At 38.6% G+C, this 144,179-nt stretch overlaps 1 protein-coding gene across 3 annotated transcripts; it reads right to left on the bottom strand.

The window, feature by feature from the left end:
- Positions 1-47,983: 47,983 nt before the first annotated feature.
- LOC101531522 (ganglioside GM2 activator-like) lies at positions 47,984-121,795 on the bottom strand. Of its 3 annotated transcripts, none has more exons than XM_058661305.1 (5): positions 121,696-121,795; positions 80,887-80,941; positions 78,403-78,490; positions 54,880-55,478; positions 47,984-48,172 (listed from the first exon to the last, which is right to left on the bottom strand). In XM_058661305.1, exons 4-5 carry the CDS (start codon positions 55,445-55,447, stop codon positions 48,147-48,149), a joined length of 594 nt encoding a protein of 197 aa, XP_058517288.1. In that variant the 5' UTR covers positions 55,448-55,478; positions 78,403-78,490; positions 80,887-80,941; positions 121,696-121,795; the 3' UTR covers positions 47,984-48,146. The 3 variants fall into 3 exon arrangements, 2 of the variants coding, with proteins under 2 accessions (XP_058517288.1, XP_058517289.1); XM_058661306.1 differs by lacking the exon at positions 121,696-121,795 and adding an exon at positions 121,280-121,610; XR_009245134.1 differs by lacking the exons at positions 47,984-48,172; positions 54,880-55,478 and adding an exon at positions 70,979-71,033.
- Positions 121,796-144,179: the final 22,384 nt, after the last annotated feature.

The raw sequence follows: 144,179 nt of genomic DNA, 5'->3' as shown, positions 1-144,179 counted from the left end.
GCAAAAGCTGGCAGAAGCTGGGGGCTAATTCTGTCAGGTCAAACCACAGAACCACCTGAAGAGTGCATAATCCAGGTGTGAGAGAGACCTGGGAGGGAAATAATGGGCTCCTCCCTTTTGGGTTACCACCCCCACGGGAAGGCATGAGAACTAGGACAGGGGCTGGGGTGGCTAGACAGAGAGGCACTCAATGACATCCGTGAGGGCTGAATAGTTGAGCTGGTTAGATGGAACTAAGCTGTAATACCCATTGACATGTATGAGAGCCAAGGGGATGTGGAACAGACTGGACTAGTCTGCTACACATACTGGCAAACCAGGGTAGGGGGGCGGGCCTGGTGGGGGTTATTGCGGGTCGCTCTGACTGGGCTGCGGCTCCCACTGGTTTATGTGAGGGCTGAATGTGTGCTGGGCAGAACCAGGCTGGACTGCAACCCCATTGGTTCCAGTGGAAGTCGGGGCTGAAAACAGAACCAACCCAGCAATTGCAACCACCAGCTGAACGTGGTGATGGACTGTGCCGGGCCCTGTGCTTGCAGGAACATACAAGAATCTGGTCTGGGAACAACTCAGACAAAGTTTCTTTGGGGATCTCCCCAATCAAAATGCCAGACTCACAACCCTAGCCAAGAAAAGACAGAAGAAAGAGCAAGTCAAACAACCACCTCAGCTCTATGTTGGCAGCGAAATACTGGGCAAATGGAGACTCTATGACGGACTATGTCAATCAGTGGATTCTTCAACGACTTCATTGTGCTGGGATTGGAGAGACTGGCAATGATTCATAACTGGTGAACTATCAAAACCACCTGAGCAAGTATCTCAGAGCATTCCCCACATCGGGGACTTGGGGTGGGTAGGAGATTGGGTGGGGCTTCTCCCTCAATATCCCCCTTTACCTCAGATATATGAAGGAAACAATATGGAAATAATAGTCTTACCCACTTCCCTATAGCCCTCGAACCTTTTTACCATAATTAACTATGTAAAATTGTCAAAAATATAATAAAAAAATAATTATTAAAAGAAGTTTTCTTTTTTTTTAAAGATTTATTCATTTTATTACAAAGTCAGATATACAGAGAGGAGGAGAGACAGAGAGGAAGAGCTTCCGTTCGATGATTCACTCCCCAAGTGACCGCAACGGCCGGTGTGCGCCGATCCGATGCCGGGAACCAGGAACCTCTTCCAGGTCTCTCACATGGGTGCAGGGTCCCCAAAGCATTGGGCCGTCCTCGACTGCTTTCCCAGGCCACAAGCAGGGAGCTGGATGGGAAGTCGAGCTGCTGGGATTAGAACCGGCGCCATATGGGATCCTGGGGCGTTCAAGGCGAGGACTTTAGCCACTAGGCCACGCCGCCGGGTCCAAGAAGATTTCTTGTTACTCCAAAAACAGATTTGCATTGTGATTGAGCCGTTCCACTTCCTGAGAATTTACAAAAAGAAATGAAGTCAGCATATCAGTTTGTTGTCCTGTGTTCATCACAGCTCAATTCATAATAGTTAAAATATGAAATCGATCCAGATGTATATCATCTAATGATTAGATAAAGAAAATGCATATATACACTATGGAATACTATTAAATTCTAAAAATAATGAAATCTTGTCTTTTGCAACAAAATGGGTGCAGCTGGAAACAATTTTCTTAATAAAAATAGCCCAGTCCCAAAAACAAACATCATATGGTTTCTCAGAGATATTGGAGTTTTATAGATTGCAAAAAAAAATTATCACCTAGAAAAACAAGAGTAATTCAATATTAGGTTAATTCCATCAGTAGGCAAAAACAAGAGTACTTAGTTATGAAATCTACACCAGTCAAATCCAGAATACTGTGTCCACATGAAAATATTTCAAAGCTAAAATAATTTCAGTTTCATTTGTATTTTGATGAGAATGGATTTTATGTCTAGCAGATTTTAATTTCATTATTTAAAAAGTCTAAGACAGTTAAATTCATGATTTAGAAAATGAAATTTATCAGCCCACTGGCGAGAAGAGTAGATCACATATTAGAATCACTTTGTGAAATCAGTTAGACATTTTGTCACAACTCACTGGGAACAAGATCTACCCCACCTCTCTAAAGAAGGCTAACAATCAATTCTTGCAAGGCCTACAACTACTGGCCATTGGTTGAACCTACAGATGGCTAGGGGATTTTACACCCAAATTAGGAAAGACAAAAGTAAGTTTTGTGGAGAACTACAAGAAAATTCAGCCCAACATGCAAAGAGTTTTTTGATCTGGAGTATGTTCAAATGAAGGCAGGTAAGTTAATGAGATTCTACAAGTGCAAGTTCATTCTGAAAACAGACTTTTTGGCGGACAGATTTTAAACGTGCAGAATGCAGAACTTTATATTCTTGTGCATTAAGATTTTTGACATTATGTAGAAGCATGTAATTTGTGTAAGTCATGCTATAACAATGTGTATGTTTTCCCAAACTTTCAAGATTTTTATAGTGATCTTGTTCACAAAATATATTGAAGTAGATACTGTTTCATATTTTTAAAATATAACATCATAATGTACAGAAATTGAAAAACACTCACTCAAGAGAGGCTGCTGCCTCTTGTCCTTCTGTAATTTGATATCACTTATTTCCTAAAAGAATCTCAAGTAAATTTGACCAATCAAAACATGATACTATACTGATTATGTTCCAGTCACAGCACAACCAATTTGAACCTTTTTATGCCACACACACAGCCAGTTTTTTATTAGATCAGCAAGAAACACAGCAAACAATTGCAAGTTTGTAATAAGAGACAGGGCACTTTATAAATAACATAAATCAACTGGAAAATTGAATTACCATAGTTAATGATGAATATAAAAACTATTACAAACATTGCTAAAATGCCTTCAAGTAGAATAAGATAGGGACCAGAAAATTGAAATGTGATACACTTAAAGTCTAAAGCAAGCCATGGTAGAAAATAAACAACTTGCTTCATGCGATCTTTCTCTTGGTGCTTTATTCTCTACAATAACTCTACTCTTACCCACATTATGAGAGAATATAAGATGTAGTGGCAAAGATAGAGCAGGGAAAATAATTCCAGTTTTTTTCAGCACAATATTCTGTTACAGTTATGACACTGTCAGTTGCCTGGATCAAATACACAGGGAAAATACCCGGAATTGGTCAGAACCATGCATCTTTCAGGGTAATTTTCTAGGATAGATATGCTGTGTGTTTTCTGGCTAGTCTATGCAGTGCCCAGATATATGAACAAACATCATTCTGGATGTGACTGTGAAGGATTTTTGGTGAAGATTAGTATCTAAGTCTGTGATCTGAACAAATCAGATTGTCCTATGTCATGTAGAAAGGGTTCATCGAATGAGATGAATCCTCAAGAGAACAAAAGACGCTCTCTAGCCTTTCAGTTACAGAAGGTCCTAACTACATGCACTGGGGGCGTCTGTTTTTCCCTTCCTTAGAGTTGAAATATCACCCCTGCCTAGGAATGAAGCTTGCTGCCTCCTATGCTGCCCATTGTGCCTGACTGGAGTGTGTACCATCAGCAGTTATGATTCTCTTACCTTCAGACTCAAAACAGATGCTGACGTAATTGGTTCTCCTGGTCACTGTGTTGCATATTGCTGCAGACTTTCGACTTCTTAGCCTACAAACGTATGTGAGTCTATTGTTTATATAAATCTGTTTCTATTTATACACATTCCTTAGACTCTATTTCTTTGGCGACTAGCACAGCTGATAACTGTTTTCTAGTCACCTGATGTTTCTAGAGGCAGAATCATTTAACAATATTACAAAATGTCAACGAAGACAATTACATCAATGTCAATGCACCAATATATTTCTAATGTATCTATGTTTATTCATAACTGAAACATACTTGTACATACTTGTACTTGTGATATTTCGATGCATGTATCCCACATGTAGTTGTCAGATCAATTAGCACATCAATCATCTCAAACTTTTATCCTTTGTGTGGAGAACATTCCAGATCCTCTCTACTGGCTATGTGAAGACATGTGGTTAACTGTTTTAGTCAGTTGCCTTATTGAGCTACAGAAAATCAGAAGCTACTCCTCCCATCCAGTGGCACCCTTGTACTCATCACCTAACATTTCTCAATTTCCAGTCTCTGGTAATCACTATTCTACTTTCTACTTCTGGCAGATCAACTTTTTAAACTTTCACACGTAAGTAATTTTCTTTCTGCACCTGACATGTTATACTTAACACAATGTTCTCCAGGCTCATCCATGTTGCTGCAAATAACAGAACTGTATTCTTTTTTTTAAGATTATTTATTTTTATTGGAAAGGCAGATTTACAGAGATAAGGAGAGATAGAGACAAAGATCTTCCACAATGGTCAGAGCTGAGCCAAGTTGAAGTCAGGACCTCCATCAGAGTCTCCCACATGGGCCCAAGGATCTGGGACATTCTCTATTGTTCTTCTAAGCATAAGGCATGAAGTTGGATGTGAAATTGCACTGCCCAGACAACAATCAACACCCATAAGGCATGCTGGCATTTTCAGATGGACAATTATCCAGTTGAACCATCATGCTGGCCCCAGAACAGTATTTATTTTTATAGCTGAGTGTTATTCCTCTGGATACAGATATTCACCCACAAATAGAGCCCTTAATGGATATTGTACTGCTGCTGTGGTGGAGAGTGCTGAAAACAAAACAAGCAAACAAACACACAAAAAAACACATAGGAGTACAAGCATCTATCTCTCTGACATACCAGTTTCCTTTCTTTTGGATATATATATATATATATATCCAAATGTCTCATATAGACAGATTCATACACACACACACACATATATATATATACATACATATATATATACATATGACTCAGCAATCTCTCATATATGCATATATATATGAGAGATTGTTGAGTCACATGGTAATTCTATTGTTAGATTTTTCAGGAAAATTCGTGTTGCTTTTCAAAAGGGCTACATTAATTTACATCATTAATTTACATTCTTATCAACAGAATATGAGTTTCCATTTCTCTGCATCCTTGCCAGGTTTTTTTGTTTGTTGTTTTTTAGATTTTGATCATTTTGTTCATAGCCATAACTGTGGTAAAATAATAATTCACCACAGTCTTGAATTCCCTTTCTCTGATGATTTTATATGCTCTTTGACCACTTAAATGTCTTCTTTTAAGATGCGTCTACTCAGATCATTTGACCATTTTTAATTGAATTTTTCAGGGAGGCTGTAGGGTTTGAGTTCTTTCAATTCGACTCAACAGCTTCCAAGTGTTTTTCACCCATTCTGCTTCTGTGAAGAATCGCGTTGGTATTGACAGGAATTGTACTATGTGGGTTCTTCAGATGCATGACCATGGCATAATGTTCTATTTTTTCAGTAATTACTTAAAATTCAGTAATTACTTAAATTTCTTTCAACACGTTTTTTTCGATTTTTTCAATTCAGACTTAGGTTTACCCCAGTTTTTGTAACTGTTACTTCAAATAAACTTCCTTTTTTTATTTTCCCATGTGATTTGTTATAGTGGTAATGAAATGCCACTGATATTTTATACTGAGTTTTTGTTTAATTCACCTATCAATTTTGTTTTATTTTCTTTTATTCCATTTTAATGTTGCTTACATAGTTAAAAAGGATGTATGTTTGAGAACTACCGATTAGAGTGGGAAGTGTCCAGGCATGGAGGAAGGTGGACAAATGTTTCCAATTATTCTTTTTATCTCCTGTATTTACAGGGAGTGAGGAGATGTGGGGGCCACTGCCTGCTGCCAAACTATATCGGTACCCTGAGATGGTAGACAGACACTTGACGTCATCTTAGAGACCCCAGTGTGGGGAGGAATGTTCCAAGAGTATTACTTCAGTGTTTCTTTTTTAAGATTTATTTATTTTTTTATTGGAAAGGCAGATATACAGAGAGAGGAGAGACAGAGAGGAAGATCTTCTGTCTGATGATTCACTCCCCAAGTGAGCACAACGGCCAGTGCCGTGCCTATCCAGAGCCAGGAGCCAGGAACCCCTTTCGGGTCTCCCACACCGGTGCAAGGTCCCAAAGCATTGGGCCATCCTCAACTGCCTTCCCAGGCCACAAGCAGGGAGCTGGATGGGAAGTGGAGCCCACATGGGATCCCAGCACATTCCAGGCTAGGACTTCAGCCGCTAGGCCACGATGATGGGCCAAACTTTAGTGGTTTTGATAGTTCTGAGATGTTGATGATTTTGTTGCTCCAGGGTTGAAAAAAATCTTCCCAAGTTCTACTGATTGATAAAATCTATTTTAGTGCATCTATACACCCAAATACTTGCTGCCAAAGCCGGGACAGGAAACTTGACCAATCTGTTCTGCTTTCCATCTCTAAAAAGGCACTCTATTGGCCTAGATGATTTGGCTTTCAAGTCCCGCATGTGCTTTGGGGCATTCTGTCCACTGCACAGGCATCAGCAATTGAGGAGTTCCAATGCATACACTCCAAGGTCAGACCATATGTTTTGTGCGTTTTACTGTGCCCAGAGTTTGAGTCCAGTGGTATAGTTGGGGAGGTCCCCAAGAAACCTCATTTGAGGTGATGTGATTCTTATGTAAACCAGCAAGTGTGACCTCTGGTTCAGTACAACACCAACGTCATCCTATACACATACCAGTGAATGCAGTTGCCTGATCAGTTCACCCCAAGTCCTAATCTTACACAACAAGTGGTTAGTGCAGGCTAGCCCGATCTAGCCCACAACAAACCTGGCCCTTTGTATATCAGCAGAAACTGCAGCCTGGTAGGCGAGACCTCCAATAACCCAACCACGCCCATCCCTAACACTGATTCTTACACATATTTAGGAGTCCAGTCTGGCCCTTCCAGCATTCCATCTATCATACACACCTATGAATGCTGTGGCTTATCTCAGCCTGACTTCCCCACAAACCTGGCCCAAAAGTGTGCTGACCAGTACTGCTGCCTTTTCCAGCTTGTCCTGCCGCTAGCTCTAGCTCTAATGCTCAACAGCTGGAACTGGAAACTAGCAGAGAAATGCCAAGAGTTTCCTTACTAGGCAATCTGAGTTTGTGAGGCAGTCCTGCAGTCTAGCCTGAAATAAGCCTTGCACTCAGTCCCAGCACTTGTTAGTGGATGCTTTGGCAAAGTCAGGCTGGCTAACACTCATTCTGGCTTTTGTATGTGCCAGTGGATGCGGTGGCCCAGCCTAGCTCACATGCAGATCAATGGGTTTTTTAGTCCTGCCCAGCCTGATAAGTCCCCAGTTCCAGCCCTCACATTTAGTGCTGGGAGCAGTAGCTAAAAGGGGAACCCCCAAAGCTCCTCTGCCGTGCTGACCCCCAGCCTAGGGTCTTGTACCTTGCTCAGCCCATCACCACCTACAGTTCTTGTGTAAACCAGGAGGTACTGCAGTTCCACAGGTGGAAGCCACCCATCCCCTACAATATCTGCCTCCAGACCTAGCTTTCTCATTTGCCGGTTGGTGGCATTCCTCAGCCCTGCATTGCCCATCCCTTGCCCTGACACTCACTGGTGGGTGCTGTGGCCTAACTCTGCCAGACAAGCCCTCTAGACACAACTTTCCCGTATGCCGGTGGGCAGTGAGTGATGCCAGTTTTCTCAGCCCAGGGATCCCATGTGGATAAATGCATTAGGCTTAACCCAATACAGCCCTCTGGTTCCCCCCTCCAAACCACCCAGGCTCACCCCCCTCATTTACTCATGAGTATGAGTACAGTAGCCTGGTCCATGGAATCCTCCAGAAGTCATTCCACACTTTTGAAGTACTCTCTCAGCAGTCCCAATACCGTATCTCAAACCCTTTCCCAGGCAATCCACAGCCCCCATGCAACATGGGACCCATTCCTTGTCTCTAACAGGATTCTGCGTGTGTGTGTGTGTGTGTGTGTGTGTGTGCGTGTGTGTAGGTTACCTATTATTTTGTGGAGGTTTTATAATGTGTATATATATTTGATGAATATATATATAAATTGAATTGAATAGTCATCGATATTCTATGTATATACACAAATATATAACTAGACCATCAAATATGCAAAATAAATACAATTAATTCTAAATTTAGGTAAAGATTCTTCAACACAAGTCACTGGGAATTTCACCACCTCCCTTGCCAATGTACAAGTCATCCAGACTGAAAATCAACAGTGAAACACTAGAGTTGAACTTTGGTACAACCTGAATGCACTTACAACATTGTGGAATATACTTTCTTGCCATTAGTACCTGGACTATTCCCTGAACAGACTCTGATTAGTATACAAACCAAATTTTAACAGAGGACCAATGCTTTTCAAACACTGCTGTGACCACACATTCCTGAGGATCCGATTCAAATGATGATTTGGATTCTGCAGTTTTTAAATATGGCCTAGAGTTCTGCATCTCTGATGAGATCCCAGGTGATGCCAAGTACAAGTGTTGTCGATCATGAACTATGCTTTGAGCAATGAAGGGTTGCAGACTTCATCTTAATTCAAAGTAACTTGACTGGAGCCTCCGCTAAGCTCAGCAATGTCTGTTGCATCATTTTCAGTCCTAGTCTTTTTTTTTTTTTTAAATCAAGGCAAACACACAGTTAGAATATAAATCAAGGGGTCATCTGTGAGGAAAATGAATGTCATTCACAGTGGTTGGTCTCTGTTTCTGCTATCAGCAAAGTTCAAATTGGTTCCTGCCTGTGCATGAAGAAGAAAAATAGAAATGAATAAAAACAAAAGCATTTCCCCTTCGGCAGAGACAATCCACTGTTCCAAGTATTATTTTCTGGCTACATAGCTGTGACAGTCAGAACTCTGTCCACCAAGTGGAACTAAGTCCATGCAGCAAACCTTTACTTTGAGATTGCCCCCTATCAATGCTTCCTCTTGATAAGAGTCCGAGCTTGCTTGCCTATCTTGCCAGGACAGAGTAATATGCATTTCTCAGTGAGCTTCAGTACAAACCTATCAAAAGACAAATTGTGCTATATATATTAAGATGACATTTAGCCAATATTGGGAAGAAAAACCTTCATTCATGATCATTCAAATATCCTCTTTTAGATTCATACTAGAGATAATAGAGAAGGAAATGGCATCTTTAGTTTTCCATTTAGTTTTAGGTCAAAATTTTGCAAAAACATGTCTGAAGCTTGACAAAGGCACCTGTTTACGCCATAAATGCTACCACATATTTACTCAAGTAGACACCGAGTTAATGAAACATGAAAATATTTCACCATGAGTGTCAGGAGGCAGCTGCAACTTTTATAAGAAAAAAAATATGTTCTGTTTTTATCCAGACATCTAAGCAGTCAGCCACATGATTAGAAATTGCAGCCCATGTTAGAAGATTGGGTGTTTCATCAGATTCATTGCCTATTTTTTTGGACCACACAGTATTTTAAATCTTTTTGTGACATAAAATATCAAGCGGATGTGAAACAAGGAAGTTGAAAGGTGCTTTTACTCATGTTACATTATGAATTCCATCCAGTGAAACCTCTCACTTCTGCACTTTCCTTTTAACATTAGCCAGACTTTCTCATTTCCTCTGCTGCTTTGGTAGGTGTTTTGACACTTGACACTTTTAAAACGAGTAATAAAGCAGCAGGTTTTTCCATGTAGACACCTCTTTGCTTTCTAATACTATACCAAAAATAAAAATGCTGGAAAAATCAGAGGCTCAAAATAGAGAATCCTCACATATGTGAAAGATACATCACCAAATCCAGACTGTGTACAACACAACATTTCTCTGATGATCAGAAAGGTTCTTAACATTGTGTGACAGATGGGTGGAGGTATTGGTTAATAGTGCAGTCTACCTGATTAAATGCAACACGACATTTTTACTGAGTGCCAAGACAGTAATGGGACCCAATTGCTTGATTGCTAAAATAAAGTGAGTTGCCAGCTCACATATGTATTATCTAACATCTGGATCAGGCTGTTGCTCAAATGGAGAATAATCACTAACCTAATGAGTTAGAGTAGTTCTACATCATATATATATATGAGCTCACGCCCTTAGGCAAAATATCTCAAAGGTCCCTTTGGTTCAGTTTCCAGTGTTTCAGAGTAGAACCAGAAAATAGATGTGTATCCACTATATTGAAAAAGGGTAGTGCTATTGAATAAGTAGTTTAAACATTTTTGCCCTATATGTAAACTTCCCTCTGTCCGTTATTCTTACAGGAGCTTCACAAATAATAACTTACATTCTCAATTCCTTGATATCCTTGTTAGGCAGTAAAATGTTTCAGGAACAACATAATTGATTTTAAAAACCAGGGTTTGTGGTTATTTAATGGAAAAAGCATTTTATAACAGTTTGCATTAATAAAAATGTATGAACTCAAAAAAGTGAACTAAGATTTATGCAATAGCCACCATATGCCTCCACTGTAGTACACATTTAATGTACAGTATAGGCATCATCTCACTTAATCACCAACAAAATCTGTAGAGCAGGTGTTAATTCCCTTCTTGAATAGGAAAAGAGAGCCTCCAAGAGCACAGTTGTGTTCAATATTTGTCAGACACTGGCAAACTGTGAACTCATATTTTTATGAGTCTGATACATATTTTGTTTATAACATACTCTATCACACAAATACTCAAATTACAACTTGACATGATATTTGCCTCATCCATATGCATTCACTAATCTAGTGGTAGAAGCAATAAAAGTCATTCTTTGAAACCACTTGGAACAGCCAATGAGAACAACAGATGATCCAAGAGCTTGGGCTCCATGTAGTCGAACTAAATGGAGCCCTAAGCTCTTGATTTCAGCCAAGCCCGGTCCCATCTGCTGTGGCTATTAGGGAATGAAATAACAGACAAAACGTTTCTCTCTCTCTCTCTCTTCCAAGTAAATAAATTATTTTTAAAACATAAGCAAATGGGCCCAGCATGGGAGCCTAGCAGCTAAAGTTCTCACCTTGATTGTGCCAGGATCCTATATGGACACTGGTTCTAATCACGGAAGCCCCACTTCCCATCCAGCATCCTGCTTATGGCCTAGCAAAGCAGTCGTGGAAGGCCCAACACCTTAGGACTCTGCACCCACATGGAACAACTGGAGCAGGCTCCAGGCTCCTGGTTTGGATCAGTGTAGCTCTGGCAGTTGCGGCCACTTGGGAAGTGATTCGTCGGATGGGAAATACTCTTTGTCTATCCTCCTTTCTGTATATTTGACTTTCCAATAAAAATTTAAAAATAAATCTTTAAAAAACATAAACAAAGCTAAAGTGTACATAAATACCATCTACATATTATTACCACACAGGAATGATAATATTAGATTGATTTACAGAAATACAACTTTTACAGAGATAAATATATACCTTATAAAGCCTGTTTGCACTTAATATACAGTGACATTTTACAAGCTACTCTAGAAATATTTTTTTATGCTGCACGTTTATTTCATTTATGAAAACATTGTAATTCAATCTGTTCCCACTTGTTGAAGATGTCTGCTATTATACAGAATGATCATCATTAAAAATAAAAGAGGTAAGAGCACAGTGTGATGCAATGAAAGTGACTTCACACCAAAAGTGCAGAAAATGAATTACAGATTTGTTATCTGCTAGCTCTGAAACATAAGAAAGTTGTTTAACCTTTGAATAACCAATTTATATCTATATAATACCTATAAAACAATTGGGGTAGGTAACCTATTTTATGTACTTTAAGCTCTGTGATTCTAGGAATAGTGCATAAGTTATTCTAAAACTCTGTCAAACTATTATTTGTACATACAAATATATGGTGTGGTAGGGGAATATCACAGACCTGCTTAATGCATCAGAGTGACAGGTTTAACTTGCAGGCACATCCAATTTTTTTCAAATTGTGTTGAAATGTGATTTTTTGACAAGTATTAATGTGTCATGAAATAGAATGTAATATTATCATGGATTTTACTCTCTGAAGCAGAAAACTTCCACATATTGAATTACAAGCCACTAAAATACATAATGTCCTTCCGGGTTAGTAGATGCATTTTGATAGAACATTTTATGTGAGCAGCACTGACTAGGACAGTTAAAACTCATTCTCATACAAAGTGTACATGTTAGTTAACTAATTAGGTATTTCTGCTTGAGCAATGCCATCTGTTGGCACAGAAATCTTTTACAAATGTGTTCTTTCAGCTTTTCAGCTTGATGTCTCTGGTTTAAAATAAATAAACAACCTCTTTGTTTCAATGCAGAAGGATTTTCCAGAATAAAATCTGAAAAAGAAAAAAACCTCATTGTAAGTTCCTCTTAGCAACATGAGCTAAAAGACCATGAGCACAACATAGCATGAGGAAGTACATTATTAGTCTTTGTGTCTCCTCGGTATTTCTTCTTGGCCCTTCTTGTTCTTCTATTGTCATTTATGCTTTAATATTGTGTCCATTTGCCAAAACTCTAGGAATTACAAAATTTCAGTGGTCGTTCTTTGGCTAAATTAGCTTGACATGCAATGCATTTGCTACAGCTCTTTAAAGCGATAATTTTTTTCCAAAATTATTTTAAAATGTTCACGTGTGCAAGCCACAAAACCACAGTCATACATACTTATGCGTGAAAATCCTTGATATTTTGCTCATCTTGGAATGATTTGAAATATCCAAAGGTGCTGTTGTTGAAGTGAAGAACATCATCTACACCAAAGAAATTAAGGTGGATCAGTTGGAAGTGATTCAACCAGGTGGTCAAACCATAAAAATCAGTGATGGATCTAATAGTCACCCAGCAACAAACCTAATGAAAAAATCAGTCAAAGTTCAGACAGAGTGGTTTAAATGCTCAACTCGCCCTTCAAGTCTTAACTTGTTTTTCTGCGGATTTATAATAATGGGAAAATAATGAATTCCTACATATATGTCCTTGCATTTTCTCATACCTGAACAACCATTGAGACTGAGATATTCCACTCAGCAATGAGAATGCAAATACCAATGGCACATGATTTTTGCCATCAGGGTTTCAAAGTCCACCCACTAACTGTGAAAAGTTTCCAAACATAGGAATACAATGCTTCAGTAGGATTTTTTTCTTGCTTGTTTTTTTTCTTTGTTTTGTTTTTTAGAACATGACCAACTCATAAACTATTTGTCAGTTTTCTAGAACCAGATACCAAAGCTAATATTTCACATTGATGATATTTCTGTAGAGATTTATGGTTTTTCCACACAATGTTCCTATTGAGCTCACAGCAGGCATGGGCCAGTAGGTAGAACAGCAACCACTGATGTTTAAGAGGCAGCCAGAGAAATGAAGTAAAGTCTTCAAGGTCACACAATTAGTCTATGAAAGTCGGAACTCAAACCAACTATTTCCAATGATTGACCTATTGTGGCTTTCACTCTTCTTCCATGCATATCAAATTCTTGGAAAATATTGTTTAACGCCAAATACTCTACAGAATCAAAAATGAGATTGAAAAACACAGACAGCAATGCAGCTTCTTATGCTTCAGTCTTCTCTAGCTTCAATTTTAATAATCACTTTAAGAATGGTAAAAATATGGAGCAGTATTTTATAAACAGACAATAATAAATCATTGAAGAAAACTTATATACTGAATTAAAACAGGAAAATCAATAAGGCAGGTTTTTAATATGCATTTCATAAGCAACCACGTTATTTATAAGAAAGAATTCACAATTTGAGTATAAACGTTGCGCTAAAATGACCCTTGTCAGTTTGTCAAGTAACAGGAGGATACGAAATGTTTGCAATGGGGCATAAACTGAGAAAACAGGTGGATCCAGGCTAAGTGAGGTAAAGAATCCACCTGACCAGAAACTGTAAAGCACAATTTCTTTCATGTTTGTCATGATTAAACACCCTGGCCTCCATCATTTAAATAGATTATCGTAATATTTTCAGATAAAATAAACAAAAATAGAGCAAGCAACACTGGATATTGCTAATTTCAGTTTTGCAAATGCTAGAGGATAAATTTATAAGGACCAAGGATGATAGCTGAATTTCCAGCTGGCCATTAACTGCCATAAAAAGGCTCAGGCTGGAAGCATCCACACTGTCCCTCCTCTGAAGGTATCTCCCACAGTTCATAGAAGAATGGAATTAAAAGATAAGTTTACTGTGGTGCAAACATTTGAAACCTGTCTCTTCCTGACATTTTCATTTAACTTCACGATAACTCCTGAGACTCCTTCTATGTATTCATCAGGGCCAAGACAAGTTTGAAGAGTACTGTGCGTTCATCACAAGTGGCAAGTGGTTGTGATCGTGACTCCCTGAGTGCATCACATTTGGACCCGTGACCTCTAAGCAGCCACAGGGATGAGGGGAGAGTCGTGAAGTGGTGACTTAACAGAGCTAGATCTCAAGAGGAGCATCACTGCTGTACTATACAAACAAGCCTGCCTGCTGCCTTTCCAGATCTCCTCAAGTGTTGTCTATTGGCCCATGCTCTGCAAGGTGAACCAACACAGAGGTGTTTAAATAAGCTACGGAACCTCCTGTGACATTGATTTTACCCTTTCTGGGAGACAGCGTTCAGCAACAAATGCTTTTTTGAAAGAGTAGGAGGGAAAAAATGCCAGAACTGAAATTGTCCCCTGGCCAATGTCCTATTTCTTTTAGCACAAGGGGACAGCTTTGCCTTTGTTGAATACCAGATATGTCCTTCAAATTGAAGCCATCTGTCCTATGAACTTCTAAGTGTTGGGCCAAGGGAACTTTAAACCAAGAAACCTCCTCACCAAATGTCAGTCAGTGTGTCTGGCATCTGGCTGAAACCTGAAAGCTCAAAATGGGATGCAGTTCAGAAGGCTGTATCCTCCTCTGGAATGGGACCAAATGAAGTGTGCATTTAAAATATATGTTACTTTCCATTTCTGATTAGTTAGTTATTTGATAACCATACAGGACAAAAATAAAAGTCACTCATAATTTCACCTCACAAGTATAATCACTATTATCATGTTGTAGTCCTCTGTCTTGTTTCAAATCACTTGTTCTATGAACATGGCATCATATTCTACATAGTTTTGTTTTTATTTGCTCTTCAAAACATATAGACATATATTTTTCCATGTTCTTTAGTAGTGTATTAAGAGAAAACAAGATGGCAGAATAGCATGATTACACATTAAAGAATCGGTGGAGGAGAAGCAGAGAAGGTATAATGCCAGGTTATAGGAGTGGACAGAGAGCAGACAGATGCCAGAAGACCCAGGCACATGGGGAAGCAGCAGAGGCAGAATACCAATGCAGCAAACAGATACCCCAGTGTCCATTGAAGTTCCAGGGGCAGACAGGTGGAAAGGGAGGTCGCTGGGAATGCAGAAGGTGAAACAAGCCACAGAATTTCAGGCCCTGTGATTTTTTTATGATGCTGATCATGAATCAAAACAGAGCAGTGGAGCTCTTACAGATAGGTATGGGAACAGGGTGAAGCTTATAGCCCAGCCTCTCCAAAACACCACAAATGGCAAATGGCAAAACCCCTGTGGGGATGGGGATTAGAGCAAACTGTGCATGCACTAAGCCCAGGGAGAAGCCACTTTCATCATGATGCATTCATCTGGTCCCACCAGGGAAATAATGCCAACTGGATATCCCACAGTTCCATCCAAAAAGGTCCAGATTGACCCCCGACCCAGCCATCAGGGCAGGCACCGCTGATAGCACTGTGAGCCAATTTAAAGACACAGCCATTAGCTCCCTCATCTTTAGCACTGTTGGAACTATGAGAGGGAGAAAGGCTGAGCAGATAGTGGAGTGGCTATGACATAGGATCACCGGGGATGGAGTGAGATGACCCCGACCTCAGAGGCCATGACAGGAGTGGCCAACGGGAGCCCAGCACTGAAAAAGGGAGGTGCAAGTGTCACAAATGAATTAATGGACACCGAATAGGATCAGTAAAGATGAGCCATAGACCTGTGGATGAAATAGCTTAAAAATTGGCCCTGAGAAGAAGAATCTGCTCATCTGAATTGCAGTGGCCAAGGGCAAGAGAAGAGGCACATGCACCATAACAGATGTTACCAATGCATCCCCCATGAAGCATTAAAATGATATTTCGATGTCAGATTTTACCAATAAAAACATTGAGGATCTGTGAGATGAAGAATTTTATAAATCTTTATAAAGCTCCTTAAAACAAGAAACAGATACAAAAATTCAGGGAATACATTACACAGAAAATAGCAGCAATGAAAAAAATAAATTACTGGACATGAAGAATGCAATAGAGCAAATCAAAGATTAGGTGGAAATCTCAATAGAATCAGTGAAACAGATGAAAGAATTTCAGAATTGGAAGATACTTCCTTAGAGAATGAACACAAAATCTTCAGTGCAGAAAGGGAACTGAGTAAAGCTAAAAAAAAAAAGTCCAAGAACTAAGTGACACCATCCAAGGTCAGATATAAGGATATCTAAAATCCTAAACACAGAAACTACATGAAACAAATGTTAACAGATTTAGAGGGACATACATTCCAATGCATTAATAATGGGGGATGAAATAAATATCAACAAATCAAAAGGGAAATACAGTTCCAATACATTAATGATGGAGGACTTTAACATTCTTCTGACTTCAATGGGCAGAATGAGGAGACAGAAACTCAGTAAGGAAACTACAGTGCTCATGCAGACATTAGATCAGACAGACTTAGTTGATATCTACATAACCTTTCATCCTACAAACACAGAATATACTTTCATTAGTACACAGAACCTTCTCCAGCACTGATCACTTTATAGGTCACAAAACAAGCCTCAGCATATTAAAAAAAATCAAAATCATACCATGCATCTTTTCAGACCATCATAAAATAGAACTGGAGTTCAACAAGTCCAAATAACCCAGAAAATATGCAAGTACTTGAAAGCTGATAAGCATGCTGCTAAATGAACAACTGGATGTAGAGGAAATCAAAAAGGAAATGTAAAAAAAAAAGAGTAAAACAAATGAATTCATCAATGCAACATACCAAAAAGTGTATGGCTCATTGCAAAGCTCATTGCAATCTGTGACTACATCAAGAAACTAGAAAGAAATAATCATGCTATGAAATGGGTTAAGAAAATGAGTGGGCATTTTTTTAACAAGAACAAATGCAAATGACTTAATAGACATTTTTTTTTTATAATCCATTTTATTGTATTGTTGTTGACAATCTTTACATAGATAACTATAGTTGAAGGAAAATCAAGAAAGAGAAGAAAAAAAAAAAAAAGGTTCAGGGGGATAGGGAGGTGGGCAATGCTATTATGTCCATATTGTTTCCATCATGTATCTGAGGTAAAAGGGGATATTGAGGGAGAAGCCCCACCCGGTTTCCCGCCCACCCCAAGTCCCGGATGTGGGGCATGCTCTGAGATATGTGCTCAAGTGGAGTTAATAGTTCTCCAGTTATGAGTCACTGCCAGTTTCGCTCGATGAGGTGGTCCACTGATTGATATGGTCCATCATGAAGTCTCCATTTGTCCCATATTTCGCTGCCAACATGTAGCTGAGATGAATGATTGTCCTATTCTGTCTTCTGTCTTTTCTTGGTTAGAATTCTGAGTCCAGCAGTTCAAGTGGGGAGATCTCCAAAGATACTTTGAGGTATTCCCAGACCAGATTCTTGTATGTTCTAGCAAGCACAGGGCCCGGCACAGTCCATCACCCTGATCAGCTGGTGGTTGCAATTGCTGTGTTGGTTCTGTTTTCAGTCCCGAGTTGCACTGGAACCAATGGGTGTTGCAGTCCAGTCTGGTTCGGCCCTTACATCAACCAGTGGGAGCTGCAGCCTAGTCGGGGCGACCCACAATAACCCCCACCAAGCCTGCCCCCTACCCTGGTTTGCCAATTTGTGTAGCAGAAGACCAGTCTGTCCCCCATCCCATTTGGCTCTGGTACTTGTCAATGGGTATTAAAGCTTAGTTCTATCTAATCGACTCAACCATCCAGCCCTCACAGATGTGGTTGAGTGCCTCTGTCTAGCCATCCCAGCCCCCGTCCTAGTTTTCATGCCCTCCCACGGGAATAGTGACCCAAGAAGGGGGAACCCACTTTTTCCCTCCCAGGTCTCTCTGTCCCGGTTTATGCACTCTTTAGGTGGTCCTGTGATTTGATTCGACAGAATTAGTCCCCAGTGCCAGCTTCTGCCAGCTGATGCTGTGGCCCTGATCTTGTCCACATGCAGCGCACAGGTGTTGTAGCCTTGCTTAGTCGTGTCTGTCTCTATCCCAGCCAACACTCTCCAGTGGGAGTGGTTGTCCAGCGAGGGGACCAGCCCCTTAACCCCCCCGCCAGCTCTGCCCCTCCCTTCCTGGATCTCACGTGTGCTGGATGGGTGCTGCATTCATATCCAGTACAGGCAACCACGCCCTGGCGTTCCAGAATGTGTACTGGTTTTGTCGCAACCAAACCCGGCCCATTCCACACTCTGTTCTGGTGATCGGATTTGCCAGAGGATGACATGAACTGATTCAGCCTGGCCTGCTCCTGACCCATGCCGAATGCATGCCAGTGGGAAACTTTCCATGGCCTATTCTGGGCTGTTTCCAATCATGCTTCTCGTGCTTACCTGCAGGGACTGTGTCCTGCCAGAGGAGTTGCCCAGGCTCCTCCATCAGAACCCCTCCCAATGCCAGATTTTGCGCTTGCCAGGGGGTTCTTGAGCCAACCCTACTCAGTTCACCTCCTGTCCTAGCAGGAACAGTGGCTTTTCCTGGCTGGCTTTCACCCGATTCTGACTCTTGTTGTTGGATGTTTCAGCCCAGCCATGGCTCGTCCATACCCACATACAGCTCACACATGGCTCAGAAGGGGATTGAGACCCAGCCTAGTCAGTCCCACATCTACCCTGTTTCTCCATAACACCAGATGGTGCTGGGATCTGAACCGGCCTGGTGCATCCAATCCCAGCCCACACTAGTGCCTCGGGTGACTGCAACTGTTTCCTAGATAGAACGCAGCCCCCATTCCAGCACATACACCCCTTGGTGGGAACCTCATCCCAGCTGTGGCATCCCAGATTGGGACCGTTCCTAGCCGTAAATCACGCACCTGCACGTGGTTGCTCCGAGGACCATTAGGTGCCAGCCTGCTACACAAGCCGGAGCTTATCTTTTACTTGATAGGTGTTCAAAGCTCAGCATTATTAAGGGATTGGAAGTTCTTCAAAGGAAGAGTTACTGGCATTGGGAATCTTTAGGATTGACTCAGATCCCAGAAACAGTGGGGTCACTCTAGAGCTATCTCAGCAGCGATTCAGATGTCCAATACCCCAGAGCTCCCCGGCCGGGCGGCCAGCAGGCACAGCCTGCCATGAGCCATGGGCACATGGTGGACTGGGTTCGGGATCCAAGCTAGACGTCCTCTCCCGCAGCCCTCGGCTCGCCTCTGGCAGCCGGAGGTTAAATCCTGCAGGCCCGAGGTTGCGCCCCTCCCCAATCCCGTTCACCCACCACCCAATGAGGGTGTTGGGTGGGTCCCGGACATGCCCAGTCACGGAGGCCTCCCCCCTCGGCGTACTCACCCCAGAAGGAAGCAGGCCGCACCCAGGCATGTCCGGGCCCAGCCCGCCATGAGCCATGGGCACATGGCGGACTGGGTTCGGGATCCAAGCTAGACGTCCTCTCCCGCAGCCCTCGGCTCGCCTCTGGCAGCCGGAGGTTAAATCCTGCAGGCCCGAGGTTGCGCCCCTCCCCAATCCCGTTCACCCACCACCCAATGAGGGTGTTGGGTGGGTCCCGGACATGCCCAGTCACGGAGGCCTCCCCCCTCGGCGTACTCACCCCAGAAGGAAGCAGGCCGCACCCAGGCATGTCCGGGCCCAGCCCGCCATGAGCCATGGGCACATGGCGGACTGGGTTCGGGATCCAAGCTAGACGTCCTCTCCCGCAGCCCTCGGCTCGCCTCTGGCAGCCGGAGGTTAAATCCTGTAGGCCCGAGGTTGCGCCCCTCCCCAATCCCGTTCACCCACCACCCAATGAGGGTGTTGGGTGGGTCCCGGACATGCCCAGTCACGGAGGCCTCCCCCCTCGGCGTACTCACCCCAGAAGGAAGCAGGCCGCACCCAGGCATGTCCGGGCCCAGCCCGCCATGAGCCATGGGCATTTTTTAAATGCTCAGATATCCTGACTAATAGGAAAATACCAATAAAAACCACATTGAGGTTCCAACTTACTCCAGTGAGAATGGCCTACATTCAATAATCTACTAATAGCACATACTAGTGTGGATGTGGGGAAAAGGGCACCCTGCTCCATTGTCTACAGTAGTGCAGGTTAGTACAGCCCCCTATTGAAATTAGTATGGAGACTGCTCAGACAACTGAAAATTGGTCAAACACGTGATCCAGCTATCCCATTGTTGGAAATATATCTGAGTGAAGTGAGATCTGCATCTGAGACAGCAACATGCAACCCCATTATTAATAGCAGCACAATCCACAATAGCAAAGACATGGAAATAACATAGGATGCCCATCAAAAGAGGAATGGATAAAGAAACCGGTACCTCTACCCCATGTAATACTACTCAGCCATTAAAAAATAAATAAATTCTAACATTTGCAACAAAGTGGTCCCAACTGAGACCACTTTTTTTGGTGAAATAAGACAATCCCAAATGGATAAATATCATATTTTCTCTCTGATATGTCAATATTTGTGCAAAATACAAAACAAATATGTATATAAGTGTACAAGTATATACATATATCCTCATTGGTGAACTGTGTAATGGAGAACAGCATGCCAAGAAGCAAAAGTATGTTGCAGTATGCATCTCTAGTTCTGAATTAAAGGAAGAAAGGAGAACTCCCAGTGAAGCACTTAAAAGCAATTTGACAATATGATATTAGATTTTCTACCTTTGCCTGTACCTACAATTCCACGGTGTACTTAAATAGCAAAACATTAAACTTGTAACTGTTATACTGAAAGATTATACTATCGTAATAATATGGGGGAAATTTTGGGAAGGGAAAATAAGGAGGGAGAAAAGGGAAGGAAAAATGGGAATGCCTATACCTACAAAAAATGAATCATGGAAAATAACGAACAGTTTTAAGATAGTGCATTGAAATGATAATAGGATAACATGTCCAAAGTAGCACCATTAATAAACTGATTTTTTAACTGCAATGTCTGAGAATTTCTACTCAGATAACATTGTGTACATCTTTGATTATTGCCTTAGATTTTTCTATAATTATAATTACTACCTGAATATTTTTAAATGCCCTTTCATTGTGCCATGCCGACTTCTGGAATGTTAATCTTTTATGAAAATTTAGCTAATGAGTTCTGTCTCTACCTGTTGGCAGAGCAAACATTCCAGGAGGAAAAAAAAATCAAATTTTGAGATTCTGAGTTTTGATTACTGTGATTGTCCCAACCTGTCCTCCAGTTCTGTGATACTCCTAGCTCCTCAGCTTGCCTTAACCTGCCCTGTCTAAGATTTGTTGGAAGGGTTCTGCCCAGATTTCTTCTATCTACTGCCCTGTATTGTAGGAATTTTGCAAATGGAGGTTTACAGGAATGGACATTTAACTCAGCTGTTTAGATGCATGCCTCCCATATTGAAATGCCGAGATTTAAGTGCTAATTCCACTCCCATTCCTGGTTATGGTTAATGCATGCCCTAGAAGGCTGCAGATAATGGATCAAGTACTTGCGTTATTGCCTAATGTAAAATTGAATTCTAAGTAGAAATCTAACTTCTTAGATTCCCAATTGCACATTTCTCTCATCTTTATTTTATTAAATCAGAATACAAATACAAACATTCCCACTGGAATTTGCAACCTTGATACCTTCGGTTATTTTTTGAGTAGTAAATTAAGTTACTATTGAATGGGGCCTATTATTTTTATCTTTGTCACAAGCTCGGGTTTACTGATGTTTAAAGCAAGAAAAAAACCTTAGCACTACCTGATGTGTTTCAGAAAACTGGAGTCCTCAGAAGTTAGACAACTTGCAAGATGACAACAGGTGGCCAATTTCTTCCAACACATCAGCCAACGCATTCTGTTACAATTATGCCTTTTTCTGTATTGTTATTATTGTAATTTTATCTGTAATACATCCAAAAAAGATATCAGGTTCATTTTATTTCATTTATTGTTATAATTTCACATTAATGTTTTCTGTTACAACCAATACCTCCTAAAGACTCATTTAGTTCCTGTTAAAATAGATTCCAGTTAATTTACAAAGGCACAGGCACAACCTCAGGTGTGTGGGAGATTGTCCCTGGATCTCTGCCTGCTTAGCCCACGTAGGAGGCTATAGGCTTATCCGTGTGACAACAGTCTTGGTTAACTGACACCTCAAATTAGCCTGTTCACTGGGCATGCAGTGAGATGTGGGCTGCACCCCAGTCTGCCTTCTCCATCCTTAGATAAGTTGTGCTAGGACTTTTTGATGAGCAACTCAGAGAAGTCAAATGCCTTCATCCTGTTAACCAGCCACATGGAATGAATATGCCCCAGGGCATAGCTTTCAACTAGGTTCTAGCTTTTGTGGGCACATGAATCTTGGCTTTACTTCCCCCTGGCATGAGGCACAGCTTCCAACCCTGCATGCGGAAAGTGATCAGTGACGGGACCGTCCAGAGAGATCAGCATGCCTATTAGCCATTGACATTGTCATTGTTAGATGGGAGCACTCTCAGTACTGTCCTTCTGCTTTTTTTTTTAACTCTATATGAGTTTGTAAGTTCTTCCCAAAAAGTAAACATCCCTCACCAGTTTGTTTCCAGTGGTTCTGCAGGCAAAGAATACCGTCACCTCCCCGCTTGGTGGTCTCAGGGCCTGCTGGTCAAGAAAACCCCAAGACAGATTACTCAAAAAGCTAATGTCCTTCTCCTATGATTTTGCTCTTCGCGATTATGTTTTCTTTTAATCATGTGATACACACCTGCTTTTAAAGGCTAGACTTCCAGAACTTCAAATGTTTCTTTGTCTAATTGTACTCCATGCAGCTTAATGAGTTTAGTGCACATGCTAAAGATTAAAATACTGTGTCTCAAAAAGGTGTGAGAATATAACTCTCTCCCTATAAATACAGATACAGATGCCAGTAAATAATCAGAATTAAAAGGATACAAAAATTCTAGTAGTTCGGTAGTGCTGTTTAAAACAGTGTTGCGCAATTATTTCTACAGTGGGCAGAAAACATACAGACACTCAACAGCATGATCAACTATCCTCACTGGATAAGATTATTTTTCCTCATGTAATACACAAGTTTTCACTTTTAGCAGGCTTTCTTGGAACTCAACATGAAATATGAATATTTTTCTCTTACAACAAATAATCCTGTGCCATTTGACTTACCAAAGAAATGAAACTTTAGCACCAGGGTAACAAATACCAAGAGCTAAGCTGCTTACAAGGAAGGATTTGACAATGACAAGACAAATCATGAGATCTTAGCAGATCCAACACCTATGGGCCATCCCTAAGTGACAGTAGGATGGTTGAGTTTCCCTCGTGTTTCCAAGAAAACAATGTCTCAATTCCAGGAGCGGCTGAAAGAGAAACTGACTTCCACCCCAGCTAAACATGGGAATCTGTCTCGTTCTCATTGGTCAGGCCTCTGCCCTCCAAGAACATGAGACATGACAACTGGCCGGACCTCATTCCCATCAGTCATGCTCAGAGGACCAAGACAAGTCTTTGATAAGTAGCTATGCTTCTACATAGGTCAATTAATTTAATTTAAAGGATAATCTTGGGAGAGTTAATTAACAAATATGTAAATCAGAAATTTGATTATATTTGCTTGACTTAGAACAAGGCTTTCTGACACAGTATATGTGATTTTTGAACTGAGACAAATTTTTCCTTTGACTTTTACATAGTTTAGTTTGCTTAGTTCATTCAGAAAATGCATTCTAAATCAAGATAAACTCTATTTTCCCAAGTTGCATGTTAATATCATGGATGAATACATCAAGCAATGCACTGTACAAACTAAAAGGGAGAGCTTTTGAAACACGGAGCAGTTTCCATGTACCTAGATGAGACTCACTTAAACTCAAGGAGAAAGCATGTGCCCAGTCTCCCTTGAATTTGGAGTTCCCCTACCGCATAGATCATGTCCATCCACAGCCTCAGAAGTTTTTTTTTTTTTTTTTTTTTTTTTTATAATCCATTTTATTGTATTGTTGTTGACAATCTTTACATAGATAACTATAGTTGAAGGAAAATCAAGAAAGAGAAGAAAAAAAAAAAAAAAGGTTCAGGGGGATAGGGAGGTGGGCAATGCTATTATGTCCATATTGTTTCCATCATGTATCTGAGGTAAAAGGGGATATTGAGGGAGAAGCCCCACCCGGTTTCCCGCCCACCCAGAGTCCCGGATGTGGGGCATGCTCTGAGATATGTGCTCAAGTGGAGTTAATAGTTCTCCAGTTATGAGTCACTGCCAGTTTCGCTCGATGAGGTGGTCCACTGATTGATATGGTCCATCATGAAGTCTCCATTTGTCCCATATTTCGCTGCCAACATGTAGCTGAGATGAATGATTGTCCTATTCTGTCTTCTGTCTTTTCTTGGTTAGAATTCTGAGTCCAGCAGTTCAAGTGGGGAGATCTCCAAAGATACTTTGAGGTATTCCCAGACCAGATTCTTGTATGTTCTAGCAAGCACAGGGCCCGGCACAGTCCATCACCCTGATCAGCTGGTGGTTGCAATTGCTGTGTTGGTTCTGTTTTCAGTCCCGAGTTGCACTGGAACCAATGGGTGTTGCAGTCCAGTCTGGTTCGGCCCTTACATCAACCAGTGGGAGCTGCAGCCTAGTCGGGGCGACCCACAATAACCCCCACCAAGCCTGCCCCCTACCCTGGTTTGCCAATTTGTGTAGCAGAAGACCAGTCTGTCCCCCATCCCATTTGGCTCTGGTACTTGTCAATGGGTATTAAAGCTTAGTTCTATCTAATCGACTCAACCATCCAGCCCTCACAGATGTGGTTGAGTGCCTCTGTCTAGCCATCCCAGCCCCCGTCCTAGTTTTCATGCCCTCCCACGGGAATAGTGACCCAAGAAGGGGGAACCCACTTTTTCCCTCCCAGGTCTCTCTGTCCCGGTTTATGCACTCTTTAGGTGGTCCTGTGATTTGACTCGACAGAATTAGTCCCCAGTGCCAGCTTCTGCCAGCTGATGCTGTGGCCCTGATCTTGTCCACATGCAGCGCACAGGTGTTGTAGCCTTGCTTAGTCGTGTCTGTCTCTATCCCAGCCAACACTCTCCAGTGGGAGTGGTTGTCCAGCGAGGGGACCAGCCCCTTAACCCCCCCGCCAGCTCTGCCCCTCCCTTCCTGGATCTCACGTGTGCTGGATGGGTGCTGCATTCATATCCAGTACAGGCAACCACGCCCTGGCGTTCCAGAATGTGTACTGGTTTTGTCGCAACCAAACCCGGCCCATTCCACACTCTGTTCTGGTGATCGGATTTGCCAGAGGATGACATGAACTGATTCAGCCTGGCCTGCTCCTGACCCATGCTGAATGTGTGCCAATGGGAAACTTTCCATGGCCTATTCTGGGCTGTTTCCAATCATGCTTCTCGCGCTTACCTGCAGGGACTGTGTCCTGCCAGAGGAGTTGCCCAGGCTCCTCCATCAGAACCCCTCCCAATGCCAGATTTTGCGCTTGCCAGGGGGTTCTTGAGCCAACCCTACTCAGTTCACCTCCTGTCCTAGCAGGAACAGTGGCTTTTCCTGGCTGGCTTTCACCCGATTCTGACTCTTGTTGTTGGATGTTTCAGCCCAGCCATGGCTCGTCCATACCCACATACAGCTCACACATGGCTCAGAAGGGGATTGAGACCCAGCCTAGTCAGTCCCACATCTACCCTGTTTCTCCATAACACCAGATGGTGCTGGGATCTGAACCGGCCTGGTGCATCCAATCCCAGCCCACACTAGTGCCTCGGGTGACTGCAACTGTTTCCTAGATAGAACGCAGCCCCCATTCCAGCACATACACCCCTTGGTGGGAACCTCATCCCAGCTGTGGCATCCCAGATTGGGACCGTTCCTAGCCGTAAATCACGCACCTGCACGTGGTTGCTCCGAGGACCATTAGGTGCCAGCCTGCTACACAAGCCGGAGCTTATCTTTTACTTGATAGGTGTTCAAAGCTCAGCATTATTAAGGGATTGGAAGTTCTTCAAAGGAAGAGTTACTGGCATTGGGAATCTTTAGGATTGACTCAGATCCCAGAAACAGTGGGGTCACTCTAGAGCTATCTCAGCAGCGATTCAGATGTCCAATACCCCAGAGCTCCCCGGCCGGGCGGCCAGCAGGCACAGCCTGCCATGAGCCATGGGCACATGGTGGACTGGGTTCGGGATCCAAGCTAGACGTCCTCTCCCGCAGCCCTCGGCTCGCCTCTGGCAGCCGGAGGTTAAATCCTGCATGCCCGAGGTTGCGCCCCTCCCCAATCCCGTTCACCCACCACCCAATGAGGGTGTTGGGTGGGTCCCGGACATGCCCAGTCACGGAGGCCTCCCCCCTCGGCGTACTCACCCCAGAAGGAAGCAGGCCGCACCCAGGCATGTCCGGGCCCAGCCCGCCATGAGCCATGGGCACATGGCGGACTGGGTTCGGGATCCGAGCTAGACGTCCTCTCCCGCAGCCCTCGGCTCGCCTCTGGCAGCCGGAGGTTAAATCCTGCAGGCCCGAGGTTGCGCCCCTCCCCAATCCCGTTCACCCACCACCCAATGAGGGTGTTGGGTGGGTCCCGGACATGCCCAGTCACGGAGGCCTCCCCCCTCGGCGTACTCACCCCAGAAGGAAGCAGGCCGCACCCAGGCATGTCCGGGCCCAGCCCGCCATGAGCCATGGGCACATGGCGGACTGGGTTCGGGATCCGAGCTAGACGTCCTCTCCCGCAGCCCTCGGCTCGCCTCTGGCAGCCGGAGGTTAAATCCTGCAGGCCCGAGGTTGCGCCCCTCCCCAATCCCGTTCACCCACCAACCAATGAGGGTGTTGGGTGGGTCCCGGACATGCCCAGTCACGGAGGCCTCCCCCCTCGGCGTACTCACCCCAGAAGGAAGCAGGCCGCACCCAGGCATGTCCGGGCCCAGCCCGCCATGAGCCATGGGCACATGGCGGACTGGGGTCGGGATCCGAGCTAGACGTCCTCTCCCGCAGCCCTCGGCTCGCCTCTGGCAGCCGGAGGTTAAATCCTGCAGGCCCGAGGTTGCGCCCCTCCCCAATCCCGTTCACCCACCACCCAATGAGGGTGTTGGGTGGGTCCCGGACATGCCCAGTCACGGAGGCCTCCCCCCTCGGCGTACTCACCCCAGAAGGAAGCAGGCCGCACCCAGGCATGTCCGGGCCCAGCCCGCCATGAGCCATGGGCACATGGCGGACTGGGTTCGGGATCCGAGCTAGACGTCCTCTCCCGCAGCCCTCGGCTCGCCTCTGGCAGCCGGAGGTTAAATCCTGCAGGCCCGAGGTTGCGCCCCTCCCCAATCCCGTTCACCCACCACCCAATGAGGGTGTTGGGTGGGTCCCGGACATGCCCAGTCACGGAGGCCTCCCCCCTCGGCGTACTCACCCCAGAAGGAAGCAGGCCGCACCCAGGCATGTCCGGGCCCAGCCCGCCATGAGCCATGGGCACATGGCGGACTGGGTTCGGGATCCGAGCTAGACGTCCTCTCCCGCAGCCCTCGGCTCGCCTCTGGCAGCCGGAGGTTAAATCCTGCAGGCCCGAGGTTGCGCCCCTCCCCAATCCCGTTCACCCACCACCCAATGAGGGTGTTGGGTGGGTCCCGGACATGCCCAGTCACGGAGGCCTCCCCCCTCGGCGTACTCACCCCAGAAGGAAGCAGGCCGCACCCAGGCATGTCCGGGCCCAGCCCGCCATGAGCCATGGGCACATGGCGGACTGGGTTCGGGATCCGAGCTAGACGTCCTCTCCCGCAGCCCTCCACAGCCTCAGAAGTTTAAGAACCCTCCACCTACATTATTTTCTTTGGCTCTTACAAATATCCTGTATACTGTTTGCAAAGATATTTTTTATTTCAAATATAAACATGAAAACTAAGTCCACGGAGATTCTACACCGTTCAGAAGTAAAACACACTGATGCACAGCGATTTTAACTTCCAATTAAAGCATATTGCTTCTACTGCCAAACAAAGTAAAACATCAAATTTTCATTTACCACTACTTCCCCCGAGGTAACATGCTACCATTTTTAGATGCCTCATTCCCTTCACATAAAATTCCTATTGGGCAGGATAAGTGTTGTAATCACCTTTCCATCTTCTGTTCTGCTCTGCACAATAACCTGTATACAGTAGAGGGTCATTCACATTTGTTAACAGATTAGAATGTACCTGCAGCGAGCTTTCATGTGGTTGTCTATTATGTATCTCCCTTCTCTCTGTTACCATTTACCAGTGAGAAATATTCCTTTTCCACAAAAAAAAAAAAACCTCTTTCAAAGGCAAAGCAGTTACCTAGTTGCACCCCCCCTTTTTAAAGATTTATTTTTATTACAACGTCAGATATACAGAGAGGAGGAGAGACAGAGAGGAAAATCTTCCATCCGATGATTCACTCCCCAAGTGAGCTGCAATGGGCCAATGCGCGCCGATCCCAAGCCGGGAACCTGGAACCTCTTCTGGGTCTGCCACAATGGTGCAGGGTCCCATTGCATTGGGCCGTCCTCGACTGTCTTCCCAGGCCACAAGCAGGGAGCTGGATGGGAAGTGGAGCTGCTGGGATTAGAACCGGCGCCCATATGGGATCCCGGGTCGTTCAGTGTGAGGACTTTAGCCGCTAGGCCATGCCGCTGTGCCCAGTTGCCCCTTTTTAATGTTACTTTTAAAATTTCATAAACGGGTTTTTCATATAAGCTGACTGCCTTTCAGCAATTTTGTTCAAACCTTTGTCAATGCGTCCAAGTTGGGGTCTACAGTATCTAATTCACTCTCTGCCCTCAGTCTGAAAGGGTAACTTATCCATTAGAATATAACATAACTTTTCATTTTGTTTGTCACTTATTTCCAACACAGAAGGCTGATCAGCCCAAACAATAAAGTGTTAATTCTCACAGTTCTAGAGTCTGTAATATCCACAACTAAGACATTATCTGGTGTGGATCTGGTGGATGTGATCCTTCTTGTTGGTTTGCTGATCACATTAGGGTTGGAATTGCAACATGCAAGCGTAGGAGAAGCAAAAGCATTCAAATCATGGTAAGTCTGCTCCTGCTATATCCTTAACATTTTCAACTGCTTGTCAGTTAATAAACTATATAGTATTCAGGATTTCTGATGTGTGTCATGGTTGAAATGAAATCTCAGAAATAAACATTTAAACCAACAGTTAAGATACACACATCTCACATTGGAATATCTAGATATGACCCCTAGCTCACCTCCTATGCCCAGCTACATTCCAGTGAAGGCTCTGAGAGGCAGCAGTGATGCTGCATGTAACTGAGCTGCAGTCACACGTGTGGAAGACATGTTTTTTTTTCCAACTTTCAGCCCCAGCCCAGTCTGAAGTTAGTCATGCAGGTGGAGAGTAACAGAGCATACGAGAGCACTATCTCAGTCACTTTGTGTCTCTTCTTCTGATAAATATCTTAAAATAAATTAAAATATGTGTTTTTAAACTAATACTCTTGAGAAAATATTCTCTCATCACAAAGACTTGATCTAAAAAAGGTAAGAAGGTACATGGTAGCCACAATGATACCAAATACTAAGATTTTGCTATGTGAAAATGAGAAAAAAGTTAAATAATTTTATGACATAGTCCATCTTCTATCCACAGAGAGTAATAGATTAAAGTGACCAAAGTGGTTACCAAGTAAAAGGCACAGGTAAGGATGACCTCTGCTATCAGAACCTAACTACCACAGAATCTGGGCTTCTTGCCATAATGACTGCCTCCAAAGCATTTTCTCTACTTTCTCTTACACATACTTTGCTGCCAATGATAATGAAAAATGGGATGGGTATAACAACCAAATGAGTAGTCATGAATTTCATAAATGAAGGCTGCAATTTGGAACTAGCATATCTTTAATGGCTCTTCAACTTACCTCTCTTTTGAAGTTCCTTCCAGAAAGGTCATCATTATAGCCAGAATTAGTGATTCTATATTGGAATGTATAAAAGCATTTTAATAAGAACTCCAGAGTTGGCAGAACATCAAATCAAACCATGGTGACACAAAAATAGCAGTAAGGCAACATAATCTTTCAGATATTTTAAGTTTCAGAGAGTTTATTTAAATTAACAATAATAGAAAAGGTAAAATAATAAAAAAAACCAGAAACCATAGATAATTTTTTGAAAATTTTATTATACCACTAATAGCTTTTTCTTTCCTTTTCAAGAATCTAATATCTCATTAAGGAAAGTATTACTGAGAGATACTAAAACAAAGTAAGAGATTTTATTCAGACCAACATAATATGAATAAGGTATAGGGACAGCAGTAGGAGAAGAAAATTGGGTTCATCTTCCCAAACATCACGGGATAGTGAGAACTGACAGTCAAGGAGCAGAGTAATAGTCCAAGGATGGAAAGTAGTTAAGAGGAAATTTGATGAGTAAGAGAGATTCATTAAGAGATAGTGTTCTGCTCTCCTTGGCTTAAACACACACACACCCTCTACAAAATCCTATATCAAGGAGGTTTGTATCCCCACCCTGAAGACTCCCAGATGCTCTCCAAGGACTATCAGTACGAGCACCAAGGACTACACCCCAATTGCCAAGGAGACCACAGGGAATTGGAGTGCCTTCGGAGGCCAAGAACTCTGAGGTCATCCACTCCCGCTTGAATCTACCACATGGGATCGAAGAAGTCCAAATCCTTCCTTGCAGGATCCAAGGGCATCAGAACAACAGCCAGGAGCACTGAGCAGTCTGCAGAAACAAAAGAACAGTTCTTTCGGGACTAGAGAGGGGAGCTCTCTCTGGTCCTTGCTTGGTTCCAACTTTGGGTCCCCACTGTCTCTCGCAATGACCATGAGGATCGCTCTGGAAATCCCTCAAAACAAGCAAACAAACAAACAAACAAACAAAACATCTAGAATAGATAGACAGAGAACAACAACGAAAGCTTAGAATCAGACAGGAAATGGTCAGCGTGGATTCACAAAGATTAGTTACTCCTCACTAGTGTATTGAAGATTTCTCTGCACACCCCTCCTAAAACTGTTCTGCACCTAAACTGCTGACATATGTCTTGTTAGAGTTATAGGCTAGTCTAGGCTACCTAAAACAAAGCCAGATTCAGCAAAATTGGGCTTCAACACTATAAAATGCTAAATACTATAATGGAAACAGTCACGAGACAGCTGAATAATAATCTATAGCCATTTTAAGGTGTATGGAACCCGGTTATACTAAAATTGAAAGGTCAATGAAGAAGTCACAGGATGGGGTTAAGAGCTTGCATTTTTTTTTTAACATATTGGTTACTCAATGCTATGTCAATTAGCTCCTTAACGTTATAAATTGTTACTGATGTTATGTTGGGGCTTTTAATTGATTGGGATGATACTCTGCCAGCTCCCCAAGAAGCCGTTGAACTTATCTGGACAATAAGATGCTGGACTCTGTGCTTGGTATATGCTTGCAATGGGGGAATCTCAACTGAATTTGAACTGTGGTTGTGCAACAAGGTGGAGGAATCCACCATGGGGGGAGGGTTGAGGGAGGGGTGGGGGAAATCCCAATGCCTATAAAACTGTCACATAATGCAATGTAATTAATAAAAAAAAACTAAATCTTTTTTTTTAAAAAAGAGTGAAGATGGAAGCATGAAGGAAAATGAATATGGAATACAAAATTGAGAATAAAATTTTGAAGTAAAAATGCCTATAAGAAATACTGGATGACATCATTACTAATTCTTTGAAGCAGTAGTTGACCAGGTAGTCTGTGGTAGTGACTGAGCAGTACTTGTTCACCTGGAAATTAACCAAATTCAGAAAGGAGTAAGTTCAGGAAGGTTTCTGATAAATCCCTGAAAAGCAAGAAAATTAAAACAGTTTTAAGAGAATATGTGTCTGACAGGTTATTAAAAGTTTTCTGGTTAACTGTAGCAGAAAGAGCTTGAGAAAGGAGAGATTATAAATCAGCTTTGTTACTGCAGGTGTTACCAGCTATAAACCTGGAGCAATCACTTAGCTTTCCAAGTGTCAGTTTTTTTCTATTGATTGATGAACCAACTATGACATACTGTAAGATAGTAAAAATTATAGATGTATAATGCTTGGCACATACCCAATGTTGCTGATGTTTTCTCTACCATTACCACTTCTGTAAGTTGGGCCAAAATATTTGTTGTATTATATTGTATCCTATGTTTAAATATATGGGCTGATGATAAATGCCATTTATAGTGGCATATAATCTACTTAGTTTGAACTCTGTAATTAATGGTTATTCATATAATCAGAAACTCAGAATAAGAATTGACCTAAACCTAAAGAAGTTAAATTCTGAAACCCTACATTTTTCCTTGTACTTTTAGGGGGCTATCAACTCAATTTTTAAATTTCTGATAAAAATACATATTCTGTTCAGTTTTCAATTAGAAGCATCATCCACCCAACTGTAATTGCGGTTTGCTGTTTTGTAGTAAACAGTTTACTTTGTTGTAAGAGGAAAGACCAATTGAATTGTGACTCAGCATCCTTTTAGTGAGAATACATCCTTAGATTCCATGGAATCCTTTGAAGCAATTTCTGCATTGTTGCTTCAGCATTCAAACAAATACATTGAAAACTGGCAAACCAGGGGCAGGCCGGGTGAGGGTTATCGTGGGTCACCCCAACTAGGCTGCAGCTCCCACTGGTTAGTGTGAGGGCCGAGTACGTGCTGGGCAAAACCAGACTGGACTGCAACACCCATTGGTTCCAGTGCAACTCGGGACTGAAAACAGAACCAACCCAGCAATTGCAACCACCAGCTGATCGGGGTGATGGACTGTGCCGGGCCCTGTGCTTGCTAGAACATGCAAGAAACTAGTCTGGGAATACCTCAAAGTTTCTTTGGAGATCTCCCCAATCGAACTGCTGGACTCAGAACTCTAATCAAGAAAAGACAGAAGACAGAGCAGATCAATCATTCATCTCAGCTACATGTTAGCAGCGAAAAATGGGGCAAACGGAGACTTTATGATGGACCATATCAGTCAGTGGACTACCTCATCAAGCGAAACTGGCAGTGACTCATAACTGGAGAACTATTAACACCACTCGAGCACATATCTCAGAGCATGCCCCACATCCGGGACTCTGGGTGGGCGGGAAACCGGGTGGGGCTTCTCCCTCAATATCCTCCTTTACCTCAGATACAAGATGGAAACAATATGGACATAATAGTATTGCCCACTTCCCTATCCCCCTGAACCTTTTTTTTTTCTTTTTCTTTCTTTAACTGTAATTAACTATGAAAAGATTGTCAACAACAACACAATAAAATAGATTATAAAAAAAAAAGAAAAGAAAAGTGACTTTAAAGTTCAAATTAATGAAAACATGTAAGATTGAAGCCCCAATAACCCTTTCCAGAGACAAATCACTACTACTACATAAAGTCATATTGGAAATGCACTCATAATGGTAAACCAGACAGGATTGTGTGATACATGTGAATAAATTTGTTTCTCAAGTATACACAGGATGTTGCAGGGGCACTAGAAGACCTATAAGCTGCATCTGCTTGATTAAGAGGCTTTCTCAAAGCTGTGAGTCTTGAGGATAAGAAGGAGTAGGCTAGGCATAGGAAGCAAGGTCAAAGTTGTGGCGTAAGTGAGAGGAAAGACTAGGAAAGGTCCTGAGAAGGGCTTTACCCAGCAGTGTGTCATCAGGGTATTGATGTAATGCTGGTGGTATTGGAGATTTGTAAGTAGCAAAGCTGACGACATAAACAAGAGAAGCAGTGTTCAAGATGTTACACACCACATTGGACAACTTGTTATTTCTGCTGAAGATCCATTGCAGAATATCCAACTATGCAAAATACAGAAAGGGACCTGGCACAATGGCTCAGTAGCTAAATCCTTACCTTGCAGTCACTGGCATCATGTGGGTGCCAATTCATGTTCCGGTGGCTCCATTTCCTGTCCAAGCCCCTGCTTGTGGCCTGGGAATGCAGTAGACCATGGCCCAGGGCCTTGGGGCCTTGCACACACATGGGGAACCTGGCAGGTGGGGAGGGAGGGAGAGGGGAAGTGGATCCTGGCTCTTGGCTGCTGGCTCCTAGCTACAGATGGCTTAGCTCCAGCCATTGCAGTCGCTTAGGAAATGAACCATGAGACAGAAGGTATTTCTCTTTGACTCTCCTTCTCTCCAGAAATCTGCCTTTCACATAAAAATAAACATTTAAAAAGTAAAGTATAGGAAGGCTTATTTTTATAAAAATCACTGTAAGGAATGGGATGGAGGATGTTTATGAAAAATTATTTGGATAAAAGCCATCCTGAAAAAAATCTGTGTGAGGAAGACATTTTGTTAATTTACTAAAAATAGGATGAGTAGCACACTAAGATAATAACAGGAAAATTGAAGAAAAGTGAATGAGTTTAAGAGATATATAATAAGCAATGATGTTTCTTTAAAACATGGTAATTGCATTGGCATGGATGATGAGAAAAGAAGTGAAGTAAAAGTAATGCCCCCAAATGCCTTTTTAAAATGGTGAAGTTAAATGACCTCACAGAGTCTCCACTTTTCTTTTCTTTTTTTTTTTTTCTGTAACACTTCGTTTTGAAGGGCAGATCTCACAGAGAGATGGAGAAAGTCTTCTGTTTTTCAGTTTACTCCAGGAATGGCTGCAATGGCCAGAACCGAGCTAATCTGAAGCTGGGAGCCAGGAGTTTATTTGATATCTCTCACATAGGCGCAGGGTCTGAATTCCTTGGACCACCCTCCACTGCCTTCCCAGGCCCTAAGCAGAGAACTGCATCAGAAATAGAGCAGCCAGGGCAAGAACTCACAACATACGGGATGCTGATGCCATGAGTTGGGGGATTAGCTTGCTGTGCCATTGTACCAGCCCCTCCAACTTTCAAAAATCTAACATAAATCCTAATCTGAAAAGACTCTTAGCTCTATCTCCACATAATATCTTTATTTATAAAGTTAACACATATACCGTGCTGTATATATTTTATGCTTTATGTTATATGTAAAACATGCTATATGATGTCTTCATGCGTGCACTTGCATGTGCAATCAACAGCAAATTAACAAGGAAAGTCATACCCCATAAGGCTTGACAAATGGCAGCTTAGGAAACAAATCAAATTCTAGAGAGGCAAACACAGAAAGCAATTGTGCTGTACTCAATCTCTAGTATTTATCAATTACAAAGATAAAATAAACAATTATAATCCTCACTGCCATCAACAAATCTGACAGAGAGGCAATCAAGTTGAGTATCCTGAAGCATAAAAAAACAGCCTCTGCAAGCAAAGTAATAAAAATGGGAAATGATAAATACTCAACTCTGTAAGAGAAGTGAAGCTTTCTAATTCAAAATTGATATAAACCCTAAGATGTTCCCTCAAATGTGGAACAGAAAAATATCAGGGAGTGTATCAGGGAGTGAGAACGTAGTGGCTAAAGTCCTTGCCTTGCATGTGCCAGGATCCTACATGGATGCAGGTTTGTGTCCCAGAGGCCCCTCTTCCCATCCAGCTCCCTGCTTGTGGTCTGGGAAAGCAGTCAAGGACGGCCCAAAGCCCTGGGACCCTGCACCCATGTGGGAAACCTACAAGAAGCTCCTGGTTCCAGGCTTCTGATCGGCTCAGCTGCGGCCATTGTGGCCACTTGGGGAGTGAACCAGCAAATGGAGGACCTTTATCTCTGTCTCTCCTGTCTGTGAATCTGATTTTCCAATTAAAATGAAATAAATCTTTAAAAAAATTCTATAGAAATCTTAAAAAAAAATCATAGCAGGGAGTAAAGCATCAGGAAGTGCTGGAAAAGTATAAGGAACAAAACCTCAGGCATGAGCACAGATCCTCATCACTCTAACGGAGCATAGCTCTGCAGCTTCCCTCAAGGTCCCACCCTTGTGATGCCTGAAGGCACAGCTATAAAGCTCTGATAAGGCAAATTGTAGTATTTGAATAGGAATCCGAGCACATATTTTATGCATAGTGAGTTGTTCCTCAAGAAGCTCCCTGGCACTGTAACAAACTGAAGAGCTATCGCTGTACACAGAAATGGTACCACACACCAGGACTCCAAATTTTCATGGAAAATGTGCATTATCTTTTTAATTACATTATTTATACTTGCAAATCTGGTGAAGCAAACAGAGAAAAAAAATACATCTTTCAAACTATATCCTTAAGTCTGAAATGCGTAAGCCCATAGGGGGAAAAAACAAAAATAAAAACAAGAACACAGACACAGGCGCGCCCTTTAGTAGAGGGACCATAACAGGAGAGTGGTTTGCACAGGGAAACTGTAGTGCTTAGGGAACAAATCCTTTGTTTACAGATGTAAATAAATGAGGAGGATTAAGAAATAGAAAAGCCAAATAATTGACCAACTCAATGTAAACACAGCAAATGCAGATTTGAAAGACAACATTTGAAACAGTCTGGTTGAGTTCACAAATCTGAACCACCTAGATCATCTCAGCACAGCTAATTTTGGTAACTCTGCATTGAGAAATTTACAAATGATGTGGAAAACAGTTCTAACAATCTCAATATGAGAAGGTTTCTGAAAAAGGAAGGGAAGAAGAGGAAGCAAAGCAGGAGGAGAAAGAGACAAAAACCCTGCGACTCGGGCCTTTTCAGGTACTTCAGGTATGCGAAGTCAGTGTGAGATGACATGTTCATTTGCAAATGCAACAGCTGAAAAAGAAATAATTAACTGGTCCCAAAAAGGGATGGACCCCCAGTTTAGAACTAAGCTGTCTGGCAATAGAGAGCCAAAGAACACATAGTCTTTGCAGAGGTGAAACAAAATGATGAATTATTATTTTAATAGTTGGTGCATTTTCTTTCTTTTTCATTGTTAAACTCTTTGATTAGTGGATTGCCTTTGGCAAGAATGTAAATTTTAAAATACCAGTATTAACAATTTAAAAATTATGGGAAGTTTCATTGTAGCCATTGCCTGAGTTATGGATGGGTGACTTTTCAAATCAGACTACATGTTTCCTGCGGTTGCCTATTTCAAACTCGTCAAGATGGAATAATTCCAGATGCCCCATCTTTTCTCTGAGACAGACTCCTCAATATGAAAAAAAAGTTTTAAATTATATTCATGAATGTACATATCATTTTTGACCCATCTCTAAACTATTAATAGAGTTGACTCATTACCCCACAACAGAGTCCTAAAACCACAAGCCTCACCTGTACGTTCAGAGCTTCTAAAATGCTGTTTGTTCTCCCTTCACATGTAAGCAGAAAAGTAAGAATTAATGGATAGCCAAATAAAGCTTCTTTAGTGAAAGAAAATGTCAAGCAGCAAACAAAATACCTAAAGGAGATAAACTCTCTAGAGAAGAAAATGTTCAAAACCTACCATTACTTTCATAAAAGAAATTTGATTCATTAAAGCATAATGAGTTTCCTGACTTTCAAATGACTGTGGAGTTGCAGAAACAGCACAGCCTGCCGCTGAAATAAGAATAGACTCATTCATCGTTGTAACAGAACTGAGAGACCAGAAATAAACCCTTATAATTATAGTCAATGTGTCTTCAAAAAAGATTGCCAAGGCAATTCAATGAGAAAGGGTACCCTTTTCCACAAACAAGCTTAGTACTATTGGTTATCTATCTGCATAAATGATAAATTTAGGCTCTTATCTCATAGCACACATTAAAATTGATCCAAAATGGCTCAAACACATAAATATCAAAGCTATAACCACAAAAATTTTGTAAGGAAATACAGGAGATAATTTTTGTGATGTCAGCCAAAGATTTCAAAAATGCAACATTGACTTTAATCCATTAAAATATTTAAATTACAGTCAAGTTGTTCACCAAAATTTCAAATGATAGTGCTTCAGAAAACAAAGTTAAAAACTCACAAACTGAGAGAAAATCATTTTGATTGGTACTTCTGATAATGTACACTAAGAATATGCAAAGAACTCCAATAAAAATTCAAACTAAATTGGGCGAAAAGTTTAAACAGACTTTATTTGAAAGCCAGAAAAAAAGAGAAAAGTCAAAAAGAGAGATATCTTTCATCCAAGCTAACGCTCTAGATTACTGCAAAGGCCAGCAGCTCCGTGTGGGTCTTCCACATGGGTAGCAGGGGTCAAGCCTGTGGACCACCTTCCGTTACTTTCCCAGGCCATTTGTAGGTAACTGGATAATAAGGGAACAGCCGGGACATGAACGAGCTCCCACGCCAGCTATCTGCTGCAACACCACAGCAGTTTCTTGAATATATATTTACAAAAATTATATATTACTCGCAAACATGTACATTCTATATCATTAAGATGCAGATAAGTAGGACATTAAAAGTATAAGACATAATTGGGATCCATTTTAGTAATAATAAGTAAAAGATTTTAAAAGTTGCATGACTTTTCAAAAAGCAAAGTAGAAACTTCTGGCATGAGAAAGCAATGTCTTTAAAAGACTTCCACAGCAACGCATATAGCAATATTATACTAGTATTCAGGGTGACATTTCATAATACTCCAGTTCAAATACTCCTCTCCATACACATGAATCAGTAAAATATGATACGTAATTAAGTGAAGTAATGTACTTTAAGAAAAAAATAACAAATTATTGACTTACAAAAGAACTTCAAAAAGTTTATGGAAAATAGAATTTACAAGTGACTCTATTTTGAAATAAAAAAATATTTTTATATAAAGGCAGCAAACTTCACATATTTCATGTGCGTAGTCTGAGGAACATAACAACATTCCTAACCTACTCTCCTCCTACTCTTACCCCCTCTTCTCCTCCCCTCCTTACTTTTAACTTATAAATTTTTTAAAATCTATACAGAAAACATTCATCATATACTTTTTGAATAGCAGTAAAATGTGTAGATTTCAAAATTTTAGCACAAAATAAGCTTATCTTTTAATTATGTCTTCTATGAACATCCTTTCAAAGATTTATTTAATTTTATTGAAAGGTCAGATATACAGAGAGGAGAGACAGAGAGAAAGATCTTCCATCTGCTGACTCACTTCCTAAGTGGCCACAACAGCGACAGCTGAGCCAATTCAAAGCCAGGAACCAGGAGCCTCAAGGCTTTGCGCCATCCTTGACTGCTCTCCCAACCACAAGTAGGGAGCTGGATGTGAAGTGGGACCTCTGGGACCCACAGCTGCACCCATATAGTATCCTGGCACATGCAAGGCGAGGACATTACCTACTAGGCTACTGTGTTGGGCCGTTATGTGAATTTTTTGAAATATCTCTATTTCTTGACATTTATAAGACTCAAAGACATTATATTAAATTAAAGAAGCAGAAGTATCTATTTTGTATTATTCTACTAACGTAAAATTTTTAGAAAAGAAAAATCGTACAGAGTATACTAGTGCTTAACTTCGGACAAGAGCAAGAACGTGTATTATTTTGATAAAATTGGAAGTGTACAAAGCAGAAGACTATCTCTTTCCATCACAAAACCCACTACCCAATCCAACCTTGAGAAAAGGTTTGGTCAGTTTCAGTCAAAGAAGATTCTCTGAAGATCACAGTTCTCAGGGTTTGCTGACCAGCAGGCCCCAAGACCCCTGAGGGGTGAAATGAGGGTGTTCCTCAGCCACAGAACCACCAGAGACAAGATGCTGAGGCATGTTGATTGTGACCATTGAACAAAAGGGCGGTACTGACAGTAATCCCACCCGACAACAGACACTGTAACTAGCTAGTAGGCATGCCTATCTCTCTGGACCATCTAATCACACATCACATCCTTCAGACAGGGCTGGAAGTTGTGCCTCAGGCCAAGGGCAGGTAAGCCAAGATTCACTTGTACAAGAGCTAGCACCTAAGCTGAAAGTTGTGCCTTGGGGCATATTTATATGGCTGGTAAACAGGATGAAGTTAGCATTTGATTTCTTTGTGTTGCTTATCAAAAAAGTCCTAGCACAGCTCATCCAAAGATAGAGAAGATAAATTGGGGTACAGTCCACCTCTCACTGCATGCTCAAGTGAGCAGGCCAGGTTGATGTCTCAGTCAAGACCATTGTCATAGGTTTCGCCCAGGGACATGGTGTGCCTTTGTCCTCCTGCATGGGCTAAGCAGGCAGAGATCCAGAGACGATCTCCCACACACAAGAACAAGGGAAATATAAAAAACTGTTAATTATCAGAGAAAGTTTAAGGATGAAGTATCACATGATATTCACAATGGGATCCCAGAACAAAAAAGAATATCATGGAAAAAAGACTGAAACTTGAATACATTGTTATGTATAGTTTTCAGTAGTACCCCAAGGTCTCTTACTTAGCTTTGACAAATATGATAATGTGAGATATTAAGTATAAAGGTAATTGGATGAGTTATTGTATCATTCTTTGTACTACCTTTTTCATTTGTTATTAAAATGTAGAAATTATTATGACATGTAAACATTTCTTTAAAAATGAAGGTACATGTTTGCAAACGTTTGCCTAACACTGAAGCTGTTTTATTTGCTTTTTGTTTTGGATTTGTGTGTGTGTGTGGAGGAATGAGCATCTTAGATTTTTCTCTTTCTTATGTCCTTCACTGTATGAATCTTTAAAAAAACTGGTGTGGTATTTTGAAAGGCAACAATTGACAGTCCTTATAAAAATCCTTAGCAGTTATAATGACCAGACTTCTGAGTTGGAATAGCAGGTTAAAGGAAGCCGTATTAACAAGCTATTATGCATCAAACTGTGCCACAGACCACCCCAAACTCAATAACCTCCAGTGAGCATTTATTTTTGTATTACCTTTTATGACTGTATTCACAGGGTTTACTTCTGATTAGAAGGAATAAACTCCAGGCATTATTAAGTGTCAAGTAAATGCTACATGTCACCTATATACTAGTTTTTCTCATAGTAACCAACAAGACCATGAAAGATCAGAGGAGAGAACTGATCCCAGTCAAGCTGGACCCCTAAAAAAACAAGTCACTTTCACTTTCCAAGCATTTGATATGCAAATGGTAAAGCCCAACCATGGCCATTTAAGAAAATCCCACCTTCTTTGGTAGGTAACATTGTAAAGTCACCTGGCAAAGGCATGGGTGTATAATTTTAATACACAAAGTCTGTCCAAAATTAGTTGTGATGAACCAATCAATCTTAACAGTACTGAGCAAAAAACAAACTCATGCTCTGTTTATATCTTTCTACAAAAGTGGCAAAGTAATCAGGCCTGTCAGTCAAGTTGCCAAGGGCTCCAACTTGTGCAGCTGCAGCCCAGAGGTTACCCTACTGCCCTAACAGACTGAACCCATTTCTTCCTTTACATGTGGCAAGTGAACATTCAGATTTCCCTAGATCCTCTTCAACAGACAGAAACAATATTGTCCCGGCTGCACCACAAATCTTCCCATCAAGAAGCAGCTTTAGCTTTTTAAGTAGTTATGGCTCTGACTTCACAGCATCTCAGGGTTCATTTTCTTCCTTCTCCAAGAATAACTCTTCTCTTTCACTTTCCCAAGAAATGTTGGCCAGAATTTCTGTCTCAAGATAGTAACTGAACTCTTTCCGTGCTTTCAGTCAAAGTCCTCCTCAAAGTTTCCAAGTCCTCCTCAAAGTTTCCAAACAAGGCGGTTGCATGAACACCTGTGAATGTCTCGATTTCCAATTCTGTTAGATAAGAGTGAACTTGAGCACGTCCTTTGTTTTGTGATTATTTTAAGAATTAATGAATTCATTCACTATGAATACATCTAGAATCTTTCTTTTACAACTGAAGTATGTTCACACGCTGTTAAAAATTAAGTGTATGTATTCAAGGGATTATTACAAGAAGTTGGATAATCTGAGCACGGTGCTGAAGGGAGACCGTTTTTCTTCGCTTGTCGAGCATACTGAAGTGTAGAAGTCTTTTTCATCAATTTCGTTTGTCTTTTGCTGACAGCTAACACTATTGGCTGACATCCAGAAAAAAGAAATTTTCAGGTTTTTGCCTAGAGGAAATCTGTAATGTTATCCTGAGCGTAAATGACTCAGCTTCTGGTTAGTTGCTGCAGAAATTAATATACAACAGCATTTTGCTAATAATTTAATGTGTATTGCTTCATCCCTAATTTTCTGTTTTTATTTATTAATATGCCTTTTGCATTTTAAATAAAGAAATGCCTTTCACGTGCATTATTCATCCACTTGATGTTAGTTAAGCCAAAGTTTAGATGTGATGGGAATGGAATTTCCTAAACAATAGCAGTGTGGGGAAAGCGTTCCATTGCTATCAGTGTATTAAAGCTGGCATCTCCACAACTGGATGGTTCTCACAGTCTAGTGGTGTGGTGCTCCTCTGGGTTCTTTTTGATGACAAAAGTGTACCTTTCATTAAGTAAGTTGCTGGTCATGTGACTGCCAATTATGCTTTATTTAAGTATTTTTAATGCCCAGATGAGACAAAAATGTTCCAGATTAATGAAATATGTAAATATTTTCTCATGTATATATTGATAAATATAACAAAAATGCATTAAGTATTTTAATATCTAAATAGCTATGACTCTCTGAGCTTTTAAAAAATCCTAAAATGAAAAGCAAATAAAAATGTTAATGGTACATAATTTGCATAATGTACATCTTGCTAAATAGAATTTGCTCCATTTACATGAGTGGTGCAAATGAGGCTAGAAATTGCTTGATATTTTCATGGGGAGAAAGAGAAGAAGAAATATTTTCCTAAGACATGAAATTAGCACTCTCTATAGCCCAAATACAGCAAATTAAGATAAAAAAAAAAAACCCACAGAACAAAATACTTGAAGAGGGATAGTCCAATGCAACAACAAAATGCTCAAATGAAAACAGCTTTTTCACAACTTTTGCGACTACTGCAATAGGTCACTGGCATGAAACTACACAATGTAACCACTAAGCAATTAAGAGTATTGACGTCTATATTCATATTTCTAATTCCCTTCCAATCTTACACGTCATAAATATTTAACCCCTGGGTGGGGAGGAGGACACAAAGGAAATCTGACTGAAATGTAGGACAGAGAGGTTGAGAGCTGAGACTCAAGGGTGAGACTTTCTGTGTAAACACCAGCTTTGTGACACTGTAAGAGCAGAACGCCTTCACAGGTAAACATGTGCTTATTCATGGCAGCATCTTGTGGGAGGTGGCAGGGATTAAAACACAGAATTGCAGAAGCATTCAATACAAAGCAAAAAACATGATACTGAGTATTTAAGTTTTTATACGTGATTTTTTTGAGTGTGATTATCTTTAGGTTATACAAATCACAAAATATCTAGCAGGCCCACACAAGTCACAGGTCAACATAGGATTTGACAGTTGCTTTAGTGTTCAGATTAAGAAGTAGAAATTTTCACTGTAAAAAATTGAGTAATTTGGTCTCCAAAATGCTTGTGCAACCAAATCTCTATAAGGTGCTGTAAGTGCAGATGCTGAATGCCATCAAATACCAGTTTCCAAGTTCTCTCTGCGTCCTTCTGTTAACTTCACTTGATCTGCTTTTTCATTGAAGATCAGCCTCTTATTAAAATTGCTTAAATGATTTACAAAAGCTGTGAAGTTTGCCCTATGGGATTCTAATCTCTACTCAATAGGCTGAAGAGTTCCTTCATGTAAGATACAAAACAAATACATATATAAAGTAACAGTATATACATATATTCTCAAAGAGAGGATATAATAAGTGAGGGAAGTGGTGGGAGGGGAAAATTGGAAAGCAGAAAAAGGAATGAAACCTGGGAATCCCTATATCTACAAAACTGTGTCATGGGAAATAATAATTTTTAAAAAATAAAAGGGCCTGACACAATGGCCTAGTGGCTTATGTCTTTGTCCTGCATGCACACAGGCACCAGCTCATGTCCCAGCTACTCCATTTCCCATGCAATTCCCTGCTTGTGGCCTGGGAAAGTCTTAGAGGGTCCCAAAACCTTGGGAACCTGCACTCATATGGAAGACCCAGAAGAAGCTCCTGGCTCCTGTCTTCAGATCGATTCAGCTCCAGCCATTGCGGCCACTTGGGGAATGAACCAGTGGATGAAAGATCTTTCTCTCTGTCTCTCCTTCTTTCTGTAAATCTGCCTTTTAAATATAAATAAGTAAATGAATAAGGAGTTCATTTGTTTCTCTAATGCATCTCATGTTGATATTGGATCTTGGAGGCATTTCCTTTTCAGGAACTCTAGGCTCAGAACAGAACGTCACTGTCACATGTGACCTTTAGACATAATGAAGACACTTTACCATCACACAATTCCAAAATGAACGCTTCATTCCCAACCTCCTCAGCTGAAGGAGGACCACAAGTACAGCTGACCGCGCAAACGTGGATGGGAGTTGAATGTGCACTTCTCAGCCTCAAAACCAGTTTCTAAGAACCTGAATTCCGGACCGTTCTAGAAGCTTTGGAGTTCGATGATATCTGTCTGTACCCTTTAGAATAAACACGTCTCCTTCCACCACCTCAATGTCAGCGATGGACTTTGTGTGCATTGTGCAAGCATTACCAGTTTTGTGGACTTTGTAACATCTTCAGTGAGTTTTTGAGGATTGTTCTATATCACATTCAGTGAATAATTGCCATATGTTCTGATTTTGAGGTAGTCAGTACACATATTTTAAATTTTTACTCATTTTTATTGAAAGATAGATTTACAGAGAGGAGAGAAAAATCTCCCAGCCACTGATTCACTCCCTAAATGGCCACAACAGCTAAAGCTGAGCCAATTCGAAGTCACAAACCAGGAGCCAGAAACCCCACTCTGGGTCTCCAATATGGGTACAGGGTCCCAAGGCTTTGTATTATCCTGCACTGCTTTCCCAGGCTACAAGCAGAGAGTTGCTTGCGAAGCAGAGCAGCCAGAACACGAACCAGTACTCATGTGGGATGTCAGCTCTTGCAGACAGAGGAATAGCCAATTGAGCCACTGCATGAACGTGCAGTACGGATTTTTTTTTAACATATTAACTTGATTTTCACTTTAGCCTTTTGCAACATAGTGTGAATATTCTCCAGGGAGTTTCAAAGAGTAAAAATACTAAATCTTGCATTTATGGAAATGTTTTAGCCAAAATTATTACTATTAGGTAAACTGTGCAACCATTTAATTGAAAGTCAAATATGAAACATGGAAAGTAATGTTACCCTATAAGGAAAGTTATTGGTGGTGTATCTGCTCTTTTACGTTTAGAGAATGCAGAATCACTCAGGCTTGAATTGAGCTGGGGGTCATTAAATACTGAAATATCCTTGAGTGTTCCTGATATATTATATATTGATCCATCTCCACGGACTTTTTCACAGAAGTTATTGATATTAGTGCCTGAATTTCAAAATTGCACTTTGATTTATGTTATTCAATTCATTTAGTTCCTATTTTGTATGTGTGCATTGCAATCCCCACCTGGGTATGCACAAACCACCAGCCTGGAGTCTGTGGCAGACAAGTAATTCCAGTTAACAGCCATTAGATAGGGGATTCTACAGGTAGCTTTCACTCCGATGGGAATTGCTGTCGGTGCTTTGCTCATAAACCCACCCAGAAGTCAGGTATTGTAAGCTCGATGGCAGGGAGATGTCAAAGCAAGATAAGTTACAGGCATCCTAGTAAAAAAAGAGGATGAGCTCCAGTCCTAAAAATAAGTGAATGTGCCTAGGCCCCTGAAACCAATACCAGCATGGAAATTAAAAAATGATTGATGTTTATAAGGCAGTTGTTGTTTCCTTGATGGTAAGGTTTGCAATATATATATGTAAACTCCTGAGAATTCGAGGGTAAAAAGAGTTGCAAAATCCCATTGAAAAAAGAGTCTAGAAGCCTACCCACAAACTGCTGAAGTTACAAAGAGCGCTGAGCTAGCACAGAGGTACTGTGTAATCAGTTGTTTTGGAATTCACTTAACAGATGAAGAATGGATTTAGAACAAAGTAAATGAATGTGCAGATTTTATTGTTCTACATGTTGTATAGACAATCACTTTGTACACAGTGCTGCTGCCTAAGGGGGCATTCAGATTATTCTTTTCCAACAATTGTTTAGAGCAAACAAGCTTCCTAAGAGGAAAAAAACAAGATCAGTAGTATGATCTTTGCTATTGGTTACTTTGCCACTGTTAATCTCAGTTTCTTCATCTGTGAGGTGTAATTAAACTGCGTTCTTCAATTATAATTGTTTTTGCTTACTTTTTTTTCTTAACTTTACAGTGGTGCAAATATGATATAGAACCTGAGCCACCAGTTTCTACAGTGCAAGTGCTTCATGCCTACCTACAAGATGCTAATCACTCTGCTTTTCCAATTGATAAGACTCCAGTGGCCAGTGGCTGGCATGATAGCTGAATTGGCTCATTTTCCACCTGTAAGTGCTATCATCCATGTACCAGCTGCTCCACTTCCTATGCAGCTCCCTGCTTATGGCCTGGGAAAGCAGCGAAGGATGGCCCAAAGCCTTGGGACCCTGCACCCACGTGGAAAGCTGGAAAGAAGCTGCTAGCTCCTGACTTCAGGTTGGCTCAGCTCTGGCCATTGCTGTCATGTGGGGAGTGAACCAGCAGATGCAAGATCTTTCTTTCCTTCTCTTCCTTCTTCCCATAAATCTGATCTACCTTTCCAGCAGAAATAAATATTTTTAGAAAAGGCTTTGGTTTCAGACACCAAGTTTTATCACTTCATTGGTGGCAGTACATTCCTTCTCTTTTCCCCATGGTGGTTCTTGAGGTCGATGGGTGTTGAGACTAAGATTTACCTTGCTCTGATTGTCTGATTGGCATGACAATCAAGTGCAATTCATTGATGCAGCACAGGGACATGAACAGGTGCCCTCTATGGGATCCTGGAGCTTGCAAAGTTAGGATTTAGCCATTGAGCCATCATGCCAGGCCCCTGACACCAAAGTTTTACAATTGCTTCATTTCACTGGGTGAACTCCTCTTCCTTTTAACTTACTTAAAAACAGACAAACAAGCAAACAAATGCAAAGCATCCTCCTTCAGTAGCTCAGTAATTTTTGTGACTCATTGGTCAACTTCCCCTTCATCTGTAACAGATTAAACTTTTCTTTACCCTCAAATCTTGTCCTTGTTCTTTTGGTCTGGCACTGATGAGAAGGCCAAAACTCTCAGTAACAGCTCAAACTGAGTAGAAATTATCCTTTGAATATTGAAGCTTAATCTTTATCTGGGCAATCAATAAGTGACACAATATTCTCTTGTGATGGGCAATGGCAGCTCCTTGTCAACCATTCTCCCAAGGGTGAACAATTCCATTCTACAGTGTATTAGGTGGCAAAGCTTGCCAGATTACAACATTTACAATTTATCCTGGGTTTGTCATAATATAATCCATGGTCTGTCAAGGAATATGTAAGTCCTATCATGATTTTTGAAATTTTATTGCATCTCTGAGATCTCTAAAAAGGCAGGAATTGGCTGCTCTTATTCACATATGTCCCAAATTGTAAGCATGACAAGAGTGACTAGGGAAGCAAACATTCTCACCAGCAGAGATGTGAAGTCTCTTCCAACAAAAATCCAACTGGAGTAAAAATAGGTGATATAGGAGGAGGAAGTGAGAAGATGTTGAGGCTCACCTGCCTGGTTTAAGAATTCTTAATTCCCTCTATGTTGTGTTCAACTGTTCGAACACATATACATGTTTATTTGTTTAATTGTATTTGCTGAGTTCTAAGTTCTGCTGTAAGCTCGATACTATACAAATGCAAAGGTTCACAGAAAATTTGAAGGCCAGTAGATACAGTTTAATTATACTTTTTACTTTTGTATAACAATATGTAACATTTCATTTGCATTTCCATATTCATAGTGAGCTATAGGCACTTCCACAGCACTTCCAGAGGACACAGGCTTCATATAAATATTTTATAGTCAGTTGATGAATACCAGTTGCTAAAAATAAAGGTGATATTGATGATAAAAATCTCATCCTAAGAAGCTTCCTCTGTTGATTCTTAAATATTACATCTTGACCACAACTGAAGAGTTGAGAAATTCAGCTATCCTTTTGGTGGTTGCTTTGAACCTGGAGGGAGAAAATGTGTCCATCAACTTCAAAAGATCATATTCCAGTAATAGTTATTTATTTCAAAAGATTTGTAGACTTATTAAAATACTACTATTCATTACTATTCAGTAAACAAATTACTGTCAAGGGACTTTCAAGCTTTGTTGTTTACATGTTATGATTACATGCTATGAAAATAGCAAAAATAGATACATACCAACCAAATGGGCTTGTCCCCTTCAAAAATCATATAGACTTTAAAGATGGATAGATATAAAATAGCTATCTGCTTCTCTTCTTAATTTTCCTAATATTCTTAGCTCTCAACTTTCTTCCTATTTATTTGCTCTTTAACTATTTCATTACTGATCTTCTCTGCATCTGTATTTGTACCATTATCATATCACAGGAAATTTCCTTCCCTCATGTAAGCTCATTCTCTTAGCATCTCTTCGTGCTGCAAGGACATAAGACAAGGTGCAAACTATAATGAAGAGGCCGATGGTATGAGTTCTGTCATCAAAGGATTGCAAGAAGCCACAGTACTATTCCATATTCCAGTGATCCCAGCTTATATTACATATGTGGCTTTTTATCACTACAAATTAACCTTTGACTACATTAGAGAGTTCCCAGGAGACATTTCACATAATGTTACAAGCAATTCCAAACTAATTCTATATCTGTTATATTCTACTGAGAATCACAATTCTCAACCAGGAATTACCATGCTTATTCTCCCAAAATAAATCTCCTGATTAGTAAATCTATTAGTAGTATATATCCTGCTACTGCAAGGAATGTTCTGGAACTAAGCAGATGCAAAAAAAAAAAAAAAAAAAAATGGCAGACAGCACACTCTGCTAACCTGGAGTAAGGCTGGCCTGCCGGGAGTAAGGCAGACCTGCCAGGATATAAACGTACACTGTTCCTCCTTCATCAAGAACATCTTGATACCACAAAAAGAAAAATGTCAGCTGAGTAAAACAGCTCCTTAACTCAGTTGATGTGCATTTGGACCTAAACGCCTTATCTCATCCTGGACAAATTCAGACTGGCACCAATCCATGAATCATAATTTATGCAGCTTCACTCTGTTGTCCAGTGAAATTTTTTTTTAAAAAATGCTTCTCCCTATTTTGATCTCCAGCATTTTACATGCTATCCTAACATTCTTACTGATGCTCTAGGGCTTTAAGGGGTTTGAGAAGAGCCTTTTAATCTTTACTCAAGTGGAAGCACTCACACTTGAGTCCACGGAGAAGTGGGCCTGGAAGACTGGCTAGCTGCATGTTCTCTTTTTTTTTATTATTATTATTTTTACTTCATTAATTACATTGTATTATGTGACACAGTTACATAGGTACTTGGGCATGCTCTCTTCAAATGAACCTACTCCTGCAATCCTAAAGGCCATTTTCTTGGATCAAGTTAATGATCCCAGACTCTTTCTTCCATTATGAAGAGGTTTCTTCCAACAACTTTCTCAGTGTTGATCTATACGGAGTTTTTGATAATCCTTCACACTGGACTGTCAACTATTTCTATCTTATTTGGGTACACATTTGTATGTATTCAACATATTCAAGTTTAATATGTTCTAAGCACCCTTACTCACTATTTTGTCCTTATTGCATAGCATATACTAACTAGGTGGTGCAGAAGGTCTGGCAGTGGGGCTAGCATGGGATTCACTCTAAGAAACCTAGAGAATAACTGGGGATAAAATATGCGCCCAAGTACATACGTACTAACTCTGGGAAGGAGAAGATAAGTGTAAAATACTATTTAAATCATGTGACATGTGATTACAGAAATAGAAAAATAATTGAGTAAAAAGTTGTATTTGAGCAAAGTTTTGACAGACAATAAGATTGATCAACCATTGAATATTATCCACTGTGCCATTTCATTTGTACCCACTCTGCCATGCAAAACCTGGACTCATTGCTGATAATTGCCATGCTCTATCCCTTCCTCACTGCACAAAGTTCAAACAAATAATTTATCCATAATACTGTATTTACAGTTTTACATGTAAAATGAAAGAACCTGATTTTTTCTGGTGTGTTCAAACATTAACGCTTTGAAAATGCAAACAAAAGGACAACGATTGATCTAAATCATTGGGAAGTTAATGTTGCAGTAGTTGTATTTGTGCAAGGCAGTGCTTATTGTCTTGGGAGACCTTACTATGATTTAAATGCTTTTATTCTTAAGTCAGAGAAAACTTTTACACAATAGCTTCCTTGCATCCTCTCCTTATAAACTTCAATTGCTTCCTGTGCTCCAACTAGATTGATTTGGATTTCATTAATGCACTCTCTAAGAGCTTTAGTATATAAAAATGAATAATTTTATGAACAATGGCAATTAAAATCTGTTTCTTTAATAGCAGTTTTAGTTGATTTAAGGTAGACCACTCTGGTATATTTGGTTACATTTTGCGACTACTGCTTCCTGTTGTATTCCTTTGAATCAAATTTCTTGTTGATCTCCTAGAAATAAACATTAATTCACAAGGAAATGTTTCTCCCATTTCCTGAGTATTGTAATAATTCTTAGCGTTTACATGTATGGACTCATGAATAGCAGCTCCTCTCATTTAACAAAAGAAAAATAGTTTCCCAGGGGTAACTGAGAGTCTATGAGCTGAACACCAGGGGATATTCTGTTCTAAGTTTGTTTCTTGAAAGAATTATATTCTCCTCAATAAAAGATAATAAATAAACATAGATCCTTTGCAGTCATCAGAAGGAAAGTGAGCTGATGCAGAGGTGAGTGGACTGTGTGGCAGTACCTGTCTGCAAGACTCCCTTGTCCTGCTGGGAATGATTCATTTTCACTTTGGTCAAGCTCAGCAGAGAATATGGCTCCCTTAAACAGTGCCCTACAACTTGTTCTGCTTGCACTGGAGGTTTTCTGGGGCTCTTAAATGGGACTCATAAAAGTTTGTGGAGTACAAAAGAAAATCCAATGCAGAGATTGTTGCCTGTAGGACGTATGACTTGTAAGGCTAGCTGGTTCTCTCAGTTCTCTGAAAATGTAGGGGTGGGTGTCTTATCCAAATTATCCTCTTACCAATAGAGGTATAACATACAGAAAAATCTTTCTTTTACTGATGATAAAATGCCGCAAGGTCTATGCTGAAACAGTGAATTTATTTCTTCCTCTCACCTACCACTACCATTGTCCTTAAATGTTAATACCCACAAGAATTACTAAAGAGAAGAATGAAACTGAGAATCTGCTGATGCTACTTACAGGCAGTTTGATTCAATAGGACTGGAGAGATATTTGAGGATCTCTATTTTAATGGATACCCCAGGAGATTTTAATTCAAGTTTCTAGGGCCACACACTCTACAAGATCTTCCTATAGCTTTTCCACATATTTTCTTTTCACTATTACTGTAAATAGTCTTCAAGGGAAGCCAAGGCTTATCTGTGGTGATAAACATGCAGTTTCTGTAGGCTGCACTGAGTATAATGATCCGTTCAGAATATAAATCAACACATGTCTATGAGGCAGATATGAAATAACACAGGTGCCCCTACAAAGGACATGCCACGATATTTGGCTACCTTTGGAAAGAGAGTTACCCATGTCTTCAAAATGATAAAATCTATGATCTATTTACTGCCTTCCAATATGCTTTCTTGGCATTAAGGTGTCTACTATTTCAGGCCAGCATTGCTGTGCAGGCTGGCATTCCATTCAGAGTGCCAGCTCAAGATTCAGGTCTGTTGCCAACCCAGCTCCTTGCTGATGTACCTGGGAAGTCCACTGACAATGACCTAAATATCAGGGCTCCTATCAGCCACATGTAAGAAGCACATGTAGTTACAGGTTCCTAGCTCTGAACTGGCCCAGCCCTAGCACTTGTGATTATTTGGGGAGTGAATTTCTAGCTGAGATCTCTCTCTCAATCTCTCTCTCTTTCTCTCTCTCTCTCTCTCTCTCTCTCTCAATCTCTCTCTCTTTCCTCTCTGCATTTCAAATAAAATAAATAGTTCTTTCTAAAAAAATACATTTCTAATACTTTTAAAACATAGACCTGTAGTTCTTATGTGTTAATACTTGGACAGAACAATTTCTCCATATAATTGCCAATAGATTTTAAATTCCACTGGCTAGAAAAATATTGTCAAACCATGATTATGACTTCAGAAGTGCTTTTAAATAACTTCTTTCAATATTGCTCAAAATACTGTTAAGGTTAACTTGAAAATTAGTAAGAAATATTCTTCAATATATGTGAGGTTTTTTAATTCAGCTGAAGAAAATGATCAGTGTACACACAAATTTACAGACTCAATCCCTATTCTGAGATTCTGAAACAACTACAACCCACAGAACAGAAGTGATAGGACTACACGGGCTTAAAGATCCTCTTAAGTTTCTAAAATTCCAATTATTTATGATAGGGCTGGAATTATTAATAAGAAATATATTGACACAATAAAAAAATCTTTGAATTATGTTACCTGGTTTCCCTCTTATGCCTTCAAACTGTAAAAAGCTATCTGAGAAGATGAAATTCTAAAATTTAAAACTACTGTCAGCTGTGAGAAGATATCTTTCTAAACAGGATAAATAAAACTTGTTTTCAAAGATTCATTGATTTTTATTTGAAAAACAGATTCTATAAAGAGCAAAGGAATGAGACAGAGAGAACTTCCATCCGCCTGTTCACATCCAGAATGGCCACAATGTCCACGGTTGAGCTGGGATATGACCCAGAGCCCATGCGGGAGACTTGTGTCACAGGGCAGAGGGTTAGCTTGCTGTGCCTTCTCAAGGCCCCAAAAACATATTTTTGAAATTGGCTTGATCAAGATTATCCAAATCTACCTTAGGCCACACTGGTATTTGTTTTGATTAGTTTATACCTGTAGACAAAACTGAATTTACTAAAAAGCATTGGAGCTACAATCTATATACCACTCTACATTTTGTGGTTAATAGGAACTACAAGTATTAAACTACTCAATATTATTATCATTGCAACTTAGTTAGCCTCAGCTTAAAGGAGGCATGCTGGTATATATGTGCTTTACCAATATGAAAACTAAAAATCAACATGCTAGCCAACTTCTTCAAGGAGGCCATTACACTGTGGTAACATGATTTTTTACTTGTAATGCCAAACACACAGATGCAATTGTCTTGTTTTTTACTTTGCGCGTAAGATAGAAGTTTGACTCCTGTTCCATGTACTCTCAGGAGCACTGGATGCTTGCATCCAGTGAGCTACTCTAAATGCTCACTTGAGCAGGTGCACACTGGATGCTCAAACCTACTGAGCTGCTCCCAGGGCCTGCCTGAGTAAGTACACACTGGAGAGGCAGCAAAAAAATTTCCCTTAAATGAATGAATGAACAAATCAATGTAAAGGAAAATGTTTCCTTCAACCAACTTGGTACTATTTCACAAATAGCTATGTGCTCTTTTCAAGCCTCAATATTTATGCTTTCAATATGACAAATATTATTTATTGATCAGGAAATTTTAGCAAAGATTTCTGAAATGTCTTATTACCAATAAGTACCTTACATGCTGAAAGTATTTAGCTAGATACTTCTCTACACACAAATATAGGTCTCTTGAATTTGCTCCCACTAAAATGGAAGTCTATTTATTTATCAATTCCTTGAACATCAAAAAATAAAGATGTAATATAGGAGAAAATCAGCATTCAGTTCCAATTCTATTTGGAAGATGTTAAAGTGAGAAAAGAATGATATACAAACACCTAATGAAGCAGTTAATCAATATTATAGAAGAACAAGCAAGATATTAGGAGGAAAAACAAATTAGACATGACTAATATTGACTTGATTTGTTTCAAGACTCAGAAAAATGCCCCCAAATTAAAGTCATTTTCAGTAGTTTTATTTCATGCAAAATGTGTGAACAAAAATGCCCATTGGTTCACAGACATGACTCACATTTTATCCAAAAATCTTTGCTATATTAGTAGAACATGTAAGTCTAATTAAATACCCAGTCCCAAACCCCAGAACTCAAAAACATTTTTGTTGAAATAATAACATCATAATTTTATACACACCTGTTTACCAACCAAGATTCTAATTTGACTCTAGATAGTTAATATTCAAATGCTCACTGTAATCTTGGCAATCCCAGGAAACTCTTTGAATACACTTAGAATACTTTTTGACAGTACGTGCCTGAAGCCAACACTGTTTCTACTAGTTGCTCTCTCATGACTTCATACTAGATGATGTCACCTGAAAACCCGTATCTGCAGCATTTAGATGCAAATGAATTTCTCCTATGTTTTCTTTGCCAGAGAAATCGCACTAAACTATTCTCCTAAGCATCTATAGTATTTTGTTAGGCAGATTTTTTTTAACAAATAAAAAAGATTCATTGCCATGCCATGTTTCAAATTATTCCAGATCATGGGACTTGCCTGTGGTTCAGCAAGTTGCTGCTGTGGAACAGGCTGGTGGAAAATATAGGCAACCGGTACGAGCCTGCCCTCTTCATTGTACCCTGCCCCATAGAGCAGCTCCCAGTGGGGACAACTTGTCATTAGTTGCCAAAATCTATGTGTCACAAAATGATTTTTGGTGAGCATAGCGGAGGATTAAAGGATGGTAAATTGTTGAAATTCGGCTTTGACAAGCCCAAGACTTAGAACGCGGACACCTTTCTCCCCACCCTTTACTCTGCTGTGACTGTACCACTTTACTTACCCGTTACAGAGACCGAGATCTTGACACAAGCCAAACGCTGCTCGCCGTTGCTCAGGACGCCCTCAATGTAATAGTTCCCAGAGACGAGCCAGTTGGGCAGCACCAGCGCAGGCAATGTGAAAGTGCTGCTGGGCAATGAATAGGTGCCTTCTGCGATGGGACAATGGCATGGAATCCCATTTGTTTCTAGTAGCTGTGGGCAGGGCTTCCCAGGGCGAACGAAATTGTCCAGCACATGACAGATGTCATAGGTGCAGCTGCCGAATTGTTGCACACAGGGGATCTTGATCCAGATGCCTGCCACTTTCTTCTCCAAAGTTAATTTCACCTTCTGCGGAGAGCTGAGCAATTCACTGGTCTTGCCCTCAGCGCTGATGGTCACATTGCCAGGAATGACAATGGGATCAGGTTCCAGCGTTAGACTTTTGATGACTGCAGGATCTTTCCCATCATCACAGTTATCCCAGGAAAAGCTACTGAGGTGGCTGTGGTCAGCGTCCACGGAGACTGCCCCACCAAGAAACAAAGTGACAGCAATGACGGACGCAGTCCGCATCAGAGGGTGCATTGCGAAGGCAGATTCTGAGCAGCGATACCCACTGTGGGATAGATGTTTACAAGAGAGCGTTACTTGAGGTGTAGATACAACTTAAAACTCATCTCAATGTGCCTGCTACTTCTTGAGACCATCCAAGCCCGCTAAAATCTTGGCCACACATTAAATGGATGGTACAAGAATTGCCCAGCCCTTTCCTAACTGGTTGAGAGAACGCCAGTGGGAAACCTCTTCCCCATAGGTTCCCGCCCAGACAAGGAAGAGTCAGGGAATACTTAAAGCCTCTTCCCCTCTCCTTTCAAGATGCATCCATCTTCAGGCTCCCTCCTGGGAGGTGCTTTCTTTTTCCTTCTTCTGTGTTTACATGTCACTTTGCAACCAATCACTGCCTTTTTCTTCTGTACTAAACTGAGCAAAGAACCCACCCAGCTTCTCTGTTAAAACTTCTCGGGTTGAAAAATTAAATAATATTAAACCTGAATACCTATATTCTAATGTAATTATTTTATCTGCAGCAACTAAGAAGAAACCAATATATGTGATCATCACTAGGTGAGGGTGCGATATATTTATCTACTGGCCTCAATTTTACCAAATTGTTAGGATGACTTCAAACTATGTAGGAAGACCCTGGGAGTAAACAATGTGTTTGGAATTCATTAGGTTTGGAGGCCTAAAATTTTAATACTTGAGGAATTTTTTTTCAAAGGATAGAGAATACAAATTCACTGACACAAGTTCAAAGACTTAGGAACAAACGACAGGACCTGCAGCTCAAGCATTCCCAACTCTCCATTAACCACCCTGTACAAAACATGCTATATTATTGCCATATGCTTGGTGTTACGGCAAACTGAAGTTGGTTTAGACCTTCTAGAAAATCTGCCCTCTGGAGATTGTGATACATTGTGTGTAAAGCTGGATAAGGTGGATTAGTTCAACACAGGCTGTGTGGCCATCTCCAACCTTCTGCCAAGCAGGAGCGGTTAAACGCTCTGTCCCTGCAGTCAGACTGCTGGGATTCGAATCATTGCTTTATCTCATTTGCACAGCCATCTGCAAATGACCTGATACCTCCATAGCTGCTTCCTTATCTGTACAACGGGAAAAACAACTGGAAAGATGTGCATTTCGTAGTCTTTTTGGAGTAGTGCAGCATGATACAAAACCACATGGAATGTTTGACATAGCATCTCAACACTACCAAAAATGTACTAATATTCATTAAAAATAGAATCTGTGGACTTTAAGTATAAAGATATTATAATTGTCCCCATTCATTTTCCATGATCATCTCCACATTGGAGTGTTTCTTGGTTGCTGCTATTGATGGAACACGGTTGATAGTATATGGAGTTTTATCTCATCCCAGAATTACTAAAATAAGCTTCACAAGGGCTTCATTAAATTTTTTATTAGTTTTTTCCTTTCATCTGTCCAAAGGTGTACAGCTATATATTGAAGACACCATAGACTGTCTTTGCCTCTTGCATTATTTTAAGCCTAACAAGCCTAAGTATCCAAAATACTTCTCACACAGGCAGGAACAGCTTTTCTCAAGTGAGTTTATTTCTTCAGGGAGTTTTAAACAGTGTAGAATATATAGGAAAGTTCTTGAATGAATTGATTCCGATTTTTGATTAAAGATAAACTAACAACTGTTTTCCCGGTGTGAAATCTAGAGAATAAGGAACAAAGCCCTGAAAGAACACTTTTCTGTCTTTTGACGTTGGAAATCCTGGAACGTATTTTCTTTAAGGTTTATCTTCCAAAGCTGGTATGGTGGTAGAGAGGGCAGGGCTGCTACCTACAACACTAAGATCCAATGTGGCTGCCAGTTCATGTGTCAGCTCCTCTGCTTTTCAGTCACCTGCTAGTGGACTGAGAAAAGTGAACAAATATGGCCCAAAGTTTAGGAGGCTGATGTCTACTTGGAAGGCTAGGATGCAATTCCTGGCTCCTGCCTTGGAGCTGGCCCAGTGCTGGGCATTGTGGATATCTAGGAGCAAATTGGCTGGGGCAGACTCGCACTCTACTCTCTCTTTTTCTTTGATTCTCTCCTGTTCCATCTCCTCTTTTCACTGTAACTTTGAGTTTCAAGTAAAAACAAAAACTTCAAAAAAAGTTGTCCTGCTCAAAATTTTCTTCAGTCATAGAATTTTGATTTTAGGTTGTTCAACTAAGGTTCAAACCCTTTTGCCACAGAATGTGTAGATTCAGGTTCTTATCTTCAGCACAAGAAAGAATTTGCAGAAGGGACACAGGTAAAAGCTGGATCATGTGGCAAAATAAAGTCCTACACTCCAGGACTATATGCTTCAAAATGAGCTGCAGCCTATCAGTTTCTGGAGCGTCCCTTTATGTGACCTGGAGTCACAGAGGTGATGTTTGGGTGGAAGCATCCAGGAAAGGGGCAAAGATTTCCAGCAACAACTAGGTGACTGCCCATTTTCTCATATTCTAACAAACTTTCAGAAGTGTCACAATGGCAAGTGCAGAATAGAAGGAATACCTTCAGTCATGGAAAGTTTGTAAAATGGGCTGCAGGTCATCTCAGGGACAATAAGCAGTATTTTCTGCCAACTCAGTTCTAGAGAGTGACTGTCAGGATATTGATAATTGAGGAGCTTAAGAAATAATCCTGAAACAGGGTGTGAAGATCTATTTCCTATGGCCCTTTTTCTAAGCCCTATCTCCTTGTGTACATTATTTTTATGTTCAAAAATTTGATGTTAACTTGTATTTTATTCGAGTCTGGTTATTTCTGAGAAGCTTGAGCCCACGTATGTCAATATGCACACCAGCATACAGGCATTGCAATAATTCTGTCAACAATAGAGTTCATAAAAGATGGTGACCTCCTAAGTTTATAACTGAACTGGAAAATTCCTGTTGCTTCTGGTTGTTAGTGTGCAGTTTCTCTTTAGATAAGTTTAGAAGCAGAAAGATACGTGTGTACTTGTGTTTTAACCGCATGCAGTATTCACTGCGACAACATATTAGAAAAAGACACACACGCAGCTATTAAGTATTTGTAGAAAGTGCAAATGCAGGGCCCGGCGGCCTGGCCTAGCGGCTAAAGTCCTCGCCTTGAAAGCCCCGGGATGCCATATGGGCGCCGGTTCTAATCCCGGCAGCTCCACTTCCCATCCAGCTCCCTGCTTGTGGCCTGGGAAGGCAGTCGAGGACGGCCCAATGCATTGGGACCCTGCACCCGCGTGGGAGACCCGGAAGAGGTTCCTGGTTCCCGGCATCGGATCGGCGCGCATCGGCCTGTTGCGGCTCACTTGGGGAGTGAATCATCGGATGGAAGATCTTCCTCTCTGTCTCTCCTCCTCTGTGTATATCTGGCTGTAATAAAAAATGAATAAATCTTTAAAAGAAAAAAGAAAGTGAAATGCAAAATAATTTTATTTTGCTACAAAAGTGAAATTCACGCCTAATTTTCTTTTAATATGCACTTTCTGAATATTCTTTGTGTGTGTGAGAGAGAGTGTGTGAAGCAACGGAGAATGAGAAAGTAAGGGAGACTGAATGCTGTGTTTAACAAAACTGACTCGGATCTATTTTCTTATAGAAGAAAATATTTGGATATGGGGAGCCACATTGCTGCTTTAATTGACCAATAACGTCACAAAAGATTATTGTTTATTCTGTTGCTTTTTGCATTGGCTTGCTGCTCCATGGACTAATTGCATTTGTCTTTTTTTTTTTTTCTAAGGAAAAGGGAAAATTCTCCCAGAATCTTTCCCCAGTTGATGCCTGACCAAACCTGTTGCTCAGATATGTGTCATTTCCTCTCGAGGTTGGGATGCTGAGAACGTCAGAACCTGTTTTAGAATCCACAGGGAAATAAGTATGTATGGAACAGGATCAGATTTCTTATCTGTCACCCAAGCAAACACAAAATTGGTACCCAAAAATTACGATTCAAATCAATGTATCTAAATAGGATTACCTCCTTAAATGGTAATTAGCATACTTTTCTGTTTTCATTAAGATTTACTTACTATTTTAAAATTTCAAATACTAAGTCTGAAAGAGAGAAAGATCTTTATTCCACTGGTTCACTGCCCAAATGACCACAAAGCAGGGGCTGGTCAAGACCAACAAGAGTGAGGAACTCCATTCTCATCTCCCACATGGGTAGTAGGGACCCAAGTACTTGGACTAGCCAATTTCTGCTGCTTTTTAAAATATTAGCAGGGTACTGGGTCAGAAGTAGAGCAGTCAATACTTAGACCAGTACTCATATACAGAGCGATGATGTCCCAAGCCATTAGCAGAGAGCTATATTGGAAACAGAGCATTCAGGACACAAATCTACACCCACATGGAATGCTAGCAAAAAAAAAAAAATAGCAAAATTACACTTTCTCTCACCACCAGGCTCTGAGGTTAAGTCACATTATTTTAAATAGTAACTTTATTTTCAGTACTGCCTAGCATTTCAGTTTATGACTAAACCACAACTTATGAATAAAAAGGAAACAAATCAGTGGGTATCGGGGGCTAGAAATGAGAAGAGGGACTTACGTCACTATGAAAGAATCTGGGCATAATTACACTGTACCATAAAATATGTTTCAGGCCGCCATTTGTGATGTAACAAGTTAATCCTCCCCCTGGACAGTCCACATCTCATATCAGAAAGCCTAGTCTTAAGTCCTGGCTACTCTTGCTCTGATCCATCTTCCTGATAATGCACTTCGGAGGCAACAGACAACAATTGCTTGCTCTCTCTCTCTCTCTCTCTCTCTCTCTCTCTTTCTCTCTCTCTCTCATCTTCCTACGTGTTTTTCTCACTCTCTTCTTCCCAATGACTTCTTTCTTAATCTTGTTCTCACTTTCAGATAGATGAAAGAAATGTTTTCAAAAATGTTATGTGTTTACATTTTACGGAGATAATTGGAAACAGATTTTATTATCAAGTCTACATGGCATAACTAAATTGACGGGCTAAGCAGATTTGCAATTTTCTGTTGTCTTAGCAATTGGCTGAGAGGCAAACAATCAGACTGAATGTGTGGTAAGCCAATTTGTTCATCAAGGAGATATAAAATCCTAGTCCAACCATGCCTCCATTCACATTCTGCAGTTGACTGGCCATTTGGAATTCATGTTCAGTTTGTGACTGGAGGGAGGGATTTGGATTTTACATTGCAATTACTATCCTATATCACAAAGCTTCAGTTGTTTACAGCAAGACTGTCTAGGAGCTGGCAACATAACCAGTCAATAAAGAAGAAAAAATATTTGGGATATGACAAGGCACAAGCTTGCAACACTTGCAGATTGGGACGTAATCATTTCCTTTAAAGACAAAGCAGTCATCAGTTAAACTGAGAGAAAAATCTTGGTTGAAATGTTTAATTCTGCCTTAATATCTTCCTGAATTTAACACTTGAATTTGACCCTTCATTTTCACCCTATATTCCTTTTCTCTATGGTTACTTAGAGAGACATTGTCTAAGATACAGACCTCAGCAGCTGTCTGAAGCTCCCTTCCTTATCACTAAATATTTGCAGTGATCTTCCATTCTCTTGGAATGGAAGATAAATACAGCACTCAACAGAGCAGCGAGGTGCTGTACAATGTCTGCCTGTCATCTACCTCCCTGGTCCCACTGTATATCGCCCCCCACTTGCAACCAGCTTCCCAGTCACACACAGGCCTTTGTGTCCCATGAATTTGCCATACTGACTCCTCCTATACTGTGTTCTCTGAATATTCTATTCCTTCCTCTATTGCCTCATGAACTCTTACTCATCCTTTAGGTGTCAGCTCAAGGATAATTTATGTGTGGAACTTTCCTGGCTGGCACCCATGTGAAATTCTTTCTTACAAGTTCACACCCCTATGTAAGAACTTGTATCACTTCCCCGTATTGCAAACAGATTTAATCATGGAATCATTTGACATTATTGTTCTATGCTAATGGTGACTCCATAGAAGTGTGCTTTGCTCACTATTGTTTCCCCTGTAGCCAGAAAAGTATGTGAGATACAAACATTTAGAATGTGTTTGCTGGGGTCAGCATTGTGGCACAGTGGATTATGCAGCATCAGCGTCCTATAAGAGTAGTAGTTTGATTCCCAGCTGTTCAGTGCCCAGTACGACTCTCTGCTAATGCAACTAGCAAAAGCTTCAGAGGAGGGCCCAATTTCTTAGGTCTCTGCACTCACACGGGTGACCCAGATGGTGCTCCTAGTTCCTGGTTTTGGCTTGGTCCAGCAACAGATAGCGAGGTGCTTTAGGGAGTAAACCAGCAGATGAAAGATCTCGCTTTGTCTCTCCTTCTCTCTATATCTAACTATACCTTTTAAATAAATTGATAAAATATTCTTAAAAGGTGTAGGCCCATCATGGTAGTTCAGTTGCTAAAGCCCTTGCCTTATAAGGCTAGGATCCCCTATGGGCACTGATTCATGGCCCATGTGCTGTCTGCCCCACTTCCCATCCAATTCCCTGCATGTGGTCTGGAAAAGCAGTAGAGGATGACCCAAAGATGTGGGACAAGACCCAAAAGAAACTCCTGGCTCCTGGCTTCGAATCAACTCAGTTCTGGCCATTGAGGCCATTTGAGGAGTAAGTCTGCGAATAGAAGATCTGTTTTTCTCTATCTCTTCTCTGTAAAATCTGACTTCCTAATTTAAAAAATAATAATAATAACAATAGATCTTTTTAAAAAAGGTATTGCTAAATACATAAACATATGGGGTAAACAAGTCTTCATTCTTTTTTGAGCCTATAACTTCTACTACATAGTATTAAGTCATTAGCCTCAATTTTAAAATAAATTATCATATCATTTAACATAATACTTGCAATTATGAGGTGTTTAGCACAACTTTAAGAGCTATAATTGTGGCCTGGAATGTGCCACAGCAGACTAAACTGCTCTTGTGACTAGCATCTCAAATGACAGTAATGCATGTCCTGGCTGCTCCACTTCTAATCTACCTCCGTGCTAATGAATCTGGAAAAGCAACCAAAGATGGTCCAAGTACCTGGCCGCTGCCACCCATGTGTGAGAACTGGATGGAGTTCCAGGCTCCTGTCCTTTGATCTGTCACAACTCCAGCTAACACAGCCATTTAGAGGATGAGACAAAAGACGTAATATCTCTCTTTCTCTCTGCGTCTCAGTCTCTCTGTGCTCCTCTCTTTCTTTACATAACTACTACAAATGAATAAATAAACCTTGAATATACATATGAATATATATTCATGTATAATTGAATATTACATATATAATTAAGGTCATGTTGACTAACAGTGTTTATATATAGTTCATGTGAGTGTTTAGATGGGTTTGATCAGTGTGAATAGGCTAAGAGCAGAGACAAATAGTATTTGTTTTCCTATTAGTATTGATGACTTTGGGGGAAAACATGACATCTTTAAAAAGTACCTGGGTGTAACACACACTCCTGAATTAAACTGATTTATGATCTCCTAATACCAGGAAGTTCACCATCCTAGAGCAGAGGCTGTAACTTATAGATAAATTAGGAATACTCAATTGAAAGAGTTAGAGTATTCCTCTTGGAGACATACTTCAATTCTCCCATTTTTAGGGAAGTACATACAACAGGAAGTATTTACACAGTCACCCCACTGGGGAGGATCAATATCAGGATTTTAAATTAAATACTATGGTTAATTAATGCTACACTTTGGCTCGGGTTGGGGCAGACCAGGCTGAGTCGGTTCACGTCATCCACTGGCAAGCCCAAGTGCTGAAACTGTGTGGGGGCCTGGCCAGGTTTGGTTGCGATAAAAAAAAAAAAAAAAAAAAAAAAAAAAAAAACAGTACAAAACACAAAATGCCAAGGTGAAATGGCCTGTGCTAGCAGGGAATGCAACACCCGACCAGCACTCCTCCCACTGGTTTAGGTGAGGGACAAGAGTGTGATGGGCAGAGCCGGGGAGAGATGCGATACTCATTGGTTCCAATAGAGGTCGGGGCTCAGAAGAGAACCAACCCAGGGGTTAAAACCATCAGCTGATCGGAGTGATGGACTGTGGCGGGCACTGTGCTTACTAGTAGTACATGTAGGAGCCTGGACTGGGAATGCCTCAAAGTTTTTTTTAGGGGGATTCCCCTGAACAAAATGGAGGAATCAAAGCATTAATCAAAAAAAGATGGAAAATGGAGTAGATGAATCAACCACCTCAGCTTTATGCTTGCAGCGGAAAACTGGACAAGGGGAAACTCTAAGATGGACTATGTCAATCAGTGGACTCTGCACCAGCCTCATCATACCTGGACTGTTGCTGATGATATGTTGGTGCTTCTAATTGATCGAGGTGACGCTCTGCTGGCTCTGCCTACAAACCTGAGAGGGCCTCCCTAAGAGGCGGTTGAACTTGAACTGGACAAGTGGGATGCTGGACTCTGTATGGTGTAAACTTTTAATTAGGGAATCTCAACGGAACTTGAGCTGTGGTTATGCATCAAGGTGAAGGAATTCATGATGGGGGAAGGGTTTGGGGTGAAGGGGGGGGAATCCCAGTACCTATGAAATTGTGTCATGTAATGCAATGTAATTAATGAATAAATGAATATTTAAAAAAAAATAAAATAAAATAAATATTTAAAAAAAAAATTAATGCTACACTGATTCTGTAGAGAAAGGAATTTAAAAGATGCACTCATTTCTTTGCACATATGAAAACACTATTGATAGATGTTTGCCAGCTCTGCTAGAGACCTCTAACAATAGAAACAGATATTGTGAATTCTAAGCAAAAAGATAATTATTACCTACAAAACTAAAAATTTTAAAGAATCAGACAAGAAAGGGAATGTGATACTAGAGCATAAATTACCTGAAAGATTAATAATATTTATATCACTATAGGAAAATAATTACTGATTTAACCAAACATGATAGCTGTGTCATTATTTGAATGGTTGCAAAAGTATAAGAACAGATAGCTTACATTTGAGATACAAAGAAATACCAACTGTATTCTTCAGAAATGTGTGGCCTGATACACATGCAATGCCCTTGGGGAACAGGGATGAATGGTAAAGGCTGGCTGGAATAGGCAATGGTTGCTCTTTTCTTAACCCTTTCACCACTTGTTGCAGTCAGGGTTCTGTGAGGAAAAAAGATCCACATGGTGAGTTGTACAGGGAAATTCAAAATCAAAACTTTACTATGTAGAGCAGAGAATTTAATTATTAGGATGCTATATACTGAAGGGTAAAGAGTATTTTCAAGAATATAACTGCAGCAGATGTGCAGAGCAATTGTTGTCCTCTGGGGATGTGGTAGAGGACCCAAAGAGGGAAGGAATAGAGAAGATGCCTCCACACCAGGGCATCATTTGGGCCTTGTTTCTAAGCATGAGACTGAGATCTCTTCATGGCCTGACAGTGTGTTGAGGTGTTGCAGCAGGGGACTCACTGTGAAAACCTTCTGGAGCTATTTAGTATAAATCACCTTCAGAAACATGCCTCAGATGAAGCACTCACTAAGCAACTGTTCCCTGAGGTTTCAGAGATTGTACTCTGTGTAGCACCCTGAATTTTCTTGGAAGTCACCCTAGAGGGATGATGCCAGGAACAGCCATCCACAGGGAGATGTTACACCTCATGATGTACAGTGAAGCCAACCATGAAGGTGCCAGGGAAATGTCCTTTGGAAGGTGCTGAACTTTGCAATTTAATATCAAGTTGTCTGAGAGTTGCCAGGGGAAGCATCCACAGATGGAAACTAAACAAGTTGGGAAAATGCTTTCTAGAATGTTATTGGAACTTCCTACAGATAACGGTATGAAATGGGGCAGCATTTTTTTTGGCAATGGGTTATGCTCTGATTCAACTTCCTATTAATGCATCCTGAGGCAAGGAAACCACAGTTCAGGTGCTTGGGCCTCTTCTACTTACGTGAGACAGCTGGGCAGAGTTCTAGACTCCATGTTTTAGCCTGGCTTGGCTGTAGCACTAGTAGGTGTTTGAGAAGTGAATCAGTAAATGCAAAAATCATTTTCCTTCCTTCCTTCCTTTTCCTTTCTTTTCCTTTCTTTCTAGGCCTGGCATGTCCTTCAGGGGCTGTCTGAAAGGATCAGAACCTAGAAGAGGAACCCAGTCCTCACCCAGAGAACTCACCGGAAAGGACTCTCCAGGGCATTTTACCTACAAAGTGACACCATGCTTGACGGGAACTGAGAAATATTTAAGGTATAATTCGGTTTCATATACCAGGCAGTAAACAGTGGACTTGGATCTGAGAGATAATGAATTGATAGTTGTAAAATTACTTTCTTCACCCAACTACATAATACTAAGTAGCTACTTCCATGTTGAAGCTTGTCTATGGACATGATGTATATCTTTACTCATCTTCCAGGGTAAGAACTAAGTTACAGTCTTTACTCACTTTCTTCCCAGTACCCGTAGCAAATATCACTCCCAAATTTTGCATATCTGTGTTACTTCTCCACCAACCATTTATACTTCTCCTCATTGTTTGTACTCAATTATATTTTATACTTGCATTATATTTTGCATTTTTTAAGGTAGCCTCAACAGCTTCTAATAATAAGACACAGTCCTAGCTTTCCAGAAGTGATTTCCTGGTAGAAGTCAAAAGATAAACCTCACTTATAACAATTAGAGAAAGACAAAGTGAAGAACCTTATTAAGTGATACGTTTTGCAGGACAAAGATTAATGCTCTAGGCAATCCTAAAAGAGAGAGCATCCACATCAGTACAGTCAATGATTCCATTCCAGAGACTTAAACTGACCTTTAAAATGAGAAAATCATTTGTTTTGGCTGAAGGGAAGCAGAAAAGAGGCAGGGACAAGATGTTGTTTTGCCTCCCGGGGAGTTCACAGACATAGTGAAGGTCATGGTTTGATAAACTGGCCTCCGTGGTTTTCCATAATCTGACTCCAACTGCCGCTCTAAATCTTCTTCAACCTCTGCTTGACACCAGTTCTCTACTCCTTTCACTTTGGCTAATATATTGTCATGAACACATCTGATTCATATTTCTATTTTAAATTCTCCTCACATCTCCTCCTTCTAATACATCTCTCCCTCAGCTGTCTATTCAAGTCTAGCCCATCAGTAAGAACCTGCTGTTCTAGCCTGCAGGAACTTGCCCTTTTCTGAACACCACACTATAAATGGGTGGTACTATGCCATACATTTGAAAGCCATGCTGTTATGTGATAAGCAGAACAGTGGAAAGAAACCAACTTAGATACTTGAGATTTACCTTAACATCCTTGCTGTATGTGCAGCTTTCCTCAGTCTCCACTTTCACTCTCTAACTTAGGACCTATGAAACTTGCTTCATGGGTCAGTTATGAAGACAAAATGTAGATACATATGATCTATAGGCATATATACACACATATGCAAACATGTGCCTTAAAATTTTTGAATATTTTCTGAAAGAAATATGTGTTAATTGTGGCTCTGTGTGTGTTTGTCTATGTTTGTGCACTTCTGCCCCAGATGGCATATAAACTGTTTGTACTTGTTAGATGGATGCATCTACATAGCCATGTTACTCACCCAGCAATTACTGGTAAGAAACAATTTGCTATCTGAATAAAGTCGGGCTCCCTGAAGTTATGCGGAAGTTTGATCCACAAAGATTGCTAATGATAGGAACTTAACCCAACTGTCTTTTTGAAGAAGCAGAGCCTTTAGTGAGTGTATTGGATTTGGTCATTAGAGCTGGGCCCTCATGATTGAATCTTCAAGACATTATAAAGAAAGAGAAAGAGATCCAGCACTCTAGGCAAAGATGCCCTTTCCCTGCCTCTTGCCGTTTGATGCCCTATGATACCTGAAGAGTCTCATCAAAAATGTTTTCCCTACAGGCTAAAAATAGGACTCACTCAATATCTGACTCTGAACTACCAAAATAACCTTCTTTATAGAATTGCGTGCAAGATCGATTTTTATCAACAGTTATGGAATTCCTGATTTTTTTCAAATTTTTAGTCATAGCCAGGAGCTTCCAAACAAATTCTTACTACTGAGCAGCTGTGGGGACCAAGTGGACCACACAGAAATAACAAGGGCTGAATGTAGTGTTTGATCTGTGTAATGAGGAGAGGCCCTGGAGCCAGCCACATCGTGGACAAATGTTAGTCCTATCACTTGCTATTATGCCAGCATTAGGTCTCCTTCACGTCTTGATATTCTGTGAAGTTACTTTAGAAAACTCAAAGGAAATGACACTGGAAAATGAGCTTAATGGTGGACATTTAGTCCAATATTTAAGATTTCAAAGTAAGACATCCATATCGCACATTATGTACCTGAATTCTATACCCAACTCTGACTTCCTATCCCTTATTTCTAACAATATGAACACTTGGAAGCAGCAATTGTGGCTACAATAAAAAATTTGTTCCATGAAATCCAAGTGGTAAACCCTGAAGGAGAATCCTGGCTCCCAACTTTGACCCAGCGCAGTCCCAGCCATTGTGATCAATTGGGAAGTGAGCCAATGGATAAGAGCTCTCTCTCTCTCTCTTTCTGTATATGTATTTCTCTCTGTGTATGTATTTCTCTCTGTGTGTATCTCTATCTCTCTCTCAAATAGTATTTTTAAAATAAGATAAAAAACAAGTTTATTATCATAGAAAAGATTTTGAAATCCAGAGATAGTTGCTTCAAAATACACATTCCATAACTTTTTGGAGATTACCTCATGTATATAGATTTCACACATTTTTGCACTCAAATAATTTTTAAATTTCATTCACCATGAACTTTGTGAAGCAACTTTCAACATAATTCGATAGTTGTCACAATAAAAATAAGTGTCCAAAGTACCTATTACGGGATCTTATATGGAACTTGAGTGCTGGATAGTAGGTACAATTGCTCCATAAGAAGAGATAGCATGCCAGGCTATACTGGAAAGTAACCAGCTTCAATTCCAGAGAGTCAATCACTTGTAATAAACATGTAAGGCTGCACGCCTCAATAGATGTTTTGCCTAGAATCATGCACATAATACCTCTCCTGAGCTCAAACTTTCAACAAGCTGAATTTTAAACAACTTTTTACAACTATTTTTTTTTTTTTAGCAAAATATCTATCCCTTGTGTGCAGCTATCAATATCACTTGCCCTTCAGAGTAAAGAGCACTGCATTTCAATCTATTTTCTGGATTCGGTTAAATTAGTCAGGATTGCTGCTTTATGGAAAATTATATTCCTCCTCATTGTTTCCTCTAGAATACTAAAGTCAAGGTTGTAATTGAATTGGGTAAGATATAACATTAATGTCACCTGAAGGACTTAACCCCTATGAGACTCTTATAATACAGCTGTGAAGGTTAAAGGAAATTACACTCATGGTGCACTCAGTATAGTGTCAAGCACAGAGTGATCAAGAACAAGACAACATGATTACAAGTAGTTCCGGTGAAAACACCTCCAAGAGGCTCTAGAATTACATACCCTAGAAACTGTTGTGAAATTGCATTACTTTTTAAAATAGGTAGCTTTCAATTGTTAAGACGATGGAAGAAAGCAAACAGAAGACAACCTGTCAAGGTGATTCTGAGAACTCTTACGGCAGCAGCAAATTGGACCAGCTGAGTTCAAACTGGGGACCACATGGCTGCATGTGGAGGCACCTTAAATACATGACATGATGGCACTGAGACTAGGTTTCCCTAAGTAAAAACAGGTTCTTGGGCTAGAAACACAAACAGATTGCCCTCAACTCTACTCTGCAGCGCTTGGTGAGTGTGCAAACTATTCAGACAGTAGTCGGACAAAGATCTGTGGTAAGAAAGAACAGGAAGGGAGGGGGCACATCTGGCAGGGGGAATAAGGGGGGTTCCCTTGCTGGACAGCTACTCCCACTGGAGAGCGTGAGCTGGGACGGGGGCAGACCAGACTAAGCAGGGCTACAACACCTGTGCACCTCATGTGGACTAGCTCAGGGAAAAGCCAGGCTGGGCTGATTATTCCTACTGGTGCAAACAAAATTAGAGTGGGTGACAGTTGTTTAGGCTTAGCCGCAGCATCAGCTGGCAGAAGCTGGCACTGGGGGCTAATTCTGTCAAGTCAAACCACAGAACCACCTGAAGAGTGCATAATCCAGGAGTGAGAGAGACCTGGGAGGGAAATAGTGGGCTCCTCCCTCTTGGGTTACCACCCCCACGGGAGGGCACAAAAACTAGGACGGGGGCTGGGGTGGCTAGACAGAGAAGCACTCAATGACATCCATGAGGGCTGGATAGTTGAGCTGGTTAGATGGAACTAAGCTTCAATACCCATTGACATGTACGAGAGTCAAATGGGATGTGGGACAGACTGGACTAGTCTGCTACACAGACTGGCAAGCCAGGGTAGGGGGCGGGCCCAGTGGGGGTTTTTGTGGGTCACTCTTACTAGGCTGCAGCTCCCACTGGTTTATGTGAAGGCCGAGTATGTGCTGGGCAGAATCAGGCTGGACTGCAACACCCATTGGTTCCAGTGGAAGTCGGGGCTGAAAACAGAACCAATGCAGCAATTGCAACCACCAGCTGATTGGGGCTATGGACTGTGCCGGGCCCTGTGCCTGCTAGAACATACAAGAATCTGGTCTGAGAAAAAAAAAAAAAGAATCTGGTCTGGGAATAACTCAGAAAAAGTTTCTTTAGGGAATCTCCCGAATCGAAATGCCGGACTCAGAACCCTAACCAGGAAAAGACAGAAGACAGAACAGGTCAATCAACCACCTCAGCTATATGTTGGCAGCAAAATACTGGGCAAATGGAGAGTCTGTGATGGACTATGTCAATCAGTGGATTCTTCAAAGACCTCATTGTGCTTGGAGTGGCGAGATTGGCAGCGATTCATAACTGGTGAACTATCAAAACCACTTGAGCAAGTATCTCAGAGCATGCCCCACATCAGGGACCTAGGGTGGGTGGGAGACTGGGTGGGGCTTTTCCCTCAGTATCCTCCTTTACCTCAGATACATGAAGGAAACAGTATGGAAATAATAGTCTTACCCACTTTCCTATAGCCCTTGAACCTTTTTACCCTAATTAACTATGTAAAGATTGTCCAAATTAGAAAATAAAGAAAGAACAGGAGCAAAGTAGGGATGGAAGATGTTAAGACTGAGATTAAAAATGAAAATGTTTTAGGAGAATAACCAAGCAATATATTTTCTTAGAGGCAAAGCTTTTTAAACATCTGCCACTGACAGCACAGTACCTTTGCTTGAACAGAGTTCCTGCAGTTCCTGATTTTTCTCTGTTGCCTGACAAACTAAACCCTTATTTCATGGGTTACCATGGAACCGTCTCTAGCCAATGTCACTCAGTAAGCATTGATTGAGCAGGCTTAATATGAGGCCAATTTTATGCATTGTTGCTTACTACCTATCCCTTCAAATTAAGGGTTTTTCTATTCCTAAAAATAAAACATCACTACTACCAGACAATTCTTCAATTTTTCTCTCAGAAATATAGTCCTTTCTACTTTTGTCTAACAAGGACATGAGAAACATTTCTTAGTGTCCAAACAAGTAGGTGAAAGGGACAATGCACTGGATGTGAAAGGTTGGAATCTCAAATAAGAATGATGGCAGCTTTCCTCAAGGGAACCTCTAAGAAGACAGAAATAGAGTATATGAATCCAGCAGAATCTTTCATCTGAGATTATTGAAAGAAACCAGGTAGAAGTTTATGGAAAGGAACAATGGAGGCACATAAAATATCCACTCTTTCTTATGCGTTCCTCTACCAAAAGGAAACATTCCAAATTCTACTACAGATCTATTTCCATTGCATATCACAGAGATGTCTTATAGATGGCATGCAGTCATTAGAAGGGAATGTTTAATACACAATCCCTCTGCTGTTCATGAAAAGAAATTTCCCCCCTCTATGAGTCAGGCCTGCTGCTATGTCCTGAAATTATACATTTCAAGAAGGATCTGCAACCTGTCTGCTCAGTAAAAGTGGGGCAGTAAGTGGCCTGTGTGTAGATCAGTTTTGTCCATGTCCTGTTCATTAGGCAACAGTGAACCTGAAGAGACAGGACGGTCACTTCTGACAACAGATCCTTGCCCAAGGGGAGATTAATTGACCCTGTGCCCACTGTTTGTGAACAAATGGACATGACATTCTCTACAATTAGATGTGCAGTTGATGCAAGTGCTGTGTGATCTATCATCTTCTCTCTCTCTCTCTTGACTTACTTTATGTTTTGTCTGAATGCAAATTTGGAGGTATAAATTATTGTTGCATTTGCTAATCATAAATGAATAGCAATATGAGTTCTAGGAGGAGTTCTGCTACAGTGTCCCTGGTCAGTTCATACTGTGAGAATCAAGTCACTTCTGTTGGTTCCTTCCCTCCCATGTCCACTTTGTCTACAAAATTCATGTGCTAATCCATGAAATTGAGTATAAAATAAGTCATTAGTATTGATAAAGCAGAACAGTCTAGATCAAAAAAAGATCAGCTCCATCATTAAAGTACTTCAGCTATCAATTTAGCCAGAATAATAACTTCCTAGAATGGAACCTGGCTGAAGTAGAAATGTGAACTGGAAGTAGCTCTGTAACTATCTAAAGTGGCTTCATAAATCACACAATTACAGTATAAGAGAATTGAAATGCAGCCTGAATCTATTTTTCTCTTTGTATTTGAAGTATAGTAACATGCATGGATTAGGTCAAAAGCGGCATTGCTTTTCATTTTTGTTTTGTCACAGACATGCCTTACTGTCAGTAATGCAGTGGCTCTTGTGTTAATCCAACTGGAGCTGCAATTTTCCAAAACAAAAAAAAAAAAAATGAGAGAGAGAGAGAAAGAATATCTGCATTGTAAAATGTTATAAAAAGTACACAGAATAATTCTTGAAAATTATGCTTAATTTCTACAAAATTTATATCAAAATTGTGAACTATAAATACCATGCATGGAGGAAAAAAAAAAACAGAGCATGTCCAAGGTCATGTACCAATCCAGTGCATTATAAGGACTAGACCCTAGCTTGCTTTTAGCTTTCACCAGAGTTTCTCAACCAGAGGTCTAGAAATTGTTTGCAAATAAAAATCAAATGCATTTCAGAGCTTCAAGCAAGTTCTAAGGCAGACTTTGTATAACCAAATACAAGAGTACATATGTTAGGGTCAAAAGTTTGGAACAAAAATTAAGAAACTTGTTGCAATGCCTATGTCTTGTATCAGAGTGCCTGGGTTCATGTCCTGGCTCTGCTTCCAGTTCCAGCATCTTGCTGATGCACACTTTGGAAGACAACAGTTATTGGTTCAGTTACTGTGCCTCTGCCATCTCCTTGGGAGACCTGCACTGAGCTCTTGACCCCTGCTTTTGGCTTTAGCCAGCTCAGGCTATTACAGGCATTTAGTGAGTGAACCAAAGAATGATGAGAGAGATCTTTGTCTCCCCACTTCTTTCTATTTCATAAAAAAACAAATGTTTTAAAAAATATATGTATGTACTTCAGCAGTGAAACTAATTACAACATCAACTCCATCAGATTCAAAATCATGCCGATGTTGCATTTTCTTCAGTTATGAATGCAACATCTCCCTATCTGAGTATCTTAATAGACAAAGTATTTCCTCCATTTTCAGTTATTGCGGTTACTCTAAGCTAAAAGCACATCTCACAATTTAAGAAACCACGTTCAAATTCCTATAGTGAAACATTTCTCTCTCTTTTCAAAAAGATAATTCTAATATTTGCTTCATCATCCTTAAAAGATAGTTTGGAACTCTTGACCTGGAAGCAGCAAAAAGCCTTATTTAAAAAAATAAGTAATCCGCAGTGCACATGATAACAGGTAAAATGCAATTATGACAAGATCAACAAAATTTCCACATGTTCATATACTAATAATATCACTAAGTCCTAGTGAATACAATGCCAGAAATCAAGTCCAAGTTTTTGGAACTTGGAAAGCATTCTGATTGACATCCAGAATTTCTGAAGTGAATTTTATAGTCAGACACACACACACACACAACGTACGGATGCGAGGGCTTTGCACTGCAAAGCTAGGCTCTATGGAGCCAGCCTCTGGGTCTCTCTGTGGGACACATTTTTCATGGGTGCTAAAATACAGGGACTTGAACTCAGTGAGATGGCAGTCAGCACAGTTTGAGCAGAGTGGAAGTGTTTTGCGACTTTCATTCCCATAACTCCTCTGCACCTGTGATGCTGGGAATAAGAGGGACCAGTTAAGACTGTGGATGCCTCCAGGAAAGGGACAAGCAGCAATCAGGATCTGGTTCTGTTGTAAAGGTAGAGCTAACAGGATCTGACTCTCAGGGTCCATTTAACAGGATCCATCCATATGAAAATGAACCTGCTTCTGCTGACATATTTAACATGTTTAACCATTTTTATTTTTATGGATTTAATCTAAATATTGAAAATGGGGAACAGAGAATAATATATACTACATTTACTAAATTCCAAGCATGTATTACATAATATAAAATTTAGTGTGGTTATATAAACACAAGAAATATTTATGGATGCACCCACCAAAATATTTTAATTACACAATCCTCATTACAAGTATATTATGAACAAGGTGCATATTTCTCAAGTTTGTTTGAATATAATTTCTTTTGGCTTTGCTCTAAAATGTGCTTTTCTTCACACAGCATGTGTTCTGCTGGAATTCCTATTAGAAAATAGCTATATCATGTTGCCATTTTTACCTCTTTGGTCTACGAAATTAAAATAACGCATGCCCAGCTTAAATTTTCCAGTTTACACCAACTGTTTGCTGACAGTATAGCTGCTGATATCTTCTCTGTTTCCTTGCTAGCTTTCTTTCGGTGGAACAATCGTGACAGACTAGCCCCCTTCCTCTAGAAGGCTTGCAAACCTTTCATCTCTGCAAAACTAACTAGAGATTCTATGATTGAAGCCAAGCTCTCACTTGAAGCTATAAATAAAATGTAACACTCTAAGCTGACACAGTCTTTTTGCCTCTTAGATTTTTAGCAGGACACCATCATTTCATCTGTTCTACACATCTTTTCATTTCATTGCATTTTAATATTCAATATGACTCCCCAAATGAAATACTGAAACCTCCTGTGGACACTTTATTATCTCTTTTATCTCTTTACTATGTGGAATCAAGATATTAGTCTATGAAATGCATTTGTCAGATGAAATTAGGAAATAAAGCAGTATGATTCAGGCATTCACAATAGCATATCAACCTCCCACTGTGGAAAGATTAAAAGTAATTTAGAACAATAGAAAGCAATTTGGGGGAGACATTTTATACATGTGGGTTTGATGATTATGGTGTAAGGATTAAGCTTTGTATTAATATTCCTCCTCATAGATCAATTGGTAATATCTTTATTATAATCATCAATAGTCTTAGATGATCAACTTAACCACTTTTGCTATCCGAGTTTCCAAGTTTCTCTTTGCCATTATTGGTCCTCATCAGACGTTTTTAAAATTAGATTTCTTTTTTATTTTAGTAGAATACATTATGTTTGCATTTGCCAGTAGATTGTGATATGCTTGGCTACGTCATTATCATTTTGTGTTAATTACATAAATCTTGAATTCCAAGTCAACAGTGCTTTGTAATTACAGTTATCAGTAGAACACAGTTGAATTACTATCCTCACAATTGGAAAAAAACCAGGGAGCGTTAATCTGTGGTAAGTAGTCTTTTCCTAGTGTGGCCTGTAACTATTCATCTTCATTTGTTAAAAGGTGTGACATATTCACCATGTTGTTGAACACCTGGAATGCAGATAAGGTTGCTCATGAAACAACTTTCCCCTCCAGCCTGTTTATATCTGTGGAGCTTTAGGAGCAACACCACTCTCCTTTTTCACCACCCTTCTTTTTTCTCTTCAGTTTATGAATCATAATGAAGAATTATTGGAATCAAATTGAACAGAGAATAAAAAACATATAATGCCTACTTTAAATCTAGCACTGCTGTAAACATACCACATATATATTAATGTATGTGGGCTTCACATCAACATCATGAGTTGAGTTTTGTTGTGATTCCCATTTTACAAGTGAGGTAATTTAAACCAAGCCATTATTTTTTGAATGGTGTAGCTGTCAAGAATACCTCGCAAAATCTGGCCTGCAGTTCTAATCTCAAGCAATGTTAGCCTCTTTCTAAAGCTTTATCCCTACCAGGGAAGCACGTGCATGTGCAGTTTGTGAAGAAATGATTGAGTCACACTTTTAACATTGATTTCTTCAGAGGAGAAAAATAATGTTAAACACACGGATATAGACATTTTTATTAATGTCCGAATTCCTGGGTTCTTGGTCATATAATATTATATTACTGGCAGAGTAATATAACAACACTTCTAACATTGTTGACAATGAAAATAAATGTGAAAATTCAGTCATGTAGAAAACATTGCCATGCACACCCTTCAAACAAGGTAAAGCAAAAATATTTAGTTATCAAGTCAAAATGAATTGGTATCTATACTATACGTAAAGGCTTTAAACTCATTCTCTTATTACCTGTATTGAATTCTTATGGGAAAAGAGATATAAGTTACATCTTAACAATTTGGGACAAAAAAAACCTACAGCAAGAAAAATCATTCTATTTTTCAATAAATTTTAGGCAACAATGATAATGCAGGATCTATTGCAGATCCTAAAGGAATGAGCTAGAATGTACCTGAATTTGAAAAAGAAAAATGCAATCCCCATACTAGGAATTACCAACAGGTTTTTATATTTGAAGATTTGTATTATGATTTTATATCAGTACAAATGCAGCAACCATAACCAGGCCCTTTCTAAGATTATTTTCTATTATTGCTGTAAGTCCCTCATCACCACTCCAACAGATTTGAGGCCCTATAGACTCAATTATAAGCAGCACAATTTCAATTCTCAAGTTCTACATCTGGAAATTTTCCTGTAAACTTCTCTACTTGTATGTATGTCTTCTATTCACCTGGCTTCAATGAATCCTTTAAACGGCCCAGTTCTATCTCTTTGTAATTTTTGTGGGTCATCTCTGTGCCTATTCCTACCTGTCTCAGTTTGATCCATGACTGCTCCCAGGTTGCAGAATGATTTTTCTCAGCACCTGTGCTCTCCTGAACCCCCTGTGACACACCTTGGGCTCCCAGACTCTGTCCCTGAGCATGCTTCCCGCTGGGCAGGCCCCTGGCAAGACATTTGCTTGGCTTCTCTTGCAGCTTGGTTGCTCCGCTCATACCCAACTCACCTCACAACTCCCTTGGCTACAGTGGTATGCACATAAATCAGTATTTACTTGCTGACACCTATCAAGATTTTATGTAAAAATATTTTATTTCCAAGCCAGAAAACAAAATGAAATCAAAGACATGCTTCAAGGACAGCACATTCTTATAGTCTTTACTATGTGAAGTGTGGAGATTAAATAAAAGGTAATTTTGCTCTTTTAATCACAATTTGCGCTATTAAAATACAAATTTTGAACCAACCAAATAAATAATACACTATTCAGATCACCACAGACCATCAAAAGGACACTGTGTAAAACCCAGTTTGTAAATCTCCCAACAGTCAATCAGCATACCAACATGAGCAATGAGAAGACCTTATAGCCTTTCCAAGCAAACACCATAATTAAAGACAAATTACAGTGCAATCTGGTTATGGTGTTTTACAATATACCCCACCTGTCAACCAGCAGCTAAATTCATTCCAAGTCTTTCTGACCAATTAGCTGCACCCCCATTGGGTGACTAGCTGCCTGTGTGAACACCATTTGCAAGGATCCACAACGGATGAAGCTTTTTGCTCTCAAAAGCAGAAGATAACCAAGAGACACAAGTGCATATTTATTTGGAAAGATTCTCCCTCTGACAGAGAATTCTTGTCTTTGAAAGGGATTAGAAGTGCTTCGATTTTTAACACAAAAAATACAGTTCCCAGGTTCTAAAAAGAATAGTATTGCTTACATATTCATCAGGTAATTATAATTAGAAAAAACAGAAAATAAACACTGAATTTTAACTCCTTCAACTAAAGACTTGAAAAATATTAAAACCTCTATTTGCAGTTCTGATTTGTGGCACAGTGAGTTAAGCCACAGCTTGTGATGCCAGCACCCATATCAGAATCCTAGCCCCAGTTCCAGCTGCTCTGATTCCAATCCATTTTCCCGCTAATGTGTCTGGGAAAACAAAGCAGATGATCCAAGTATCTGAGGCCCCATCACCCATGCAGGACACAGGAGCAAAGTTCTAGGCCCCTGATGACAACATGCCCAACCCTGACAGCTGTGACCATTTGAAAAATGAAATGTTTTCTCTCCCCTCCCTTTCAAATGTTCCATTTTTTAATGTCTTTTTTTTTCTATGAGATAAAAGTAAACCCATGAAATCAGTTCAATGGAAATTTACGGGCCTATGATTGGTTTTATACATTCATGTAGAAACAAAGGCACCTAGAATGTTAAAATTCAGTACTTAAACTTTAAGGAAATTGAAACTCAAGATCACATAGAGGTGAAATCAGTGGTCATAACTAATTCTTCACTCACTTCATTCAGAATTAATTTGTATTTAAGTAAATGCTCATAAACTGTGCATAGTTTAAGTGTGTATAAACACAAATTCTTACCTTTGTTGTTAGGGGAGTTCAATGACATATTTTATTAATAGAAAGCACTCTTAGTTTATGCCACAAGAAAAGTGAGATCTCAGCGAGGTAGGTGTAGGTTTACTTGCTTTATCATTGTAAGGCAACTGATCATTCAACAGGCATTTATTTGCCATTACCTCTATACTATGCACATGGCTAGTGAATCTTATGGCAAGAATCAGAAATAGACTTCATCTTAAGACAAAACTCATTGCTAGCAACTAATTTTTTGAGCTTGAGTTGAGAAGGATTCTGAGGAGTTATGTATACCTAAGATGAAAGAATGATTATGTGTGATTTTTTTTTCTGGACACAATGAATGCAGGAATGTGTTACCTTGATACCGTCGATACTGCAGTGCTGTCCTTCCAATTTCAGTAATTCCTACAGATTCTATGTCCAGTGTTTCTGAGTATATGCTTGCCTGAAGCGTAAAAAAGAGTGGTTACTTAGATGCTTATTTCTCTCTTTTCAAGAGGAAAAGAAGTGAAAAATTCACCCAGGAGATTGGGGTGAAGATCCTCAAATGAAGACCAATTAAAAAACAACAACAAACCACTCTGTTCACTAAGGAGCTATTTCCCGAATCAGTTTAATGTCTGCATCTACAGACCATATTTAAAGTGATCGTTTTCTCTAGCTACGGGGACTAAATGTAAGTAATATTTCATAAGAGCTCTTAAACTGTGTCTTTTCATTCAATCAAATTCAATCAAAAATAAAGACAATAAAGGGAGAGATCGTTCATTGACTAAATACCCAAATGCTTGCAAAACCTGGGGCTGACCCAGCACAAAACCAGGAGTCTGGAACTCCATACAGATCTCACACTTAGGTAGCAAGGGTACAAGCACTCAAGTCATTTTCTACATATTTCTCAGGTTGTACTACCAGCAAGCTGGATTGGAAGGGGAACATTTGGGGCTCAAATAAACACTCTAACATGGAACACAGGCATTCTTAGCAGCAGATTAACCAATGGTACCACAGCACTCCTTCATAGAAAAGTTCTTTATTACGAAACTTTGTTTTTATAAGTTATATTAATGATTTATTGATAAATCTTTTCTCAATAATGAATATACTCCAACATTCCAGTTTATAATTTTTTATGGTTTTATCAAATAAAAGAGCCTTTCTTCATCAAAAGAAATCATATTTATGCATTAAATATGTCTCCAAACTGGATTGAAAAAAACAATCAAAATATTTTCATTATTTTTCTGTTGAAAAAGCTTTTTGTAATCAGTGCAAGTCTTTTGATGGTGGTTCTTTTAATCATTTGGTTGGTATAAAACCGTAAATGGCATGCCTTCAAAATCATGAGAGGAAGCCAAAAAGTCAATATTAAGTTCACTGTAAGAATATGATGAATTTGCACTATTGTCTGGTCTCATTACATTCTTTGTCACAAAAATGAGTTATCACAGAATTATAATGTCTAGTATGTTCTTTTTTATAATACATTCTTATTCACATGAAAAGAATTACGACAAGAGGAGAAAATGGACAAAATTAATCCACCCTCGTGACAGAAAATACTATGTCAAATTAACTTGTGACAGGCAAGTATTTTTGTGAAGGCATTTATTGATGGCATCTGTCTTATCCATCCACCTACATCAGTTCTTTATTTGTCTCATCAAGGATCTATCACAAGGAAACGCTTGAGAGGAGGGTGGAAATGCCTTCTGAAGAAAGTTCAGCGTACAGGAAGGCAACCAGGTTCCTCTAGTGCATGATGTTTGGAGTAAATCCAGAACTAAATCAATAATTCAGATTTCACACTGCTAACCTTGAGCAAATTCCAGCCTACTTTGACCGTGAGAAATTCTGCCTATTTGTCAGCAGAAATTCATTGGTAGATTTGGGGTTTAATAAAAGGATAGAAATATTTCAACAATGAATCAGTTCATGCCTTATGGTATCTTGGCTTTCTGTTTTGTATCTAGCTTATCATCAAAACAGAACATTTCTACAATAATAGATACAATGCACATCACTTTACCAAATCTAAGTATCTGGATGTAAAAATGCAATGTCATTACTCTATGCAAAAGAGAAATAGTGCTGAGGATCTATGATAACAGTTGGATAGGATACATATTTGTTCATAAATACATAATTATAGACATGGATAAATTATGCAAATATTTCAAAGAAAAAGGCACAACGATATGTGAAAAAATAAGAGGGGTCACCGGTGCAGGCCAATTGCTAATCTTCAAAGAATTAGTTCTTGGAAAGTGCTCACGGTATGAAATTAACAACATCCAGGCTTGGGCTCACTATAAATTTGGAAAATCATGTGACCTTACTGTGCAAGAAAACTCCCTAAAACAAATGTGTGAAACATTTGATTTGTTCTGAAGAAGATAACAAATGTATTTGATCAATTCCTTTTCAATCTCCCATAAAAATTTGTTTCATCTGTCTAATGTGACTAGAAAACTAAATGCAGGAACTGTTGCTCTTGCCACACACACACACACACACACACACACACAATCATTACATCTTTCTATGGGGAAGGTAATATCTCCCAAGGGATGATGATAACTTTTACACTAGGCCCATATTAGCTGTCATTTGCATATGGATCTCTAAGTTAATGAAAAATTAGAAGAGACATATGGAACAAATCAAATTCCTTGTGACTACATGACTGCAGACAGTAAGACACAATGTCCTCAAGTGGAGTTCACAATGTTGGATACCTAAAATACATTTGCTACTCTCTTTTCACTAAAAAGGAAGAAAGGCAATTTATTACTGTATTGCTGTATTGAGCACTCATGCCAGATTGCAAAGATTACATACCCATTTGATTTTCTTCCAAGGTGAACACAAGTAGCATTTAGCTCAAGTGCCATTTCTGTAGAAAAGAACATATGAGACACGTATGACAAATTTATACAAGTAGTGAATGACAGATTTTGAAAGCATAAAAGTATATGAGCTGAAGTTACAAATCTTGGTTTTGAGAGCCATGCTAATGTTCTTAAAATTAACAAATAAGACTTATCTCTTTAGGGTAAGGCTTATCCATGGACACTTTACCATTGTAATTACCTGTTTCTTGTGGGAAAACACACACTAATTACTGAATCTAAACTTGGGATAAAAATTTGGGGCCTAATATCACTCTTCTGAAGACTCTTGTCTGTACTTAAATGAGAAACTGTAATGAACTAGTCAAACAAAATCGAATTTAAATGCTATGGGAATTGCTTAATATTTCTAACCAGTAGAACAATGTATCTTCTAAGGAAGCTGGCACACTCATTGAAAACAATTAAATTTTGGAGACTGACTTATTACAGAAGCATATGCTCTCTTAACTTAATTCAAGATTACCTTTCACACTAAACCAAAATAATGTTGCAGTGTAAATGTGCAACTTATTTATCCAAATCGTTGTCCTGGCACATTATCAGAAATTTAACTAAATGTTATCACCAAAAATAATAAAGCAGGCCACAGCACTTATTTCAAATACGGTGGGTGTAATAAAGGCCAATATAACAAAATACAGTACTTCCACACTGAGAACAATTCATTTGATTTTAGAAAACAAAGTGTATTAAATTTTAAAACCTCATAAACTTACCATGATAGAACACTATTCCTACGATATAGTCTAAATAAATGAGTTAGTTAAACCCTGGAATTTTAAGTCTTTAACAACTATACACATGTTAACCATCATCATGTCTTTGACTTTGCACACCTGTGCTATTCAACAAAGGAAATAATGTATACAGCCAGTTTTAGCTGTTATAACTAGACTTCCCTACTTTGATAGCCCTTGACCTACAAGGAAACATTTTGGACTACTATGCCATTGGCGATTACTTTTAAGAAGAGTATAAGTAAAATTTTTGTTTTAAAACTATCTACAGCACCAAATTTTAGACTGAGGACAGTGGCATATAGTCTGTCCCTCATGAGATAACACCCTTAAGCTAGTGACTCCATATTCCCCCCCCACCCACTCACTGCCCTGCAGACATCTGCAGACTAAGCAATGAAAGCAGGGCTGCTTTCTTCCTTATGTATCTCTACGCCTTCCTGATTGTCCTGTGCGAAACCAAGACAGATATTACTGTCTGCAAGAAATTGATTCATATTAAGTAATCATGACTTGCTGGGCTTAACAAGCATTTTTGGTAGTTTACTATTCTCATTGTCTCTTAGTTCTACATTTTCTCTCTTTAAGTTACTTTAAGTTTCTTTTTTGTCCTCAGGAAAAAAAATGAATTCCTCCCTCTCACACAGGGCAATATCTTGTCCTCTGCTATAAAAATTACAAAACATTTAAAAAATTTATTTTTTTAAGTCCTCAACTTATTTGAGTGGATACAGTTGAGAGACAATTGTCTCTTCTTAACATGTGGTGTGAGGCCATTTAACTCATTGGAACTATAGATAGAAGGCAGGGAACAGAGAACATATATTATGATAAATTTACCCCACTGCCCCTGGAAAGCATAAACAATGTTGGGCCCCCTAAAAAAAACTGGTTCTCACTGACCTCCACCAAGATGCTCCACTAGTAAATCAAACACTCCACTTTTTCTTTCCGTTCAAAGAACAGTGTTAAGCCTTGTAACAGAGTAAGCTCTGAATTTAAACTTTTCTTCCTATAATTATTTTCTAAAGCTGGGACAAATCTAGAGTTTATCTGTGCTAATATCAAGCCTGAGATGTTGACCAAGCACAAAGGTTTATGTGCATTTTTTTTTAATTTGGAGCATGAGTATTTCATTAGTATCCCCATTACCCTGTGAGCACCATCAGTTTCAAGTGTCTTGTCACCTAAACAAAGTAAGAACTCTTTTCTTAATGCCTCATTTTGTGTCGCTACATGATCATAGTTTTCATACCCATAATTTCTTCAAATTCTGCTATTCTTCCTCTTGACTAAATAACCTGGAAAATAGTATCTATTGGGATCAGATCTTAAATTTATGTAATCCATTCCATTTCCTACAATAATCTATTTGAAAGATATTTCTGCTTTTCTATTTGTACATTTCTCAGCTTCACCCCAGCTGCTTTATCATCTCCAAAATAACCGTAATTTAGTTAAGATTTGAAAAATGAGATAGAGTACTTATATAAAACAGAAGGCATGAACCATGCTCAAGAATTCAAAGTGAAAAATGGTAGAACAGAAATGAAATATGGTACATGAAAGGGCAGAAGAAGCTGTAAGAGCTAAAATCAGGCTTATCTTTCATTTCTGTAAACCAATCCCAAATTACCTGTTATCCCTTTATTTTCACTGGTGAAAAGATTGAAGTCAAAATCTTAGTGTGGTACATGTCAAGCAACAAATCAATCAGGGAACTCATCCAAGTTGGAACAATGAGGGGCTCTCCAAAGATATTTTGGACCTGTCATCCAGGAAGTCCATTTGGGTGACTGGCCAACTTTCCCTCAAGGAAATGCACATCAACCTGGAATGAAGCATGACATCCACAAGCAGAGGAACATAAGGATGAGAGACAGTTTCAAGGTTAGTTAAACCGAGGAGCTGAGTTTATGGGGCCCAACTGGTTTGTGATGCTTCCTAAAGAACTGCTGTTCTCTTTTTGGATATTTCCTATATATACAAAGACATATGAAATTATACATATATATAATCCTTTGCTGGAGCCAAGTCTGTTTGAGATGTTGCAACTTGAAATGCAAACAATCCTAACACATAGATACACTCTTAAGCATGAAATGTCGCAAATGACAGATCAGATGGAATCTGGGTAAAGTAAGAGAACAGAGAATCTCCGGATCCTGAGTTGAACAGATGGTAGTCCTTGGGACACAGCAACTAAGCAGTTGGCTCAACTTTTCACTGATTGTCTTTCAGATGCAGACGATATGCTCACAAAATCTGGAGCAACTGAGGACAAGACACTCAAGTGGAAGGAGACAGGAGAATGTTAGCTAACTCATAAACTTATGAATAGTACTATACTAAGAAAGGAAAAAGAGCCTACATAATCTGGCCCACTCAAAAGCAGGTAACTAATTGCAGAAATATGTCTTTGATAGCCACAGGAAAATAAGCATGTAATTTTAGGGACCAAGATGGAAAAAAAAACGCCAATCAGGTTTAAAATGTGTAGCTGATAAAGACAGTGAAGTGAGAGTGAAGAGAGCAAATTATGGAAAATTGTGTCTCCAACAATCTTTCTCTAAAGGAGGAGTGTGACTCCTGTTCATCAAAGAAATAATGTTTTTGAGGGGAGATAGAGATTGGAATTGCGTGTGGTGACTAGTTAAGAGAATAGAATGCTCAGACACAGGGCTGAAGAAATAGAAGCCTAACAGTCAGGTACAAATAGCCTTGGTTTGACTGTAAGGCTTAGCTGGGATTACTCCAGGTAGAAAGAAGAGTCTAAAGGACAATGAAGTCAAACACTCCACATTCTGTGACAGGAAGAGTGAATCAAACGTGCCGATGCAGGATGAACATGTTGAATGAGAGAATAAATTAAAGTCGTCAGTGATACCTGTGCCCTCTAGCACTTCTTAGAGGTCACTCTAAGGTCTCTGATGGTTGTCTCATCTTAGTTTTGCTTCTTACGAAACAAGAACATTGACTGATAGGTAAGTGACACGTTTCTGTAATTTCTCTTAGTTTGGAAATAATAGACCACCTGATTTCCTTTATAATAAATTACTCAATTCTTAATGGTAAAACATATTTTTCATACAAAAGACATGCTGTGTGCTTTTTCTTAATTATAGTATATATGATCATTGAAATATGAAAAGTGGCATTAACAAGTGTCCTTTGTATTGCCTACTTGCAGCAACATAATCAAGACACACACATGAAGCAGTACTTACATTAACTTTTTAAAAGATTTACATATTTTCCTCTCTATTCCAAAGACAGATTAACAGAGAGAGATGGGGCAGACATAGAGAAAGCGAGAAGAACTCCATCTGCTGAGTCACTCTCCAGTGGCTCACCAGAGTCAGATTGGAGCCAGGCCATGGCAGAATCCAGGAACACCATCCAGGATTCCCACGTGGGTGTCAGCCACTCAAGGACTTGGGTTATCTTCTGTTGCCTTCCTAGGCATAATAGCCAAAAGCTCAGAAGGAAGCAGAAGAGAAGGGACTCACACTGGCACTGCAATATGAGGAGGAAGAGAGGAAAATTTGTAGTAGTAGCAGTAAGCCGTAATAAGCCATGGCTTAACCAGTTGCACTACAATGCTGGCCCTAGATGGGTTTTAATAAAAGAAGAGATATAACATTCCACTTAAAATACTTCTCAAGAGAATATTACACAGTTGCTCAAAAGTCAAGGATCAACAGCCCTCCATTTCAATATGGTAACCTTAGTCAGCCACAACTGTTTAACTGAGTTCATTGGGCACATTAAACATACTTTCAAGTTCATAGCTGCCACATGTGACTAGCAGCTACTATATCAAGTAGTGCAGAAATAAGCACTTCTACCATCCAAATATTTCTATCATCAAAAGTATTTGATTAAATAGCCTTGGTTTCTGTGTCTTCCTCTTTTAGTGCTCCAACAATAAGTCTCAGAAAAGTAATTTTACAATTTTTGAGGTAAGCAATTAGGTTCCTCCAGGTTTATGAGGATACCAGGAGAAAGATTTTTTTAAAGGGCAGTATGCTAAAATAGAAAAGAACATGGCGATTGACATTAAAAGTAGCAACACAAGGTCAAGACAGGCACGATGCCAACTTGCTGATATTTCATTCATATTTCCAACCTCTGTAGGTTTTTTCTCAAGGTCTTTTCAGATTTGTTATTGCATGAACCTAACTTCAATATCTCTTTATGCTTTTTCAGCCGTAAGGAAAGAATAAGCACATCAAAAGAAAGTGTGTCCAACAATAAATACAGAGACCAAAACTAGAAGTCAGATTCAAAAAGTGCACATCCATTTCCTTTTCCAATGCCTAAACACAACACTACAAAGACTCACTTGCATCTGGATTTAGGATAGTGGCAGAGCAGAGAAGTGCTAATTAGGTATTGGTCTCTGCTACTAAAAAGTTTTGTGTTGTTTTTTAATAGAAAATTTCCAGGTATTTGCTGTGAGATTTTGAACACATCTCAAGGAGAGAAAGTGAAAATACTTTAGTGCCATGATTTGATTTCTTTTGACTCCCTTCCCACCTGTAACATCACCCATGCTTCTCTGCTTCTGACCTGGATGTTACAATCTTTATAACATGCTCAAAGATTTAAATATAAAAGGCAGGGTAAAACAATCTCTTTGAAGAATATCCACATCCACATACACAAAGACTGCTCTCCCCAGGAGCTCTGTCTTTAGCTTAACCTCAACATTTTAATATGACAAAGCAACCAAGAGACTACAACATCATCATGTATTTGATTAAAGGTGCAGCCCCTTTATAGCACATTGCCACAAAGATAAAATATTCAGTAGCATGATTTCTAGGCAATAAATTTTCTGCAGTATGACTTACAGCTGGCTCATCAGCCACAAAAGCTGAATAATAATCAAAGCTACCCTCCATATTTTTAAAACTAAGACACTGGTGTTTCCAATCTTAATTCTAAGTCTGACATTGGTTAAAGAGGTGCTAATATCCCCACATTTTACAATGCCATCAATATTGCAAATAAATGCACAGCACAAAGAAAGTATTTATGTGTGTTTCCACCCAGAAAGACATAGTTAGGAAAAATATGGTAAAGTATAAGCAACATTGACAGATTAAGCTTCATTGAAATACTTTCCAGACTTTGCTTAGAAGCATAAATAATTCACACATCCCAGCATCCAATACAAATGAACAGTATTATTATTAATCCATTCCCCTTTTGTTGGCCGCAGCATTTTTCCTTCATAATGAAATTCATTGTGAATCATAATGAAACTCAATCTGAGCCACCTGTGTCACCACCTAAAAGTTATGAAATGTCTAATTTATCTTTATGTAACTAGCCGTGCCCAAGGATGAGGCACTTGTTTGTTTGTATACAGTTCACAGACTTCTGGAGGTAATCAGATGTCATTAGATCAAACATGATAAATTAGTGTTTGGAGTGTCAGCATCACCTGGGGACTTCAACACAAACTAACTAATACATTAGTAAAATATGTAGTTGCATGATGAATGTTCTTTATATTAAAATGGAAATTATTCACATTAATAAAAAATTAAACTCCATTTTCAAAGTTAAAGTGATATAGCTTATTCTTTAAGAAAGTAATGAGAAAATGGATGAATACAACAGGAATCAATGAACCTGGACCTTGTCCTAAAACCCTCTGATTAAAAACCAGAACACTCTATTCAATTGAGTCAATTTTAAACAGAAAGGAAATGAATTATTTGACCTGGCTGACATTTGAAAAGGTAGCTGATTTGTTCCATTTAAAAATAATAGCTGACAATCCAATGTCTTTAATTTGTCACTATTGGTTAAACTTAATTTTTCCCTGTCCTTTAATATACTATTTTAAAACATCCAAAGGGAATTTTGATGCATTCACTGAAGTAAAAAACTTTGGAGAGTAATAAGAAGTGAGGGTGGGGAAGAGAAGATGTAAGAGAAATAATACCTAAACATTGAATAAAAGGATATGACATGGATAGCACAAGATAAAACACATGAACTTATCCACATCATAATCAGTGCACAGGAAAGAGAAATAGCTACCTTGGTTAAATACTACCTGAATTATCATAATTGAGTGAAAAATACACCAAAGTTTGAATCCCAGCCTGGTCCATGTTTAGCTGAGCACCCTTGGGCAGGTCACAGACCCTTAAGGCAAACCATTGCTCTGAGCTGTTAATTGCAATACTAATCTAAAAGAGTTTTTTTGTTGTTTTTGTTAAATATTTATTTTGGATTTTTGAATTTTATGATACAATTTCATAGAGACTAGGATTCTCCCCTCCCCGAACTCCCACCTGCAGACAGATTTTCCCCACATTGCTACGATCGTATAGTCCTTCCGAAGGAGTCATGATTCCATTAGTTTGTTATGAAAAGACTCTTTTCTTATAACCCTGTACATAAGACCACCTATGTAATGTCTTTGCACATGGTAAGAATATTGTAAACATTAGCTTCCATCTCACTTATTGCAGGTATCTTCCTCTTACAGTGCTATGTGAATGTCCTTGGATTCTGTGAATAAAAGTGGCATCACTAGCCTGTTACAGGCATTTGAGGTGTGTGGCCAGTTAAGTCTCCAATTTGGGTTACACCAGACACAGGATCAATGCACAGATATTTCTTTAAGATTTATTTATTTTTATTGCAAAGTCAGATATACAGAGAGGAGAGACAGTGAGGAAGAGCTTGATCTTGCATCTGATGATTCACTCAAGTGACTGCAATGGTTGGTACTGCACTGAAACGAAGCCAGGAGCTTGGAGCTCTTCAGGGTCTCCCACGTGGGTGCAGGGTCCCAAGGCTTTGGGCTGTCCTTGACTGCTTTCCCAGGTCACAAGCAGGGAGTTGGATGGGTAGCGAGGCTGCTGGGATTAGAACTGGCGACCATATGGGATTCCGGCATGTGTAAGGAAAGGACTTTAGCTGCTAGGCCACAGCGCCGGGCCCAGTGCACAGATTTCTAATGCCCACATCTGCTCAGTGTCTTGTTTAAATCATATAATCTGCATAAAATACCATTTTTACAAAATACCATTTTATGCAAATATCTAAATGAGAAAGAACAACAGAGAATTAATTATTTGGGCCAATTTTACAAAGCTGATAGCGTACGAAATAGGACCAAACCCAGGGTTACCTGTTTCTAAAAGCTTGTCATTGTTAGATTTGGTGGGAAATTTTAGCTATTTACAGTGTTAGTTAGGGTAACTGGAATCACTACTTTTTGACCCGTGACCCCTATGCTAAGACCCCCACTTCAACAACAATTTCTATATTCAACATCCAGGAAATGTTTATCAAAGAAATTTTCAGGAGAAACTTCACTATCTTAACTAAGCAAAAACTTTAAACAAAGAAAACATGCATTCAACTCTACTCAAGACAACAAATACTCTGTGAGCCTAGATTTGGCCAACTGCTTTCTCAATACCTAAGAATTTCTGTATTGAAGGAATAAAACATACATGGCCTGAAATCAATAAAGTGCACAAACAAATTGCTGATTATTCCCTTTCTTTTCCAAAGGACTTCCAAAGAGAATTCTGTTCCCATTGAGTCAGGTAGAGTTGCCATCTGATGAGATTGTAAGTAGTGGAAAAACAACAGGAGAAGCCCCTTCCACTCCCTTCCCTCACCAGGGCAAGCAGTATGACAGAGCATTATCTGGAGCATTGAAAAATAGTAAGAAACCCAACTTTCTAAAAGGTGGTCTTTCATTATCACCATGCACTGGCAATTAAACTCAGTGTCCGTTATAATACTTTATTCTCACCAGCAAAACACATTTAATGGCTTGTTCTGAGAAAACTGCATTCCAAGAGTGGGAGCTAAAATTTCGCCTCGGAAAAGCATGGCTGAGATCCTTGTCCATCACCTTGGTAAGGAGTTTTATTCACTAACAACACAGCATTTCTTCCATTTTATGAAGCAACACTGATTTCACTGGGAGAAATGCGAAACTCTGTGGAGATTAGTCTCTTATCTGCTTTTAACTACCTCTATCAGGACAGCATATATAGAAAGAAAATAGAGAAAGATTTTCTGGTAGAGGAAAGAGTGTGTTAGCAGGTCCCACCCTAAGGAAACTTGCTAGGCAGGGCCACAGACACTGAACTCAAAGAACTTCAGTGCCGGGTTTTAAAGTTTCCTACCTTTATCTGAGTTGATTTTTGGCTCCAACTTTTGATACCAGCTTCCTGCCAATAGAAACCCTGGAAGGCTTGGATTAAGTTCCAGACTCCCAAGTTCAACCTGGCCAAATCTTGCACCCGCAGGCATCTAGGCAATAAACCAACAGATGGGATGTCCCTACATCTCTCACATAAAAAAAGAAGGAAAGAAATAAAAGCTTAACTTTCTTACTCCATCCTTCAGGAAAATTTTATCAAAACACTGCAGTCAAATAAGCCTGCTGTAAGCTGTGCTTTTTAAAGTCTCTGTCCACACAGAGGACGAGAGAGTGGGAAATTATATTTCAGGATGTGGGAGTGGCAGTAATGAAGTGACAATTACCATCAGAGATACTAAGGACGCAAAAAATGGAAAGATGTCTAGGAATAGAAGAATAGACATGGTAAATATTTAACCCTGTAAATCCTGCATCATGAGGCACTGGGACAGAAAACATAACTTATAAAAAGTTGAGTGTAACTTGGAGGGTTCGTGCTTCTCTAAATGTTCATGCAATATGCATCATTAGCTAATTGCCACATAAGTGGCAATGTCTATAACTTTTCTAAGTAAATTTCAAGATTTGAATTTAAATGGAAAAATCATTCATCTACTAAAAGGTGCAAAATAATCGGAAAAGTGATATCTTGTTGCAGTTCCTAGTGCTTGTACATTTATACTCCTTAGAATTGAAGAAATGTGTATAACCTGTACCTGAAAGGCATAAGAAAGGGCCATGTAGATGATGAAGGAAAGGCAATCTACCAAGATGTCAAAAATATTCCAATGATGTTAATATATAATATAACATAATAAAAGACAGGCATGCTAAATCTGCAGGTCAATTACAAGAACTTCTCCCTAAGGATCCAAGGAAGAATTTAGTGCTTAGTGAAAGGTAGGCTCTCAACAATGAAAGCTGATGAAGAAAACCAGGAAAATGAAGCAAAGTCAAATTTAAACCAAAAAGCTACATTAGAAAATTGAGTTAAAGGAGTCTTTGAAACACGGTGTATTTAAACAACTTACTGTACAAATACACTGAATTGGAATGTATAAGAAAGGAGGAAAAAGCAAAGCTAGGAAGATAGGTATGATCACTCACAGAACTGAAAGGACAAGCTAGTGATTAGAACAATGCTCAAAACACAGGCAGAACAATTCAAGAGTTTTAAAGCACAGCAACTATACATTTATCCACTTATAATGCATCAAATTGTCCAAAAATGTGATCAACAGCAGAAGATTCATAAGTTTTCAAAGTAGGCCATAGCTCTGGCGTTTTCTATCAGACTTTAAACAAATAAAAGGCTGGGATTAATTAAAATAATATTACGTGCTGCAATGAATGATGACCACGTGGTTCTCACTACACACAAGATAACGTGAAAATCCTTTTACCAAGCAAAAGAGAGGAGCCTACATTTAAATGTAAGAGGGAAAATGTTGCCCTGTAGCTACTGGGTGTATTTGTCACAAACACTAAGCATTTATGGGCCCCAATTGCCTAACACTGTTTTTTAGAGTTCCCAAAGTCCAATGATTTTTCCTGCAGTGCAACATATGTAAGCTGCTTAAATCAGCTTCTGACATCACTTCAGCTTCAAACTGGAGGCTATGGGAGGCATAGCAGATGGCAAAAACCATCCAGCCCTTGAAGTGTGTGTTCAGCATAAGGTGCTCATATGTTCTCTTGGACCTGGCTGGGCTCAAATCTTTCCTGGGAGAGAAATATGTGGTGTTCAACTTTATGTTGATGAGTCAGAACTCCATCCATTTGAGCTGTCTTGCTTTGTTGTTTTCACAAAGGTTACGAATATAGTCTCAGTGGCTTACCTGCTTCTTAATGAAAATTGAAATCCAATTAATTGCCTTTCAACTGTAACTACGTTTAAGTTGCGATAATTCAGGATGTTCTAATTAGTGTAGAAATTTTAGATTTCCCTCTTTCAAACTGTCCTTTGTTTGTAGATGCCTCATGATGAAGTTCAGATTCAGAAGCAAAGATACAGTTTCAAGAGGAAGAGCCTGATTCCTAAATCAAAAATAGGGAAAAAAAACTGATGACAAAAGTATACGAGGCAAGTTTCACAAAATGATTGCACAACAATCAAAAACTTCATGGTCTGTTCCTGCTTCCTTTCCAGTCTTCTTTCTATATGTGGAATCAATCAAACTAGACTTTCATTCTGTTTCTCGCAGCGAAGATTGCCATAGCTGGGTCCTTTTCACAAACAAGCCCCTTTTCAAAGAAAAATTTTCCTCCTTCTCGGTTCAATTCTGTGATTCTGGTAGGATGAGCTTGTGAAGTCCTTTATGAAGGTGAAGGTGTTAGAAGGAAGATATAAAGATGGAAATGGATATTGGAGAAAATAGGAGAAAGATTGCGAATTTTATATGGTGTTTGAATTTCATTCTCTCTTGGCTGTTGCCTCATAAAGTGTCCACAGACCATTTGTACCTGATATGAGATCTTTTTTTTAAAGTGTCTTTTTTAGTACAGACTTGCTAAGTTAGGATCTCTGTGAATGATGCCCATAGCTGACCTTTCAATAAAACAATTAGACTTGGGAGATGAATGAGGGCTAGATGAATCATGGGTGTTATAGCTTGAGTGCTACCTCTTAGAAGGGGAAGCCAGAGAATATGAATGTATTGGTATCCTATGGAGGTCATTGTCAGTCAGGGAAAGTTTTGTTGTGACTGAGATGGCACAAGCTACAACATATTCTCTGACTGTATAGAAGAAGACTGTCAGCTTCGGGGAGAGTCCTTTAGAAAAGGAAGGAAACTGTATACAGAAAAAGAAGCCTTTTCAGGATGGTGTGATGGTTCAACTGGTTAGTCGTCCACCTCCATATGGGTGCCAATTCAAGTCCCGGCTGCCTCTCTTCCTATCCAGCTGCTGCCTGTGACCTGGGAATGCAGTCGAGGATAACCCAAAGCCTTGGGATTCTGCACCCACATGAGAGACCTGGAAGAAGCTTCTGACTCCTGGCTTTGGATATGCTCAGCTCCAGCCGTTGCGACCACTTGGGGAGTGAGTCATTGGACGGAGATCTACCTCACTGTCTCTCCTTCTCTCTGTATATCTAACTTGCCAATAAAAATAAATATTTTTTAAAGCTATTGCTGTTTGTGTGTTGATTTTATATTATGAAAATTTCCTAAACTCTCCTGCAGTAGTCCCTCCAGGATGGAGCTTTTTTGTTTCTCCATTTGTAAGATCATGTCATCTGCAAATAGGTATATTTTTACTTCTTTTCCTGTTTCTATCTCTGATTTTTTTTCTTGCCTAGAGGATCTGGATAAAATTTACAGAACTACATTAAAAAATTTTGGTGAAAGTGGTTGTCCCTTTTTGGTTCCAGACTTAAATGCAATTTTTCCAGTAATGTTTTACCTTCAATATTATGCTGCTCTTTAGTTTATATCTTTCTCTTCCTCTTCAGCACCCCATCTTTGATATAGAATACAAAACTTTAAAAGATATCTAGACTATATATCTTCCCCAGCCAATTAAAAAGCAAAATATCATTTATGTGACAGAAAATTCCACAACAAAAATGATTGTGAATTAATTCCACTGAATACTTTTAATTTAAAATTTTATATCCTAGACCCAGCATGGTAGCCTAGTTGCTGGAGTCCTTGCCTTGCACCCCCAGGATTCCATATGGGCAAATGTTCAAATCCCTGCAGCCCCGCTTCTCTTCCAGTTCCCTGCTTGTAGCCTGGGAAAGCAATCGAGGACAGCCCAAAGTCTTAGGACACTGCACCCATATGGAAGACGCAGAGGAGCCTCCATGTTCCTGACTTTGGAACAGATAGGTTCACCTCCAGGCCTTTCTGTGTGTCTGACTTTCGAATAGAAATAAAATAAATCTTAAAAAAAATTATATATTCACCATTCATGCAGCATAGGTGACCAGCTTAAACAATAAACTCCTTTTTTTGCTATTTTTCAGACAATTATTATTATTATTATTATTGTTATTATTATTTTATAATACAGTTCCATAGGCCCTGGGATTCCCCTTACCCCCTCCTGAGCCCCCTCCCCCTCACTGAGTTCCCCTCTATTATTACTATAGTATAGTTCTTCATAAACAGTCATTTGTCCATCATTGCAGGCATGGACAATGGCAAAGAGTCCAGCATCCTGTTGTCAAGATATAGTAAACTGTTTCATTGGTAATCCATCTTTGGGCTGGAAGTAGGGATGCATACTGCATTGTATCCTCACATCTGAATATGACAATCTCCATTACACAGTTACTATATATCCCGTTAAATTGAAAGCAACAAAACAAAATCAACTACAGGAAGAAAAAAGAACAACAGCATTGATGGAGCGACCTTAACTTGCCAGTGTAGCAAAAGGTAACACTAGGGTGGCTAGAAATTGCTCTTTACTGCCAACTCTTTCCCCTGCCATGTTGTATCAAAATAGTAGGTTTCACAAGAAGAGAAAAAGAAATATTTTGTATAAAACAAAATGATAAAAATTAATTATGGTCTTTCCCTTACATATTCACTGAAACTGAGACGGGTAAGAGCAGTAGGTTCAGGGTTCAAGAACTCAAATACAGGTGTCTCAAAGATGGTGATTAACCGAAGACTCCTCAAAGCTTCCCTCACTCACATTTCCAGTGACTGGTTTACAACCTGGAAAGCAATGAACAACTGAGACTTTTGTGGTAGGCAGTCCAGAACACAACCGTCCTCCTTAACTCTCTGAGGCTTGAGGGAAGAACAATCCAAGGGCCATATAGATCATGGGGACATTCAGCTGCCGATGTGCTATTGAATGATGATCCCGGGTAAGACTAGAATAGCCACCATCACTCCCCTTATATCCACTAACCTAATAGCTGTTGCACTGTTCTAGCAACATGTACATATAACACCCTTACAATTATACAGTCACGCAAAGTCGATGTTGCTATATCCAATTCAGATGCAAGGAAAAAAGTTTAAAGAGGTTAAAAGTTATCATGCCAGAAAGTGATTTAAATACACATTTATGGGAATTCAATGCATGCCTTCCCATTAACTAGGCTACTTCTACTGTGTTTTATATCCTGTTAATTATTCTCCCATGATAACTTTTTGATAAAAATGCTAACAAGTGTCAATAGTGCTTGTCCCATATTTCAAATATTCCTTTGAAGACATGATGGAAAATGGGTAGCTATGTCATCAAAAGCAATATTCCCTGAAATTGATTTCCTATGTAATTCACAGAAGAGCACACTGACATAAGTGTTATTCTGTTTTCAATGGTTTTACATCAGACACTAATTAGAAACTTAGTAGAAATAAGTTTACAAGATCACTTTCTAAATTGGCAGTGAAGCTGAGCCTTGAAATTGCATTAAATCGGGTCTGGTGTCATAACTTAGTCTCTAAATCTTTGCCTTGCACATGCCAGCATCCCATATGGGCAGCGGTTCCTGTCCCTGCTGCTCCATTTCCCATCCAGCTCCCTGCCTGTGGCCAGCAAAAGCAGTCAAGGATAACCCAAAGCCTTGGAATCCTGTACCCACATGGTTGACCCAGAAGCTCCTGGCTCCTGGCTTCAAATCAGCTCAGCTCCGGACATTGTGCCCATTTACGAAGCAAAGCAATGGACAGAAAATCATTCTCTCCCTGTCTCCTTCTTTGTGTAAATCTGTCTTTCCAATAAAAATAAATAAATCTTAAAGAACAAAGATTGCATTAAATTTTAAACTGCCAGGGAAATGCTCATACCCTATCAGTCCAAATATTTTTAAAGGCAGAACTTCTGAATTCCAATAAATTTCCTATTTTAAAATTTCTTCCCTGGAAATGAGAGTTCCATGCCACATTTTAAAATTTAGTTTGCTCTATTTGCTTAAATCTTAATAAATAAAGCAGAGCTTAGATTAATTCCTCTTTTTATTTGGAATTTTTACCTTCACTTAAAAAGAAAACTATAAAAACAACAGAATGACAAAGATTGGCTCCATTTTCCTTTTTCTTTTGACACACTGAACACATGCTGCTCTAAGATTTTCCCTGTGGATGTGAATCCACTACAAGTTCATAAAAGATGCCATTGGTATATTTTAGCATTCCTTCAGGCAAGTTCCCTCTATAAAAATGTGTGTGCTTGGTATCCTCTGTAAACAAAATGTGCAGAAATTGTTGTTTCTTCCATATTTTCTTCTCCATGTCCTTTGATTTTTCTTTCAATTTTGCTTTTTGTCATTTTCCTACAACCAGGACTTAACATCGTGTTCATTAGCAAACAAAGGCAAGACCTCAGTGACAACTGAAGGAAGACTCCTCAAAAAATCCTTTCTTTCATAAGTGTACCTAGAATACTGACAAAAAACTGCCAAAATCCATTTTCACAACTCTTGAAATTAACTCAAACCTTGAAACTGGTAAATATTTGTTCAACAACGTTGAATCTTGTTAAGAGCAGAGAGCTTTGTGGTAATTTAATCTGTTTGTATTCCTGTCTCCCCAGCTCTATAACAGCTTTGTAAACCAACAGCCCACCCTTACACTGTAAGACAGAAGCCTAGCAGTCACTAGAAGTGTCAGAATGGGGTTGAAGCCCTTCCAAATCCTCATTCCAGCAGAATTATGATTTGACCAGCCTGACAGTCCCCAAGGAAACCCTACTTTCAGACTATCTTCACTTGACCTCAGAAGCTCGACCAGCCAAAGCAGCCTTTTCAATGAGTGCATTTGTCAAAAACAATCAGTGACATACTGGACTCTGCATCAGCTGAGGTGGTGAAAATAGTTGAGACAAAGAACTAACTCATCAAAAAACATAGAAGAAAAAAAAAAGGAAAGAGTAAGGTAAGATTGTGAGGCAGTTGGAGTCCTTATGTGTTGCCCATATAAATATAAAATGGGAGAGCCATTTTGAAAAAGTCTGGCAAATCCTCACATAATTCAACACAAGTAACTATATAGTTGGCATTTTGCTGCTTTACATATATCCAAAAAAATGCAATAACATATGATCATAGAAAAACTAGCACATGGATAGTTTGAAACAATCAAAAAGGAGAAACACTCTAAATGTTTAACAATTAATACACAGATGAATACTAGAGTATTTCTACACAATATATCACTCGATCCTAATTTTTTAAATAAACTATCAATTCTAGCAATAATTTGGATTAATTTTTGAAACATTATGCTATAATCAGATCCCCAAAGTTATATATTGTAGAACTCCATTTATATTAAAAGTCTGGGATAGAAAAAGGCATGGAGATAAAAGGTAGGTTAACTGTAGTGAGGGCTTGGCAGTTGAAGTGAATTCAGAATGAATGGATAGATATAGGGTTTTACTTTTAGTTGATGATAACTTTCTGAAATTTAATGGCAAAAATAATTGCAGAAAGTTTTAAAATAAAAGCCACTGGTAAACAATTAAATGAACATGGTGTATGACTATCTTGGTTAAAAAAAATAAGTAACCAATTAACATCTTTGATTCCATTGTATCCTTGTGAAGAGTGTGGTTGACAATGAATGGAGAGTAAGGGTCTTGAGTTTCAGTGCTAGTTCCACAACTGATTAGAGCCAAATATACCAAGCTAATAGCCTCTCTGGTCTTCAATTATCTTAAACACAAAATAGAGATATTGTACTGGGCTCTCAGATTCTAAGACTTCGAATTTGAATGCATACTATTAGAATCAAAATCCACACAGGCAATCCCAAGTCATAAAGGTAAAAACACCACAGAGTTAACTGATAAGAGACAGCAAATAGTAATCTCTGATTCAGTAGGCACTACCCTGGAGAGTATGGATACATTATAAGCAAACCATGCAAGGCTCCTCACCCTCATGGAGACACCATTCTTACTAAATGTATACTTCTTTGCTGTTTTCATCCAGAATTATTGATTTTTGATTTTTTAAAAGTCTTCAAGATTTTTATACTAGAAAAGTTAATCATTATTGTTCCTCCTTTTGATCAAATTTTGTATAAAGAATATATACCAGAATCAAAATTTTGTTGAATGCATTGCTCATCTTAGGGGGAGTTTATTACCTGGAGGAACAGTCAATAAAACAGAGACTACCCTTTCACTTTGACCTAGAATAATAAAACCATGCCTAATCCTTAAAAGTATAAGCATTCTAATATCATGGCTGACAATGTCTACCGTACCATCTGCTGTGTTGTATTTATTAATATATGCTACATAATCTAATAGAATTTAAGGTTAAGTTAATTGTATCATCATTCTAAAGCCCCACGTTTGCCATCTGCTTAATCAGTTAGGATGATTTCTTTCCTTGTCTAGAAAGTCTCTTCATCACATATGTCTTCATGATTCCATTCACAGGATAGAAGCAACCTCCATTTCTGCTTCCTTGATGCTCCTTAAAAAGTAAGTCAACACAAAATCTGAACCTAAAATTCTGCTATGGAGGAAGACAAAGCAAGCGTGAGCATTTGCATATTGCTCTTTATCCTGAAACATGCATTTGCTTTTTTTTGTGTGCGTGATCTCATTTCTTCTTTTATTAGTTAAGAACTATTCAATAACTAATGTTCACAAATGAAGAAAATCATACACAATTAAATTTTGCAAACCATCCTTTCTTTTTTTCTTAATTCAATCTATAAAGTGGAAAGGATGGAGACTTATATTTATGCGTAAGGAATAATTTTTAACTGCTAACAATTTGGATCAAAAACCACATCAAGGACATGAAAACTTCATTTTCCATTTTTCACTATTTATCCTTTGTTTTCCTTCTGCTTTTTATGTTTTGAAAGCTTTCCTGGTGAAAAGAAAACAGCAATAATTGACATCTGAGGCTTTCAATGGATAAGATTATACTAAATACAACGATGGTTTTTACTTACATGTGAATCACAGACTCTTAAGAGAGTGTAGTAATCCAAGCCCTATCCAAGGAGCCCCTAGGGCACAGAATACAACCCAGAATAAAATACTTAAAATATGAAATATGGATTTTTTTTATCCTTCTTTGTTTATTTTTACATGGTTGTTACAATTTAAAACCAAGAAACAGAAAATAAACATTAAGGACCTGTTATCAGACCTTTAGAAGGTCTTCTGTAAAACATTCCAAATATATTGAAATCAATGTTAGTGGTGGATTGTTTTATTAATTATAAAAAATTCATCAAGCATGCAGAAATTAAAACATATTGCTGGCAGGGCTGTACATTTGTACATCATTTTTCAAGTAAGAGGAAGAATTTTGAAAGTTTCTGAGTTGTGAATCCTTTGAACTAGCAATTTTGTTTTTTTTAAAAGTCCTGAAATGTCAACCTTCAGACATTTCCTTGAGGAGGTGGAGGTTAAATACTTTAATGAAAGTAAGACAATATGATATACAGTCTTTCAGGCACAATGATAAGAAAACAAAGGAAATCGAGAGGTACCAAACACAAATGGGGAACAGGATATTACAGCAGTAATTTGATGCTGAAATTGTAACTACTGTGGGTACATTTATCAACTCAGTAACAGATACTCATTTGCTTTTTATGACCAAGCAAACTACAATGTCCAGAAGGGTTAGTTGGAATTACAACCAATATATTAACAGGTTATTCACAGAATGAATGCTTGTTTAAAGAAGAAATTAGCAACCACAAAGAAGAGGTGACCCAGAAAATGCATCATTTGAACTTAACTTATGCATGAAAGAAACAGTATCCCTGAAATTTTAAAGATGTATTCTTTACTCCCTCATGATACAGGTATGAATGTATTTTAACTGCACAGTCCTACAATCCCGACAGGAAGGAATCTGACTTAAAAAGAGTTGTGCAAATAATATTTCTGGATGGATGTCTTTCAGGAGCAAACACAAATCCCACTAAAAGGAAGAGTCTTCCAATCATATCTCAACATTTCCACAGATAAAATCCAACATGATGCTACAGTGAACAAGCAAAAACCTTAAGACAAAATTCACCAATAAAAAAGCAGAAATAAGAAAATTACCAAATAAATAATACAAATTAAGGACATTTGAGTTAATGAAGATTCTATCAAAAACAATAGAATAATATAAAGCTGTAATTTTTTGCACAAATTAAAAACAAAATAATGATTAATATCTAAAAACAGAATTGAAAGATTTAGCATTCATAAAAGGAAAAAATTACAAAATTAGAAAACAGATTAGTTTTATGAACTTCACTTAATTACTCAGAAAGAATATTTTCTCTAATTTTTAGAAGCAGTGTTCAACATTCAATCTTTTTTAAAATATTTGTTTTTGTTGGAAAGGCAGATATACAGAGAGGAGGAGAGGCAGAGAGGAAGATCTTCCATCTGATTGTCCACTCTCCAAGTGACTGCAAATGCAGGAGCTGAGCCAATTCAAAGCCAGGAGACCGGAGCTTCTTCCGGGTCTCCCACACGGGTGCAGGGTCCCAAGGCTTTGGGCCGTCCTCAACTGCTTTCCCAGGGCACAAGCAGGGAACTGAATGGGAACTGGGGTCGCTGGGATTAGCCGGAGTCCACATGAGAGCCCTGTGCATTCAAAGTGAAGACTTAAGCCACTAGGCTATTTCTCCCGGCCCAAACATTCATTCTTTAAATGAACCTGTTTTATGTTAAAGTATATACAATCAATGATATATCTACTTCCTTCTCATTATTGAATTAAATTAACTCTCTCCAATAATCTTTAAGTATTTCTAAGACCTTTATTGAGAGGAACTATGAAAAAATAGTTACACCATGTCTTCCATAATTTCTAAGCAATGATATACAGTATGTACTAGCTGCAAAAATATCATTAAATCATTAAAATATCAGTGAATTAAAAATTGAATATGTAAATTTTCTACAATTTACAAGGGTTTTTTTAAATGAAACTGTCTATGTTGATTAAGAAATTTACATGTAAATCTAAAGGACCAGTACTAGTTAAGTCTACACAAAAGGATAAGGTAAAAAAATTTAACTATCCCATCTTACAATTTTTTAATCAAACTTTACTAGTAATAATGAGACATGAATAGAAATATCATCTGAAAGAGACCAAACATACATGGAGACTTGCTACATGATAGAATAGTGGAGAAAGGATAGAATGCTCAAGAAATGATGAAGACCAAGTAACTTTCTTGGGAATAAAATATATGAAATCTATAATCATGTTATGAACTTTAAATCCAGGTATATCAAAAAAGAAAATATAAAAATATCAAAAATGTAAAGCTTTAAGAGAAAATATTAGAAACCTAAGTGGAAAATTATTTGAAAATAATAAGTAAAAACATGCCCTATATGGGAAATAAACAACACATTAAGCATTGCTATGAAGAGCATTTTCACTTAACTAAAAAAAAAAGTAAAATCAAGGCCCAATCTACAAGAAAATACTTGCAATACTAAAGACAAAAGGATTCGCATTTAGAATGCTCAAAAAATTGATACATGATAGAATAGTGGAGAAAAGATAGAATGTTCAAGAAATGATGAAGACCAAGTAACTTTCTTGGGAATAAAATATGTCAAATCTATAATCATGTTATATACAATCAAGTGTCTTTATTGATAGGCACTAGTACCAGAAGACATGTTTAAGGGGGGAAGTCATTGTTATTATTCTATTTACAATCATTTGAATTTCTGTAACCCCTGAGTATTGGTTACATTTGAGATTCATCAACAATAGAAAGTGTCTATTCAACTAACGCAAACATCTTTGTCAAAAACTGTTCAAACCATGTCCACCAGGTCCTGTTTGCATAGAAGAATGAACACTGAGCACATTTTAAACACGGGCAGTAACTTCCGTATGAACCTGCTCATATTTCTGTGATGACTTTCATATAGCATTCTCATTGTCATAAAGGGATATGCCATGGCTCACCCAACAGAGTACCAACAGGACAAAGTCACAACTGGCTCTGTCACATAGGGGCTAGAGAAATCTGATGTTTAGTCCATCCCTTCCAAGTTTTAAACTGTAGGGTAGCCACCCATCACAGGATCTCACAAAACAAAAACACATCACAAACTATTTTTTTAACCAGCTGCAGGATTTCTGTCCTCAATCTAGTAAAATCAGTCCCTTGTTATTTTTTTATTATTTTTATTTTTATTTTTATTTTATTTTTTATTATTATTTTTATTATTTATTCAGAGAAAGTATGTGCTTTATTATGACTATTTTTTAATCAACAGAACACAAACAGTAAGTAATACATATATTTGCAGCCAGGAATGACTAGGAAGACATTTGTATTTAGGAACTAATCAAAGGATTTAAAGAAAATTGGTGGTTAAGAGAAAGACAAGTAAAATAAAATGAATGCCAATGGAAATGAAATAATTTATAAAAATCATTGTTCTATCCCAAGGAACAACAATTTTTTTGTAAAAGTCTAGATAATAAGTAACTTAGATTTCATGTGTTATACAGACTGCAGAGACATAGGCAATACATAAATTAATGAGTGTGGCTCTATTTCAACAAGACTTGCAAAAGTAAGTATTACAGTAGATTTGACCCACTGGCTGTAGTCTAGCAGCTCCTGTCTATAACATTGGCTGTTCCAGAAACTGGCATTTGTGTAGCAGTCTAAACTTATTGTTCAAGACATAATACAGTTTTAAGCAGTTCTTTCTCTTCTCATCAAAAATTTGCACCCAGTGAGTTTTTCCTTTTGGCAAATATCTTGCTCATTGCAAAGGCATGGGAGGAAAACAATCTGGTTCTATCTGCTCTTTATGACACTGCGTATATCACACAAGATTGTCTATGTTTTAGAGCAGATTTAAAGTCAGTATTGGGCCCTGGCATATGATAAAATGAGCCCAAGAGGGAACCGAACGCAATTTACAAAATAGATTACAGGAGCCATATCATTTATGCAGTGGACGTATTGATTAGTAAGACAACCCAGCAGGCTGTGCCAATCAAATTTCTCTTGCTGGGATGTGTTTGTTTCACAAAGAAGCCGTAGTTACTCTTATTTCCTTTGTGAAATTTCAAAGACAAATCTATTTTATTCTGTATTCAGAGGGGGAGGTGCACTCTTGAATGAACAGCTGTTGATCACTTTAGGCGTTTTTGAGCTGAAATCAAGGTAGATAAATATTTCGGCTCAATCAAAACACAAAACAAAATTATCTCTTCATTGTAGATTCTCAACAACACCTCTCTTTCAAAATCTGAAACTCCTCATGAAATTGAACAATAAGGAAACATAGTAAGCCAGATGCTTGCTGTCATTTTCCTGTTTTATGACACATATCCTGGGAGTTTAATTTATGTCTATACATTAAATAAACGTTGTTGCTAACAACCACAGTCTTATTTGCTAGAGAAAGAGCTATGAACTGATGGAGATTGGTTTCCAGTTTTAACACTGTCACAGTTGATGTATATCTTTAGGCAACCTTGAATTGCATAACAATCATTCCAAAGAATTGGAAGCAGGCCAAAGACTCATGCCCTGGATAGACTTTGATGGACAAAATTTCCCCAGAAATAGAAAAACAGTAGCATCTGTCAATGAACACACAGATAATTTGGTATTCTCATCCAATGATTCTTAAAATTAATCTGTGTGCCTTGTTGGACTCTAAGGAGTAGGAACTGCCTCTTGAAGCAGGAATGTTACAGCCTGATTTCAGAAGCCAGACATCAGTCCAATCAGGAGAAACAGCTAAAGTTCTAATATCGGCTGGCATCTCAGTGTATAAGCAGCTGCAAAGCTCCCTGCCAATTTTCATATAATCAGGGACAGCTGAGGTTCCAGAAGTCCTCTTCCCTAGATTGCAATCCAGAATTTTTGTAGGTATTCCTGTAGGAAATACATCTCCTGGCAAGATCAAGACGGAGCTCCAGAGAACTCACGTGGTATAATGAGTAAAGGTGCCAATTGGGACACAGGCTTCTCAGATCTGCATACCATACGAATTCCTTATGTTCTGGTCCCAATCCAGTTTCCTGTTAATAAATCTATAAAGCCTCAGATTATGCCCCAAGTATTTATGCCCTCACTGCCCATGTGGGAGACCTAGATGGATTTCTAGCCTAGCCCTGGCCGTTACGGCCTTTTGGGAAGTGACTCATCAGATGGAAAATTCTCTTTTGCTTACTCTCTCTTTCCCTCTCTCTGTTTCTGTCCTTCTTTCAGATAAATAAACAAGACTTTAGAAAGTATTGTGCACCCAGACTTTTCCAGCACATCAGAAGAGAAGGCAAACACATAACAGTGACACCAAAAACAATAAAGCTAGAACAGAGACTCCAGAAGGCAAGGCAACAAATGGTTCCCACCTGAAAATTCTTACAGAGATTTCATGTCTTGAGTGTCACACCTTCTGGAACACTGATGAACTTAAGACCATGAAGTCCAGGTCTTTAAAAAATGGATGATAATCATTGACTTCATCACCATAAACTATAAATTACAGGAAATTACAGTGCTGGTCATTAGCAAGAAATGAAAGGATTAAGAATGAAAAAACAAAATGGATTTACAAAAATGTCTTGATCATTTTTGTCTAATAAATTATTCCTTCTTTCAAAGGAGTAGGAGTATTCCATTTTTAAAAAAGAACAATGCAATATTCTAATTCCCATATCAGTTCAACTAGTTTAGAGTTATAAGGAAAACATAAATTAAGATGCAATTAAGCTTCCTACATACTAGTTCCTAATGCTATTCTTGATTGTGTTCCAGAGACCCACAGTATAACCATAAACCAATTGTTCCTTAGGGATGCAGCTTCTGCAAATAAAGTGAAAGATTCATATCAAGTGTGTGGCAGGTACTTACAGAACTCATGCCAGGTTGCATTTCTTTATTCAACAAATAATTATGAAAAGTTTTCTTTTATCAGACATTAGGCACTGGCAATATAAACTGATATGGGCCTGAATATGCCACTACTACAAGTTCTGTTTTGCAGAAGAGAAAATAAGCAAATTTGAGACCCTTACTAAAAATGAAACACTTTCTATGAAGAACAGGGTCTTGACAATTTGTACTGAAAACACAGATTTTGTTGGTGTCCACTGCTCCCTCCAGATACAGTTATATAAAGAATCCCCTGTGAAGTGTATCCTGCCTATGTAAGATTTTAATACACAGAATAACCAAAATTAATAAGGCAACCTTACTCTTGACACCCTTACAGAATTTCATATTACCTAGCTAATTTAAGGTCAGTATTCAACATTTTCTATTACATTTCTAAGATAGAAAGTAGCCCTCATGGACAAAGATGGACAAAATCCTTTACCAAGATTCTTTCAATCACAATGGAATCAGCAGGTCGTAGTAGTCTCCAGATAACAATTGGTACACATACGCACCTCTGGTAAGGCACATTTGTTTCAAAAGAAGGTAAAAATACAGAGTCTCAGACATTTGCTACACAAAGACCAAGGAGGCAAAGTTCTATATCAGCAGATGAAAATCCTGACTTTTATATTCACCCTGAAGGGAAGCCATCTTATCATTTCAAAAAGATAAGCTATAAGGGAGCCTTCAGGCAGAATAATATTTTCCTCAAATTGGATTTCTCTAATCCCTGAACTGTGACCAGCAAAGACTTCAGCCTGGAAAATTGATTTTTCAGCTATACTTCCTGAGGACTCACTAGGGCCATAGAGTGAAAGAAACAATAATTCTTCCTTGTCCACTGTATTGATGCAATGAAATCATGATAGTTTGTATCCACAAGTATAACTGAGAAACCATATTGCAATTGGTTACCTTTTCATTGTTAAAATATTATATTTACCCAGGGAGAATTCAAGTATGGTGATATCATACACAAGCATTGTGTTCATTTTGATTTCTTGTAGTTCTGGTCAATAAATACTGAGCTGCCTGCCCAGAATGTCTTCAAATGCTCCAAGAAAATAGGAGAGAGAGAATAAAGTATGGCTTTAGCCTGATGCTGCAGTGGGAACCCAACAAGAAATAAAACATGAGTCCAGACCCTAAGGAATTGTAATCCAGAGGCAGTTGATTCTAACTAGGATGGTGATATTATCAAAATAAAGATTTATTTTGACAAAATTTTCTTCTGTGTTTCTATTTTAATAGTTTACCATTTGTGAAACTGTGTGCTTTTAAGTGTGGGCAGATAAACCAGACCTGTTTCTCAGCCCTTCACCAAGAACAATGTTGTCATAGCATTTAGTGTTCCGTTGCCTGCACATCCAAACACATACACAGCAGGAAAGTGTGTTCTTCAGCATCATTAAAGAAGCAACATCCTCACCAGAGAAGGTGGATCTTGAATAAGCGTCCTACTGCATTCCCAGGAACAAACAAGTGTTCCATTTTTCTTCTACTGTCCAATGCAGTTTACATAGTACATTGAAGGGTTTTTTTTTCCTTTGGCTCTTCCTGGTTTTTCACCTATAAATAACTCAACAGTTAAATTACACTAAATAACACAGCACTTGTCATTAAGACATATTTACATTTTATAAATGTGTCACATATTCTTTAAGAAATGTTTATTACTTATTTTTCACTTTCAGCATTAGATTTTCTTTCCTGTCAAAAATTAATAAATCAGTGACTGAGTCACATTAGCACTACTATTAATTTTTAAGCCATAATGAATTTTTAAAGATTATTTTCTCTGCTGTTTTTCATATTGTGCTAGCTCAACACAGCACTAAATTCTTTTAGGCTTTATCTCAGTAAGAAGTTTGCAAGTTTTTACAGCTAGATTTATAGAGAATAGACTTATACTTAAGGTGCTATGCCACCGGACAACAACTCTCGGTGATGATACATTTACTGTGTATTTAGCATCTCAAACTCTATCTGTGCCACCCTTTAGCATTTCTAAATCTCTCCATTAGTTTCTGACATGTAACATTTAACAGCTATTATCTGAACTTCAGTATACACAAATGTAAAACAAGTTGAATGGACTATGTGGTATATGTGTCAAGTTTTTATGACAACTAATAAACATGAAATTACCTCAAACTATAAATACTGTGAAATCTTATCTAATGTATTCAGAATATTCAGTTAAAATTTCATGGCAGATGAATATTTAAACATTTAAACTTATACTTTTTAAGCATTCAATTCTTTGTATATCTCCTAAATATTGTGAGAGCACATACCCTTCCCCTTAAATGACAAAATGTTAGTTGTGTAAAAAGTGCTATTGTTCCGCAAAAATAGATGTTCAGGAGGTACAACTGGAATCAATGGTCATGATTTGCGAAGACAGAGATCCAAGCTCAATAGATCAAGACTTTTCCACCAGTCAGGGTTTTCCAATAAATGAATCAGCTCTATATGGGGTATTGGATTCGTTTCTCCAGGGAATTAAGGTAAAATCCAACTAACCACTTGGTGTTAATGAGTTATTGGATAAAAGATCTTTAAAACTTCCTTTAATTTGTTGAGTGCAGGTGCTGACCCCCAGTCAAGATTTCAAAATTTGCTTATTTTAAATCAGTTTCTTCCCAGCAATAAGATACGTTATCAGACAGAAAACCGTTTTAAATTGGTATTTTTGCAGTAGTAGCCCATTGAAGGTATGGACGTTTTTAAAGATCTAAAATTGACAGAAAGTTTACGATACACTTGCTTATCCTAAAATGGGAACTATAGCTCCAGTTTTTATAGTAAGTTAGATTCATGACAGCTTGCAATGCAGAGAAAGAAAAATTAGTTGCAATTTGCAGATATCAAACCAATATTCAGTGGATTAAACAGATAAGTAATAGCCCAATGAATCTTAGTAATTATTGTTATTCATATGGAAAGTCATTTCCAGATATACATAAGGAATGCCTGACTGGCTGTTCAAAATGTTATTTAGAGAATCAGTTCTCTTCTGGCTTGCAGACTGGTGGACAAAGCATTTGGAATATAGACATTAAGAGACAGCATCTGCTTTCTCATGCATTTCAGGCTCTATATCATTTAGAGGAGGAATATTTTTAAAGCTTTCAAACACATGGAGCAATTCCTTACATCCCATAAATGATGGTGCTATCTTTATTGATTCTTCATGTATCCCACTCATCATTCATTTGGTTTCTGGGCTAGTAAATCTTACAGATACTTTAGCTTAAATAAGATCTGAACTCTTTCATTGTCACAGCAGAAATGAATTGGTGAGAAATTTTACTTCCTATGACTGGACATGAACAAAAATAATACTTTCAGAAATCAGAAGAAAGGAAAAATGTCATGGTCTTGAGAAAAGAACAGTTCTCAGAAACAGGAATGTCCTAAGTTTGTCCAATTTGAGCAGGCTAGAAGACAAAGCATTGCCCTGAAATGAGAAAGGGACACCAGATGTAAGGCGTGGTGCACTCAGGGCTCCTGGCTAAATTTATTGCAGACTCTTCCCTCTGCATCCAAAGGAATGAAAAGGTGGGAGAATGATGATGTAAGAGACTGCAGCACTTGCTCAGAAGAAACAAAACTTCACTCAAAAACAAGGACATGCATGAATAAATAGAAAAAAGGTGCAAAACAAAGAGGGAAGAAAAAACCTAACCAAGGAAAAATACAACAGTGAAAAAAGTACTACGCAAATGAGAAAAACTCAAATCAAGAAAAAAGTTGCCAACAAAAATAGCCTCCCTTTACAAGATGAGATCTTGCCTTTCCTCCTTCCAGACACAGAAGTGGTGATGTTCAGAGCTCTTGCACACTGACCATTTTCATGTACTTTTTAGAAAGTACCGGAGCACCAGACAGTGCAAATGAGAGTGGAATGCCTCTGTGGTAACTTTCTACCGGTCACTCCAAGGACCCATTCTACAGCCAAGCTGCTTAGTTTCACTTATCACTAGTTCCAAGTACACAGCCTTGTGGAACTTGGGGTTTCCATCCCATGGTAAGGATGTGTCTACTGGAGTTGGGAGCAGGGATTTTTGGTGCAGTGAAGATGAGTCTGAATGGTATACAAAAAGTCAGGCTGGCTTGCACAGTGAAAAGGAATTTCAGATGGTATACAGAAGGGGGCTTGTCATAAGAGCTGTCCAGCCTGTCATATGAACCACCCGTTGCTAATCCTTGGCAGGTTGCCACCAGCTATAAAATTATGGCTTGATTACCTGGACTTTCAATCACTGACCTCTGCTGCTCTGTTTTAAGCAAGGAGCTGTCCAGCAGAAGTTTGGCTTCAGCTGTCAGAAGCTCAGCTCCTCTCCCTAGCAACCTACATTAACCCAGAAGGGGAATATCTACCAGTAAACCCACACAGCCTGACTACCCTCACAGACATGTGCCAATAGCTCAGGTAGTGCAGGAGAGTCTTGCTGTTTAAAATGCTGTGAACTACCTTAGCAAGTCTGTGAGAAAAATGTCAATTCAAGTGAAGGAACTAAAATGCTAGAAATGACAATCAAGGAAAACAGCTAGAACAGATAGCTTATGGCACAGAAACACTAAAGGAAGTATATATTAAGATCTGAAAAAAAGGCATGTTCTTGAGAATTTTTCAGGGGGAGATGTGGACTTTTTGGAAATAGAGAATGTAATTTTCTAATTCAAAAATCCAATGGGTGACTTGAAAGACAAGGCACTACTGAGGCCCAAATAACTGATGAGGTATGAGATGTTTTGCTTACCTTAAAGAGAAAACTGTAGAGATGAAACTTACCAGAGGGTGAAAATAAGAGAATTACAAGATAGATTTAGAAGGTCTAAAATAAAAACCTTACTAGAAATACAACAGAAAATTCTTGCAGATTCTTCACTGGGAGAATAAATTTGCTAAACTAAATGCTAAAATCAGATTGATATCAGAATCCCAACTTCAGTCAAGAGTGGCCAGAGTCAGTGAACAAGCACTCAATAAAACCACTGAAGTAAGAGGATTGCAACCCAAGAATCCGACCCCTAAGAGATATAACATTTATGGTTGAGGTGAGAGAAACAGTGAGTATATTGCTTATGCATTATTTCTGAGAACACTTCAAAATATGTCCAAACAAAAGGGAATGGCCAACACATATTAGTTAAAAGTAGCATTATTCCTGAAATAGCTCACAAGAACAAAGCTATTGGGTAGGGAAAGAAGAGTCAACATAATCTATAATGCAACTAGGATGGAGAAGTATCTCCAAGTTAAAACTTGACCATTCCAGGAGTCATAAAAGAAAAGAAACTGTGAAAAAAAAGAAAAAAAAAAGAAAAGAAACTGTGGAAATGAAAATAGGACCTGAGTAATGAAGAGAATGTTAGAATAAAGTGTAAAAGAGACAGTAGCAATGTTGTGACGGGGGAAAATACAGTTACATACTCCTGAAAAAACAAAGGACTTCTAAAAAGTTGGAAAACTTAGGAGAACACATTAAGAGCAGTCAGCCTGAGAGACAGGGCTCCATTAAGCAAAATGGAACTCAGTGTGAAGTACAGTAATCAGGGAAAAATTATGTTATAGAATTATAAAATGCAGATTGCTACCCTATGATCATGAGAAAATGTGTGGGTATGTAACTGTCATAAACCTAAATAACAACTAACACAGCTGCAAATTGGCAAAGCTAAAACTTTTCAAACTTCCAGGACTACTTGGGATAACAAGACAATGAGCGTGTAATCCTGTTCCTATCAGAATTAGATGGAAGTGAGTGTGGTAAGGAGAGTGGGTTATGCTGGCCACCTGGGATCCCTCAATCCCACTGCAGAGTGCTTGGGATCAGGTTCTGCCTGCAAGTTCATATCCAACTTCTCAGTAACATGTATGGGGTTACTGGTCATGATGGCTCAAGTGTCTGAATTCCCGTCGCTCATGTGGGCGACAAAGATGGAGCTCTTGGCCCTGGCTTCTGCCTGGCCCAACCCTAACTATTCTTGGCATTTGCAAAATGAATCAGGTGATGGAAGATTCATTCTCTCTGTAAAAGATAAATAAATGATTGGGCCTGGCAGCGTGGCCTAGTGGCTAAAGTCCTCGCCTTAAACGCGCCAGGATTCCATATGGGCGCCGGTTCTAATCCCTGCAGCTCCACTTCCCATCCAGCTCTCTGCTTGTGGCCTAGGAAAGCAGTCGAAGACAGCCCAAAGCCTTGGGACTCTGAACCCATGTGGGAGACCTGGAATAAGTTCCTGGATCCTGGCTTGGGATTGGCGCAGCACCAGCCCATTGCGCTCACTTGGGGAGTGAATCATCGGATGGAACATCTTTCTCTCTGTCTCTCCTCCTCTCTGTATATCTGCCTTTCCAATAAAAATAAATAAATCTTTTAAAAAGAGATAAATAAATGAACACTTATAAAAAACATTGCACAGAATAAGTTAACCTAGTTTAGAATGTATAAAAAATTAAGCAATATGCTTCTTTCGATGTGAATTATATATGAAGGTCTACATTCATGCATCCCTCAAAAGAAAGAAAGGGGTTCTAGGAAATATACTAGAACAAAAAATGGACTCTTAATCAAAGACAATCTTGAGGCAAGTATTCACAGGTAAAATCTTTATAGGTCAATTTACCTTAGCTTAAAACACTTATTTTTGTTACAATCTGATACTTTAACTTTTATACTAATGTGATAGTAAAACAAAGAAAGCAGATTTAATGTGGTTAATAGATGAATCTAAGAATATAAATAAAAGTCTCCTATTTCCTCCCTTTGTACCCCTTCTTTATCTCTTTCCTTTCTTTTCTTTCCTTTTTTTATCTGTTTTAGGTAACATTATAAATTTATACTATAGCCATGGGCTTAATGCTCCACTAAAGAAGATTCAAGAGGTAAAAAGTAAAAAGATTATAGTTCAGTTCAGTAGAACTAGGCAAGAATTAGATATGATAGTCACATGAAACAGTGATGGTCATATAACCCTGAACACACCCAATTTTACCTGATGTAATTTGTTAGAAATTAACATTCAGAAAATTGTAATATAGACAATAGGTAAATGACTAATAGCTATGATGAGCAAATCTTATAAATTTGCAGGAAAAAGATAAATATCTCTACAATAAATTATAACCAAACATATGAAAGAAGATATACTGAACAGATATTTTTAAAACCCTCCAGAACATTACAATTATGCTCAGATTCACTGACCAGCACATGGGGGAAAGATGAATAAATTATTGGGTATCCACGTCCCGAAAAAGTACAAAAATCTAAAGAGTTAAAACATTTGACTTGAAGGGAATTTCAAGGAGTGTCATTAAGAAAAATAGGATAGACAAAACTACAGAGCCAAAAAGTAGATTATTCGTCATCTATGGTGGAGGATAGGATTGGACATTAATTGCCACAGTGAATGATCACAATGTTTTAAAATGAATTATAATGATGGTGAAACAACTCGGTAAAATTACTAAAAAATGATTATATTATGAACTTAAAATAGATTATATTGCACTTGTTACACTTCAAGAGTTTATTGCTATTTTAATGCTTTTTAAATGAAAAAGAAGGTACAAAAAATAAATATAACATGATTTTTTGGAAAAATGCTAGGGAACGATAATTAATTACAAAATTGAAAACAAAAGATTGAAATAAAATTTGTATATATACGCGCTAAATGCAAATTTAAAATATTCTGGTATGTGATATATTTATAAATATAATATCTGTAATTAGTTTTAAAATACTTCAGCAGTGACAATATAATATGTTGTTTGAGTCAATCAATGGTTCTTCAAGTGATTGTCAGTTTCCGAGTGATAAATCCATTCTCCAACAGTGATTATAAAGACTTTGATCATAAATACACAAATCTGAAGTGATCATTCTGAGTGCTTCTCTTTTCCGTAGCTTGATTATCATTCAAATATAGAAAATGTCAGAAAAAATAACAGTTTTTGTTGAAATTCTTTTTTTGTTAGCTTGGTACTGTGAAAATTGAGTTCTTAGGGCCAATATTGTGGAAAAGTGCATTAAGCCACACCCTGTAATGTCAGCATCTCACATGAGCAGGTTAGGCTGCTCTACTTCTCTCCAGCTCATCGTTAATGTGCTTAGGATAACAACAAATCATGACTTAAATATTTGGATTCCTGTCATTCGTATGAGACTCAGATGGAATTTCAGGCTCCTGGCTTCATCCTGATTCAACTGTAGTTGTTGTGGCCATTTCAAGAGTGAACCAGTGGATTGAAGACTCTGTGTGTATGTGTGTGGGTGGGTGGAGGGGTGTAACAAATTCAAGCAAGTAAATTATTTAAAAGAGGGACAAAAAGTTGGGCTTTCAATTGTAAAATTAAAAGTAGCGAAGAAATATACATTGTATAGAATACAGTGAAAGACAATCCCTTTACAAGGCTAACATAAATAAGATGTAAGAATACAGCACTGTGTAACCTGAATTCTTGGGTAAGTTATCAAAGTTTAATCAATAAGTAACCCTATGTCCAGACTTTGTAAAGCAACATGAATACGCGTTGTCCCACACCCAGCCTCCCTGAACGCTGTCATGTTATCCTGAGTGAACCTTTCATCTAGTGCAGAGCTCAAAGCATTTAAAAGAACAGTCAGCTGGGACTTCTTCAAGCTTGTTACATAAAGTGTTTTCTGCTGACTCGTTGATATCTGACTGTTTAATAAATGTCTTGATGTATGTAAGAATTTGACCTGTCCTTACAACCTGGTGATGAAATTGTGCGGGATTACTAACCATCACCATGACAAATTCCGTTGGCGACTGCCATGCTCAATCAAAAGGAGTGGTGTGGCAAAATTATCTTATGCCAACTCAAAGCAATGAAAGCATCAAAGCATATTATTAAAAGTGTGTAGGCGGGCCCGGCAGCGTGGCCTAGCGGATAAAGTCCTCGCCTTGAAAGCCCCGGGATCCCATATGGACGCCAGTTCTAATCACTTCCCATCCAGCTCCCTGCTTGTGGCCTGGGAAGGCAGTCGAGGACGGCCCAATGCATTGGGACCCTGCACCCACGTGGGAGACCCAGAAGAGGTTCCAGGCTCCCAGCTTGGGATTGGCGCGCATTGGCCCGTTGCGGCTCACTTGGGGAGTGAAACATCGGATGGAAGATCTTCCTCTCTGTCTCTCCTCCTCTGTGTATATCTGGCTGTAATAAAATGAATAAATCTTTTTTAAAAAAGTGTGTAGGCTATCTCTTCATGTAAGAATTGCTGTAATCATTCACTAAAAAAATCATACTTATTTTAGGGAAATTATAGATTTGTTCCAAATGCTTTTGGAACGAAGTATATGCACTTGAATTTTGTATGTAGACACATAAATTCAGAAACAACTGGTGTCTTCAAAAGTTTGTGGAAAATATTTATTTTGAAAAAAAAATACGTGGATTTCATTGTTTTGGGCACCAAATGAAATATGTTTATTGTTTTTTGCAAGCTTACTGTAGATATTGTGTTATTTATTTAAAAGGTAGAATTACATTGAGATAAAAAGACAGAAGAAGAGAGATCTTCTATCTATTGGCTTGTTCTCGAAAGGGCCAATCAGCCAGGATGTGCCTAGCCTAATTCAGGAACAAGGAACTCATTCAGCCCACCCACATAGCTAAAAGGGATCCGAGCACTTGCAGCATCTTCCATTTCTGGCCCAGACACATAAGCAGGAAATGGGACTGGAAGTGGAGGAGCTGAGACTCAAACCTGTACTCATCTGGGATGGAGACATCATAGGAGTTGGCATAACTAGCTAAGCTACAACACCAGTCCTTCTACAAATTTTCTGATGTACTCATGTATGTTCAAACATTACTTCAGTAGACAAAGCAAAAAAGTTGAGGGACACAGATAATGTCCTTGCTTCTACTAAGTAATTCTCATGCTCATGAAAGTAAACTTTTAGCAATGTACAGCAAGACTATACAGTTCTCTGGTTACTGACATTTGTGGTTCTTTCTCTTATAGCACAGATCAGCAAATATACATCCATTTGGCTCTGTTCAGACTATGCTCTGTTCATGTGAGCAGCCTGAACTTCATGCTGGAAAAGTCACTATGAAACATACATTGTCCCTTGAGAATCAAAAACTTCAGAAAACTGAAGTACAAAGTGACCAAAATTTTGTCTCACTGAAAACCACACAACAAAGGAGACAATATCAACGAATTAAAGAATTAACTTAGAATTAACTCATAATTGGAGTTTTTATTTAATTGAAGTGAGAACATGAAGAGAAGTTTTTGAGTAGCTCAATTAGTGACTTTTGTCCACAAAAGTTACTAAGAAGAAAAATGTATTCAGGCCTTTTAAGATCTAATAGAAGTTATCTGAGTAAAATATGTATATTAAATAACGGCTGAATATGAAATTAAGAGTAAAATAGAAAATTGGAATGCATTAAATATTATTCAGAAGGAAACTATAAGATCAAAAAACAATTTTCTATTGCTGAAAGGTGATACAAACACACACTCCATCACTCAGCAACACAATACATTTGAAAAGGTGTCTTTTTCGCTTGACCCAGCAGTTGACAGTTTGGCAGCCCACATCAGAGTGCCTAGGTTTGATTCCTGACTGCATCTCCTGACTGTCTTCCCAGTAATGCAAACCATGAGATACAGCAGTGATGGCTCAAGGATGTGGCTTCCCAAGTCCCAGCTTCCATTTGGTTTCCCTGTGCCACTGCATGCATTTGGGGAGTGAATCATCAAATGGCACCACTCTCTCTCTCTCTCTCTCTCTCTCTCTCTCTCTCTCTCTCTCACACACACACACACACAATATCTATACGTGTGTAAGTATGTCTGTTTGACTCTCAAACTTTCTATTTTAAAAAACTCTGAGAAGGTAAGTAAATGAAAGTGTGCTTCTAGCACTAAGTTTTTCTGTCCCCAAATGGAAATCATGTAATTATGGAGTGTCACAATATGATCAACATTTCTAACATTAAAATTCTAAATTTTCTATATAATATGGTCCAAAATGATTCTTTTTCAAATTGTCTTTAAATACAGTTCTAACTGGGGCCAGTGCAGTGGCTTAGCTGTCAAACCCTTCTCCTACAACACCAGCACCCCATGTGGGCACCATTTTGTGTCCCAGTTGCTTCACTGCCAATGACCTGAAAAAGCAACAGAAGATGGATCAGGTACTTGGCCCCTGCCACCCTCATGAGAGACCCAAAAGAGGCTGGTCATTAAAGCTAAATAAATAAATGTCTAAACTAATGATAATTCGTCTCCTAAGGATTTCTATTTTGTTTTATTTTTGTTTTAAGGCAGAGTTACAGAGAAAGGGAGAGACAGAGAGTTTCTCCTATCTGTTGCTTCACTCCACAAATGACCACAGAGCCGGAGCTGAGCCAATCTGAACCTGTGAGGCAGCGGCCTCTTTTGGGTCTTCCATGTGGGTGCAGTAGCCTAAAACCTTGGGCCATCCTCTGCTCTTTACAAGGTCATAAATAGGAAGCTAGATTGGAAGTAGAGCAGCCGTAACAGAAACAGTGACCATATTGGATGCCAGGGCTGCAGGCACTGACTTGATCTACCATGACATGGCACTGGAAGTAATGATAACACTAATAATAATAATTCTGACTGCTGATGCCTCGTAAGTTTTTGTTCTCCACAATGCAGAAGTAGATTTAATACAAATTATATGTAATTCAGTCAGGTTTAAGAGCAAGACTTTCTTATGCTGCAATCACTTGCCTTCTGCTATAGGGCAAGAAGATGCAAAGGAATACCCTTCACAATCCTCGTGGGTGGAGCTGCTGAGGCCAAGCTTGCACTGAGTCACAGACACAGGTTGGCTAAGCAATAGACAGAATATAAACTGACTAAGACACTGGATTCATCTCAGCAGAGGCCATGCTGCATTTAAGATCTTTTTGGACGACTATCCCAGCCAAATGATGACAGCAAATATCTGGCTGATTGGAGACTCTACGGTTGGCTGTGTCAGCCAATGGACATCCAGAGGGATTCCTCATCCATAGACCAGCGAGATCAACAGCATTTCTGAACTATCGCATCCAACTGGGCAGAGCCCTCAGAGCATGTGACACATTGTGTTTCTGGGCTGATAGCGGGAGGCCTTTACTCACCCTCCGGTACTGGGATGGTTGGGAGGTCCCCCCCCCCAGAAATGGAAAGAAGAAATAGAAGTTTGGAAACAATGATCACATCCACTTTTCCTTAACCCTAGATCCTTCCCACCCTGAATGACTATGTAAACATCATCAAATTAAAAAAAAAAAAAAAAAAACCTTTGATTCTTCATACTTCTGTCTTTGGAAGTCAAGCCTGTCTTCTCCCAGATTTTCTTTACTGTTTAACTCCTTGCTCTGAGTCAGGAAGCTGTGTCCAAACCATGCACTATTTTGTATCAACTTAATTGGCCTAATAATAGAGCTTTGCAGCCATGCTGACTCCTCAGTAGAAAATTGCAAATTCTTACTAACATCTGACACAGCTAAAGCTGGAGGAAGCCAGAGGCCCCCTTTGAGGGTGGGGTACAAGTAAAAGAAGGAACACACACACACACACACACAAGTAAAGCAGTATGCAAACTTGCTATGAAGTTACTTCACTTGTCCTAAATCCCAAATGTTGTTGATATATTCTCCAGCCAGAAGTAGTTTCCTTGTTTTGTTAGTATTTTCATCTACAATTACTGTCTAAACCACATTTCTTAGTCTTTACAGTTTTTCACTGCCTCTTTTCCATTGCCATATTAACATCCCATTCCAAAACTTAAGTCTTAAAAGCGTACTCTAAGAGCATTTATTATTGCAATTATTCTCAATTCAAAATAGTAAGCAGAACCACCCTGACCACAGTGCCATATTATAAACCTCCAAAGTTGGATCATCCCAAAATCTGTTTTTCCCTGTTTTTCCATAACTGCTACAGGAAGCAGAAATAACTACTCAGACTGATACTGCGAAACTCCATGCTTCAAATTTAAGCTGTCAGCAAGCCTTCAATTCTTTACATAGACATCTTGCCTGTTAGATAGGTTGGATTCCTTGTTTAGATAGCTATCTATCCACAATGTCTACTTTTAAAGATTTTCCATTTCCTCAAATTTAATAAACCTGATGCTGTCCACTTCCCTCCCAGCAAATTCACTGACCAACTGTTCATAAGCAAATCAAACTCAATGATTCAGCATATACAACCACATTTCATCTTCCTTCCTTCTTGTTATAATAGCATAAATGTTTATATGTTCCTGTACTTAATTATTCTCTCATTTTATTTTGGAAAGATAAATTTAAGTTTCTGCTTGATGTTGTAGCTTCCTCCACTCTGCATAAGAGGCAACTAACTGAAATTGGTGTCTCTTCTGTCTCCAATGCATTTCTATTGTTTTCAACTTCCTACCAAGTGTCCAACTTCTTTGGATTCACAAAGCTAATATCTATGATAGCAAGCTGTGAAGATGCATGTCTGTGACTCCTCTGAGTGTTTGTACCCCAAACAAGGCTATCTATGATCTTATATGCCCACCTACATCCCAGGATAACGACAAGAGAGTTAAAGCCCCTTCCCAAGAGCATTTTTCAGACACATGGTTGTGCCTGAGTATCTCCTGACCATGTGTGTGTCACTCCCAACCTGTTCTACAATACCTAACCCACATCCATTCTGCTCTTCCTCAATAATTTCTAAATATTGCCAATAATAATCTTTGCAACCATTCTGGATCCATGAAGACAATTCCAGACTCCCACGTACTTACGATACAACTCAAGCTGGAATAAACCAGAGGACAGTTTGAGGGCCTCGATAACATCTGAACACGCTGATATGAAAAGCAAAATCTAATAATCCACTCAGTCAGCGATCTTCTGACTACACGGCCATTCCTCTGGCCAAGAGTTCTTATATGATTGCTGAATCCTTTCCTCTTGCTCATGTCCTTGCAAACCATTCAATGTGTTTCCAAATGTAGAGGATTCTTACAGACATAGATATGATTATGGCACGGTCCTTCTCAGAGACTTTTAAATGTGTTTATATACTTAAGATACAAACTTTTCTGGTGAGGTTATTGCCGCCAACAGCAACAATTACAACAATTAATATTTGATCTATGCTAAATATTAAGTTTGATCTTATATGTGATCTATGCTAAATATTAAGTATGTGATCTATGCTAAATAGTTAGTTTGATGTTATATATCTTAACTTTCCATTCTCTCACAAAATATGGTAACATTATCTTGATGCTGCAAATACTGACATTAAGATCAGATGAAATAACATGGCTTTATTGCTACAAAGAAATTTAGCTAGTATGTAAACACAATTTGTTTGCTTTCCAATTTCAATTATACATATTTTCCTTAATTATTGAGGCATCCAATCATTTTTGCTTCAATAAAAATTAGCATCTGATAAGTAGCTGCTATGTACATGCTTTTTCAAGATAATTATGTACATTCCCAAACTGCAGCACAAAAAGGTAAATTAATTCACCCGAACGCATACATTTAGGATCAGGCCTAAAATCTGTTAATTAATAAGTTAATCTGGTCTTCATTTGTATAATAGAACAACTCTACCTCCCTTATTGAATATAAATTGCTAAAGGAGCATGAATTTCTGAATGCTATTTGAGATTTCCATTAAATTATATTGAGGGTTAAAAGAGTAGAAATACAACCAGAGTAAATCAGAAATGAGGCTGTGATTTCATTTGCTAACAACCAAGCTTAACCTCATGATCTCATTTCTTCTGTAGGATGGTCTGTCTCCTCTAGGGCTCACAGCATAGAAACCAGTTTAATAGTAATGGGTAGTTTGCTGGAAAATCCTTTGATTTGCAGTAAAATATATAATATAATATAACCGTCTACACCAGATTAGCATTAAAAAGGCAAAAGTAGACATCAAGCTTAACTCAAATCCCAAGCACAGCCTCATGGAAAGGCAGCAGAACCAGAAAAAAAAAAACATGCCTGAAGGTTAAAGCCATTGCTTGATTGAGGCAGAACTCCAGTCAACTTTCATAGCCAAGCTGAGGGCCAAAAGAGTGATGAACCACTCCTAGGACAGAGACAATATTGCAAGAAAGGTTAGAAAGCAAAAGGTGAAGAAAGCATAGCCATGAAGAATAAAATGTGACAGTTGTAGAGGGAGAAGGCAGAAGAATAAGACTGCTAATGCTCCAATGCATTTCAGCATATGCTTTTTTTTATAATCATTTTTTTTTTAAATAACAAGTAGGAACTCCTGTAGAAATACTATAAGTTTACCTGGATACTCCTGCCTTTGGAGCTATATGCCTTAGCCTTTTCCTTTGAGAACATACTCACTACACTGCATACTCAACTGCTCTGCCACCATAAGCAATTCAAGGAACACACAAGAAACATTAAGTAAAATTACTCCTCAGACACATCTAATTAAGCATAGTCTGCTTGAAAGGCTAAGTCAAAGGAGGGACAGTGGATTTGTATGATTTTAAGTAATTACAATGCTCTTATCTGTTTTGTCTTCCAAGCTAAATAACCATGTTATCTCCAGTCATTTTTTTTCCTGTAAAATAGGAGCAATTTTAGCTTCTTAGAGTTCTTAAGAAGACTAGGTGGGTTCACATGTGTAAAGGACGTAGACAGTAACCACCCAGGAGAAAACAACAAAATATGCAAAGCCTGCCATCCACACTGCTGAGAGTTTCTCAAAGGTTTCATATTCCACAATCCCCCCTAAGGAATGGAGGTATTACCAACTGAAGCATACACTAAAATCTACTATCTTAACCTCCACAGTAAGACAATGTGTCTTCCATGTCCTACCTCCTTCAAGTCTCTTGGTATCATGTCAAATGGAATCCTGTGTTACTGGCAATGAGAAAATCCCTGCGATGGAGCTAAGTGCCAAGTTCCTTTTCACACCAGAAGTTACAGTCCCATAATACAGCTCTGATAAGCACCAGAGTTATAGTTAGGATAAAAAGCACAGCTCCAGCCAAACCATACACTTAAAAGTGCATATTGAAGAGAGAGAGCTCTGCGCATTGAAATGGAAGGACACCAACAGTCATACTGAGTTAACCTAATACTTAAATGAATTTGACATAATTTTGCTTTTAGAATCTCACCTTCCAACCTTTGTCTAGGCGAAAGACTGACTGAATTTGGACAAGCAATTGGACTAATCATGTAATTCTTTGGCATCCTACCTGCAGTTACTCCATAGGTGGGCAGCTGGCACCTACTTAGATGTCATCTATACCTGTTAAATAGTAGATGATCCCAAAAGAGACTTTCTTGGAACTGTAGATAGGAGCCAAAGAAATTCATGGTTGTGTAAAAACCTAAAAAGTTCATTCTAGCTGGCTTTTTTTTTTGTTTATTAATATGGCGACATGCTCCCTGGCAAATCATTAATATTCATCTCAGCACAGTTAATGTTTTGTCATTTCCTTTGGTTCTAATTCTATTATCAGAATTTTAGTTTACTTTCATTGATGTGGTTGTCCTAAATTTTGCATTTTACTCACGTACGCTGTGAACACACACAATGGACTTAAAATCAGAGCATTTGATCTTTCCCTGTGCCCAACTTCCCAGGAAGACGTCACAGTTGCCCCTTTGCAGCAATCAAAGGCCATTTCCATCTCTGCTTCTGAAAAATCACAGCTCTCAGGTGGGAAGGGAAGGGAAATGGTATACCTCTCACATCCTTAGTTTAGTTTTTAGAGTGAAAGGAGATGAAAGAAGATTAAAAAACAGACTTCAAAATCCACTAAAAGCTCCTTTCTTTACAAAGGAAGAAATTGCTATCATTCAAAAACACTGCAGGGCAATATAAGCAGTGTCTGCAGTTCCCACACAAGAAAACTACACAGCAATATAAGCAAAGTCTCCAATTCCCAAACAAGGAAATGGGCTTTCAGGAAAAGGAGTCTTACGTGACCTGAGACAATAGTTCTCTGTATAGTTCAACAGCGAGTTTTATAGATAAAATACTCAAACTTTGTCTTCATACAGCATGATTCTAGAACACGGAATGTTTCAGAGCCATTGTGTACAAATAATTAGCATCCCATAATTTTATCGATCTCATTCCACCTAAAATGTAAGATGAGGAGAACACATATTAAGCAGTCTAAATTACCTTCATAGCAATCTTTTAGACTTATTGGGGGTGAGAACTATATACAGGGTATCACGAACTTCTTAGACTTAGAGAAGTGATTCCATATTCTGGAAAAATCAAAATTAGCATTGAGCTTGTGAAAAACCTTTCTTATTTTCCTTAATTAAAGGTATAAAAAAGTTGGTAACTTTCAAAATTTGTTCCTAATATAAAGACAACAGGCTTTATGTTGTATCCACAGATATGGTTCCAAGAAGACAACCACACTTCCCTCACCCCCCAAAACTCCTCTCACTTCCCTCTCCCTTCGTCAGTTTTCCCAGACGCAATTGTAACCCACCCTATGGTCATAGGTATAATTAATCACTAATCACAATATTTAGCAAGTAAAAGACAGGAATAGCAAATTTTCAATGGATTATAATCATGAACTGGAAATAATCATATCCCAAAGTGACTATTTTACTTTTGTGCAATTTCTATATTCTATATTAGCTGCCATTTATTGCAGAAGACATATGATACTTGTCTTGCTGTGACACTAAGAATAACGGTTTCACCAACCATGTCCTTTTGCTTTCAAAATGAAGGTTTCATTATTTTTTATGACAGAGTAGTGTTCCATAGTATACATATACACTTTCTTTATCCAGTCTTCAGTTCATGGAAAACTGGATTGATTTTATCTTAGCTGTTGTGAACTGAGCTGCTATAAACACATTGGGGAGGTATAAATAGTTTTCTTATAAGCCAATTTCACTCTGGGTAAATTCCCATGAGTGGGATGGCTGGATCATATGATAGATCTATGTTCAGACTTCTAATAAATGTATGTTCTGTTTTCTGTAATAGTTGTACTAGCATACAACTAAAAGTGGATTAAAGTACATTTTGCTCAATATCCTCAACAATATTTATTATTTGTTGATTTTTCAGGGGGAAACAGACTACCTGCGACAAGATGAAACCTCATTGTAATTGTATTTCCCTGATATGATCCTATTTGACATTTGAATTTTCTCCTATGAAAAGTACCTGTTCCTACTCTTTGCCCCTTTCTTAAATGTATTGTTTGCTCTGTTTTTGAGTTTCTTATGCTCTTTATAGGTCCTGGATATTAATCCTCTGCCAGTTGCATAAATTGTAAACACTTTCCTCCCATTTTGATGGCTGCCACTTCACTTTGTTGACAGTTTGCTTCACAGTGCAGAAGCTTCTGAACTTGATGCAATCCAACTTGCATATGTTTGCTTTAATTGCCTATACTTCTGTTAAGAAATCTCTTTCCAAGCAGTCGTTGACTACAGCTATGTCTTATAGACTTTCCCTGATGTTTTTCCCCTAGTATTTGATGGCATCAAGTCATTTATTTAGATGCTTGATACTTCTATAAAGTGTAAGGTTTTTGTTTCTTACTTCTGCACACACTGATTCACTTTCCTCACCACTACTTGTTCAGGGGACTCTACTTTCCCCATGGATTTGGAGTATCATGCTATTTTCAATGCAACTATCCCGCAATATGTCTTGAACTTTGGTATTGTGATAGCTTCAGGTTTGTATTATTTAAGATTGCTTTAGCAATTTAGGGTCTTCTATTTTTCCACATATATTTTAACATCATTTTTTCTAAAACTAAGAGTAAAGTGATTGATATTTCTAATGGGATGACATTGAATCAGTACATTATTTTGATAGTATGGACATTTTGCTTATTTTAATTCTTTCAATCCATGAACATAGAAGATTTTTCCATTTTTGTTTCTTCTAATACTTTTTAATATTTTGTAATTTTCATTGCAAAGTTCTTTCAGCTCCTTGGCTAAATTTATTTCAAAGTACTTCACATTTATTTTGCTATTATGAATGGGTTGATATTACAATTTAATTCTCTGCCATGATATTGTCTGTGCATACAAAACTGTAGATAAATCATGTCATTCTCAAAGAAGAATAATTTGACTTCCTCTTTTCCAATTTGAATTCCTTTGGTTTCTTTTTGCTACCTCAATTGAATAGCAAAGAGAAAAGTGTCTGGATCTGGATCGTGGTGCCAATATGATTCTGGCTCTGGGCTTATGGCACACTAACTTGATTTTACAAGTGCTTTGAAAGGAGACAAAGTATATACAATGGAGAGACTTTCAGTGCTGTCGTGTGGAGCTCAGGACAAGAAGGGAGCAGTGGATAGCTGAGACGACCTGGCTGAGCAGCTGATATATATATATATATATATATATATATATGTATGTATATATATATATATATATATATATATGTGTATGTATATATATATATATATATATATATATTTGCAGCGCAGTGGTGATGTTCGTCATCAGAAGAGTAATGGATAAGGTAAAATCATTGGAAGTAGAGAGTGCACTGAAATAAAGTATCTGGAACACTGGTCAATAGTACACAAGAACAGCAACAAAGCAAAGACTCAGCTCCTAGACAGTTAAATGATTTTGGTAATTGGAGAAAAATGGGAAGAGAATGCTTTCATTCCAGTACAAATAGCAACTAACACCAAATACCACCAGCAACAGCTGAGACACTTTGAGGATTAGAAAGACTTAACACATTGTGAGAATAATGGTATTCACAAAGTATTAGGTTCAGTTTACAAACAAGGAATCCTGCCACTGAATTACAAAGTCGTCCCAAATCCACTTAGCTACTCAGTGCCAGAACCAGGTTTATCCAAAGGCAAATGTCCTTCTTCCCAAAACTAAGAGCCATACTTTATTCTTCCATGTTAAAAACAACAGAGGTGGGGGAAACTCTGGGAATGAGAAACAAAGTTATGCCCATGATATATTTGTACAGGAGTCCCCGCTTACACAAATTTACAAATAAAAAAATACTGTCAAAACATCTAAAGCATTCTAGAATTTTCCTAACATTCATTTGTGTAGTTTCAGAATTAGGATAGAAATCTTGACATCAATTTTAGTACTCAAAAATCCAACTGAGCAACGGAGGATTTTGTTTAAGATGACTTGAATATGAACAACTGAAGTAATGAACAAGAGAAAATGTCTGAGACTTCTGATGAAGCAAAGTGATGTTAGGTTGGATAGTAAAAGCATTAACTACAAAATAAAACTGTAATTAAACAAGGCTGCATGTTAGAACATTTTACCCTATGAAAGTCATTGTTAAGATAATAAAAAGCCTGAAACCCACATCCACGTTCATGGGGCACGAGTAAAAATGGACCAGACTTCCTATCCTTTCTCTGTATCTGTGAAGCCTGACCCTCCTCCCACTCAGTCTGCCCCAAAGTAACAGTTGTTTTTTCCCACAAATATTAGACTTAGCTTGCTGCCAGGGCTGGCTCTGCCACACACTGAAAGCCGGCCAAGTCTAAATCAGATTCCTTGGGCATTCTCAGAGACGTGTGGGTATGATCCAACTTCTGAAGAAGTACTCCTTCATTTAGCAGGGCCTCTGTGATGCTTCTGGAGATCTCACAGTTGGATGGGGCTGCCCAAAGGACTGCACTTGACAGAGAAAATTGTCTGCTGCTGGCTCGGACCTGATGCTGAGATCTGAAAAATGTGCTAGCCTAGACAGGATCTCTCAAGGCTGCCTTCACCCTTAGCCACTCTTCCACTGGCCGAGTTGCCAGCCAGGATCATTATTCCAACAATCCCATGCCGCAGAGCTTTCCAGCCTGCTGTCATCTGTCCCAGCTGACCCCTGACCTCCTTGCTAGCATCTTCAACATCTCTCCCCAACTCACCAATTGTCATTGTCTCTCTGTAAGCCACCAACAGAAGATAATACCCTTAGCTATCTCAAGGCTGTGCAGCAAAACAAACAAACAAAAAAATAAATAAACACTGAGCAGCTCCTCCAAATGGAGGAAGTAGTTGCTAAAAGGGACCCCTTCTACTGTCAGATAGCAGTCTCTTGCTTCCTCCTGCCCGCCCATCAAGCAAACCTCCTCTAGGCATTGGTGCTACTACTGTCTATATTTACCTATGCTCTGGCACAAGGACAGATAATCCACAGTTAAACATTTTCTGAGTCCATGGGACTCAGTTTCTCACCTCTTTTTGGAGAAAGGGAACAGAACAGCAGAATAAAATTTTGATCTTTTTGTTTGTTTTCAATAAACCAGAAAACAGAAATAGAAAATTAGCAACTTGGGATTGTGCATGGAAAAGATGGGCTGTGACATTCTGGATGTGTTGGAACTGTCAGCAGGTGTCACAGATTCTACAAGGCTTTAAACTTGGGGTCATGGAGCATTATGTTTTTTGTTTCTCCCTTTCACCAATCCCTTTGCTAATTTGAATGTGTCATCTTAGTGAATTCTCCAGTTTCCACCATCTTTGATTCAGCATGATACACAGACTATTATCAGAGCGAGCAAAAAATCTTTTCTTTCTTGGTAGGAACTTAGAATGTGTATATATGTGTGTGTAGATTAATTCAGACATATTGCTGACTTCAAAAATCAAATTCCTTAAAAGGAATTTTTTTAAAACTTGTGCTAAATATGCATTTCCAGCAAAAATATTATTTTCTTTCTATACCTTATTTTATTTATAAAAAGCAAATCAACTTAAACTATTTCACAATAAAAATTTACAAGCATAGTGATACTTCCCACCATATCCTCTCTAGTGCTTTCATTAAACCATCTTCTCTTGTCCTACCATCTTGTCCTATCATCTTCTTCTTCTTCTTTTTTTAAGTTTTTAGTTTTTTACAATGGGCCATAGCCAAGTGGCTAAGTCTCCCCTTTACATCTTATATAGATGCCGGTTTGTGTCCTGGCTGCTCCACTTCCCATTCAGCGACCTGCTCATGGCTTGGGAAGGCTAAATACTAAAATGAAATAGACACAAGACAGCTGAATGGTACCTTATAGCCATTTTAAGGTATATAGCAGCCGGTCCTGTATATAAACTAAAATTGAAATGTCAATGAGCTAATCATAGGTTGTGGTTAGGACTTGCTTTTTTTTTTTTTTTTTTAACATACTGTTTACTCAAAACCATGTCAATTCCATAATATTGCAAATTGCTGTTGATGTTATATTGGGACTCTTAATTGACTGGGATGATATTCTACCAGCTCTAACTTCAGACCAGAAATGGTCTCCCCAAGAAACTGTTCAACCCATCTGGACAATAAGTAGCTGGACTCTATGCTTGGTATATGTTTGCAAGGAAAGAATCTTGATTGAATTTGAACTGTAATACTGCATCAAGGTGGAGGAATCCACCGGGAGGGGGAGGGGAGTGGGAGGGGTGGGGGGATTCCCAGAGCCTATGAAACTGTCATATAATGCAAAATAATTAATAAAAAAATATATATATATAAAAAGTATACCAAAGAAATAAAATTTCATATGCTGCTCTTTTTTAAGAGATTTATTCATTTTAGTTGGACAGATTAAGAGAGGCAAGGAAAGACCCCCCCAAATGGCTGCAACAAATGGCTGCAACAGCCAGAGGCAAGCAATCCAAAGCCAACAGCAAGGAGCTTCTCCCTGGTTTTCCACAAGGTGCAGGTCCCAAAGCTTTGAGCTGTTCTCTGCTGCTTTCCCAGGCCACAAGCAGGGAGCTGGATGGGAAGTGGAGCAGCTGGGACATGAACTGCCACTTGTGGGATAATTGCACTTGAAGGTGGGGCATTAGTTAATTGAGCCATTGTGCCATCACCCCATATGTTTGCTCTTACACAATGACCACGCAATACTCCCAGGACACTCTGCCTCTCTTTGAGGTCGCTGAGGCAGTCCACTTGACCTTCTCCATCCCTGGAACTAATATAGTCTGACAACAAGGAGCATGGTACCTTCAGCTGCCTTCTTCACATGCCAGCAAGCCTCAGATACATCTCTCTCACTCCTCCTCCCCTTCCTGACTCTCTTCATCTCTTCCAGATTGCAGATGTGGGTCTGCAATCCCCATCTCTTCACCTGAACATTAAAAAAAAATAATGGTGGAGTTACAGATATAAACAAATAAAAATTTCATATGTTGAATGGATTTTACATATTGCTTTCAAACAAAATGCAGAATAATTCAGTGCTTCATTAAAATTAAGCTACATATAAAGAATTCAAATTAGTCATTATCATAATTTGTTTTAAAAACAGATTGTTACACTTGAAGTAAGTTTCATGTGAAAGAAATCAACCACAATTCAAAAAGAAGAATAACAAAGACAGCAAGCTAATTGTTATGAGTGGATATATTTCACTTTTGAACCTCAATAGATGTCAAATGAAATCATCTTTAACATATAAACTGCTATGAGATAATTTTAATTTACAAAGTAGCTATAGCTTTTAATCCAAAAATCTAGTAGTGTTTGTAGATGTGTATGAATTTTTAAAAAACAGATATTATGGAGAAATTAGAAAATACCCACATTGATTGAATTTCAAGACTATTATATTACCCAAGGTTCTCCACGTTTAGCAGGAAGCAAAGAATAGATTGGTAAGGAGTCCACTTGTCACCCTCAGTGAACACAGCAGACAGCAAATTTAGAGGAAAATATGTTAGCTTGCCTTTGTCTACCTCAATTGTAGTTTTGCTTTATGACACGAAGCTTTATTTTTCAAGATGTTCAACATAATCCCATAGTTGGTATTTGTGTTGCTATTTCTTTTGGTAACATCTACAATTGAACAGTAGAGCAAAAGAGATTCTTTTTTGGTCCAGAATAATTAATTCAGAGTTTGCTTATGAGCCAGAAAATATTTTATGGATAACTACTAATTATTTTTACAAGTCTAATACATATTTTTGTACAAATGGATTAGACAAAATTAATCCATCTAAAATGTGGCTCTTAAATATCAGAAAAATGTGGACTCCTGTGTCAAATATACATTATCATGACAATTTATTTGTAATGAAGTGGTTATGGTTGGTACCATTAAAAATGAATTCTACCATTTGCTACCAAATGGTCCTAACTAGAGACAATTATGCTCAGTGAAATAAGCCAATCACAAAAGAAGAAATATGTTCTCTCTGAAATAAGACATCATGTGTGCCCTTTCAGTACTGTTGTTGCTGCAACTCACAGTTTTTGATATTTTTGTTTTCATTTTCATTTTTTCAAAATAGTTTCTTTTCTATTAGTAAACTCTTCAATAATTCATAGGTCATACAGTAGCATGATTTTCTCCAGGAAGGTTTTTTGTTTTCTTTTTCATTTCTTCAAATATGCATTAGTCATTCGGTAGGTTATTTAACCTCATGGTGTTGTAAATTTTTTTAACTTTATTCTTGTTGTTGATATTGTTGTATAGCTATTCATTTAAGGGAATGTGTAGTAAATGTGTAATACAGACTATCATATTCAGATATGAAGATACAAGACAGTATGCATCTCTACTTCCAAACCAAAGATGAATTCCCAATGAAACTGTCAAATATATTTTGACAATACGATGCTGAACTGTCTGCTATTGTCCATACCTGCAATGTCTTTATACACTTACATAGAATGATGGACTTATAACTGCTTATGAAGGACTATACTACTGTTAAAATATGGAGGAAATCAATGTGTGGGCAGAGGAGATTAAGAAGGGGGCAAGGGAAATCCCAGAGCCTATGGTATTGTATCATAAATTTTTTAAGATTATTAAATTTCACTGTATATGCAAAGCAAAAAGGGGTAGGTGGAGAGAGACAGAGACAAAGGCAGAAACAGAGAAGCAGAGAAAAGACAGAGATCAACTCGCCTCACTGGTGCCTGGATTCAACTCCATTCAGGTCTTCCACAAGGATGCACACCTCCCATAGTGCTTGGTAGCAGGAAGCTGGGATTGGAAACAGTGCCAGGACTCAAACCCAGGCACTCCAACACATGATGTAGGTGTCCCAAACAATATCTTAGCAAGTGCACCAACAGCCACACCCAAGAGAATGTTACAACCAGTAGAGCTTCTTAGCTTTTCTTGATGTCCTCCTTCAGATCCTTTATTTGGTTTTGACTCACAGCGTAACTACGTATAATGAATTTTTCCAAGACAACTCTTGCTTCAAACTTGTCCATGTTACACATAGTCCAAAAATACTTGCTATTTCTCCAATGCCTAAATTTCATTTGTTTTTTTTTAATTTCAAATTTTAACAGATTTCAATTTAAAAGATTCAATGTATTTCCTACATACAATTCTAGAATCATTAAAAATATAATCTCAGTACTAATAGTCCAGTGATTTTTAACATGAAAAGGTAATATTTGTGAATCTTTTGCTTTTGCAAGTTCTGTGAGCTTTCACCAGCAATGCGCTCAAAGGAAAAATTGTGTTTTAATCTAACTTGCATCTTTAAACACATTGCACATCCATAATTATTTCTTGAAGATTGTTCTTGCTGTTTTTACTTCATAGACAAAATGCACTCATTGGTGTTGCTCATAGAGGTTTTTATTTGCTTTGGTTTATTTATTTTTCATGTCATCAATGATGAATAGCTGCCAACAAGGGCAGAGACTTTGGAATAACAGACCTGGCTCAAATTATCAGCCCTGCAAACTTGCTAGCATTCTTGTTTTAGGCAGATTGTTAAACCTCACTGTTTCTCAGCTTCTTTCTTTTAAAATTTGGATAAGAAAACTTGCTTCATATCCCTGTTCAGAAAAATAAGCAAGAAGACATGCTTAATGAGCCTAATACCATGATCTACACATAGTCTCCACTGAAAAGCTATGGTGCTCTTTATATTTTATTTGATCATATACATATTACATATTTCAATGCTATGTATTACTGCTGTATATTACAGGAAATGACCTGAATGGAATTTTCTATCCCAAAACTCCTCTACTTTCTCCCCTAACAGCAGGAAATAGCCAGAATGAAGTCAATCCCTTTATTCCATACATATGGAGTGTAAACATTGGCCGTGGGAGGATGTGAAATCCTAATAAAATCATCTTCCATTCCTTTTCTTCCTTTTCATAAAAAAAATAAACTCGGCTACTGAATTTTTGAATGACCAATGCCTAGACTGGTAATTAACATTTTGCCTGAGAATTCCAGGAGCCTTCCAAGAGACGGTGAGTTGGAATGAATGATGTTGGCACAGCTAAGAAAGGAACTTTCACCCAATTGATGTTGAGCCCATTCTCAGGAGGCCTCACCTGCCTTGACTTCCATGGCATGAAGCAGAACGGACCTGGACACTCATTAAAACAAAACCTAAACACATACATAATTGTCAATTGAATAGATTCATTATTTCTGATCTCATCCCATAAATATCCATGTCCCTTTAAAGGTCCCTTTTGATAAACTGTTAGAAACAGCACTTTTTGGATCGAGAGATCTTTATTTCCCCAACAGATACACATAACTAAAAAAAAAAAAAAACTAAAAGTTATTTTAATTGTATTTTAATCTAACTTGCAGAAAAATAAAAATAACTTTTTTAAATACAATTAAATAAAAATAACTTTTTTAGTTATTTTCTGATGAAAAATAAAGTGAAAAACGAAGCTTTTTAAAGTACTGTTAGTCACATTAACATAGCCTTAACCCTTTACACAGTTACCAATACTCAAAACACATCTACTTTTCTTTGAAAAGCAGCCTATTGCATTAGTCATGCAGTAATACTCTCTATTAATTATACAGGAGAGGTTTGCTGTTCCCTCCTTCCAAGGAGGTCATAACGGGTGGGCATTGCTTCAGGAACTGGACTCATCCCCAGCTGAGCACAGAAGGATACTACTAGAGTGCATATGTAAGAGCAGAGCAAACATGTGTTCCTCATTGACATCTTTAATAAGTATAGAAAATGCATTCTATTTTATTAAAAACCCTAATAAAAAATTCTAGTGTTAACATACTCATATTCAAAAAAACTTTCCTTCTCAGTATGCAAGCCTCTAGTATTTTGAAATTCTCAACCATTTTATTGACAAATCTAATTCCAAAAAAATTTAGTCCCTACCATGTACATTAGGTCACACTAAATGCAACAGAAGATATAGAAGAAATAACATTATTTCTGGAAGGCTTGTTCTCTTGTCTGTTTCTATATCTTTTAAAGCTGAATATATGCTTATATCCTGATTACATGTTTGTGTGTCTAATGTCTTTAAATAGCTCAAAAATATTGCAAGAACATGTGATAGTGTTAGATTGCTGATTTGATTTTCACAGAAGACATGATACCTCACCTAAAAAAATCATAAGCACCTGTTTGAATTTTTTAAGTGTGTTCAACACTTCTTCCTGCACCTAAATTAGGGACATCCTTTCTAATCCATTCTGTTTTGTTAGTACCGATAAGGGATATCATAGAAAAAGATAACACAGATAAATGTGTTGTGGATCAGAAAAACAAAAATAAGAACACCAGAAGAAAATTACAGATTTTTTTGTATGTTTGTTTTGTTTTAGGAAGTCAGGTGATAGAAACTGGTTCGTGTAAGTACCTAAAATTTATGTTATGTAAGGAACGTAAAATTTCTTCCCCTTCTTTCTTTCCTAAGCAACAAACTCTGAGCACCTGAGGAAACACTGATAGTGATTAATACTAAAGACAATGACTCTTGGGACATAGTTCTACTGTCAAAATGAAAACCTCTGTTTTTCAGAAGGAAGATATTTAAATCATTTTGTTGCAAGTAATTTGACTACTTAGCATAATGATCACATCTTGTTCTAATTGTCTTTATTCCATTTTTTTTTTTTACTAGCCCTGAGTCTACATTCTTCTCAGAAAAGATTCCATGTTTACAAAACACTTAAACCAGTATGAGAACCCAGGGAATAATCATCTCCAATCATCTCCATATTGTCCTAAAGAGAATACCCTCAGATTTCCACCTTGTTCCCTTTACCCATTAAAATAGTATCATCAAGAAGGCTAAGCTTGAACTAGAAGAACAAAATATTGTCAGTGGTGTTTATAAGTAATCTAATTACAGAGAAATCAATGCAAAATCAAAGGCAATGTCTGTTCTTGTCACACCCAAAAGAATACTCATGGAGAAAATTTTAGTGAGCAAAATAAGATTGATTAAAGATTGAAATCATCCACTACAGGATCAGGATGGGGGAATTTCAAGAGAGAAAAACCTGAGAAAATGTTGAAAATTGTGCCTTTTTAGCACAATTTGGTAAGCAGAATAACAGCTAAACATCAACAAAAAAGTGGGCACAAAATCCATCAAAAGGTCAGAATTGTAATCCTGTCTAGCTTGCTCCTGTAAAACAGAAATCTATCAGAAGGCTGTGACTGGGAACTTCTCCTCATTTTCATGAGTCAGTGACTCTTACCAATCTCAAGATAAAGCAAGAAATTAAGAAATGGGCTTCATGTTCCAGTAGATGTTCCACCTAACTGCAGAACAGTTGTTATTCTTATGATAGAACTAGAAAGTAGGAGGGATACGATATTTTGCCTTTCCAAAGAGCAAGATAGGGGAGAAGCAAGGTCTTCTACATTTTCAAAGGGACCCCATTTCCTCATTTCACCAGGGACCATGACTACTCTGTCTATTACCCATGTAATCCCTTACAATCTTTCCTTCCAAGTCATCAATCTTCACCATGTTAAATCTTCACTGTGGTTGTCATTATTGAGATTTATTTAACTTTTCCATACACACAGTCATCTGTTTGAGTGCTTAGTAGACTTGAAACAGTCATGGTACATGACTGAAAAGCATTCTGGTATTTGAATGCTGGACATCTATTTCAATTGCTTCCATTCTATGGTGTGGTTAGTACACTATCAATTAAGCCAAAATATATTTAATTACTTCATTTTGGATGATAGCACTCAGCATTAATTAGCATTCTCCCTATAAAAGAATCAATAGGATGTGGTGTGTGTGTGTGTAAAGACAAGAAGAGAAAAAAATGAAATAGAGAAGCCAAGAGATTTGTTTTCAAGAATTATCTATCAAGTCAGAGAATTGCAGAGCTGGCCAGCAGGCTTAAACTAAGAGAAAAATAAGAGAATCTAAATCCAAATAGCTAAAACACTTATGAAAAGGAATGCTCAGACTCATTAGCTATTAGGTAAAAATTAATTTAAAAAAAACACATTCAGTTTCTACTTACATCCAGTGACATTGTACTACATTTAGAACTCTACTGACAACACCTGCTGATATGGATGTGGGGGAAAGGTATCCTACTTCACTGGTGCTGGAAGTGTAGGCTAGGACAACCACTATGGAAGTCAGTACAAAGAGTGCTAAGGTAACTGAAAATTAATTGACCATATAACCCAGCGATTTCACTCCTGGGAATATAGCCAAAGAACATGAAATCTGCAGATGAGAAAGTGACCTGCAGCCCTTTATTTATAGCAGCAAAATCCACAATAGCAAAGACATGGAAACAACCCAAAGTCTGTCCAAAGGGGAGTGGTTAAAGAAACTGGTACATCTACTCCATGGAATACTACTCAGCCATTTTAAAAAATGAAATTCTATTACAACCAAATGATCCCAACTAGAGACCATTATTCTCAGTGAAATAAGCCAATCCCCAAAGAACAAATACAAATATGTTTTCTTTGACTTAACACAGCCTTTGTGCAAACTACAAGATCAATAGATATATAGGTAAACATGTATATACATATATTTATCTAGAAGAACTATATAATAGATGCAAGTATATCATGAAGCGAAGACACAGTGTAGCATGCAACTCTACTTCTGAATAAAAGTTGGACTCCCAATGAAATAAATACATCTTTACAATAGAAAACTGGACTTTCTGCCATTGTCTATACCAACAATGTCATAATACACTTAGAGAAGAATGATGAACTTATGATTGTTGCTGAAGGACTATACAATTGTTACAACATGGGGGATGACATGGGAGGCAGGGGGGCAGGGATTGGGGATGGGGAGAGTAGAAGAGGAAATCCCTGAGGCAAGGAACTCTACCATGAAAAACAAATAAATTTTTTAAAAATGAAAACTGTAAGATTATTCCAATTGCAGCAAGAAAGCATTTGATAAAATATGACATTAAGCAAACAGGATGAAGAGGGAGCATTCCTTAAAACAATCAAGGCATTATATGACAAATCATGTCTAGTATCACTCTGAATGGTGAAAAGTTGGAAGCATTTCTGCTAAGATCTGGAACCAGACAAGAATGTGTACTTTGACCATTGCTATTCTATATAGTTGAAGACAAGGAAATCAAAGAGATACAAATTGGAAAGGAGGTCAAATTATTCCTGTATCCAAACGGCATGGTCCTAAATATAGGAATGCCAAAAGACTCCATTCAGAAACTACATAGTCAGTTTGTTAAAGTGGCAAGATATATATTCAACAAACAAAAATCCCACTTCATGGAATTTACTCAAATGAAATAAAATCAGCATATGAAAGGATTATTTTTACCCTCATGTTTCTTACAGTTCAATTTATAATAGCAAAGATATTGAATCAATTCAGATGTCCATTAACTGAGAGTTATATAAAGAAATATTGAGAGAATCAAGAAAGCAAAATAGGGAAAGGACACATTTAAACAGATGCAAAAGTATTAGCCAGTATGAAACAGAAAGGGCACATTCCAGGAAATAGGAGAGAACAGAACAACAGCAGTGGGGTATCCGGAGACTGACAGACACAGGAAAGCAGCAGACACTACGGTGTGTTGTTGAAGTGACTGATAGCCAAGTGGCATTCAGCAAATGATGATCTGAACTACACCTGCAGGCGGAACTACACCAGCAAGAGGGTGAGAAGGGATGTTCACCAGGAATTCCACAGGTGAACCCAGACAAAGAACTTCCCATCCTGCTGGTCCATTTGATTTTACCAGGAACAGAAACAAAATGGCAGCTCCCAGACAGGGTGTGGGAAAAGGGTGGATTTCACAGCCCAGTCTGATTCCTAGAGCTGTATATTGCACCATTTTGTTTAAGTAGGCAAGAGCTGTGGGGCAAGAATGCCTGTGCACTGAGCTGAGAGTGAACTCATTTCTGGCTCAGCAAACTGCAACATCATGGCATTCTACAGGTGCCATCCAAGACAAGTCTGGGTAGCCCTCGGACCTGACAGCCAGCGATCAAGAGTTCTAATAGTGGCACATCAGGTTCAATTTCTTACAATGTGGCAAAGAGTTTAAGACTGCAGGGGACAACAGTGAGCAGCGCATGTGCTGAGCTTGGCAAGAACTCACTGAACTCAGTGAATTGTACTTGCCCCACAGGAAAATAATGCCAACTATGGCATCATATGGGTCAAAATAGATCCATGTGGTCCTCAGCCTAATGGCCAATAGGTCTCTGCAAGATTACCACCTACAACAACCTAGCTATAAAGGACACCTGGTGTCTCCCTAATCCTAGGAACTGCACTGACCAAAAGTGGGAGAGAGATTGTACAGAAAACAGTGCAGCCTCAGCACAGTATCACAGGAGGTAGAGACTGGTGAGCCAGGAGTTGGGGCTATGGAGACCATGGTGGAAATCTAACATAAAAACCCAGACCTGGAACTTGCTGGAGGGAGCGGCACAAGTGACTGCAAACGAAGAGCCATGTACAAACTGCAATAAGTAAAATCAAACTGTAGAACTGTGGGTGACACAGCATTAGAAACCTGCCCCAAGGAGAAGACTCAGCTAACCAGAAGTAGAATCACCAAGTGCAAAAAAAAAAGAGACATAGGCACAATGAATATTACTAAAGACACCTGCAAAGGAGAAAAACCCTTTGCCAATCTCAGAGTTCACTGAGGAAGACATCGAGAAAATGGGGAATACAGAATTCAGAAAATTCATTATAAAACTTCTTATCAACACATAAACATAAGCACATATACACCTGCACATAAAGCAGGTGTTCAAGGAATTTAAGAAATATGTCACACCAAAAATGAATCAAATGAAAGCTGATATAGTAGAAATGAAGAATACAATGGAGCAAACTAAAAGTACAGTGGAGAGTCTCCAAAACAGAATGAGGCAGGCAGAAGAAAGAATCTCAAAATCAGAAGATGTTTCCTGTCACTAGACTGAAACAAACAAAAAGCTGGAAGCAGAGCAGGATAGGGACAAAAAACAGTATTCAAGAATTGAAAGACACTATTAAAAGGCCAAGTAAAAAAGTTATGGGAGTCCCAGAAAGTGCAGAAAGAGAACCTGGGTTTAAAAATGTATTTGATGAAATAATAAAGGAAAATTTCCCCAATCTAGAGAAAGAATTGGGAAAAACATCCAGGAGAGCTACAGAACTCCCAACAGGTTTGACCAAAAATGATCTTCACCACAACATGATAATCAAGATCTCTTCAATCAAACATAAAGGAAAGTTTCTTAAATATGTACATGAAAATAATTAACTGACATATTAAGGAATGCCAATTAAACTCATAGGAGACCTCTCACAGGAAACTCTACAGGCAAGAAAAAAATGGAGTGACATATTCCAGATTCTAAAAGCAAAAAATTTTCGGCCTAGGATAACATATCCAGCAAAACTTTCCTTTGTCTTTGAAAATGAAATAAAATTCCTCCACAGTAAAGAAAAGTTAAAAGAATTTGCCTCTTCTAAACCAAATGGCCTACAAAGGATACTCAAAGATGTCTCTTGACAGAGAAAAGGAATAGCGCCCACCAAAACCAAAGGCAAATGCAAAGAACATCCCAGTAAAATGACCACGGAAGACCAAATCAATGAACAGGACCAAATTACCACCGATTCATATTAACCCTGAATGTAAACAGCTTAAACTCAGCAATCAAACGTCATAGATTAGTAGACTGGATTAAAAAACAAAACCCATCTGTTTGTTGCCTACAGGAGACATATGTCACCAACAAAGATAGAGGAAACTGCATCTCATGGACTTCAATTTTTTTTTTTTTTGCTGTTAGTTTCATCTCTTCAAAACACTTTCTTCTGATTAAATTTTTAATGACTCATAGATCTTACAGTAGCATCATTTTCTTCAAGAAGGTTCTTGATTTTCTTTTTCTCCAGTGACACATAAGTCATTCAGTAGCATGTTATTTAACTTCATGGTGTTGTTAATTTCTTTTTTTTTCCTCTTGTTTTTGTTTTGTGGCTTTTCATTTACAGGGATGTATAGTAATGGTGTAATGGAGTAATCATATCTAGCAGCATGTTATATAACTTTATGACATTATAAATTTCTATTTTTCTTCCTGCTGTTTATGTTTTGTGGGTTTTCATTTAAGGGGATGTAAAGTAACTGTAAAATGGAGACTAACATATCCAGATGTGAGGATACAATGCAGTATACATCTCTACTTCCAGACGAAAGATGGACTCCCAATGAAACTGTTTACTATATCTTGACAACAGGATGTTTGACTGTCTGCATTGTCCATGTCCACACTGATGGATATATGACTGTGTATGAAGAACTATACTATAGTATTGATATAGAGGAACTCAGTGAGGGAGGAAGGAATTGCAAGGGGATAAGGGAAATCCCAGTGCCTATGGAACTGTATCATAAAATGATAATGATAAAAAGAAGTGAAATTAAAAAAAAGCCTATGGAAGATGGTGAGGGTACAAGTGGCCAGTGGTGGGTTTGGGCAGTTCAGAAGGTGGAGGATCAGGGGAGGCCTCCCAGGTTAAAAAAGAAGAAGAAGAATATTTGTATTTATATACTGTGAAACACTATTCAGACACTAAAACATGAATGAAGTCTTGTCTTTTGCAGAAAGATAGATGTAATTGGAAACCATTATACTAAAAGAAACAAGACAGTCTCACAAAAGATAAATATATGTCCAAAATATAGAGTGGATTAAAATCGTGCCTTTGTAAAAACTGATGAAAAGAGGACAAGGAGGGAGGCATATGGGGGGGGGGATAAACGGAGTGAGGGAAGTGTTAGCATCTTCTTGGAATTTCACCTGTGAATTGTAAGAAATAAGCTCTCTTTACATAAATTTTAGAAGAAATTGCATGCACACACACACTTAGCAGGGGTAGGCTCTTGCTGAGTGGTTAAGGTGTTGGTTAAAGCATCCATGTCCCATGTAAGAGTGCCTATGTTTCAATGAGTGGTTCTATTTTTAACTCCAGCATTCCACTGAGGCAGATTCTAGGAGGCAACAGTGATGGCTCAAGTGATATGCTTCCTGCCATGCAGGAGACCTGGATTCACTTGATTTATGGGTTGGTGTTGTGATACAGCAAGGAAAGCCACTGCCTTTAGCACCACTGCCTGTATGTAGCACCAGTATCCCAAATGGGCACCAATTCCTGTCTCAGTTCTATATTCACTTTTTACCCAGCTCCCTGCTTATGTGCCTGAGACAGTAGCAGAAGATGGCCCAAGTCCTCAGGCCTTTGTACCCATAGGAGAGACCCACATGAAGTTCCTGGTTCCTGGCTTTTGTCTGGTCTTCCCTGGTCATTGCAGCCTTTTAGGGAATAAACTAATGAATGGAACCTTCTCTCTCTTCCTTGTTTCTCCTCCCCTGCAACTCCACCTTTCAAATAAATAAATAAATCTTTTTAAAAAGATGGAGTCCTACAAATAATCAAAAAACCTTAACATGCATCAATATGTAGATAGATAGGTAGATAGAAATGCAATACACACATATGTACATATATTAAAATAAGCCATTTTCACATTAAAAGAATAATTCTTACTGTGTCACATAATGCAATGTAATCAATTAAAAAAAAGAATACTTCTTAATATAAAACTCTCAAGCTTTAAATTTGAAGAAATGTCTTTTACAATCTGCCCTTCAACTACATGAAAGTACTACTCTATATTATACACATATGCAGTAGCTGCTTTACCAGACAAAACTGAAGTTTAAAGAACAGAATCTCAAGTGTTTTGGATAGTTTAAGTTATCACTTTGTCTAAAAACAAACAAAGAAAATAAAAACAGAAGAAGAACTGAGTAATGGATAAAAGAATAAAGATGTTTCATGACTTTTTATAAATGTCAGATTTAGATAACTATGTCATTATTGAAAGACAACTGGCATTCCTCAGGTTACAAAAACATCTTTAAAGGTGTGACTTTTATGCTTCAGAAATTATAACTGAAATGTCATTTTCTTTATTTCCATAAAAGAAGCCATTAGCCTAAAAATATCATCTCATTTTTTAATAAAAACTCAGGATTGACACACAATCGGTTCTATAAAAGCATAATCCCTCACAAAAACATTTCCAGCCTTTCATTCCCCTTTCATTGCCTCTTACCCTTGCAGTTTTCTCAGCAGTATTGGAAACTCAGAAATTATACAGAGGAGATTTTTTTTGTCCAAACTTGTCTAACATGTGCAACAGAAGCATTTATATATAAATAAAGCCATTACTGAACCTACAGGAACCAAATGAGCTACACAAGCTGTTAATGAACTTTGAATTTCCAATATTTTTGTCACTGTTTCCTTGAAAGTTTATATATATATAGAGAGAGAAAAGAAATGTAGCCACATATAGTTATTACACACAAAAAATTCCCTAATATACAAATACAAATTTTTCTGGGATAACATTTATGTTTTCCATTATCATCTGCCTCTTTTTTTAAAAATAAAATTTGGTATTTATGATAGCCTTTCTTTCAGAAATGTGAAGGCTTCCTTGAGTGAGCATTTCAAATGTTCAGAAATACCAACTGTGATTCAAATGATTTATAAGGTCATCACTCAAAAAAACCCATATATACTGAATTTTCAAGCAGCCAAATCAGAAAAAAAAAAAGCTGTGTGAATGTGTGTAAGCATGCTTTTAGAAAATAACTACTAGAATGGGTAGTGAAACAATGCAGTAATAAATCATAGAAGTGAAAAGTCGAATAATAAAAAAAGACTCTAGTTCATATATTTGCTTTTTAGATTACATAACAGGAAGCATACTGCCACACATTTGGTAGGTATTCAGTTTTAATTTGTTCATACAGATTTGACAAAATATAAATGGGCATGTGAGTGGAAAATCAATAACCAAAGATCATTTCCTTAATGCTTACAGACCTTATCTATACTCTTGAGGAACACTGTAGCTTTTCTACTGACTCCTTGCTTAATTATTTGTGCAATGGAGGGTTGAAACTTGTGACTACACAACACAGTTCAGTAAGTATCTCTACTTCCAAATCAGATATGGATTCCCAACAAAACTGTTAAATATATCTTGACAATAGGATGCTGCTTTCTCTGTCTTGTCCATGCCTGCAATGATGGACTTCTGACTGTTTTTGAAGAATTATAGTATTGTAATAATATAGGGGAACTTACTGGGGGAAGGGGATTTGAAGAGGGGATAAGGGAAGTCCTAGAGCCTATGGAACTGAATCATAAAATATTATTATTATTATTATTATTATTATCATTATACAATGGGGGGAAGGAAAAAAAAGACTATTCCCTTCAAGAAAAGACAATTTGACCTACTCTGTTCTTCACAGTACTGCCAGCATGTGCTACAGATACTTCCTATGGCAGATGTGATTCAGACTTTGAAGACACCAGTATGGCAGTTAATATCACTGTTCTAATTTACACATGAGGGAAGGAAGAGAAAACATTTCTGAAGAACTCTGAGTCACTGTGTCTGCTGGAATGCTTTCCCCTCTCCCTCAAGCTCCACCATGCTGACTCTCCTTTATCTCGGATATCAGAAATTAGGGATTCATTATCACTTTGCCTCACATCTGGATGCTCCACCCCATTTTGACACTCTAATTACCTTAGCAGTGAAGAAGCAACAGTGAAAAAAGATTTTTAAAAAATCTAGAAATGCAGTGTAATCACAGAAAAAGACAAACATGTACTCCAAGAGAAGATTCTAGTAGATGGGGAGCCAAATTTCCAACTGAGATATTAAATACTTGTGGAATGAAAATGAGTTGAAAACTGGCAAAATGATGCAGAGATTCAGGTATTAATGTTGCAAAGCTGAATGGTTAATCAGCTGGCATGAATGCGGTGATAGGACATGAAATGAAGATGACAACTTCAAATTTGTGTTTAAGACTTCAGCAGATAGCATCTACCTCAGTGTCCATGAATGACAAAAATATATCTTGCAGTTCGGTGACAGCATAGACCAGAATCATGATGCTTTCAGAGAAGGAAGGTGTCGCTGTAGCAGAGGAGTAATGATGGGAACAGAAATGTGCAATAATAATTAGTAAAACTACTTCCCAACCTACAAATATTCAGTTGATCTTGAAAACATATTTTTTACTAATGGACATACACACGGTCCTATTTCATCCCAAGATGTAATTTATTCAACTTGAATCAAGCGATACAAATATTTATGAAAAGTCCTGGTATTATTGAGCATTTTTGCATCAAAAAATATAGATATGATTACTGCTGAAAATATGTCAAAGAGAACTCTCATACATTGCAATGACCAAATAAAAATAGTTGTTACTACATGTTTTTACTGTAAATTTACTTCTGTTTTAAAATCAGGAAGTCTAATGTTGATTCGAGTCTGTTATGCATGAGTTACCAGTTATGATCCTGATAGGCCTTACTTCACGTTTTCCTCACACATTCTAAGGAGATGGAAGATTTCTCTGCTCTCCCACCCCATTATGGAATAACGTAGGATATTAAAAGTATATTACGTTTTACAGTTCTTTGATGTAGATCATAAGCAGTCTGACTCACATTGATTGTTGATTCATTGGTTACTTCACAATATCTTATTGCATGTAAGATAGGCTGTTGGAGGTTGAGATAGTATTACATTTTAAAGGCATATGGGGGGAATCAAGAATGATCCTGACAAACTTTTAACAGGAGGTCATACTCACGGAGCAGGCGGGAACCCCAGAGTGGAGCAGGTGGACAGGAGGAGGCTTGTATCCCAACCTGAACACTCCCAGATCTTCACCAAGGACTATCAGTATAGACACCAAGGATTACATCCCAACTGACAAGGAGACCACAGGGAATTGGAGTGCCTTTGGAGGCCAAGAACTCTGAGGTCACCCACACCCATCTGGATCTACCACATGGAATGGAAGAAGTCCAAATCCTTCCTTGCAGGATCCAAGGTCATCAGAATGACAGCCAGGAGCCCTGAGTGGTCTGCAGAAACAGGAGAACAGTAAACTTCCTTTGGGAATAGGGAGGGGAGCTCTCTCTGGTCCTTGCGTGGTTCCAACTTTGGGCCCCTACCCTCTCTGGCAATGACCATCAGAGTTGCTCCAGAAATCCCTCAAAACAAATAAACAAGCAAACAAACAAAACATCTAGCATAGATAGAGAACAACAAGGAAAGCTTAGAATCAGACAGGAAACGGTCAGCGTGGATTCACTTATACCTTGCTTGGTGGGGCACAAAGATTAGTTATTCCTCACTAGGATACTGAAGATTTCTCTGCACACCCCCCCCAAAACTGTTCCGCACCTAAACTGTTGACATATGCCTTGTTAGAGTTATAAGCCAATCTAGACGACCCGAAAAAAAGCCAGGTTCAGCAAAATCATGCTTCAACGCTGTAAAATGCTAAATACTATAATGAAAATAGACACAAGACAGCTGAATAATAATCTAAAACCTTTTTAAGGTGTATAGAACCCGGCTGTATATAAACTAAAATTGAAAGGTCAATGAAGAAGTCACAGGATGTAGTTAAGAACTTGCATTTTTTTTTTCTTTTAACATATTGGTTACTCAATACTATGTCAATTAATTCCATAACGTTATAGATTGTTGCTGATGTTATGTTGGGGCTTTTAATTGATCGGGATGATACTCTGCCGGCTCTACCTTCAGACCAGAGATGGTCTTCCCAAGAAGCCGTTGAACTTATCTGGACAATAAGATGCTAGACTCTATGCTTGGTATATGCTTGCAATGAAAGAATCGAAACTGAACTTGAACTATGGTAATGCAACAAGGTGGAGGAATCCACCATGGGGGGAGGGGTGGGGGAGCGGTGAGGGGAATCCCAGTGCCTATAAAACTGTGTCACATAATGCAATGTAATTAATAATTAAAAATGAAATGCAAAAAGAAAAATCAGGAAGTCCAAGTCATGGGTTTTTCTTCAGAACTACAAGTAAGAACAGTAAAGGCTCTCTTTGTCTATTAAAACAAAATTTACAGCCATAACCGAGAGCAAATAAATGAACTACTTCTCCCACCATACTCGCATGATAAGAAGAAATACACATTGGGGCTCAACAGTTCCTTGAGCCTCATGGTTCAACACAGGAGTTTTTTTGACCTAGAATTTGATGTCAACACATTTCCCAAGCCATCATTGTAAATAATCCTAGAAACCTGTGAAAGTCAAAGATGATTCCAGTCTGAACTGAAGAGCTTTAAAACA

The sequence above is a fragment of the Ochotona princeps genome, chromosome 3 (genome assembly GCF_030435755.1).
Source record: "Ochotona princeps isolate mOchPri1 chromosome 3, mOchPri1.hap1, whole genome shotgun sequence".
NCBI lineage: Eukaryota > Metazoa > Chordata > Mammalia > Lagomorpha > Ochotonidae > Ochotona > Ochotona princeps.
Note: the sequence above shows the minus strand (reverse complement) of the source record. Positions and strands in the feature narration are given on the sequence as shown.

Coding starts and splice junctions, on each gene's coding strand:
- LOC101531522 (XM_058661305.1), bottom strand. CDS start 55,447: ATGCACCCTCTGATGCGGACTGCGTCCGTCATTGCTGTCACTTTGTTT. Junction 48,173..54,879: donor GATCTCGGTCTCTGTAACGG/GTAAGTAAAGTG, acceptor TTCTCCCTCCAG/GTTCAAAGCAACCACCAAAA.